At 41.5% G+C, this 122,161-nt stretch overlaps 2 protein-coding genes and 1 long non-coding RNA gene across 7 annotated transcripts; 2 read left to right on the forward strand and 1 right to left on the reverse strand.

The window, feature by feature from the left end:
- Positions 1–2,172: 2,172 nt before the first annotated feature.
- LOC116780199 (E3 ubiquitin-protein ligase Topors-like) lies at positions 2,173–5,371 on the forward strand. 5 transcript variants are annotated; one of them, XM_032674800.1, is made up of 3 exons: positions 2,183–2,481; positions 2,709–2,998; positions 4,687–5,371. In XM_032674800.1, exons 2-3 carry the CDS (start codon positions 2,715–2,717, stop codon positions 5,105–5,107), a joined length of 705 nt encoding a protein of 234 aa, XP_032530691.1. In that variant the 5' UTR covers positions 2,183–2,481; positions 2,709–2,714; the 3' UTR covers positions 5,108–5,371. The 5 variants fall into 5 exon arrangements, with proteins under 5 accessions (XP_032530693.1, XP_032530690.1, XP_032530691.1 ...); XM_032674802.1 differs by lacking the exon at positions 4,687–5,371 and having other exon boundaries at positions 2,173–2,301; positions 2,709–3,539; XM_032674799.1 differs by lacking the exon at positions 4,687–5,371 and having other exon boundaries at positions 2,182–2,481; positions 2,709–3,539.
- An 11,134-nt stretch (positions 5,372–16,505) lies between these two features.
- Positions 16,506–20,222, reverse strand: LOC116780761. The gene is made up of 3 exons (XR_004354614.1): positions 20,104–20,222; positions 18,461–18,546; positions 16,506–16,902 (listed from the first exon to the last, which is right to left on the reverse strand). It is a non-coding gene; the product is annotated as an uncharacterized LOC116780761 (long non-coding RNA).
- PLCXD3 (phosphatidylinositol specific phospholipase C X domain containing 3) lies at positions 19,554–94,417 on the forward strand. Its single transcript, XM_032676070.1, has 3 exons — positions 19,554–19,725; positions 68,621–69,329; positions 93,152–94,417. Exons 1-3 carry the CDS (start codon positions 19,623–19,625, stop codon positions 93,306–93,308), a joined length of 969 nt encoding a protein of 322 aa, XP_032531961.1. The 5' UTR covers positions 19,554–19,622; the 3' UTR covers positions 93,309–94,417.
- Positions 94,418–122,161: the final 27,744 nt, after the last annotated feature.

The raw sequence follows: 122,161 nt of genomic DNA on the forward strand, positions 1-122,161 counted from the left end.
CTATTTGTTCCCATTTTGTTGGACCCATAATTTTGTGTTATATAGGATAGAGTATAATTCTATGGTGATTTAACCCCAGTGCAATGATGGGCTATGTGATATAGACTGAAGCATTGCATATTGTTAAAACAAAAGTTTTACTTGTTGGTAGGGTCGTAAGTGAAGATGCCACCAAGATTGCAATTTTCTTTCAGATTTATTTGCATTATTCCAGATTACTTTATGAATTTCAGTGGGCAAGATACCCCCATTGTCTTCCCTTACAATTGCTGCTGCAGCAAGTTGTATCCTCAATTGAGCTTGAATACAACTAAGAGGTATTTGTATGGGCTGCACCTAGAGTTCTCACTATTAATTGATGATCCTTTTCATCAATCCTTTCCCATTGAGGTAATATATCTGATGAGAGCAACTGGTTAGTTCCTGCGATCCAATTGGTATAAATCACTTGGCACTGATTTTATTTTGTTTCCTAGGACTTCAGCATTCATGCTCTTCAGTGCTCCTAATGCTGTCCCCAGGATACCAGTCTCATCTCTCCTTAATTGTTTGGGAGAGGTGAGGGTCACTGCATGCAACCATGATAACCATCCTATGTAAAATGTACTTAAGAATGGTGAATAAGCAGGTTTAATCGCAGAGATATTAATCTGCATTGATAGTTCCACTTATTTGAGGGACCGTGAAGGATTAAATAGCACTTTTTCCTGGCCTTTATATTTGATGGCACGGGGTCTAATTTTGAAATGTGTGGAAATAGGGTTTCAACAGTCTTAATGGGAATCTTGCAGATTGTTACTTTCAAGTAAGACTGGTATGAAGAGGAGTTTTGTCAAAAGATAGAGTGATCAAAAAAATTAATTACTGTACCAAGATAAACTGTGTTCAATTTTTGTACTGAACTACAGTCATCCTCTACTCTGTACACTCCTTTCGTCACTCCATGACTAGGACTACCACAGAGCAGAATATTAGGATGCTGCAGCAAGGAATTCAGATCAGGATCAAGCTTGCTTACTTGCTCACTCACAGCACTGACATGCAGCAAGTTGCATTAGTTGTAAATTGTGACCTGATGGGTCACGTGCAACACATGGTATGAAAACAGAACCAATACCTTTAGGGAGATGTTTAACTCTATACTGTCCTCATGCTTTTGTTTTGCTTGTTGGTTTTCCGTGCAATAACTGATAAAGCTCCTGAAGTAAAAAAAAAGATGTGTCAACTTCATGGATGATCAACTTTCACGAGGCAAACCTGACTCTTCATGAACCTATAGAAACATTCAAATCTTCCCACATCAGGCAACCTAGACACGCTTCCTTAGCTGCAGAAGTGTGCTTTGAGTCACAAAATCATAGAATGCCTGAATGTGTAAAAGGACCTCCAGAGGTCATCAGGTCCAACCTCCCCTGCTCAAGCAGAGATGGTGCCCAAGGACCACAGTCACACCGCTTTTGAGTATCTCCAAGGAGAGAGATTCCATGAGCACCCTGGGCAACCTCTGCCAGTGCTCAGTCACCCTCACAGCAAAAAAAGATTTCTGATGTTCAGAGGGAAGCTTTTAGCTTTGTTGTGTTTTGCTTTGCGCCTGTTGTCACTGAGCATGCCTGACAAGAGCCTGGCTCAGTCTTTGCTCCATCCTCCCTTCAGGTATTCATATACCCTGAAAAGTGATCCCCTCTGGAGTCTTCTCCAGGTTGAACAGCCTGGAGACAGCACTTTCCGCACCTCCTAATAGGAGAGATGCTGTAGTCCCTTCATCATCCTTGTGGACCTTTGCTGGATGCTCTCCAGTATGTCCACCTCTCTTGTGCTGGGGAACCCAAGACTGGACAGAGTACTCCTGGTACAGCCTCCCCAGTGCTGAATGGTGGGGCTTGGATCAGATCTGGAAAGTTGGTAGAGTAAGAAATGCCTTGAGATGACTTATTTGGAACAAAACAGTTCTGGACATGAAGGGTGAGGCCTGTGACTTTGTAAAAAAAATACAGCAAGAGAATTCTGCTTGACAGCAAGGCAGTCTAGTGAGATGAGCTATCTGAGCAGCTTTTGTTCCCTGAGGCCAGGGCTTCTCTGTTCTATCGGTAATCCCTGAAAGCCCTGTGGTGTCACCAGAAAATCACTATGACATGTGTGACATCAATCATTGTGCCTTCGGGGTATGATTCCTGAAAGCTCTCTGATGTCGCCACAGGGTCATTGTGACACATGTGACATCAATCCTTGGTGTGGGGCAGCCCTGAAGGCCCAGAGTGCCTGCCCTCCTCCCATGGGAACAGACATCTGCAGTTGATCAGAGTATGGACTTCCATCCTGTTGGCTGCCTTCTAAGGGATAAAAAGATTTGCCGAGGGGCAATAGTGGCAGAGTCTGGGGAGCTGGTCCCAACTCCTGCACACACAGGCTCTGACTGCTGTTGTTGAGGGGCCAGGAACTGCTTTCCCACCTTCCCAATTCCTTCTTGCACATGTCAGAGAGGTCAGTCACCACCCTGCCCCAAGAGCTGTCACATGCAAAGACACCTCTGGTGTCACTCATCTGCCTCAGGATAGTCTTTGGTACTTGTGGCACCCCAAGCACAGCCCCGAGGCCAAGCGGGAGCTGTTTAGCGCTCGACTGGGGCAGCCTGGCTGCTTTCTGCAGACTGCATCTCTGGATTGTGTTTCCAGGGCAGGTCAGGAGCTTTGTGTCTCTTTGGTTTGCAGAGCCAGATGGCAGAGGAGGTCTCACCAGAAGGCGGCACCTCTTCCCCTGCTGCCAGCACCAACCAGGTGCCCCAGGCTGTGCCTCCACGTGGTTCCGAGTGCCCAATCTGCCTGGACATTATTAAGGACCAAGTCTCTGTGAGCTGGTGCAGACATACTTTCTGCTTTTCTTGCATACTAGAATGGTCTTGCATCAGACCTGTTTGCCCAAATTGCCAGGAGCCTTTTCAGTACCTCTTCCGCAAGGTGGGAGACAACAATTACGAGGTGTACTACATTAGGTTTGACAGGCCTAATCGAGCACAGAGAGCTCATCGCCGCTCTGCAGGAAGGAGGCAGAATCGCTCCACAGGCCGCCAGCAGCGCAGCTCTTCCAGCAGGGAGCGTGGCACTGGCCGTGCCAGGACCCGAGAGAGGGAACGAAGCAGGTCCTCAAGGCGGCACCACAGGAGCCACAGCAGGGGTCAGCACGCCCAGGACTACGACTCCTCGAGCAGCAGGAGCCGGCAGCAGAGTTGGGCTGAAGACACATCTACTGACACCTCTAGTGATGAGGACCACGCTGAAAGGCCTGAACAGGATGCCCCAGTCCGCTCAGGGAGGAGTGAGCACCGCCAACGAGAACAAGGGGGTTCCTCCCGGGAATCACGGGTGGCAAGGAGCCGATCCCAGAGGAGGTCCCGCAGTCCTGACAGGCGCAGGAACAGGTAGCACACCCTAACCAAGAAGGGTAATGCTGTATATCCTGCTACTAGTGCCATGAATTAGAAAGCTTCACACCAAAACTGCTCCTACTTCCAACTCAAAAATAAAATCAAATACAACTGTCAAGCTTGAGGCGTAGGATCTATTCTCCTTTTAAAAATGCATCCAAAAATCCAGAGACCTATGCAAGGCTGCCCAAGGTTGTGAGGCTAACAAGCTAGAAGCTATAAGCTAGAAGAAATGCCTTGAGATGGTTTATTTCTAAAACAGAACATAGAGCTGGGCGTAAACAGCGAGGCCTGTGACTTTATATGAAAAATACAGCAAAGGAATTCTGTTTGACAGGGAGTCAGTCTAGTGAAATGAGCTACCTGGGAAGCTTTTGTTCCCTGAGGCCAGGGCTTCTGTGTTCTACGGGTATTCCCTGAAAGCACTGTGATGTCACCACAGTCATTGTGACATGTGTGACAATCTGTTTTGTGGCATGGGGAAGCCCTGAAGGATCAGAGTGCCCACCCTCCTCCCATGGGAACAGACATCTGCAGTTGAGGAGAGCATGGAACCCCATCCCGTTGGCTGCTTCTGAGAGCATAGAGAGGATTTGCAGGGTGGTGACAGTGGCAGGGCCTGGGTACTGGTATGGACCTGCCGCGTGCCCAGGCTCCAGATGCTGTTGCTGAGAGGCCAGGAACCTCATCCCCGCCTTCCCAATTCCTGCTTGCACATGTCAGAGAGGTCAGTCACCACCCTGCCCCAAGAGCTGTCACATGCAAAGACACCTCTGGTGTCACTCATCTGCCTCAGGATAGTCCTTGGTAGTTGTAGCACCCCAAGCACAGCCCCGAGGCCAAGCGGGAGCTGTTTAGCGCTCGACTGGGGCAGCCTGGCTGCTTTCTGCAGACTGTATCTCTGGATTGTGTCTCCAGGGCAGGTCAGGAGCTTTGTGTCTCTTTGGTTTGCAGAGCCAGATGGCAGAGGAGGTCTCACCAGGAGATGGCACCTCTTCCCCCACTGCCAGCACCAACCAGGTGCCCCAGGCTGTGCCTCCATGTGACACAGAGAACCTAATGTGCCCTATCTGCATGGACACCATTAAGGACCAAGTCTCTGTGAGCTGGTGCAGCCACTCTTTTTGCTTTCCTTGCATACTGCAATGGTCCCGCAACACAGCTGTGTGCCCGATCTGCAGGGAGCCTTTCCAATACCTCCTCCGCAAGGTGGGAGACAATAATTATGAGGTGTACTCCATAGGGTACTACATCAGCTTTGTCAGGCCTAATCGAGCACAGAGAGCTCGTCGCCGCTCTGCAGGAAGGAGGCGGAATCGCTTCACAGGCCGCCAGCAGCGCAGCTCTTCCAGCAGGGAGCGTGGCACTGGCCGTGCCAGGACCCGAGAGAGGGAACGAAGCAGGTCCTCAAGGCGGCACCACAGGAGCCACAGCAGGGGTCAGCACGCCCAGGACTACGACTCCTCGAGCAGCAGGAGCCGGCAGCAGAGTTGGGCTGAAGACACGTCTACTGACACCTCTAGTGATGAGGACCACGCTGAAAGGCCTGAACAGGATGCCCCAGCCCGCTTGAGGAGGAGCGACCGGCATCAACAGGGACACCAGGTTTCCTCCCGGGAGCCCCAGGCAACAAGGAGCCGATCCCGGCGGACATCCCACAGTCCTGATGGTCACAGGGGCAGGTAGAACACCCTACCAAGAACGGTACCACTGTTTGCCCCGCTACTAGTGCCATGAATTAGAACGCTTCACACCAAAACTTCTACTAGTAATTTCAAAAATAAATTCAAATCCAACCAAGCTTGGGGCCAAGCATCTGAAAATGCACCTGAAAATCTAAAAAGACCCTTCAAGGCTGCTGAAGGTCATGAGTGTAACAGGCTAGAAGCTTTACTGTTGCCTTTCTCATCCTGATCTATGTTACACTCATCTATAAAAGCTTGTACTTAACATTTTGTACAGATGTGCCTTTTCTCCCTATATTGCATTTCCACACTATGATAACTGAAGATGAAAGGAGAAAAATCCTTTCTGCCCTGGTACCAACAACACAAGTGGGTTATTATATTAGATAACATCTTGTCCCTCCACATCATCCATTTTTTCACACTTTACTCCAAATATCCCCTAGAATAACTTCTCATCTTACCACTCTTCTCACAAGGTGGCCGTGATAACTGAAGATGGTTTACAATCACTCTGCTGAATCACAGAGACTGCCTATGATGCCAATCCAAAACTAACACTGGTAGCAAGCCTCTGAGAAGCCTATTTTCCTCTTCTTTCTCCTTACAGACTTTAAAAACAGTCCCCCGAAGCCTTCATAGAGAAATTTGTTCCCATTGTATGCTCTGTAAACAGCCTCAGCTTTAAATGCCCGCAATGGGAGTACATGCTTCAGACTCTTCAGAACTCATCCAAAGACTACCAAAGACATTTAAAAACAATGGTGGACCAAGAACACTATTACTTTCAAGTAAGACTGGTGCAAAGAGGAGCTTTCTCAAATGACAAATTAATTTGAAAAATTAATTACTGGACCAAGACAAACTACTCAATTTTTGTATTGAACTACAGTCATCCTCTACCTGTACAATACTTGTGTCAGTCCGTGACTAGGACTGCCACAGAGCATTAAGGATTAGGAATTCTGATCAGGACCAAGCTGCTCAATTGCTCACTCAGAGCACTGAAACGCATCAAATTGCATTGGTTGTGAATTATTGACTGCTGTAGTCACTCCATCATCCAGACTGATCTGCCTTTGTAAAGCCATGCTGTCTATCTTGGATCACCTCCTTGTCTTGTATGTGATTTAGCATTGCTTGCATGAGGATCTGCAACATTATCTACCCAGGTACAGAGGTCAGGCTAACTAGTCTGTAATTCCCCAAGTCTTCCCTGCTTCCCTTTTTAAAAATAGAAGTGATGTTTCCCTTTTTCTAATCACCAAGGATGTGGCCGCACTGCCATGACTTTTGACATATGATGGACAACAGCTTGGCAACGACAGAGCTCAGTTGCCTCAGGACCCTGGAATGCATGTTGTCAGGCCCCATAGACTTGCGGTTGTTCGGGTCCAGAACCTGCCCTTTCTTTAGAGTGGGAGGGACTTCACTCCTCTGACTCTCACCTAAAGGTTTCAGGAACTTGAGAGATGTGGGAAGCCTGACTCCCAGCCAGTGACAACTGAGGTGAAGAACTCATTGAGTACTTCAGCCTTCTCCATATCTGTTGTTAACAGTTTTCCTTTCTCATTTATATGGGTCCTTTATCTTCTTGGCCTTTCTCTTCTGATCTATGTCCTTACAGAATCTCTTCTTGTTATTCTTTGCATCGCTTGCCACATCTAGTTCCACCTGTGCCTTGGCTTCCTTTACCCTGTCCCTGTATGCCTGAACTGTATCCCAGCACACTCCCCAGGTCACCTGTCCCTGCTTCCACCAGCTGTGCATTTCCTTCTTTCTTCTCAGTTTGAGGAGCAGACCTTTGCTCAGCCATGCTCACTTCTGGCCTGCCTTGTGTATGTCCTACACATTGTGAGGGAAAGTTCTTGTGCTCTAATAAAAGTGGCCTTTAAGATTTGCCAGATTTGGTCAGCCCCTCTGTCCTTAAGGACAGTTTCCCAAGGGATCTAATTCACCCAGTCCTTAAACATATTTAAATTTGCTCTTTCAACCTTCACGATTCTGATTTTTTTCCTTGCTAGGCCTACGCTCCTGGAGATTACAAACTTCACCAAGGCATGGTCATTACAGCCTGGGCTGCCTCCAGACTTAACTCCTCTGATGAGCTCATCTACATCAATGAGCACCAAGCCCCAGGCCCAGTAATGCTTCTCCTCAGTTGGTCTGCCCTACATCCAGACCAGGAAGCTATCCTATACACACTCCAGGAGTGTCCTGGATTGCTTATAACCAGCTGCATTGCTTTCCCAGTAGATGCCCAGGTGGTTGAAATCCCTCATCAGGATGGGAGCTTGTGAGCAAGCTGTGTCCTGTAGCCGAACCAAGGTGGCCTCGTCAACAGGCTCCCCGATCAGGAGCCTATAGTTACTTCCACCTCCAGGTGTCCTTTGTTCATCCTGTCCTTGATTTTCACCCCAGGCCCTCAACCTGTCTGTGACTGTTTCTCAAACACAGCTCTTCAAATCTAACCCTTTCCTTAACACAGAGTGCAACACTCAGCTGCAGTGTTCCAGTTGTCCCACCATGCTTCCATGATAGCAATTAGGTCATAGTTTTCTAACTGCATCATGGTTTTCAACTAATTGCTTGTTACCCATGCTGCATGCATTCATGTAGAGGCACTTCAGCTGGGCTGTCAACTTCTTCACCTTATGGTAGAAGGCCTCTCTGATTCCTTTGGGATGACTTACGGTGCTTCCTAAGGTGTTGGTTCCTGTTTCCTCTGACGTTCAGAACATCCCTTTCCCCTGTCAAATCCAGCTAATAAGTTCTGTCGGTCCCAGAAAACTCTTAACCCACTTGGTCAGGTGCACCCCACTTGGTGTCAACATGCCCAGGCTCTTGAAGGTGCATCCCACATCACAGAACCCAAAACCCTGAGCACAGCAGCAGCCATGCAGGCAGCCATTCATCTTATCCATTTTCTCCTTCGTGCTGGGTCCCAGTCTCCAGCTGGAAGGGCAGAGGAGAATATTACTTGTGTTCCTGACCCTTTCAACTTCTTTCCAAGAGACATAAAGTCCCCTTTGATATTTCTCAACCTCCTTGTTGTAGCCTAATTTGACCTTACACAAAATAGTAGTGGATGTTAGTCTTCTGTTTTTACAAGGCTTGGTAGCCTCTTTGTGATATCACGGATGTGGGCCCCTGGTAGGCAGCAAATGTCTCTAAAGAGGTTATCCAGATGGCAAATAGCTGGTTCTGTGCCCCTCAGGGAGAAGTCTTCAATAACTAACACCCTTTGTGCTTTTTTTGGTGGCACTTGTTCTAATATGGGTGGCTGATTGTTCCTACTTTGTAGCACTGTCCTTTTCTTGGTCTTGACTATTTGTTGCAGAGTCCTCTCCTTCCAGTCCCAGAGCATCATATCTGTTATGTAGGGGCACATGGGTAGCAAGAGGGTCACTTGTCCTTCTACTCCAAGCAGAGGCGAGAGTCCAATCTCACCTGCCTTGTGAGTCAGTCAGGCCTGCCAGCTCAGGCTTGAACAGTAACTTACTTTCCACTTCCAAGGACTTAAGGCAGGCCTGTCGCTCTGCCTGTGAGTACACAAAACAATGAATCTCCCACTCAGATTCCCACATAGAACTTTTCTTGGTTAGCTCCTAATACAACACAGTAACCTGCTCCAAACGCTTATCCGTCTGGACACACCTGTACGCGTGACACCCACATCTGCCTTCAGGGGGCTTCCAGATTCTGGGGCTCCCTGCAGGCGGGGGTCTCTGCCATTTTTGTTACACCATTTTTGTTACAGAAGGATGCCTCTCCTGGTTCCTCCCCAGTGAGGATTCAGTGTCCCTCCCTGCCGCCCCGCATCCTGGTTATATCCTGATTACACGCCCGCGTGCTCCTGGAGCCACTTAGCACTTCCCGCGCTTCCCCCTGGGATCGCACTCGCCCCGACAGCGCGTGTTCCTGGCGAGTTTCTCAGCTCCCGCCCGGGTGTCTCCGACCCGGGCAACCCCCAGCTCGTTCTACGATTCAGCCCCCAGACCTGACCGTACCGCCATCGCTGTCGCCACTGTCGCCGCTCGCCTCGCCGACGGAAGATTCCGGCGTCACCGGAATCTGCCGGGGTTGCCCCTGGCAACGCCCCGGGCACATCAGTCCCGCCTGCCAGAGCTGCCGGTACCTGCGGGACACTCAGCTCTTCACTGAATCACAGACTCACAGACTCTCCTGAGCTGGAAGGGACCCACAAAGACCATTAAGTCCGTCTCCTGGCCCTGCGCAGGACACCCCAAGAGTCACACCATGTGCCTGAGAGCATTGTCCAAACGCTTCTTGAACTCTCTCAGGCTTGGTGCTGTGGCCACTTACCTGGGGAGCCTGTTCCAGTGCCCAACCACCCTCTGGGTTTCCTACTATCCGACAGAGTCCCATCACTGGTCACCGGAGACAAGAGATCAGTGCCTGCCCCTCCACTGACCCTCACCAGGAAACTGCAGACAGCTGTGAGGGCTTCTCCAGGCTGAACAAGTGACCTCAGCTGTTCCTAGTATGACTTCTCCTCTAGACCCTTGCTTGGTTGTCTTTGAGTCCAGGAACCCCCTGCCCAGTTTGGTCTCATACTCAGCCCCCAGAACGTACTGTAGCCACCTCTGCTGTCCGCACTGTTGCTGTGAGCCTCACTGACTGTCCCTAAGTCTTCCTCTTAACTTTTGAGATGCATCTTACACTTCTCAAGCTTTATGAGACATAACACAAGCCACATTTATTCCCTTTTAAGACTCTAGCTTAAATGCCCATTGTTTATCCTCCTGAGAAGTTTTGCTTTCAAAATTCAGGAAACAAAGCTGAGCCTCATAGACTTGACCAGAATATCTTTCTTTAGGCAGAACAAAAATGTAAAAAATACAAATCTTTCCCAATAATTCCTCTCCTCTGATGTAGGACAAGGCTGGTGGCATGGAATGGCTGGTCCTGGTGATGGCCAGTGGAAGTGGTGGGTCCTGCAGCTTTTTCTACCACAAGGGACTTTGTGACTCTGGGAACACTGTGATGAGCTGTAGAAATTCCAAAGCAAAAGCCCACCAAGGATTTCACGTGCATGTTTAACCATATGAATACTACTATGCTAATAATTCCTTAATGTTATTAATTTCTATTGCATTGATGAGTAGAGGTCCTTATTAGCATGGCACTGTGAACAACACCTGAGCAGAAGAATTCACTACTTTAGTAAAGAAAGTATATTGCAAGAAAATGAAAAAGTGAGGAAACAGTGAGGGTATGTCATTCTGCCAGAGCATCTGCCCAGCCGTTGCAAGGTGTTTTGTAGGTGCTGTGCTGTAAGTAAATGGATTACAAGACTAATTTAAAAGAAATTACTGTTCTTTCTCCTTCCTGCTGACCTCTTATCTCTCACAGACACAGACAGCTTTAGCAAAGAGATTCATTGCCTTTTCATGCTAATGTTTTCAAATATTTTTTAATGTATGTACATGAGATGCCAGAAATTCTTTCTGTATCTAGCAATACTTCCTTTTCTCAAGTACTGGGTGCACAGTAAAAGGACATTCAGATTATACCAATATACTTTTGTGTGGATTTTTTTTATTATACCTCAATCAGCAAACCATTTATCCACTGCTGGCACACACACAACTTCTGAAATCCTTTGCTCTCATATTTTTCTTAATTATCCTTCTTCATTGTCCTAGGGCTTCTCTTTGTGCAGCAAAAAGAAGGTGGCACTTCAAACCAATTTCAGCTGAACTTCTCTAATTTACTAGAAGTTGCTCAAACAGCTGCTCCCAATAAGGAGAAATTCTAGAATATCTTCCAGTAAGAAGTGTTGGAAAAGAGAGTTGTGGTGGTGACTAGTAGGTATTATTCTCTCAGTGTTGAAATCCCTCTAGCATGAGTGGTGAACCATGTCCCAACCTGACTTCTGACTGCAAGTGTGGGTGCATGAACCATATTTCTCAAAGCTCTTCTTGGCTCTACTCTTCCTGGAGGCACTTTGGTTTCAAAGTTTGCCTTTAGTTTCATGGATTAAATATATCTGTCTCCACACGTCAAGAAAATTTTCCACCTAAGATCCAAAGTTTGGTTCTAGGGAACAATAATGATGCAGGAGACCAGTAAGCATTTCTGACTGTCATTTGCAATGGAACAAATAGCTCCTGTTTTTCCTTCTCCTTCCGCAACACTCACTTTGTTTTGCCAACAGAACGATTTGCAAAGCTCTTGTAACGTTGTGGGGAAGGCCAAACCAGCGCTTGTGGAGGCTGGCGCTCTTGCGTTTGGCTGCCGAATCTCCTGTCAGCTTCAAAGGGGTGAGGATTTTAACCACTGTGACTCCTCAGCCTGTGTGTGATTCAAGTTGTTTATCATCTAGACCATTCACAAACCTCCCACTGCCACTTCCCTTTCAGCAGTGGAAAATTCTTCCAAAAACTGAATTCTGAAAGTGGGACAGAGTTGTGCTGTCTCTTTCACTTCATATGGCTTGTGGAATAGCACATCAGTGCTCCTATTTCTCAGATGGCATAAGCTTAACATAACAGCGAGGAGACTTTAGCATTCTACCTTTACAATTTAGCTGCTGCTGAATCATTTCCACACAGAGATTTCAAACAAAATACTTATGCCTAGAATCCATGTACATTTTCTTCTATTCATAAATATGAATTGTATGATTTTGACATTCTTACATATGTATGCTTGTAAAAATCTGCTGATTTACACAGAACTGTACCACACTTCAACTCATGAAGAATCCTGTCTTCAAATTGAACCCAGCACTTAAAATTACATTAATTAAGTGTAATAATGAATACTTTGTTATGTTCTGCCACTGTGCTCTGCTCAGAAAGGTCATTTCATTTGTCCAGAGAGAGATGAAACTGAACATAGGGCTTTCCTCTCCATGTTATTCCTCTTCTCCAAGTCTCCCTGAGCTGCCTTTGTTTCACAGTGCCTTTGCAGGCACTGTGGGGTTGAAAAGCTGTTAATTACCACAAGGAAAAGACCTTGGAACTCCCCCTAGGTGAAAGAAAACAGCATGCACGATGGCTGAATTAAGTTTCTGTTTTTCACAACAGTAAAAAATGGACATCTGTTGCTTCACCCCCATGAGAAAGAATATATCACTGAAGTCTGTATGTCTGTGTGCAGATTCCTGCAGAATTCTTTCACTTTTCATTGTCTTGTCTGGTTGAGCCCCCACTGACTTCACAGGGCCTGGAGCCAACATGAAGAAGAGCAGACACTGCACATTATAGCACAGTCATGCTCTGACCCGTCCAGCCCTTGCAACAACACACACTGGTTTGTGGAAAGGAGAGAAAACATTTATTTCTTTAACAGATTGCTTATTGCCCAAAAAGAATTGTAGAAAAAAACTGAGTATCTGAAAAAATTTAGAAAAAACCTGAGTATCTCAAAAAACCCCAGAACAACTAAAAGATCAGACATGTTTAAGGCAAAGTGATGGTATGCTGAGTTCAGTTGATGGGTAAAGAAAAGGAGCTGCCCAGCACCGTTGTGGGATTCACTGGGGCTTTGTTGTACTCATACTCTGGATTTGCAAGTGAGACTTGGAATTTAGACTCCACTTTTGGTAAGAAACCCTTCTGCCCTTAAAAATTACAACAGATGACCTCTAGTGCATAATTTAATTTGGTGAAGGCCAAGGGTGAGGAAGCAATTCAAAGCACAGAGACATGGAGATGAGTCCAGAGGAACCAGAGTTAAATGGGATTGGAACAGACGCTTTCTGAAGGAAAAACAAGACCATCTCCTTCACCTCATTGCCCCAGAGGATGGACATCCAGGGGCAGAGATAAACCCCTGAACTTGGTCTCTAAACTCTTGGTGATATCCCCACCTTTGGATATCAAATTTCTTCATCCTTTGGGGGATTCTTTTCCTTTCTTTGTTACTGCTCACTTTTTCCCTTCTCTTGTTACGTGATTTGTTCTCTCTTACCTTATTTTCTTCAGCTAGAAGAATAAAAATCCCCAGTTCCAAGTAAGAAGTTTTATGTTTTTGCACAGGATGTTACCTTTGAGTAATGACCACGTAGCATTCCTTCACATCACAAAGTGGAGTGGGACAATGCTGCCACTGACTTCTCATACATACTTGTAATTTCTTTCTTTAGTGTCCCTACCGCCCTCTTCCTACCTCTTCCCCTACAGAAGCCAGATGTACCACATTTTTCTTTGGGGTCAAGACATCCCTGCACCTGTACTATCCGACCTGCAAATGCCAAACTGGAAACACTGCACTGCTCACACCTATCATGAAGGGGGTGTAATTGAAAAGGAACATGACCTCTCATCCCTGCAGCTGGCACTGACTGCAGCCTGTGAAATGTGGCTGGCATACTGATTTGAGCCTTATGCTAAAATCTCATTAGTCCTGCTGACTATTTTCAACACCTTTTGGGAATGCTTCATTACCATGCAAACAGCAAGAGCTTGTTTGGAAAGCCTCATCCAGGATGCAGACATGCATCTTTCATGAAACATGACTCCAGTTGCCAAGAGTAGAACTGACCACTGTTAACACTCTGCAGCTCCTGTTGGAAAGTCTCTGTGTCATCCACCATCTTTTCTATTTAAAAATAAAAAAGACTTTTCATCTCCAGTGACTTAGGATATATAGCATGGTAGATGCATTAGCTATTAACCAACTGATACTATTTTTTTCATTATTTTCACTGATTTTGAACTATTCTCCAACAGGCACAGAAATAAAAATACTTAATTACTGCCTAATATTCATTGCTTACACAGTCATTATACATTCATTTGCTTTCACTATTTTCTCATTTAATGCAGTTCCCATTTCTTTTAGCCTCTTTTAAATAACAGGACATGAATAGTTTGACTGATGTTTGATCATACAGCAAAGAAATGGAAACTACATAGTGCGTATGTGCTGCTCAGTCGCAGCCAAGATCAATTACAAAGTGTTATTCTAAATATCTTGATGGTAAAGAAACAGTAAAATCAGGTAAAATCTGAGAGTTTCTTTTTTATAGCAATTAATTTCCATATTGTGACAAATTAAAAAGTACTTTAATATTATTTTCCTTTTCTCCCTCAGTTTCTAAATACAGTGCATGGCAGGTCTGAACTGCATCCTAAATGGCTTACACATACATTTCTAGTGGTCTCCTGTAAAATCCTGCAAGCACTGTCCACTTCTGATTCTCTCATCCATTTCATTCCTGCTCCTTTCACTGTTTTTTTTGTGTATGACCTTGTCTTTTCTTGCAAAAATGTGATAACATAATGTATAGTCTATGAAAATAGCTTTTTTATTTTGCTTGGTTCTCTCTTGCATTTTTAACACTTCTTTTAAACAGCTTTTTTAACAGTTTTTACCCTGCCTTGAACATTCCTAATTTGTCTGTGCTAGTTACAACCCCAAAGGTTGTAACTCAGCACCCATACAACCTTCTGAAATGTGTTATCTGCTATTACTTTTTAAAGAAGATTTTAGTTAGACTGGTCAAAATTTTCTATTCAGACAAAGGGCTGTGTTTTCTGCCAAAACTAGAGTCATGGGATTATCTGACTGCCTAGAAAACTTCTCATTTTTTTTTGATACTGCTGGGAAAAGGTTGGTTTGAGGCTTTCAAGTCTTTTTTTTTTTTTTAACAAAGGTAGATACTTTCATATTGATAAAGTCTTTTGTGACCGTGTCAACAATACATTGGGAGACTACAAGGATTATGATCAGCACTTCATAATCCTTGTAGAGCTTCCTTCTGCATTGCCTGGGCTAACTCCACCACTAAACTCATTTAGCTCTTTTTTATTTTTTAAAAACAATGGTTTTCTACCTTGAGAATGAGGTCAAATTCAAATGCTTGAATCAAGCTTTCTCTGCAAGTTCTTAACCAAGCTGAACGTGGGTCCTTCAAGTTACAGAGAAACTTGTTAATGACAAAATGTTCATGAGCTTCTATAGAAAACTTTTAAACATTGTCAGGTTGGTTTAGAAATAAAAGCCAATCTCTCTCTCCCTGTACCAAATTTGCATACTTTGCTGTGATCTTACAGCACTGGCTATAAGAAAATAGGATTTTTCATGTTCTGCCGTCGCTGCTCTCAGTGAGCCTTTGCAGTAATGCCAACGTAATCAAACTTGTTTCGTTTCAGCCAGGTAAAAAAGTAGCCACTGACATGCCTTTACGCAAACATATTAGGTGAGACACAGTAGGACTCTGCATGACAAAGTTAGAATAGAAAAAGACAAAACCTTTTTCCAGAAACCTGAAAAGTACTCTTTAGAAAGGAGTAGCTAGGGTGAAATTGATTTCCACCTGAGGACTGGATACAAATACTATGATTTCTCTTTTATCCTCTTTATTTCAAGTTTCCAGAATTTGGTTAACTATAACAAACTGTCTTGTCATATACTCTAATTATTTTATTCTTTGTATATTTTTGTAATGTGTGTGCTTTCTTTATAAAGTATGCAAGTAAAAACATGCCTTGGATCTTTATATTAACCCATCATGTTCACAGCCTCTGCAATTCACCTCAAGAGAGTGGAGATAACACTAACATCATCCTTACATTTGTCAGCTGCTCAGAACAAATATTGTTTCTTCTCAGATTCATTATCGGCACCAGCAAGGATGCTTAGATTTTCTTAGTAGAGAATAACAAATCAGAGTACAGAATAAACTACATTTTCTTTCGCTTGAAAAACTGAAACAGACTTATTCTTTCCCATAAAACAAGAAAATACTATTTCCGTGTTTCTACAAGGCTTTTTTTCTCACTACTGAGAAGTTTTGTAAGCTGTTTTGACAGGACAAATACTGCTAAACAGAAATTGCTTAATGAATGCAAAGTGAGCTTGTCAAAGTAGCCAGATGAGGTATGAAATGACAACGAAATACTTGTCACCGCTTCTATTCACCCACATGGTCATTTAAAAAATTATCTCATTCAATCAGTCTACTTACTTTGAGTCTTTGAGGTTTTATGTGCTTGTCATATAAATAAAAATTACTTTTCATAACTGTTAGCCATGAAAAGTAACAAAATTGAGAATACCATGGATCCACTGCATTCTCAAGTAACAAGAATATAATTGGGAACTCAGCTGCAAACAACTGGAATGGCTTTAGACCCCCAGCGTTACTGATGGAGTCATTTAAAGCCATGGGAGCTGCAAACACGGGATGGGAGCCAGGATTTGTTCTGAAAAACTTCTATTAATAGAAATGGGCTGTAAGAAGGAGGAAGAAACCAAACCTCAGGAACAGAATCCACTGTAAAAGCTAAAATATTTAAATAACAGTAATTCTTCTGTTCAAAACCTCATTTTGAATTCAGTAACAATAGATTTAGACTAAATAAATCAGATATAGAAGGAAAATTACAGAAAGTAATTAAGTCTGTAAATGACATTAAGTCATTTTTTCTTTTACCTTTTTCTGTAATTCACAGAAAAAGATCCTGTTACTCCTTTGTTATTCACATGATTAAAATAGATGCCAAGGACTTACGGAAAGGCAAAGTATCTGACTGTTAAAATGAGAAAGTGTAACAGTGAGTGTTTACCATTAAAATGCTGGGGTTTTTAGGGAAATAAAAACAATGGAAAGTCTTTTTTAACAGTGTAATTAATTTTGAGTGCTGAAGTGACATTCCTACTGGCTAAATTACTCTGTTTTGCTGTTCCATGGAAGCAGAGGTGCCTCTATTCATTCATACTGTTATAGCTGCAGACTGGAGAGAACACAATACATGATAAACAGGCAGCACGATTTCAATTTTCCTTCACTTCATGGCATCTTCAGTGAGCTCAGTGTAGCTGTGAATAAAAGAGCAAAGATGGTATTTTTCTGTACCTTGGCACTGCCTTTCGTTTTCATTGTACCTGGTACCTCCTAAGCTTTTAAAATATTTGATTCCTGGGATCTACTTTCTTTCACAGTTCAGACCTGTTATGTGTAAGGATTTCAGTAATTTGACCAAAAATATGGGTTTTAATTTTTTTAAATAAGAACAAAAGTTTGTATGGATACTCTGATTTTGATTTACAGGCTACCATTTTTTATAAATCAGTTAAAATTAGTAAAATGACAGGTTCAAGCTAAACTGCAACATGCAGCCCTTCAATCATGATAAAAGAATATTTTAGGTTTTTTTTAATTAAACTCTTCCCAAGCAGATACACAGAGAAATTCTGAAGTCTCAAACCACTGAAAGGCTCCAAAAACTACCTTTTACTTTAAAGTCAAAGCTTCCAAGTCAATGTTTCTTAGGTTGCTTTATAAATGTTTCTGATTTCCTGGGCCATAAAAGCTTCCTTTCCTATCCCGTTTCTCTCCAAACTATTCAAGCCTGTGTTTCCCCAAGTTCATAGAGACTCAATGACAGATTTTAAGCCTGCTATCTTAGCAGTTACATTGCATTAGAAACAGAAGCAAACCTTTTCAAACACAATTTGTGTGAGACATGTTAGAATGGACTGGTTTTCACAAAGCAAAGGATCCATGATTTGAAAATCCAGACTATGAAGAATCTTACTTTGGGCATCAAAAAAAAAAAAAAAAGGATACAAAAGCTCTAATTACTTGCAGAGGTAAATGCCAACAAGTTTCTACTCAGCACAGAGGGATATAAACAGTTCTCCAGTAGAGTAGAAAGCATTACTGAGAGGTAGTTTTAGGCATTATTATACATATTAATACCTTTTAAAATTACATGGGTTTGCAGGTATTTGTTTTATGTTGCTCTGAGCTACACTCAAAGCTTCAGAGACCAGAAGAGACCAACAACAGTAATAACAACATGTTTAACCTTTCAAAAAGATGTATACTTCAGTTTTTTCTCAGAAATAGTAGAACACGTAGTGGATAGGATAAAAATTCAGCAGCAGTTTTCCAGGTAACCAGTGCAATTCATGCATAACCTTGCCCCTTAAACCAATTTGATTCAATCATGTTGATAAAAACATTCATCGCTCCTTACTGGAATGCTCCTTACAAATCTTAATTTTTTTAACTATAATTTCTTCCTGTTCTTCGAAGATGATGTAAAGTAATATCTTCCACCTTTAAGTCATTAGTGGGATTTATGCCCTCTGTCGAAAGTGTGGCTTTGTCTTTTTTTTATCATGCTTGCTAATACCAGTGATTTTGGAAGGAGCAGATTAGCATCTTAATAGGCAGGATGCAATACTCCAAAAACTTTAATGGCCTTGGTGGTTGTTTGTTTTCTCCTTCTCGTTTTTCATGTATTGTTAAAATCAGATTCAGCATCTCCCCCAAGGTCAACCGTCTGATCACATTTCCCAAGCAAAACCCACCTTAAGAGCTATTTCTGTTGCAAAAAGTGAGTCAGCAAAATTTCCTTTATTTAAATACCTCATAAGTAGTCACTCGCTTTCCAAGAAATTGTTCCTTTATTTTGTGGTTGAAGGAAGAGCTTCTCATTATACTTGCTCTGGAAACTTAGACAGAAAGAGAAAGGTGAATTATTATTAGTTGTTCCCTGAAATTTTATTTCCAAAGCCAGTTGTTATAGAAGCCATTAAATGAGAACACAAGGACCAGAGGATGCAGGACCAGAGCTGACCCTTCTAGGAATTGCTCACGTCAGGTGAACTGATAAACTGAACCTGTCACAGTCATGGTTCTGTCCAGGTACTGTTTTTGACAGATCTGCTGCTGACACTTACAGCCTGAACACCTGTTTGGTTTCCCACAGTCTACCATATGAACTTCTACACGCGTGTCAACACCTCTGATGAAAAACGGAAGTTTTCAGACACACAGAAGTCAAAAAGACCAGGCTTGTTGTAACAGTTCAAAATGGCTCACAGAGCTTTGCCAGGTTCATTCATTCATGGATCTGGAGGCAGCCAGATCTGCTTTGTTATGCCAACATTAAAACGCTTCTCCAAAGACAGGTTAGAAATGAGAATAGAAGATAGTACTTTGGATCATCCTCAAAAAGAAAATAAAAAATTATTGCCAAAAAAATTAGATCTCCCGGGAGTGTTCAACTAAGGTGTACTGTTTTTTTTTTTTTTTTATGTGAGTAATCTGCTGCAAAAGCAGACGTTCGCAGCACAGGCAGCCGAGGCTGTGCAGCGTGCCGGGTCCCCCCACGGGGCACTCAGCGGACCCACGGCCGAGGTCAGGGATATGCCGCAGAGTTCCAGGGCCACGCAGGGCGGCACCGCCGGGGCCCCGAACGCCATCCCGGGCACCGACGCCCGGTCGGGCTCTGCTGCCGCCGCCCGGCCCGGGGCGGACGCGATGGGGCGGGAGCGCTGCGGGCCGGCGGGTGCCCGGTGCGGACCCGCCGGGGCTGGGCCGTGACACCGCTCCCTCCTTGGTACCGGGGGCGAGTTCGCCCGCAGGACGCTGCGGCCGCGCCGCGGGGAGGCGGCGGGGGCTCGGCGGGGCGGGGGGAGGCGGTGCCGGGCGGGCGGGGCCCGGGCTCGGCGGGGCTGGGGCCAGGACCGGAGCCGCGCGAGTTGGAACGAGCGGCGGCGGCAGCAGCGGCAGCAGCGGCAGCAGCATGGCTTCATCGCAAGGGAAGAACGAGCTGCTCTTCGCGGACTGGATGGCAGCGCTGCCCGGCAGCCTCCACAGCACCCCGCTCACCAACCTGGCCATTCCCGGTAGGTGCTCCCGGCTGCCCTTCCCACGGCCGGGAGAGCGAAGCTCTCGGCGCGGTTCAGTGCTCCGCGCACACCGCTGGGCAGGCGGCGCGCCCCTGCCATGCTGCCGTGGGGCTCCGTGGCTGTCCCTTACCGCGGTGCTCCGTGGCTGTCCCTTACCGCGGTGCTCCATGGCTGTCCCTTGCTGCGCTGCCGTGCGGGGCAGGTGCAGGGAGAGGCTCCCGCGGGACGCAGCTCCGGCGGCGCCGCGCTGTGCCCGACTGGGAGGCGGCGGGAGCTGTACCTGGAGCCAGGGTGGAAGGGAGCCTGTTCCTGCACCACCAGACCGGCGTAACAGCCCGATTAGCAGACCTCGCGTAGCTCCGAAATGCCACATACCTCCCGTTTCCTCGTAAACTTATGCGTCTCGGTGGGTCAGAGCGCGGCCGGGCGCAGGGCTGCGGCTGCCGGGAGGGGAGGCAGGGCTGCGGCACTGCGCGGCTTCGTGCCTTGTCGCCGTCAGGAAACGTTCGATCTCAACACAAATTCAAATAAGATGAGAAATGGCAGGTGGTGGTGCTCAGGCTATGAACTCTTTCTTTCCTGCTCTGTCAGCTTTTTTTTTTTTTTTTTTTTTTTTTTGTAAGGTATTAACTAAAGCTGTAGACTTAGGCAAAATGCATCTCAGAATGCAAGCCAGTAATTGATTCAAATGGTCTCTGGTTTGAGGGAGCACCTCGTTTTGTAAGACCTCTTTACCAGCAGCTCGTCCTCTCTGAGGTGTCTAACGGGAATGACGTTAGAGAGATGCAGAAGCTTTAATACCTTTTAAGCTTCTCATGAGAAATGTTCACTTCTTGCAAGTTTTTGTGTATTAGCCGCTCATGTTACAGGAATTTTTATGATATTAAAGACATTAAGACAATGTACTTGCAGCTGCTATTTGCTAGAAGATGTTTTCTGTAGTTTCATTTAAACACAGGTGTGCCCTTCTAAAAGTATATGTCGTAGTTTCTTATAGTTTAGACAAGCTGTATCTAGCACTTTACTTGCTACATTGTTTTTTTGCTGTTGACCGAATATATCCTGTATAAAATTATGTCCCTCTTAGGCATGATGTATCCTCAACTGATACATCAACCTATGTTGGAGCTGTAAAAATCTTTTGGTTAATAACTTTTCATTAACCCACAAACTGCAGAATGCTCGTACTGAATACTGGCTATGATAAGAAATGAGTCTGTTTCTGATTCATGGTGGCTTCTCAGGTTAAATGTTTTGGAGACATTTTCCTGGTTTGAGGGCATCGTGATCAAACTTCCTTGCTTCTAGATACAAAAAATTGCCTTTGATATGCGTCACCATTAAGTGGCTTCCTTGACCAAAGGAAGCATTATGGGGCATGGTTATTGGTGCATCTGTCTCACCAAGATCTCTCTGTTACATTCTCACAGCCTCATTGTGAAAAGTGTCCGCAGTTTTTGAGAGTGGACGTTTCTCAGAGCTTTGGCAATAATAATAATACAAGCTTTCACACCTTGTTAACATGTTTAAATTGAAACAAACAAACAAAACAAAACAAACCTCCAGTGGCCAGTTAATCCCAATACAGCACTAAGCAGTGGGCAAGTTCTGTAGGCTGTTAAGTGCAGAGACTGATCCCTTACATTGGGAGAAGGATTTTGTTCACTAACAGCCATGAATACAGGGTTGCTTTTTGTGAAATTAGCAGCAAAACTTATATGACTTGAGTGGCATAGTGTTAAGACCTTTGAAATTTGTCCTTCTGTTAGTGTAAATTGACACAAACCTCTTATATGCCTGTCTCCATTTTTAAATGCCAGCTTTGGCAAATAGAGTCGTATGGGGAGGGTGGCAATATGTTTCTTATGAATTTGTAAACTGGGGGCCTGGCACACAGACTATAGGTATCAATGCAGTTTAAATATTATCTTCTAACATTTAGATTTATTATTATATTTAATATACAGTGTGGAAATGTACAATATTAAGTACAAAGGCTAACATGGGATTGATTTCATCCTTTAAGAAGAAATAACCTTTCAGACATTCCTAATATTTGAAAGTTTTCTCCCACATGTCCACAGCTGAACATTAATGATATGAGTGCATAATAATTATTAACATATAACTAGTGTCCAAGTAGTTAATGCAAGGAATGTGTAAAATGCAAACCCTCATATGTCAAATTGTCATAGTTTTAACTCATGAATTTTTAACTGTTTTGGAAAATAATGTGTAAGTACTAAGGTATTCATACAAGTACTGCCATATCATGTGAATAGCATTTTATTTACATTGCCTTTTTTTTTTTCCCCAGCAGGATTTAAACTTCCCTTGCACAATATGAATACTGTTCTTGACCTTAATTCAGCTGGAGGAAATTCAGTTATGGAGGCAGAGTCCAAAAGTCAGTCCAGTGCAAATGTGGAAGAAAACAATTAGCTTGAAAATGTTAGAATGAATTTTCCAGTACAGAGGGTGTTCCACTGTATCAAGGGAGAAACGTTGTTTTATTAGAAATCGCCACTACGTTTTTCATTGTTTAGTAGGAGTCCTTGGAACTGAGATGATATACTGTGTTGTCTTTACACAGACATGCTTGTATTATTTTAACTGTTGTAAAGAGAGGCACAAAACCCACAGTATTCTGTCATAACTGTATGTAAACAATATTTTGAAGGAGTGTTCTGTTCATAGTATATTTAAAAACATTGATCACAGTTTTTTATTGGTCAGTTGTCAGGCTTATGCAGGCACAAATTTGTATTATTTAGCACCAATTATGCTTTCATAGTCAGTGCTGGATTTTGGTATTATTTCAGTAAGTTCTTTTACTAATTTCTTTCTCCAGAGTTCAAGCCAGGTACTTTTGTTTTCCTAACTCCTAAAACCCTGTAGATGAGGCCGAGGTCTCTAATATAATGTGTTCCAGCCTTGTCCATCAGAAACTTTTCTGTTTGAGTTTCTTCCAAGTATGAGGATGCTGCATTATAGCATGAGGTTTTCTGCTTTCATTGTGCTGCCTATGTCTGTGTTCTCCTACACTGCAAGTGGCAGATTTTCCTCAAGTGATACTACTAGTAGGAAATAATAGTATACATTATTTGGAAATAAAATAGTCCCTTAGTTTCCAGAAAATGCCACACATGCTTAATCTTCTATTGCTATGACAATTAGAATATTGAAAGGGTATATTCCTGGGACTTTAGGCCAAGGGGTATGTCTTCTAGTGTTTGTAAACTGCCTCTTGTGGTAAAGAATCTACCTGGATAAACTTGCAACACTTTGGCTAAGAAAAAGATGGAGGATTTTGGTGTTTGGGGAGAGGATGTCTTTCAGTAGTTGGCAGAATGTTGGCACAGCTTTTTCAGTGCCTGTGCCTCTTTGATCAGGATAAGAAACAGGTATTTGTACGTAAGGCACGCTTATAGAATTTAAATCTTTGTGCCCCCAGATTGAGGCTGAAAGGTGAGGTATGGAGAGACTTTTTGCTCTACTTTGTCAATGTGCTCTTATCTGGATTGAGCATATGAGTTATGTGCAGTGCAGTAAATAGACGTGAGTAGGCAGCATTTCCTCATGAACTGATCCACTTACTGATCAATAAACTTTCTTATTGACAGTCTGTAAATATGTATCTAATTTTATATCAGTCTGAGGTTTTGTACAAACAATCTGTGTGATATATGTTGCCTTTTCCACTGGTGCTAATATTCCAAGCCTCTGAGAAGTCCATAATGATAATTTGTCATGGAAAAGAGTATTTACCTCCTCAGGTAACTAGTCCCTCCACCAAAATTGGTGCTAGCCTAAGATGTGTCGCATGAGCAGTCTGTGCTAGAGACATGTCTGTCCTTCATATAGTGTAGGTAAAGTCTTCTGAATTAATTTAACACCCAGAATATCCCTTGAGTGCATAACTTCGACAGTTGTTCTTCAGGCTTTTGTTTCCTAGGAGAGGTCTCTGCTTTCTTTGAGCAGATGAAACTTCTGACCTCAGCATGTTCTCTTATTGCTCAAGGGTGCACTATAAGCAACACAATTCTCAGTGCCATTTATTTTCACAGTGACACCAGCTTGGCTGCTATATGTGCCAATGTGCTAATGTAGTTCCTTAAAAGGAATGCACAGGATCTGATTGGCATCTCTTGTTTTCAGATTAAATTTTTGTTTGTTTGTTTGTATTTTGACGTATAAAGTTCTCTGCCCATCAGCTGGAAAGCGACTGCTAGACACAGCAGAGCTAACTTGGCTCCTCTTAAATAAAAATCTGTTACCCAGTGGAATTTTTTACCATTAGCCATCTTTAGAAGGAAGCTCTGTGACTTGAATTTTGTATTTTCCACTGTCATGCTTTGAAAAGAAAACAAGACCTCATAGGGAGTTATTTTACGAAAAGAAAGCATGTATGCCAGTGTCAAAGATGTATTAGAAGATGGAAGATGGTATGGGGAGGCTTGGGAAAAGCTTATGTGTTAGTGTAGCTGGAATATTTTAGCCATTTTTGTGAGTAACAGCACTGCCGAGTTAATGTAACAGCTCTGTTTTGAATACTTGTAATAGCTTGCAAATTTTCAAGTGATTACTTTGGTTCTTGGACAGACACTTCTCAGCCCCGTGGGGAAGTTCTTTCATCTTAAAAAAGGCTAGAAGTTCTTCTTTGTTGGTTACGTAGGCACACAACATTTTCACTGTTTAAATGTTATTAGGAAGCTATTTAATTTTGAGCTTGAACATCTGATGATTTGGATTTGGATTAAAAGTGAAGAATGATTGTCTTCGAGAAGCACTTGGGACCTGTTTCACCCTTGTGTGTCCACTGTGATCAACAGAGTACCTCTGCTTTGTGTACCAGGGTCTGATTCTGTACAAAATGAGCTCTGTCTAGAACTGTGGACTGATGATGCAGGTAAATTTATAAAAAAGCCCATCATGCAAGTCACCCCTAAGCTTTTGACATGCATATAAGTATCTGGAAGAGCTGTTTCTTTTTCCAGTGCGCGCTGCACTAGTTTTTCGGTGTTCTTCTATCAGAAATAAATACTTTATGCTTTATTTTCTGATCAGAAAATGAGCAAAAATCCTTATATCTGACCTTCGTAACTTCCTTTAGGATCTCTCTTTTCCTCCTTGTTCATGTTCTTCTCTTTACATCAATTATTTTTCTCCCAAAATGGCCTCTCACTGGCCCTGCACACACCAGTGTGTCATTTCCAACCCTTTCAGAAATATTTCTGTGTGATACAGTTTCCTGCAGCATTCGCTGTTAATTTCTCCTGCTGCGACATGTTTCTAGCACACACAAAATGAAGCTCTTTGGTTCCTCATACTGCCACAAAATCAAACAGTTCAAGCCCTTTGCTTACTTGCCCATCTACGACCAGAGGTAATTCGAAGCTGCCTTTGCTTGGTTTCCCCACAGGGGCTGTTTATTAATCCAGCAGTCCCTGTCCACTCTGTCTCCTGCGGCTCAGTTCCAGCAGAATGGCCTTCTCTGACCTGCCTCACATCCTGCTACCATGGCAGGTGCAACAGAGGGAAGAGCTTTGTTGCCATCTGGAATTATTTCGGTCTTTTCAACTCAATGAACTGCTGTTTTATGTCTTGTCTGAAAATTTCTTAGCTGTTCTGTAAATCCAGACTGCCCTTACCTTCTGACAGTTTTTAACTTCGTGTTTGGTGGTATGTGTTTTATGTTTGGTAACTTTCTGCAGTTCTTACTGTAGTGCAACTTGAACTGTGTCTTTCATACAAAATATACTTGGATTTTAAGATCCTCAGACACACTCAACAGTGCAAGTAGTTAAAAATGCAGGTACAAAGTAGACAAAGTTATGAAGATTGTAACTTTAAGACCCCTAGGAGGGCTATGCAATCTCTTCTATTGCTCTGCATAGAGATAATAATTAAAATTTTAGCAATTTATTTAGAAATTAATTATGTGTAGCTTACAAATAGTATTCAAATATAGTAGACAGATAGGTGTTTAACAGTTCTGCTCTTCAAAGAGCAGCCAGTTCCAGGGGGAATAACTTTCATGCTCATCTTGTCTTTTCTTCAAAGTAGGTACAAATTATGGGTGCTTTTGTGAACAGATATCCTTGTGCAATCCCTACAGTATAGCCTATAGGACACTGCAAACTATATAATTTGAAAGAAAAGTGGTTCAAAATCTGGTGGTTTGGGTTTTAATCTAAACTTTTACAAAGCTGAATGTTTTATTTGACCTACTGTAGCAAACCTTGGTTTGATCTTCTCCATTGTTTTGAACAGCTGTATAGTATCAGTCAGTAACTGTACAGAAAGGCTAAAATATGTTATTTCTTGTTAGAAAGTACAGATTTCTATTTTAAAACCATCTAACGGTTTTCACCGTGGTCTAATTTTTAAACAAATTGCTAAAGCTGCTTTCAGATGCTTTTTTTAACCAGCTTTTAAACCATCTCTCTTCACATTAAATAAAGTTAATCTTTACTTCATTTAATCTCTTTAATCTGGTTAGCTCACACATCTCATGCTTAAATACTTAGTGTTTCAACTGCGAAATAAACTATTGCAGAATAGCTAGAAAAAGAGAAAGGATGGGAAGAAAAAATGGATTTGCTTTGTTGTGGTTGCAGGATTTGCTCCCCTCTGTACATGTCACTTCGGATGTTTCAGATGATTGGAGATATATGACATGTGCTGCTGCTATGGAGGGGAAAACCTATCCATGAAGTTTACTGGATTATAATTTTTGCTTGTAATTTAAAAAAGCCAGGATAAAGGGCACTGAACTAATGTAGGCTTTAAGTAAATTCTGTAGCCTTTTTTTTTATAACAAAACAAAACCCAGTGAGTTGAAGATTATACTTTATGCTTTACCTTCTTGTCATGCTGTCATCCACAACCTATTTATATTTTAATAGAAGGCTTTTTTTTTAAACCTGTAAAACCTTTGGCATGTGTTTATACTTTGACAGCCATGCAACTTTGTTTTATAATTACAAAAGGTTGATTAACTAAGAGTAGAAAAAGGTAGAATAGATGAGTTATGCAATCAAACTGATGTCTTAGAGCCTCAAAGTTTATTAGCTTGATGGTTTTCCTAGATCCTGTTATTAGAACTTTAACCATCAAAATACATGCTTCAAAAATACATGCTTCAAACTAGTCTGGGTGTTCACACCAAAACCAAATGGTGTGTTTGTACATCTTCTGAACCAGCGTGTGACTGAAATTGTCTTCCGGTGTTTCATTCAGATGCCTGCCATTGAAAGGTAGAAGAGAAATGGAAAAGTTTGATGCATTTTCATTAACAGACACTGCTGAATGGTCTTATGAAGGCTGTTAGAAGTCTCTGCCATGTTTTCTTCTTTGTAGACTGGGCTGGGTAATCTCAAAGCCGCTGATGTGAGGCTAGCCTTTCTCTCAGGAGGGGAGCTGGATTAGGAAATCTGCTCCATGGATTGTGGAACATTTCAGTGATCCCTAGGCTGTGCTTTGGGAGAAAGAGCATTTGTTTTACACTGCAAAGCTCACAACAACTTTTGGTGGAGTGCTACTTTCCAGCCGTGTGAATGCTACCCAAAAGTTGGTTTTTCAGCAGAGAAGTTTGAGCATGTACTGATTCTAGTCGCTACTACAGGAATCTCAACACATTTTCTGTTTTGGTATTAGTCTTTCTTTCTGGTGAAGCTGTCAAATTTTACAAGACTGTTCTAATTGTATAGATCATGTTCACACATACTACCTCATAAGTCATGCAAGCTGGGTAGGTAGTATCCCTTGTATCTCATGTGTGAAAATGCATGTTCCTATCATGTGATCCAAAAATGTGAGAATTTTGGATTGATTCCCTCAGACTTGAAGTGTCTGCACCTCAGAAGTGGCTCATATGTCTATGATGGGCAGATCAGGAGGTCACTTTGAAGCTACTGCAGAAGACACCTGGCAGTTGCTTTTTCCATTGCTGGGAAGCAGTGAGGACTGCATTGGCATTCTGCATGACACCGCAGTAGAAGTGGATAATTAGTTAGTACACTGAGGTTAGCAGAGGTTGGATGAAGTTGGTTTTGAACAGAAATTCCCCAGTTACCCTCTGCCACAAAAAGTGGGAGGAGGGTGTTCATTGGAAGTCTCTAGAGACAAATATCTAACTTGGACATTGAATAGCAGGTGCTATGTTTATCTGCATTCTTCTGCATCCTCATTGCACTAAAAAAGCACTTTAGGGTGTTGCTTCACTGGATCCCCAGAACCTCTTCTCAGCAAGTGCAGCTGGAATTAACTGTGCTTACTGCATGTGAGAATACACCAGAGGTCAGTGGCATATTTTTTTGGTCAACAAACTGCACGTTTGAATTCAGGACTACTTAGGCCATCTAAGTATGTGAACCCAAGCCTGGAATTGTTTGTTCTGGGCCATGTTTGTGTGTTGGTTTGTTGTTTGAGGTTCTTTTTTTTTTTTAGTGCTTCAACTTCTCCCCTGGGTAGTATAGTTGTCTCACCATTTCCAGGATTGAAATGCAGCTTCTCCAGTGGCTCAGAAGTACCTCAGTTTTGATGAAATGTAATTTGCAAAGCATTGCTTAGTTGGAGTTCTGGCTTACTCTGCTTCTGGTGTGAAGTTAACAGCTGTTATGCTTTCAAGTAGGAGAGAGAGCCTCAAAAAACTGCTGTCCAGCATGGGAATGGGGAGTACATGTCTGGACATGCTTCAAGGCTTATCTGGTAGCACAGGCTCTTCCTATGAGAGGGAGCTGGACTTGTGCCGTTAGACAAGTGTTATTTAGTGCAGGCCCCTACTGAGTGTTTTGGGGAACATTTTATAAGTTGACAATACATAAGGAGAAAACAAGCCAGCTTCAGTAATTTTTGGATGTAGCTGTATTATAGGGGAAACAAGCCAAAGGATACTGTGAAGGACAAGAACGGCATATGTACAAATGAATGCTGTTGCTTTTAGTGTGCAAGAGGCGGGAATCCCATTAGAAATCACAGTGTGGAGTATGGAGAAAAGCGGGATTTCTAAGATCAGTTTTAATGCACTGGCTGAAAACGCTTCATACTCTTCTGACTGGAAACAGTATGAGTGTGAACCAGTAAAACCAGCATTGACTTCCTTTAAAGCTTGGGATGATGCAGAGGTGGTACTGCAGAGAAATGATTGGCTTTTGGGCCATTATGTAGTTGGCCCTGTCATATCCTCCTGCTCTACAGGGCTCAGAATAAGTCACTGGAAGGTGTAGTTGGTCTGCTCCATTTCAGGATTTCAGTTCCTAGCTCCATGTTAATGTACTCTGTCCACCACAGAATTCTTACAGTTTTCCGTGTGGCTGCATCCTTTACAAAACCAACCTCTGCTGCTGGAAAGTGCCTTCAGTTTTGCAGGAGAGCCCTATTCGTGTTTGGACAAGTAAACACAGGGAGGATTAAACCGAGCCAGGCTTACACTGTTTGGTTGTTGCATAAGTGGAAATCTATGGCCAGAGTGAGAAGTGCTGGGCTGAAGGAGATCAAAGGTGCAGTTAGTTCAGTGCCCTGGCTCTGGTTCATCTCTGGTTTGTGTACAGAAAAGGCTTAAGGACAAGGTGAGAATAAAGGGATACTTCCCCTACACATATCCCTTTACTCTTCTGCCCTGTGGACTTTCTGACACCATCCAAGTTATGTTGTATAACCTGATGGCCTGTTTTGCCAGCAGGCTTCAAGGGAGAGCTTTTAAGATCTTACAGACTATACCCCTTAGTGTGTAAAGGAGGCTGGAGTAGGGACTTCACCAGTTCCCTATGGCTGCTGGAGAATACAGAGCTTGTACTGCTGAGGGGAGAGGGCACAAGAGGGGTTGTGACATAGACATGATGGGAGAACATGACTGGAACAAGAGGGACATGACTGGGACAAATTTGTGTCCCTGCTTCTGGAGCTGCTTGGGGGTTTGACACTGACTAGATATTGGTTAGAGCAACAGAACCTACACTGGGGGCAGCAGATGCAACCTGAACACCACCACTGCAGAGGTGTAGGGGTATATCTGGACATCCTCTTCGTTCTCCCAATGCTCAGTAAATTCTAGCTATTTACAATCCATATGTATCTACATTTGTCTGCACTGGAGGAAACATATCTTTGTGAATCACATGCATTGTGCTCCCTACCCTAGGGGGACTAACAGTTGTGGTGGCTTCTTTAAGCTCAGCCTGTTTCTCAAGTAAGTCACTAAGCCACCGGTGTAATTTTCAGAACTGGATTTTATCTTTGGCATTGCTTTCCCACGTCCTAAGAGAGATAAGATTTCTTAATCTTTAAACCACCTATCCTAGGCTGTGAATTAGCTTGAATTTTATCAGGGAGAAGGAAGATGATGATGTTGTCATTTTAAGGTTTTAATAATTAAGTGTTTTCATATTTCAAGAGGTATTCATAAGCGCTGATAAACAAACTTAATTCCTTGAAAGCAGCTTCTCCAACTCAAGTGGGAGATAATGCCTTTTCATTTCGAAATTGCCATTGTCTAAGAGCATGCTGTTCCTGGACCACAGAATCCAAAAAGCAAAACGCAATCCCTTTTCACATCACAATTCCCATCAGGGGTTACTTGAACTGTGTCTTAAGTGTGGGATACAGGCCAGAAATACTTATAGAATATGTAAAGCCAGTACCGATATGGAGGAGTAGTATTCTATGTGGAAATCACATTTGAAAGTAGGTGAGAATAGGCTAACAGTCCTGCTTCTCTCCCTACTAGATTAAAACAGTGCTTACAAGTTATTATGTAAGACAAAGTAATGTGCTCTAAAAATTTGCACCAGCTTACAGGCAAACCAGGAAAGGTTCAGGAGGAAAGAAGGGAAATATTATATTTGAAGTGAACTTTTTGTGTAAGTTCAATGCAGTTCATGGCTTGGGTGGGTTCTTTCTTTTGTTTGGTTTTCAGGAGTTTATTGGATAACAGGATTCACTCACTGACAGGAGAAATTTTGACATTAGTCTGACTGGCTCTAGTTTTCTACTGCCTTACACTATGTGTAAATGCAATCTGCATTTACACATAATGCACTAAATCCGAGCAGTTACACTAATTTTTTTTTACTTTGTGCACTATGCAGACTGTAACTAAGTCTACCTCAGTTAGCACTTGATGAATAAATTGCTCTGTGCAGCTGAAGAAAGCAATGCTGATTAGATGATGAGCTTAAATATGACCCTCTAAAATACAGAATGCATTTGTCAGAAAGAAGAGTACCAGCTTATGTTGCTTGAAATCTTTGTGAACCATTGTTACATAGCTACATGAAAGAAAAAATAACCTATCTTCAAAGTGAAAAAATCACAAGCTTTACAATTCCATTCTATCAAAAAGTTCTATTGTCTTTCCTTATGACCTAAATATAAATTGTAGAACAGAAAGTGAAAATCAGATTTTGGGATTTTACCTATGGCATTTCACAGTCAACTGACAGATGATGTCTGTTGACATCATCAACACTGTGATGACTAATAGTGCTAGATCAGGGCCTTAAGTAGAGAAGAGGAGGAAATAGCATATAGTCTAATTGAATATTTTGAGACAGTGCCCTACTGAAATACCACTAGGTAATATTTTGGGTTTGATCTATATTATAATGATATTTGAGCTAGTGGGCCTTTCATAGACTTGCTCCTTTTTACTGTGGAAAATATGACGAATTAACATTTATTTATAATATATGTTATAATATAATTATAATTTATTTATTTATAATAATATCTTTTAATGTTTAGACCTATATATTTCAAAAACAAGCTGGCTTATTTTCAAATTCTTATTAAACTATCTTTTAAGATATTAATATAATTGAAGTCTGGAGAACTCTTGGGACAAGTAAAGGTTGAAATTTCTGGGGTTTGTCTCCCAGGTCAGATGTAATGATCTTTTTCTGGAATTACTATGGAATTGAGACAGACATTGAAACAGAAGATACTCTTCAAGAAAAGGCTTTAAAATGTTCATGGTGTATTTGACGCTGCATATGGTTGTACCATAAGAGCAGTATTGCTCAGTTTTTTGAAACCCTGGAACACCTAGGCTCATCATATCTCTTGTGAACAGCTTCTTACAATAAGACCAATCCTCTTACTTTAGTCTCTGATCTTGGATGGATTTTCTTATCCTATTGCTAAATGTGTGATAGTTGGAAAACAGGTAGTTTAAACAATGCTGGGGAGAATGGAAGAGAAACACTGTATGGATTTCTGTATTGAATGGAAGATAAGGATGTATGGAGTTTTTGATGCCTGGACTGGACACGGAGAAGAATAGCAGAGCTTGAGATCCTTGAGACATCACAGTGCAACTGACCAGACTGGGTGACTTTTACATTAGGCCATCCAAAGTGTGCAGCAGACACAGCTCTCACAGTGTCATCATGTGAAGATAATAACAATTGGTGATGTGGCTGGTCTAGTACAGGGCTTCTGACTTCTGGCTTTTCCTGATGTTTCCAGAGGGAGATGTTAGGTTCTGTGAAGTGGATGTAGAGCCAAAGATGTATACGTAAAGCTGTGTCCTGTGCCCGTGCAAAGAACCAGAATGTGAGATTGTTTCTTGATGTGAAGATTATTGAGCAAGTTGTGTATTTCTGTAGTATTTAATGTCTTCTAGTGGGGAGAGATCTGAGGTGTGAGCACTTGGAAGCCTCCTAAGCATTGCCTGAAAGTATGGAGGCATCAGCATTTTCATCCATGCACCCAAAATCCTGCGAGAGATAATAATGTTGAAAGGGGAATAAATACACTGAAGGCTGGAGGGATGTGAACAAGCCATTTAGGTTACCACCCAAAATCCCTGTCTGGACATTAGGGGCTGAGCACTGCTAGATTTAGTTCCATCTCTTTGCAAACTGTTGCTTCAGAAAGCATCTAGAGCATAGCCCAGGTGTCTTTTGCTGGCTGATTTTGCTTCCAGAACTTCATCAAAAGTGAAGGAAAATGTGTACTCAGAAAGAGGGGGCACAGGGGACACATTAATTATGTTGCTGTTGGGGAAAATAACTGAAGTTTACAGTAACAAACCCCACATTTTACTGCTAAATAACGGGATATACCCAGGCATTTCACCAGCTGCTAAGTCTATTTGTGGGCTCTGAAAAGACTGCTTTGCTTCTGCTGTTCTCACGTATGTTCCAAAGATATGTATGGCGGCGATACTCCTGTCTAGTAAATTTTGTTCTCAGAACCGCTGTTAGGAGAGAACTGTCTGTATACCATTGCAGCCCAGACCTTCCTTTAAAAAATGTTGTAGTGACAGAATTTGCTGTGAAGTTTAAGTAAAGGGAGTGATAAACCATACAGGAAAAAGGTTTCTGCAAGCTCACAGTCGAGTGGGGCTGTATTCTGACAATTTGGTGCTGAGGTCAAGCAATTTTGCAGTATTGAAATACTTCCTGAGTGCCAAGCTAGGATATTTAAAGTGAAAACTGTTGACAGAATTTTTTTTTATAGCTGCCAAATTTAAATCAGGATATGGCATTGCTGAAGCCCTAAAATCATGTTTGCCAGTACACCTGTGCCTGCTGTTACACCCTTCTTGCTGCTCTTGACAGTGAATTCATGATGACTGTAGAAAAATAAGCTTCAAGGAATTTCTTTGGCGGTGGAGGATGGGGCTGATTAATGACTTTGGCAAAACAACAGATTAAAATTTCTTTACTGTTATTCCCATTGTGTATGATACTTGTTAAAAGGCTACAATGAATCTTGGTAGCAGTGTTTACATCCAATCAATCTGAACTTGCAGGTGAAGGCAGCACTGAACAGGTAAAACTGGGTTGTGGACAGGGTGCTTTTCATTACTGTAGTGCTTGGATCCTGTTTCTTTAAATGTTTTTTCATTAATAACCTAGATGAGAACAAGCTCATTAGTGCAATATGTGAGTAATAGCAATTGAAAGAAGCACATGAGAAGAACAGTAAGCCTGTATTGCATCACAGAGAAATAAACTGAAAGGCAATTATTTTTCCAGAGGGTGATTTAAAACATGTTAAGTTCAGGAAGAGACTTGGAGGGTGGCAGTGGCTGGAATTTTCACAGGTGAGGGAGGTGGGAGGAAATCACCACTGCATGGGTTAGCCACATACTCAGAAACATCATGTTTAACATAGAGATGGCAGTCTGGTGTGGCTGTAAATGAGATGTGATATTCATGGTTATTGGAAATACAGATGAAAATGAAAGCTGGAAATCATAGAATCATAGGATCAGCTGGGTTGGAAGGGACCTTCGAGATCATCAAGTCCAACCCTTGATCCAACAGCGCTGTAGTTACTAGACCATGGCACTAAGTGCCACATCCAGTCTCATCTTAAAATTCTCCAGGGACGGTGAATCCACTACTTCCCTGGGCAGCCCATTCCAGTGTCCGATCACCCTCTCTGTAAAGAAATTCTTTCTAATATCTAACCTAAACCTCCCCTGGCACAACTTGAGACCATGCCCTCTTGTCTTGCTGATAGTTGCCTGGGAAAAGAGACCAACCCCCACCTGGCTACAACCTCCTTTCAGGGAGTTGTAGAGAATGATGAGGTCTCCCCTGAGCCTCCTCTTCTCCAGGCTGAACAGCCACCCCTCAGCCTCTCCTCGTAGGACTTGTGCTTGAGTCTCTTCACCAGCCTTGTTGCTCTTCTCTGGACCTGCTCCAGCACCTCAATATCCTTCCTGAACTGAGGGGCCCAGAACTGGACAGAGCACTCGAGGTGTGGCCTCACCAATGCTGAGTACAGGGCAAGAATCACTTCCCTGGACCTGTTGACCACACTGGTCCTGATCCAGGCCAGGATGCCATTGGCCTTCTTGGCCACCTGGGCACACTGCTGGCTCATGTTCAGCTTCCTGTCAATCCAAACTCCCAGGTCCCTTTCTGCCTGGCTGCTCTCCAGCCGCTCTGTGCCCAACCTGTAGTGCTGCATGGGGTTGTTGTGGCCAAAGTGCAGGACCCGGCGCTTGGCCTTGTTGAACCTCATCCCGTTGGAATCAGCCCAACTCTCCAGCCTGTCCAGGTCCCTCTGCAGAGCCCTCCTGCCTTCCAGCAGATCAACACTCCCCCCAGCTTGGTGTCATCTGCAAATTTGCTGATGATGGACTCAATCCCCTCATCTAAATCATCAATAAAGATATTAAACAGAACTGGGCCCAACACTGATCCCTGGGGGATCAGTGATAAAGGCCCTTGAGGTAGTGTGTCAGTGTGAGAATTATGGAGCACATGGAAAATGAGCTGAGCTCAGCAAGAGGGGACATGAGGAAGATGTATGAATGATGGACAAACTTTTAATGTGATTTAAAGAAAAGTGAGCCTTTGAGCTCCTTTAAACATGATTGGAAAGAGTGCTGTATTGGGTCTGGCTGAGCTGGAGTTTATTTCCTCATGGTAGCCCTCACAGTGCTGTGCTTTGCATTGGTAGCTAGAAGGGTTATCATGATACCCAGTGGCTGTCCTGTTCAACCTAAGCATCCCTCTCTTCCCATCCTTTACTCTTCTTCAGGAAATCTAAACTGAAATGTGATCTTTTTCAACCAGCCTCATTGTCAGTAATGAGCTATAAATCACAATAGTTCATGTGCAAAAAACTTGGGGGCTGCTGGGGGATAAGGCTGTTGAGGTCTTGAAGTTATGGCTTGACACATCTTCACCATCACCTGTAGCTGTCTTCAAATCTCCCTTCTTTTCCAGCATTGAGCCTCTTGGGGAGGTTATGCTGTGTGTGAATAAAGTCAGATGGATTCCAGGAGCCCTGGTCATCATCTGCACAGGTTGCAGCTGCTGCACCTGCCTGCTGCAGGTTGGCAGCATGTCTGTGATGGTTTACTCATGAGGGAACTCTCCACAAAACACTTCCAGAAACTTCTTAAGAAATGAAAAATGCTCATCCATGCCTCATTGATTTCTCTTTAATTGAGATTACGTTCTGGAAGAAAGTATTTAGAAGAAGTAGTTCAGAGAGTAGCAATTAAGATGTGTTTATATTTCTTCATCAGGGACAAATTTGGAGAGGTAGTGGAAATGGGTTTGCTGCTAATTAAAACTGTGGCTGAGTTACTAAAACTGTTGCTCTATGAGTATTCATGATGCTAGTGCCTTGATAAGGTTAGTTTTCCAATGCCACTTGAAAAGCCTGGGCAAGCGCTGAAAGAGTGAATATTTTTTACATGGCTTGACTTGCTCCATGAGCTCTTCTCTGCAGGGGGCATCTTAAACTGCCAAAATGCAGTGCTCCTTTTCGGTGAAGTTTTGTAGTGAGTAGCTCTGTCTAGTAAAGAGCCAAGATGTGTGACCTGTGGCCTGCATCTAGGTGTGTGTTTGGCAAAGCCTTAGCCAATTGAATTACAACCTGATAATTATGCAGAAATCCTTACTTATCAAGGAGCAAATTTTGGATCTTATTTCTCTTATTAGTGAGGTTTTTTTATATGAATAAACCCACTGGTAGGACTGTTTACACCTTAGGAAACCTTCTAAACTGGAGGATGAAAACAACATTGAACCTTAATTAGTCATTTGTGTAACTCAGGTGAGAAGTAAATTCATGCTTTAATTATTTGCTGGAATCAAAGCATGTTCTATCCTAGAAAAAAACATAAAGCAGGGAAGATGTGAGGAAATATATTAACAATTAAATGCAATATTACTTTTCAAGATACAGTGATGCTTTGAGGTTGGCTGTCTCTGGGCTGTTGGAGACACCTGACCAGATACTTTACAGGGCAGTTTCCTAACAGCTGCGCTGCCTTGCAGCTCACTTCCCCTCAGACTTGAGCTAGGCAGACTGAACCATTATTTTTGGCTACTGCCTAAATGTCCTTGCTTCTCTGGCAGCATTTCATCCTTAACCTCTTCAAAATCCAGACAGAAAATTTGTCTTCTATATATGTGGTTCTGGGGTGCTAGTCATGTCTTGTGTTGCAGAAATATTTCTGTAAGATGAAGACAAACAAAAGGTTTGGTTCTGTGGAAAAAAAGACTAGTGTCTCCCTCTCTAAAACATATTTAGTAAAAATACATACTTAAAAAGAATTTCTGTTACTTCCAATTTGCACAGTTTCTGAATGTGTGTGTTAAAATGCTGTGCCTGTCAGGGAGCCCACATGATACCAAATAATGAGCTTCTCCTTTAGAAAGTGATGATGACTTTCTGAGCTGTCCCTGTATCTGCAAAGGAAAGAAAGAACCAAGCCAAAACTCCACAGTCACCACAGTATTTGTTACTCTGTTCATTCTACTTGAACAGCTCTTCCATCCCTAATACAATCCTCTTTTTTACCCTCTTAAAGGCATTATGCCTTTCAAAGACTGTTCGAGGTTCAGGTATGTGGCTGTATTATTCTTACAAAAATGTGTTTTGACTGTGCTGTGCTCCATAATCGCAGCTCTCTGGTTGCCTAGGAAGAGGGTATTGCCGTTTAGTATGTCAAAGTAGGATTTCAAGGCACCAAGAGCAAATGATGAGCAATTGCTTACCCCAGCAAAAGTGAGGAAGAGGAAGCTGGCGATGGCTGGAGAAGCAGCTGAAATCTTTACTCTGCCTGTTAATTTCAGTCTCAGTATCCTTGAGTGTCAATTGAAGATGATGTCTCATAAGTTGTTCCATGAGCTGTCCTTTTAAAGCTTTTAATGACACACTTTATTCTGATACTAGAAATTATGAAATCCTGAGGAGACCATTTGCTACATCAAGACCGTGAAGAAGGTTAGTGTTAGAGACCCTGTGAGAGTCATATTTTTGATGGAACTGTCTCTTCCTACAGGGTATGAAAATGTTTCTGAGTCTGATTAAAGAATATGAGCAGGGATTTTTCAGAATGGCTCTCTGGTAAGAACATAACTATCACAGCATACTCTGGAGATAGTCAAGAAGTGAAATATAAATGTCATTTTTACTCCATATATATTCAGCCTGAAATTAAACTGCATGTTTTTACCAATGAGACTGCTAGAACAACTGATAGATTGAGAAGTGAAATCTGTTAAAAGTGAGAGTTCTTTCCAGAAAAAACACTCCATCTTAGTACAAGGTTTCAGAGTTGCTGCAGAGTCTATTAAATGGAATTATTACATGGCCTAAACCGATTTCTTCCATGCTATACAACAGTCCACCATCAATAACCATTACCTATTGTGGCCTTAGAGGTCTGTAAAGAAACCTTGGTCTGAAATTCCCTTACTCTTGTTCTCTATTTTCCAGCAAATGCCTTATTATGAGGAAAAGAACTTGGAAAGTAACATGCTCTTCTTCAGTAGAAGTTGATGAAAGACAACGAAAAAGGAATACCCCTTTGGGATGGAAAAGTAGGCATTTCCTGACTCAAAAATAAAAAATTTTACTTCAGTCATGAGCCAATTTAAATGTATTATTTCAGTAATGGCAAAATATGTTTCAAGCATTTATTTCAAACTAACATGTTATGTTTAAAGTGATGTATAAGCAGCAGTACTGCCATCTCCCCATAATCCTGTTCTCCAGAAATGACCATATACAGAGTCATAGGGAAGAGCAAGAACAAGGGCAAGCAGATCTGCTAGTTGTTTTATATACTCTTGCAGTTTCCAGCTGCTAACTTTGCTTTTGTTTCACTGAAATACTTCTTCTAAGTCTTTTGGTGATGCTGGATGGAGAGATGTGTGCTCTTTCAGGACCTTGAAAAATGTCCATCTAGTTCTGTTCAGAAAGCATCTAAAAGTGTAAAAGTTGGTTTTTATTTTGTGAGTTTTTCCAGATCTTGAGAGTCTTCTGACTTTTGTCTGGGTCATTTTATCAACAGGACATTTCTTGTAAAGGATTTGTTTGCAGGAAGCTGAATGCCTCTGTACAGAATACTGTGCTTCTCTGAAACAACGCATAGCAAGCTTCTATTTTAAAACTATTGTAAAAAAATAATGGATTTCTTTTTGAAAGCTTATCTCTCTTTCTGTGACATATGGAATATAGATTTTTATTATTATTTTAAAAAATTTTTTTAGACTCCTTATGTTACATATTTCAGGTTTTGCTGAGTGTGGACTTAGATCAGAAATAGGACTTGTGGGATGGAAACTCTTGGAAAAGAGCCAAGATAAGCTGGACATACTCGAGAACTAAGTACCCTTCTGCTTCCAGTGTTTTAAATCCACTTCTCTTGTGGAGCTGGCTGTTTAAGGCTGAGTTTGTTGAACAGCCTATATAGAGTTCTAGTATCATTTTAGTGTGAATCTGTAGCTATTGTCTGTTAATTCCCTTGTTTTTTTCTGTTCTGTAAACCAACCATATAAAATTACTTTCCTCTAAGATGCTACCTTTCAGACATTCTTGAACAATAGAATGTGTAAGCATGAATTGATAGGTGAACACACATAAAAAATAATCTTCTCTCTTGCTGACTTAAGTAATAGGAAATATTTTATGAAATGGACATGTCTTTATGAAACAGACATGTCTTTTAACAAAAATAAGCCTTTTTATATTACCTGCATGACCTGGAAAGTATGGTAGTATCACCACTTTGCAGAGGCTTCTGAAATCTCTGTCAGAAACCAAACCATTATCACTTCTTTTTATTTAATAAATAAAATTTTAAGAAATTTTTCAAGAGGCAGAGGCTACTCCTGACAAGGTTATGAAAGTATATTTCACTGCAATGCCGATTTTACTGTCTACTTCAGGAAGAATTTCACCTGTATGACTAAATTACTGCTTTACCTTTACGTGCCCTGAAACACTGACTCGTTTTTTGGCTTTTAGGAGCAGAAGTTTTAGGTTTTAGGAGCCAAAAGCAGGCAGTGATATCTGAAAATACTTACTTAGACATTATACAGCTAATATGTGGGCTGGCACAACATTGCTCTCCAGACTGAACAAGGAGCGATAGTTGTGGCACAGTTAATCAGGGGCATTTAATCATGGCTTCAACAATTTCTTAGAACTAGATTTTTTCCCTCAATTTATTTCTTCCTTCATAGTCATTGGACTTACTTATCTGATGTGCACAACAGATAGTGCAATCCCATTGACTTGTAGAATTTTTCCTTTCTATACTCTTTCTTTTGACATTAGTTGTGAAATTTTTCATCTTTAATCTTTTAAAAATCAAACTTTATTTTGTAGCATTGGAATTAGGTAATTTCTTTTCATCCTTTTTCAGAAGAAAAAGCAATGTTTGGTAAGGGTTTTTCTTTGGCTCTTTATTTTCGCTATGGCAGAATAAGGTCTCAAGTATGGACAGTTTAGAATGAACGTATGAACATAGACTGTAGTGGAGTAGTTGGATTAGACAGAACAGGGCGTAGCAATGAAAACCACATTGTTTTCAGCAGTAACTTTTATTCAGTCTTTCTGTCTAAAATATAATCCTTCCAGCATCAGAGGTGCTTAGGTAGAACTTTGTTCATAGGATGTTTTATAGAAGCTCAAATTGTAAAAGCTTACTCATATGGTCAGAACAGGAGAAGTCAGACTGTAAATAGGGTGCAATGTGGCTGTCATTCTGGTTCAGTAGCTTAAAAACATTTGGGGTATAGTAAATTAAAATTTCAAAAGGTTCTTCTTGAATGCAATGACCCAGTGAACTTCCCCAAACACTTGCATAAACTTTCTTACAAGAAGCAGTTATGTATGGGAAAACAATTTGAGGGAGTTTACTCACCGCTACTCACAGCGGAGTAAATAGTCTGACTGATAAATAGGCTGCAACATTCAGACAGTACTATTAGTCCCAGCCCAATTCACTGTTTCAAAGCAAACTGTGGACCAAGTTACATAATATGAAAAGTGAAAATCTATGCTTGGAATGCGTGTAAGGACTGTGAACAGCTGAGCTATAACATAATGGATGAAAACTTATAAACCACTTAAAGACAGTGAACTGTTTTAGTAAGTGATCAGCAAAAGAGTAAAGGTAATGAAGACGTTTTTACTTCCTTGTTTATAACACTGGCACTGGACTCAGAAGAAATGAATATCTGTATTTTTCATGCTTCCAGGTGCTTAATGTTGGGTGGAGATGAACAGAACGCAAATATTTTTCTGTGGTATTTAACATATTTAACAAGTGCTTACCTGACAGTCTGAGATTTTATTTTTTTACTCAGGTAACATGCATACATGATTTTACTTTCATGAGAACTAGTAAAAGTTTAAATGTGGATTTTCAAATGTGCTTGGAATTCATGAAAGCACGTTCTTGAGAAGTCAGAATTAGGTCAGTGATGAGGTCCATATACATGTTGCCCCCAGGTGGCCCATATGAACTTTAAGTAAATGTATGTGGAGGCCCCTGAGGACAAGAAGTTTTTTGTTTTCCAGGCATTTCGAAGGTGACCATGTATGGGATGTTTCCCCTTTCCCTAACACAGGGCAGACTACTGTCTGTCTTCTGGGTGTCCTGCTGATTTCACCACATGTTCTTGAATTCCTGGAAAGGACAGTGAGTGGGATTAGGATGTAAAAAATTATTGCAAGGATCCATCCCAACCTTTTAATGGTGTCTGTACATGTTGCAGAGTAACTCTTTAGGCTCACATTCAAAGAAGTCCAGCACACTTTTTAATAATATATATAAATATTTATATATGTATGAAGAATTGTTTTAATTTTGTATATATATATATTTATATATATATATATGTGTGTGTGTAAATACAATTCATTAATTCCTATTTTTTCCAGCTGTTGAGCTAGGCTTTCATCTATAGTGATCTCCTAAAACCAGTTATCCTATGTACAGGTCTTCAGGGTAAAGAAGTTAAAATGCAGTATGACTTTTCTGCTCAGAGTTCATCACTACCTAATTGGTATATTGAAGCTGGCAATATTCAGTGTCCTTAGTCCTGTGTTGGACACCAGCTGTGCCACTGATTTGAGAGATGGTTATTAAAAGTACCTGAAAGATTAACCTTCTCTTCATCAAATACCGTAACCAGCTGAACACTGAGGTTTGTAGCTACTGATCTCCTTGAGTCTGAGTGAAAGTAGTATCACTCATATGTGGTCTTCAAGACTCTCATTCACTTTTACTACAGAGAGATGCTTTAGTCACTGGGGTTTCTTTCTTGAGTTAGGGATGTTAGCTCTTTGAAACACATTGTTAAAAATGGACTGATAGAGACAGGTTGGTCCAACCTGACCGTCTCCTCTCTGTGCATACTCAAAGGGCTTGAAGATCACAGAGCCTGAGCTTGCTCTACGCTGCACATGGGCACTGGGCTCGTGTGCTAGAAAGGATAGTTATGAGATGTGTTATTTTAAATCTTTGTTGAATTTGTACAGTTATGTGGAATTGTTGAGTCACGGAAGAGTTTGATTTGGAAGGGACCTTGAAAGGTGGTCTCATCCAAACCTCCTGCAATAAGGAGGGACATCTTCATGAGCAAACACTTGCCAGAGATGAGCATGGTCTTACTTCGAGTCAGGTCCTTGTTAGACCATCCTTCCAGTAGGAAAGCTGAGGGTTACTCTTCCTGTACTGGGAGCAGATGTGCAAAACCAGCATTAACATGAACAGGGATTTAAAAAATGTAATTTCTCTCCAGTCGTGGCTACTACGAGTAGTTTTCTTTCTCTTCCTTTGCACTCTTTTTTCTGTCCATCTCTTGTGCTTGTAGACTGTAAGATGTCCAGGGAAGACGCTGCCCATGGCTTAGCACACTTAAGTTCTGTGCAGGGGTACTGTTAGTAAAATACCTAATTCTAAAGAGAAACCCCACCAATAAACAACAAAACAAGAAACAAAACCCCAAAAAAGCTGACAAAACAAACAAACAGCAAAAGAAAAACAACCCCAAACCAAAAAGGGTAATGAATCGCACTTGCATTGGACTGGCTGCTGGGCTTTTTTTGATGATGGAGTGAGAGCAAAGATCTCAAGAACTGAAAAACTATCCTGGGATGAATCCTGTCTTTTTGAAGACAAGACAAAACCTTTCCTCTGCAGGAAAGCAGATTTCCCCTTCAAATTACAAAGGTTTCACATGATGAGAAATTAATCACTTGGTTAGTAGATACAATAATTTGGACATGTGTTAATCATTGCATTGGCTCTTAATGTGTATGTGCATGTGTGTGTTTACATATGTATACATTAATTTTTCTATGTTTTTTGCTTCAGGTGATGATTCCCTGTTGAAAGTTCTGAAGGGATGAAATTAAACTTCATTTTGCAAACTGCACAAAGTATATGGGGCAAATCAAGGGACAAATAAAGAATCTAAAAAAGGAAAACTTGTTAAGAAAGGTTTTATATCTTTGTAGGAAACTCTGAAAAGCTCAACAGTCTTTTTCAGAGTAAACATTTCCACTGTGTTCTCCAATTCTCTATTCCTCTGTTCTCTGTGTGGCAGTGTTGAACACATGGGCACCCTATACTAGGTAGAGCAGAAGCAGCTGAGCAGCGATACCTGTCTTGCTCTCATAAGAACCCATATGGGAACTCTCAGAGAACATATGTAAGTTGTGTCTTAGTAGTGATTTCTGTTCTGTTTGGCAAAGAAAAAGAGTGTAATTGTCAAGGCAAATTATTTACTAGATAGTTCATATCATTACCTCTTTACCACTTGTAAATGAAAGTACCCCAGAGAAGTTAATTGAAATTACCAGATCCTGTAGCGACTGGACAACTCCCATTTAAAAGATAAATTACAGTTCTTTCTTTCCTTTCTTCCCCTCCCAGCACTTGTGCATGATCTGTCTGATTTGGCTGGAAAAATTTGCTGGGGGGAAGAAAACTTGATATGGGGGTTGTGTTCTGCTGTGGGGCGGCAGTTCTGTGTGTGAAAGCTGCAACCCATCTTCCTGTTGCAAGTGGGTACCAGGCACTTGTAGCGGCCCCATGATTTGAACTTGCATGTGTGCAAGAGTACGCTTAAGCTCAGTAACTCTGTGTCAGAGACGTGTCCCCTGTGAATAACTTGGTGTTGATACTTTATCTTAGGTGATGAAAATCTAGAATTTAGGTCGACAGGTCAAGTGCTGTCTCTGTGCCTCCAAGCCTTCTTAGTAGCTAAAGCGTGGCTTTGGCAAAGTGCTATCTGTGTGTGGTCAGCAGTGTAGGGTGAGCTCCTCCAGGACTTCTGACCAGCTTCAGAGACAACCTTCTCTGCAATGCATGAATCTTATGTGTAGACTGAATAGTGTCATCTGAAGCAAAATAGCTTTTAGCAGTGGAACAGCCCCTGGTTTTGGAGGCTTTAGACAAATTCTGTGCCCTTCTCATTTCTTCAGTTAAATGCGTGTCATCCTCCCAAGCTTTGCTGTGATTGGGCATGTGCTAAGGACGTTCTCTACCAAATGGAACCTAATAGGGCATTGAAATATTGATGAATAAAACATTAATTTTTAATTCTCCATCAGTCTTTACTAATGGGAATCCAATGTGCTTCTGTCCAGAGACTTTATGACATTATGTGGTTTAATGTGTCTGCACATTAAATAAAGCATGGAGCTACAGGGTTTTACTTTGCAGGTACTTTGTTTAATAGAACAAAACAATGGAATCGTTTAAGTTGGAAAAGACCTCTGTGATCGTCAAGTCCAGCCACTGACCTAACTAGCAGGTCCACCACTAAGCAATGTCCCTAAACACCACATCTACACGTCTTTAAATACCTCCAGGGGTGGTGACTCCACTTCTTCTCTGGGCAGCCTGTTCCAAACTTTTCAGTGAAGAAATTTTTCTTAGTACCCAATCTCAACTTCTCCTGGCACAACTTGAGGCCATTTCCTCTTATCCTGTCATTTGTTACTTGGAGGAAGAGACCAACCCCCATCTGGCTGCAACTCCTTTCAGGATAAAGTCTCCCCTGAGCCTCCTCTTCTCTGGGCTACAACACCCCACTAACTCAACCACTTCTCATGAGACTTATGCTCCAGACTCTTTGCCAGATTTGTTGCCCTTCTCTGGATGTGGTCCAGCACCTCAAAGTCTTTCTTACCATGTGCTACTATTTGTAGTTATGCCAATGTCCCAAATTCTGCTCTGTGGTGGTCACCACATAATGCTTCATCCACTGAGTTATTGAGCAGATCTGGACAATGATATTATGTAAAAGCAGATACAAAACTCATGAGTATGTAGTTACACATTCCTTCTTTGTGCTGGATCACTGGCCTGCCATCCTGAATACTTGCATGTGTGTTTATGACTTGGGAGACCTGAGTCAGGTAGTGTGATGATTGTCTCCCTTCTGTCCTCATTTGTGTTTCATTTTCTGATGGTTTTGCCTGATTAAAATGCATAGATTTCTATTATGTCTGTATTTTGAAATATATGATGATGGTCAAAAATCCTGATTTTTATTAATGAGATAGAACTTAACAAAAAACAATGGAAATGTTATTCCCTGCTTTTCATAGTCAAGCATTGTTTCACCGAAATGGATGAAATACAACTAACATATCGGAGCCTCTTCATGCTCCAGGATAAAGGAGCTTAGTAACACTATAAAAAATAGGGGCAAAGAACTTCAGAAGATAGGGAAATGTTTCCTTTTGCCTCAGGAAAAATATATTATTCAGTGACCTCCACTGTGCCTGACTGAGCCAAAACCCATCAGAGCCGTGCTCAGGTTGCATTTCTGTTGAAGTGAGCACAGGCTGCATTTGCATAAGCAATAGACACTCAGTAGGTATGGCCATGAGGAGAAGCTGGGTAGGTCACCAAAATACCTACTTCACTGGTGATTGTCCAGAATATCAGTTCCAATTGTGTGTTTGCCACTGAAGCATTTATGTCAGGCCCTCTTTGGCATTAGAAGTTTGGCCACTCCACTGCCGGAAAAGATAAACTTGGATTCTTTTGCTCTTGCCTCCTTGATGTGTTTTTTTTTTCCCTGCAAAACTGGGGAGATGATTGCTGGTATATGCATAGTAATAAAGCTTGTCAGACACAGACAGTCAGAATTCTTCTGAATTCACATTTAATTTATTCACGGCACAGCATGCAGCAAAGCTGATGGCAAGTAAATGTGCTGCACTTTAATGAGATATCTGTTTGCCTCCCAGGTTTTGAGGTTTTTGCTAGTTTTATTTATCAACCTGGCCAAAGCCAAAGCCATAAGGCATTACAGATCTACACTAAAATATTTTATTTACTTAGCTGATTCTTTTGCCAGAGGAGAAATTGGTGAAGTAATTAAATAGTGCTGCTTTTATTTTAGAACAGACATGAGGTCTTTTTGAGTATACAATATGTCCTTCTCAGTGTTGTGGCTCACAAATAGATCAAAATATTCTATTCACAATTTCCCAGTTTTGATGTAATTAAATTTCCACCTGTCTTTGAAAATTGACCCCCTCATTCTCTTTAGAGGTGTATATTTCAGGGGAGGAGGGACGGAGGGAAAAGTGTAGCAACTCTGTAGTATGAAATGCAAATGCAGAAATTTCAGTGTGACAAAGCTGCAAAGTCTCCCATTAAACAACAGATGATATGGCTGCACTCAGGTTTTGAAATCTAGTTCATGCCAATTGAGTTCTTGTGTTACAACTTAGTCTTTTAGCAATTGCAGTTCCTCCTCATTAGCTAATTACTGCATCAATAATGAAAAGAAGATGAACCTTAGTCAAGAAAATGATGTTGTGATGTATCACTAATGAAACCATTTCTGTCACACAGTGGGAGCATGCCAGGATCGGGAGGCACCTGGGAGCATCACGCTGTGGATGGCTGTGAAATGCCAGCCCTCACGGGTCTGCCAGCCCCTCCCAGGGTGGGTGGAGAGGAGCACAGTGCATGGACACCGTGTCATACAGCAGTCTTGCAGTTTGAACTGCGCGTATCAGTGTAGGTGTCCTCTGAGAGGCTTGCATTAATTTATCTAAAGCCAGTTAAAATGTCATTTAAAGTCTAGCTAGTACTCATGCCACTCTTCGTTGGACTCAGAGTCCAGCAGTGTTGGTTGTTGGACTTGATGATCTTAAAGGTCTTTTCCAACCTAAATGATTCTGTGATTCTATACAGTAACACTGTTTCCATACACAAAAGAGTGCTTGGAAAAGGGTCTTTGAGACGGAGCTAACATCTTTTGTGTGTGTTAACCTTTAATGTCTAAAACCTGTCAAAGTGAAGGTCAGATTGACCTTTCAATTCACTGTTGCACCTTTGCATTATGTTTTCTGCAAAGCTAAAACCACATTTTGCAGTAGGAATACAGTCAGGTTACAAAACTGTGTAGTTATCTTTCAGTTTTGTGCACCCTTTGTGATATAAGCTATTGTCTGTTTGGCTACAAATGCATAAATAAATAATTATTAGGAAATAACTGATAGATTTATGGGGAAATGCAATTACAGGCTTTAGTTGAAATGTGCCTGTTGTTAGGTACAATGTCCTCCTGTTTCTTTGCTGCTAACAGAAGGCTGAGAGAGTGGAGAGGAATGGGGAGGGAGTATTTAGGAGGGGATATGCCACTGAGCATAATCAGTTTTGGGAACAAGGACAATCAAATTTTGTCCAGCCCTTTGCTGAGAGACTTCAGGAAAATACATGCAAGGTTTATATTTGGAAATATCAAACTGTGTTTGGCATTCAAGTCAGGTAATGTAACCCATAGAAATCACAACATTGAGCCAACCTTCTGTGCGTTTCTTCAAGCAAATTAAGAAAATGTTAATTTCGGATGCTATGCAGGTGGAAAGATGCACATAGACAAAATATCAGCACATTTGCCTATCTGTAATGCTTTTTATTTATAAATGTCTTTCTTTTCTGTTGGACCATGAGCTGCCTGTTAAGCTGTGTGTCTCCCTTCAGATGCCAATAGCATGTCAAAAGGAAAAGTTGTGCATGTGAGCAGGGATGGCTGGTGGAGGTCGCTGGGGGAGAGGGGCTCTGCCTTCCAGCAAGTGCCACCTCTGTACTAAGACAGTTTACACATTCTCTGGGGTTTCTTTCCCATCTGAACAATAGAGCCTGTGATATCAGAGCAGTCTGGAGTTTAGTAGTTATTTACTTGGCAGAGAAAAAGGCAAACTACTGCTACAGACTGCCAAGTGGTGTTACCTGTATTGTTAAGGGCTGGCATTGAATCTGTTGATCAAGCCTTAATGGGATTAGCTTAATGACGAAACTTATGATTCACAAAAAAATATTAAAAGTTTAAGAGGTTTGGGTTTTTATTAGCATCCTTCCTTTCAAGAAATCTTTTTAATGACTTAACTCCAAATTTGTGTCCAAAGGTGTTCAATCTAACATTATTATTTTTCTCAATGCATTTATAGGGTTCCAGGATTACTTTGTTGCTGACAGTGGGTGTTTTCATCATATTAATAAGATTTTTTTTTCTTCTTTTGTCTATTACCAAATTATTTTGCCAGCATTTTAGGGTTTGCTGTTGGTTCTGTTGCATTAATGTTTTTTTAAGTGTTTTGAAACACTTTTCTTGTTTCAGTTATTTCCTGTGGAGTTGAGTCAGCTGAGTGAAACAGATGACTTCTCAGTGTTTTAAATTCTCTACCTAGTTGTATATAGTAGTTAAAAATGAATAATATTTAGAGGTTGAGGGTATAGGTCTTCTGGGTATGATGTGTAAATTTGAGAACTAAATGGTAATGTGGCTTCATTTTTCTTCATTTTGGGCAATCTCCATTCAGACACCAAATTCAGTATTGCAGCAGTTTCCTTATGACTGTGATAGTCCCAGGCACATAGAAAAGGTAATAATTTTTGATGACCAGTGGCTATAATTGGAAAAAATTGGATAAACTTTTAGATATAGAAAACCTTTTTCCAGGCCTGAAATGGAAGCAGCAGACTTCAAGCTAAGTACAAAAATACAACCTGACACTAATACTAGTGCCATCTAGGAATATATGCACTCTGAGTAGCTCAGTCTGTGAACCTTGAAAGTGTAACTGTCTGGATATCAAGTGGATTCCAACCTGGATTGTGCTAAGCATGTTCCAAAAACTGCTTTCCCTCAGCACATCAAAATCTGGGCACTGTTCTCATGTCGTGGTGGGAGAAATACCAAGACTGCTTGTGTAATTTTAGTTTGTCTGACAGAAAGTGTTACGCCGTTTCTCCCCAAGGATGTAACTTACAGAGAGCACTCAGATGGAGTTTGTGGTGGTTCTCTCTGGGCTGTGTAAGGCCACATATGTTCCTCCCTACACACTCACACACAGCAAACGTGCAGAGGAAGGGTGCATTTCCCGCGGGTGTTTTTGCAGGACCCGTACCAGCAACTCTGGTGTTGTAGGCTCTCCCTCATTTTGTCCTTGTCCACACCTCCCTGCCCACAACGTCAAACACAGGGTGGTCAGACCTGATTTTAGAGCCCAGCTTGCCTCAACCCAACAGGTTAGTCCTGGTAGCTGTGCAGGGCTGGTTTTTGCTGCATCCTTGTATTAATGACCCCTACTCTTGAACCTGAGTCAGTACTTCCCACAAAGGACCATCACCTTTTCTCCTGTGCTTTTCTCCTGTGTTACTGTGGGGGAGAACACTGAGAATGAGAGTCTTTTTCCAATCAGGCAGCCACTAAGCTCCATGCCGCTGCTCACTCACTCCCTTGCCAGTGGGGTTGTGGAGAGAATCAGAAGAGTAAAAGCTGGAAAACTCATTGGATGAGGTGAAACCAGATTAATAGGGAAGGAAAAAGCCACACACACAAACAAAATGACACAAGGAATTCATTCGCCACTTTCCATGGGGACGCAGGTGTTCAGCCAACTCCAGGAAAGCAGCTCTCCATCACACATAATGGTTATTTGGGAAGACAAACGCCATCAGTCCAAACATCCCCCCCCTTTCTTCTTCTTCGCCCTTACCTTATATATTGATTATGATCTCATGTAGTATGGAATGTCTCTTTGGTCATTTGGGGTCATCTGTCCTAACTGTGTCTCCTCCCAGTTTCTCATGCACCCCCACTCTCCTCACCAGCATGTAAGCACTGCTCAGCAATAACAAAAACATCCCTGTGTTATGTCTCTGTAGAAGTTTCTCTGATTCCTATCTTGAGCAAGGCAGATGTGTTCCTTGTTGAGGGCTTCTTCAAGCTATCCCATACAAATGTAGCTACTATAATTGTACCTCAGTGAGACAGAAAAGAAGTAAGACTCTTTGTTCCTTACCTATCTTCCACAGAGGGGTTTTCAAGGTCACAGTTTTAGACTTTAAACTTCTGAATTAAGTGTAGGTGGACTCTAAATTCTTTCAAAGTACAAATTCCAGACTCTTGAGACCCAAAGTTGCCCATTAATATCACAGAGATAACATTTCCCTTCCTTTAAAGATGCATTCATTAATAGTAGAGATATATATGCTGGGATTCATCTCACCTAATTTTATCTGACTGAGCTGTTTTTTGTCATTTAAAGAGTGGAGAAAAAGAATCACCTTCACTAATGAAGCATCCTAACTTATAATAGTCACATATATGTGAACAGAATAAATACACTCCAGAGGCTCCTCTTTGTCATCTCAGAAGGAATTTAGATGACCAGTGCTAGTTTAGATGAGGCTTAATTTTAAGTGGTTTCAACTGGGTGAAGTAGATGGTGTGTTAAACGTGGACAAGCTAAGTGAATGTTCTTCTGTGTGATAAAATTAAATACCCAATGAATTGCTGCTCCTGCAAACAGAACCTGTTCAGATGGAGGCAGTTTTTAGTGCTAGAATTTTGTCATGATTTCCCAGTTTCTGATTTTTAATGGTGAGGATTCAAATCCATCCTGAAAATCTGTAGGTCTAAATATCACCATAGGGTTGCAGGGGCAAAATCATGAAAGCATATCTTTCCTTTGGCTTGGTTTCAAACAGGGTGACATCATTTTTATCAAACTGCCTCCATTAGTTCTTTAATTCAGCAAACAGAGATTGCTAAGTAAGGTTCCTTTTCCAGCCAAAACGTCAATCAGAACTGTAAGCTCTGCAGAGTACTGTACAAATTAACATTTAAACATCGCTATTGTAGTAATTATTTTGAGCATCTTTTTTTTTATGACACTCAGAAGAAAAGGGATGACTTGTCGTTGAGTTTCCAGACTCTAATTTTCTCCCTATATAAGTGTGCTCTGCCGAGATTTCTTTCCCCTCTGGCTGTGCAGTGTTTCTCTGCTGCTCACACCCAGCTGGGAGCTCCCTGTCTTAGTTATTGAACTGCCACAATAGAGGCAGGAAGAATCCAAACAGCCTTTGTATATGTGGTTTGAATGTTCAGGGGATCTGATGAATAGACAAACATATGATTTGACTGCTAGGGAGATGATTTGATGGCAAACAAAAGGTCACATACCAGCAAAACTGTTAAATGGTGGCATGAGGGTGGGACTGCTGTTCTGCTCCCTATTCAATTTCCTCCCACACTGGGGGCCAGATTCTGCCTCCACCGCAGCTGCTCTTGCTGCATAGGATTAGGGAGTTTTTTGGGTGATGCGCTTGTGTGAAGGCACTAATGGAGTACACAGCAGACAAGAGTGGAATTCAGCATGGATCGTAATCCTCCTTATGGGCTGTTGATGTGTGGCATCATATGCAAACCCATGCCTGGCACCTGCATTCACACTTGCCTCATCATCCTTGAATGTATCATTGACTGTCCAGAGTGTAGTGCCCTTTTGTGCCTCTGCTCTTGCTTCGCTGGTGAAAACCAATCAGTGCCATGAAATCTGGCTCTTTGTGTGCAAATAATTGGACCATCCTTTTTCTGGAGTTCTTCAAAGGATGCTGACTTGTGAAAGAGGGAAACAGTTAGTGTTTCATGTGGATTTGTACCTTTTCACAGATGGGTATGCAAGCAAAATGAGGCAAAAGGTGGAACATATCTTCTGCTTTTTTGGATAGCTAAGTACCTGGAGTGAGAAATTCCTGTGCTTCAAGTGCACTTCAGCAAATAAAGAAGGCATTGTACTGCCAGTCTCTTCTCAGGCAAAGTAACTTGCAGTTCAGAAGCTTTTCTTCTCAAGGTTTTGTGATGATTATTCCTTTGGCTTTCACTTACCTGCACAAAGTTTGGGTTTTGTTATTACTACTTAGGGAAGATTACAGTTCACCTAGAAGATTCAGCAAATTCATAAACTCTGCACTTGATAACAGAGCTCCAATAAGCCTTCCAGGAACAATGCTCGTAAGTCAACTGTGGATGTTGAAGAACTATATAATAATGAGATCTGAACTTCAGTAACACCAACAGCTATGTCACTATTATAAAGGGTAGAAATCTTTAATTTCAGTTTTAAAATCGTGTTTCTTCAATAGCAGTAGTACTGCATGTTGTAGTTAAGCACCACCAGTCTTAAAACTGTCTGTCTCACTTGGAAGATTCTAGCTGTCATTGACTCACAATAATAGACAGACTCCCACAAGTCAAGGTTTGAAAGGTCTTCGGAAACAGAAAGATAGAAGGATACATTCAAAGGGTTTTTCAAAAGAACTGAAGGTTAGTTTCTATGTCCTGTTGAAATGTATTTGAAAAAAAATACTAGTCTCTATAGCAAAGCAATGATTTTTTTTTTCTTTTTTCTTCATTGTAATCAATGAACAGATATTTTAATACTTTTACCTAGTAGTTTGCAAGTGACTTTCAGGAAACCAGAGTGCTTGAAGTGGAAAACAGGTATGTCGTAATTCATGATAGGAAAAAGTATCTTTCCTTTTGCATTAATGAATTCTGTAAGATTAAAGTGACTGTATGTTCATAAAGATGCACAACTGCTTCAGAACAAATGCATCACAATTTTTCTAGACAGTGATTATAATTTGTGAATTAGAGCTAATTAAGGTATGTCAGTAACATAATGTAAAAAATGGCTGATTACCGGTTGCAGGAAAGATTTTGGAGCTTACTGCGAAGTTTAATTTTGGTGAGTATATTTAGATTTAAAAACATGCCCTCTGATAAGAGGTATTTTATTCTTTGTTTATAGGTCAGTAATGTTGTTAAGAACAGAAGATTACAGCCTAGGTGTTTTTCATAGGTGAGGAATAATTTTCCATGCAATTACTTTGATACTTTCTTTTTAAAATATTTAACGTTTTAACTGTGTGCAAGGGTGAGTGGTTTACAGTCATGAGCACAGCACAAAGCTGAACTTCTGCAGAAAGCCCTCCTCTGTTGTGTGTGGGATCTGTGTGATTGCTGACGACGCTACCAGGGCGGAAGGGGAGGGCAGTGTCCTCACAACACCATCTGGAGCACCGTGTGCCTCTGAGCTCCGAGGGTGGAGTACAGGCTCTGCAGGTGCTGTCATGGCTGTTTCTAGCTGGATGAACCGGCAGCAGTGCTGAGGGGTGCCTGGCTGCCCATGGTGTGCAGGTTTGCGGGGTGAGGGGCAGCAGTGCAGCAAGGTGACTGTTGTGGGCAAGAGGGACATTCCTGTGGTCCATGATAAGCATTAGCAAGAACATGATTAAGTCTTTGACTGAGTGTGTGTTTGCACCAAGCAGTGCCCCAGCTAAAAATCCAGCAATACCTAGTTCCTATGTGGCACTTCTTAGTAGGAGAATTTTAATGGGAGAGGGTGTATTAATACCTCAGCATTGCAGAAATGGCTGTTGAGCTATGAGGAGATCTCCACCAAAGCTATGTGCTGAATTTGTCTTCCCCACTGCACTCTGGATCACAGCTGTGTGTTGGAGGGATGGAGAGTCCTGGGAACTTTGTCTTCACATGCTCCAAAGCGTTAGTGATGTCCCAGCAGTAGGGCAGTTCTGTATCCAACAGAGAATTTAAAGTTGTGGATAAGCTTTTTAAACAAAGTTAAATGTGAAGATCTTGGTCTCTTGCCAACTCGGTCCTCTTTTATGTAACTGAAAGGGGCTTTTTCCCAGTACAGCTGCTCCTAAAGATAGTAAGCAGGATTTTATTTTTCAAAATACCTCAGTTATTCAAAATTTGTCAAATTACTGAAATTATATATATGTCTATAACTGGAGGAAAGGCAAAGAGGAAAAAAAGTAAAACCAATTAAAAAAAAATGGTGCAGCTTTGACAATCTCCTTGAAAACCAGCAGTAGCAGCAGTGTTGAACAGCTGCCATTGTGTTTGGCAATGCAGTGGGTCTGTTGAACAGAGATGCTGTCTGCTAGTGCCATTTTATTAAAGAATTACTTAATAATTTAAAACAAAGGATCTCCTTCACACAAGCCATTCACAGCCTCTCACATCTGGGTTGGAAATGGACCCTCTTGAGCAAGTTCTTGCAAGTGTCTTGAAAATATTCAGTGTGGCATAGACCTAGAGAGTGGAGAGGAAGGGGGTATTAAGTCAGTTTGATCTGTGGTATTTCTGACTGAATAATAAGGGTAGTTTCAATCCAGAAGAAAAGGGTGACACGTAAATTTTTTAGAGCATTCAATGGAAACACAGAAGAATCTGTGCTGGCATCATCATGGCACTGGAAATGTCAGCTATACTATTATCACCAGCTATGGAATTACTGCAGATAACAGTATTTTGACTTCTAAGCTGTGGAAGTGTCACACTGAAGCCAAAACACTGTCAGTCTAGGTGGACTGCAGTCATTGCCATGATGTTAAAGAGAAAACATGGCTTTTTGGGGGACACATTCAAGACTGAAAACATTCCATATTTGGGTGATTTGAAAGGTCCTTAAAACACATTTACTAATTTGTAAGTTTTGCATTGAATCACAGAATCATAGAATCAGCCGGGTTGGTAAAGACCTTTGAGATCATCAAGTCCAACCCTTGATCCAACACCACTGTGGTTACTAGACCATGGCACCAAGTGCCACATTCAGTCTCATCTTAAAAACCTCTGGGGACGGTGAATCCACCGCTTCCCTGGGCAGCCCATTCCAATGTCTGATTACTCTCTCTGTAAAAGATTTCTTCCTAATATCCAACCTAAACCTTCCCTGACAGAGCTTAAGACCATGCCCTCTTGTCTTACTGATAGCTGCCTGGGAGAAGAGACCAACCCCCACCTGGCTACAACCTCCTTTCAGGGAGTTGTAGAGAGTGATGAGGTCTCCCCTGAGCCTCCTCTTCTCCAGGCTACACAACCCCAGCTCCCTCAGCCTCTCCTCATAGGACTTGTGCTCGTGCTTAACTTGAAGTTAACTTTTGAATAGGGAGGATGAAAACAGTTGAAATCAGAGGATGATGACAGTATCCAATTACATGTTAGGAAAATACCATGAAATGTTATATTTATATAGCGTTAGTACAAAACAGCTAAACTAATAATTGCTTTTAAAGACATAAGCATATCCAGTGTAAATTAGATGTATCCTGAGTCTGGGCAAAGGACAGATCATCTGTCTGTTCTTTCAGTTAATCAATAGTACCACCTGTGCTTTTTCATTGACTTCTTAATGCTAAATGGTAAACACTAACAGCCAGATCTGCAGTAGTCTAAATTGGCCTAATGGATCATTAGAGCTGTACTGATAAATGCCAACTGGGAATCTGGTGTGGACTGTAGGCTGAAAACTTAGGAAATGGAATAGCATAAACACTACTTTATAACAGCTTTAATTAATTTCTTGTAGTCCTCTGTATTGTCTAGTGGCTTATTTGACTTCTGTGTTGAATCAAGCAAGGATAGTGTTAGTAGCAAAGAATGCAAGAAGAACTGGATTGAAATCAGATTAGTAGGTGTTACAAGGTGTTTGATGGAACTGTAGGTTGATTGATCATGTGAGCCTTTAAATTACCTTTTCAGTGAGGGTAGAAGAGATGTGTAGAAGACAGGTGTTGAGAGTTTGAGTTCTCTCTGTTCTGTCTCTCTTTACTTGACTTCATTCTTTTTGCAAAATGAAATTAATAGTGTCTTTATGTTCCTGGGCCAGAGAGGATGTGCACCAGGTGATGCGGAAGATACATACATTTTGCAATCCTACCTAGGACTCTTTCAACAGTGGCACTTGTAATGCTTACCTATATTACAGTGTGGTGGTTTGTTTTGTTTGTTTTTATTTGATCTACAAGCTAAAATAGCATCCAGGTGTGTCCCATTTCCTGCTTGTTGATTGAGATTGATACCTCTGCTGTTTTGCAGTGTTTTATTTTCTGTTCTTTTGTGATATATCTTGGGGTTTATGCCAAAAATGAAGATAGATATATTTGTAGCTAGGAAGATTATTCAGAGTTACAATTAAAAGTGTGAAACTTTGGAAGTGGTATTATTAAACCTCATATTTAGGCCTTATTCAGAAGTCACATTGTGAACCTGAGAGACAGAGGGGGTAGCAGATTATTACCTCTGTCTGGAGGGCTCTTAAAACTCTACTGAGTGTAGCCTCTTGCAGAAGGGGGACACTGTCTCATTGCAGTGTAGCTGGTCTGACAGTGCTTATCTGAACCACGCTGAGCTTGGATAGGATTTATTTTTAAATCTCCTGTTTGGTTGCAGGGAGATGATCTGCCTATCCACACCTCACAGTCAAGCAGTAAAAACACAGCTCACTTTTGTGTATATTTCCATTTAGCGGTGACCAAATAAATAATTTTATTTAAATATGTTCTCCGGGTTCTCCTTTTCCAACAGGGTGCATTTCTCCACTGTTTGCACCTATAAAGCCTCTTGGCTCATTGTCTTCCAGTCCTGGTACCACCTTACAGCAATAGGTTATTTTTCTGGCATTGATCCAGGGTTTTATAGGTGTTGTAGTCACTTTTCTTCATTCAGTGTGCAGCAAGTCACATTTTTATCTTCTGTATATGCTCCTAGAAAGGATAGTTCACAGTGGCTATATGTGACTGGAGATCTTCCATGAGAACCTGACTAGCAAAGCATGGTACAAGAAGGGGCTGAAATACATGCATAGTTGGTGAATTCCTCAAGTTCAGGCTTCAACTGCTTAGACATGTTTTTCTGGACTTTGGCAGAAAAAAAATGCTTTGGTGACAGTGTTTTCGATTTGCATGTCAGGGTCTGGGGGAATTTGCTTCACTATTTTCCTCTAGTACACATGAAGTCAGACTTTACAATGTCTTTGCTTATAGTGGAGGAGACTTTCCTTGCATGAGAGAGACTGCTTTTAGAGCACCTGGTCTCAGGAGACATGTCTTGCATTCAGCAGAGTGGCTAAGGGAGTTACTCTGTTTAAAGTTCTTTGTCAAATCTGCCAGGCAATTCACAGAAGTAGAACGTCTAATGTGAAGGTTTGAGGCAACGAACAGATAAGAAAAGATGCATAGCAAAGGGAATGGTCAAAATATAGAACACCTGAAATGCTTCCCTCTTTCTCCCCTTCCTTTGCGGTATTTTACATCCTTTTGTTACCTCTCAGGCTTGGTGTGGTCAGTCAGCTAAGTCTATATGGACAGCTTAATAACAGTTGTATTTTAAGAGAGTTTCTATGTGAAAGCCTTTGCAAACTGACTCGTAAAAGGGTGTAATATTTCTCCCATCTGCTCTTCCAGCTTTTTACCCCAAGAATCAGGTAAACTGCTCAGATTTGCCTCAGCTTTTCAAACTCAGAAAATGTAAAGGAAGCTAGCCTGGATTTCTTGTATGGTAATAGAAAACTCTATCAGTATTATCCCTGGGACATCCCATTCTAACGTGCTGGTAACCTGACTGCCAGTGCATTCATTACAGTACAGGGAGAGTCCTTATTCTCTGCATTGCAGATGTTCTTGTAGTGGAGTTTGGTACTTGAACAATTGAAAAATCTTGCCTTTTAAATTTCTTGTGGTGATCCATCTCAAATGGCAGTGGCTTTCTTGTAGAGGTCTTAAAAGTAATAAGAAGCCTAATTTAAGGGATCATTCTTCCACTGACTTTGCAATGCAGTTTCATTTTATCCAGATAGACCTCTTGGTTTTCCTTTTATTGGACTTTAAATTATATGTAAAAATGCAGAAACTACATATGCTGTGCAAGTAATTTCTGTCAACTAAAAGATTACTGGAACCACTCAGTAGTGATGCTCAGATTTAGTAGAAAATATTGTGCTGTTTTTTGGGTTGAGGGTTGGGTTTCTGTTTGGTTGGTTTTTTTAATTATTACTGTTTTTTAAATAGAAGGGAGAGCACAATGAAATAAGAATTATACTGAGGCTAATAGACATGTCAATGCAGTCATGAGTTAGGAAAAGGATATACTGTGTATACCAGAGAATAAAAGTGTAGATCAAAGAAGAAGGGATAGGCAAGACATGAGGGAAAGGCAAAATCAGATTTCAAAAAATTTCTGTGTTTCCAAAAAGATACAATAAGTGGCAAGAGAGATATCAGTGTAATCAGAAGCAATTATTTTAGGGGAAAGTTCTCTAGTTACCATTAAAGGATGTTTTCCATGACAATAAATAAAGTAAAAGCTGAAGAAGCATAGGTTTTCTGATTTGATGCTATTTTAGAGTGTGAACATTGAATTACTTGTGCTCTATGCGTACATGGAGAGGAAGAGATATGAACGCTCTCTTTTTTAGAAGCCTTCTCAGGTGCTGTCCTGTCAATGGGTCCTGTCACCAGGGTTATGAATTATGGTCAGAAGGTGCTCACTGTGGGGAGATGCCATTTCTTGTGCTCAGCAGAGCTGCCTGGGATCATCACAGCCTCTCAGTAGTCCCAAAGCTGTTGGCGCACAATTCTAGTGCTACTGATTGCCCCGGGAGATATGACTTGGATGCTGATGACATACTCAGCCAGACTGAGCTGATGCTGGAACAAAATATGCCCTAAACTATTCCTGGCACATTAATTTTATGCTTAGATTCAGATATACCTCTTGCTATTTTTTTCTCGCTCTTTCCTTGCTTCACATTCTTGTCTGCTAGTCCCTAAATTAAGAAGAAAAGTAGCTATTATGGTACTTCTGAGACTAGTATTTAACTAAAATGTGAGATCTGATAGAGAGCTCTCGTGCATCTGAACATGCAGCAATGAGCTTGCAGAGCAAAAATAAAAGATAGAATAGTACTTTTTTTTTCAGTGTTCACAAAAAAGCAGAAACTTGAAAGAATTGTCATTTGTGGAGTTTGGGTAATTGACCATAGCTACAGCTCTGCCCCCATGAATTTTCCAAGTGATTAACTTTGGCTTCAAATTATAGTTGTCCATTCAAAACAAGGCTTTATGTGATATGGAATATTCTGTTCAATCCTCAAAAATGCAGCCAAATGTATAAACAAGAAGGCCATGGTAGTCTGTGTGCTACAACATTTGATCTGAGTCATACAGGCTGTAGTGATGTGTCCATTCTGCTGTTGAAATTATAAATTCTGATGATCTTAAACGGTATGTTTTAGGTGCTTGGTCGATCCTGATGTAAAGATTTTGTTTTAAATTGGTAGTTACTCTTGCTGTGTTAAAAGTTAAGAGATGATTTACTAAGTTTTGTAAGTTTGAGTTGAAGTCCTTCCATGAATTCTGTTGAGTTTTAGTCTGACAGGTGAAGGGAACCTTCTTCTCTTATAGAACTGCTATGTGTTTGCTTGCAAACCATTGTGAAATCATGTTTAGAGTTTCACTTGACTGTACAAATAAAAATAACTGTTCTAGTGGCTTACTGTGGCCAGGTTTTAAAAATTTTAAGGCTTTTTCACCTTTTAAAATTTCCAGTGCAGTGCACAAATGTTCAACAGAAGGTTTTTTGCATGTGGTATATGCACAAGCAGTATTGCTGCCTTCCTCCTTCAACTTTTCTTCTGTGTGCAGATGAGAGGTTTAGATCACATTTGGAAAAAAAATAGTGGAGAAGGCACTCCAACTGATTCAGTCCTCAGCATGATCATTTCGACTTTTACATCTATAATGCAGAAATGTTCCCCGTGCTGTTTGGCTTTGCATGTCCGCAGGAGTTCTGATGTCCTGTCTTGGGCTTGGTGAGCAGCAGGATGTGGCTCTGGGGCTGGTGGGGATGGGATGAGGTGGTGAGCAGTGCTGCTACCCTGAGCCTGCCCCACTGCAGTGTTGGGCAAGTACTCTGATGAGCTGAGCAATCATGAGAATGAACCTGCTCTGCCCTGCGCTGTGTCCTCACCTTGCCACACTTTTCCAGCGGTGTCAGTCTTACATTTATCTGTGTAAATTCTGTCTTCTTTAGAACCTACATTTGGTTAACTAGTAATTCACTTAATGGTGAACTTTTAGAATACAGTAATCTGTGGCTCTTGGAAGGCCCCTGCCATCCACATGCTGCTGCACCATGCTGCCTTCTGAGTGCTGCCTGCGTGAAGTCTGCAAGGAAATCTGTCTGGAGGTGGTTTAACTGGGAAGAGGTGGGAGGCTATCTACACTTAGCAGCCTCTCAAAAAAAATTACTTCACCTCATGCTACACAAACGGGACAGTAAGGAAGTTATCAAGTAAGAAGGGAAACATGCTCTCAGGATGGCAGCATGTGCTAAACTTCTGTTTCTTTAGAAAAATTGACTTTGTGATGGCCATAGTTGGGAATGTGCTTGCACTGTTTGGAGAGCTAGAAATATAATTATAGCTTGGTTTTTCTTATTTCTTTACTTTTCAACAGAAGTATTGAGAATTTGAAATGTGGAATTAACTGTGTAATATCTTTTGAAAGGAACAGGAGCTGGTCTTTGTGTTTGCAGGAGGGAACTGTAAGAGGCTGCATGTGGGTACTTTTCTATACAACAAACGTATTAGTAGGAATTGAATAATGAGTAACCTGATCAGATTTATAGCCAAGCTTGCCTGTCATACTGTGATAATTAACAGCTACTTTGGGCCTTAATACCAAGTAGATGCTTCCCCACCTTCCAAGCCATTTGATTTTTTAGAAGTGAGTTCTTTATGGAAAAGAAGCAGTGCTTAGGGGAGGCACTGGTCTTGGCTCAATACAGTGATCGGAAACACTTCCCGGTGCAAGCACTGCCATATTCCACAAGCTGGTTTTTTGAAGAGCAACTTAAATGGTAACAGCTTTGGCCTGAGTCAAGAGCGGTTTGTCATGGTCATGGAAATTACTGGCAACGTCAATGGTTGTGGGCTCCTCTTGGAGGCAATTACAGCCATGTTCAAAAGTACAAAACAAAATGGTGATAAGGAGATGTAAGAAGAGCAAGAGTAAGTAATTGCTTAAAATCCTTTCTTGTTGCATGAAAATTTTATGTGTTTATAGGGAGGACAAAAACATGGAGTCATTCCAGTCTGAAAGTTGGTCACTAGATATGGAATGCCATCTCCAGTCTGATGAACTACCAGTTCTTCTTTCCTCCTAACTAAGAAGCTGATTCAGGGAGGTGCTTTTGATTAGTCTTCAATGGTTTGTTATAATCTGTGCATACATTTTTTTTCTTTCACTCAGAAGGAGGGAGGGTTGGACTGGATGATCTCGAGGTCTCTTCTAAACTCAGCTATTCTGTGAATATCTGAAGGATAAAGTCTTTGTTCTGTATTACATTAGTCAAAGAACAGTTGCTTTGTGTTGGGTTTTGAGTGTTTTGTACTTTGCCATGCACAGCTCTAGGCTGTGTCCATCGATCCAGTAACTGGTAAGTCTGTTGTAGTTGTGTTGAGAAATTTGTCGTGGATTAAGGGGCTTCAGCTGAGATGTTTTGCTGGGTAAATGCAGAGTTCCATCCATGGCAGAAGTAGCATTAGAAACCCTGGCAGAGGTTGACAAGATGTAACTTTCAAATGGTTGTTGATACAAGGAGTTCTGTTTGCCCTTGCAAGCAAACCATGTTAGAATATTTGCATGGTAGTTACTGTACACTTGTCTGGTTTCTGAGATTGTACCTTTGACATGCAACTTTACCTGCAATAACAGTCCCAACAAGGCAGCACAGGGCAGACTCCTGGTGCTGTGCTCCCAGGCACAGGACCAAGGTCTGAGTTACAGTTGTGTGCAGTTGGGATGACTAGTCTAGAACTCACCTGGTGGTGGAGAGAAAATGCAACTCTATCTCCTGCAGGAGGAGGGTGGGGATGGAAGCGGAGGCTGTCAGTTCTGGGAAGTAATGGTACAGACAGGAAGCAGACGTTTCCTTCCCTTTTCTTTTCCTACATTGTAACCAAGGTCTTCAAGGCAGAATGAGGTACAAGTAGAAGAAGAGTAGAATTTTTGGTTTTTTGAGTGTATCAATAGGTATATAATGTAAACATGTATATATATGTTGGTTTTGTAAGGTCATGCAAGTATTCCTGTTCTCAGGACTTGTTCATTATCTGGACTTTTGCATTACCTGAGGTAATGTCTACCTCTCTTCCCATGCCTTTAGACCGCAGACTGCTGAGTGTGTATAGGTGGCTAAGCCCTGTGACCTTCACTTGGGCTTAGGGGCTCACAACCAGCCATGAATACTTTAAGAGCAACTGGAAAGTGAGGCAGTTTCCTGTGGTGACGCTGGGCAATTTAAAATCTCTTTTTTTTTCTTTTTTTCCTAGTTGTTTTGGCTTTACTCTCCTGGATAATGTTTTTATCAAACAAAGCTTGTATCACCCAAGCAGTTTGCGTGCTAGAGGGAACTGGATTGTGAAGTCTGAATTACATTGCTCTTGGCAGCATCCCTTGACTTCTCAAGATTTTCTGTTGCTTCGATGAAGGGAACAATGCTCAACCATCTTAAAAAGAAGGTTAAATGTAATATTGAGGTGCACTGATTCTATTGTTCATGAGTAGGTTTTGCTATTCCTTGAAATGGCAGTATGACTAGCTGAAGATTCACAGGGCTTTTACCTTGCTTGGTTGATTTTAAGGCCAAAAAAGACAGTGAGAACAAACCAAATGAGATTGCAAGAACATCTGCATTGTTCTCCTGTGTATGGGAGGTCATGGACTTTGTCCTGGCTATCCAAGACACATGTGATCTGCTATCAGTCACTATAGAGCCTTCAGTGATAAGGATGAGAAGTTTGGTGGCATTACATGTGACATTTCAGCAATAGTCACCAAGGGATGACATCTCCTAAATACAGAATGACAACAGCAGGTAAAGCTTTTAGTTACATCCAAAGCAGCAGTAAAAGACTCCACTTCCAACAGCTGTTGGATAACTCCCAGCACAGAGACAAGAGGAGCTTGAGATCTGTGGGAAAAGGGCAAGAGAGTAAAACAGGCTAAAAACTGTGAAACTTTGCTTCTGTCTCTTGTGGTTTCTCTGATACTTGTGGATCTTCAGGGTGTGATTGCTGCTCTTGGGAGCATATTGGTCAGTGCCATTCAATTTTAGGTGCTATTTACCAGGCTGTTTTTACAAGGGATGTACAGGGAAGCAAGGGCAGGCCACAGCAAAGTTCAGCTACACTTGCTGGCTTTGTGAATGATGTATTTAAGCTTAGCCACCAAAAATAATAGTTTTGCCATGCCTCTGTGTAAACCTCCAAGAGACTGAAGAAATGATTCTGAACTACAATGCATTCTCCCTAAGGGACTTCTTGCAGCACTGAGTCCAATTATTTTTTAAATATGGGGTTTAGCCCTCCAGGGAAGCCGTAAATGTGTCCATAACTGAGCTGTAATGGGTTAAATATTCCCGATTGTCCTATTACAGGAATTCAGCAAAGAAAATAGGAGACAGTTCTCCCTCATAGAAGTACTAGCAGCTATTTTCTAGCAATGTAAGTGATACTGCTTCATTTACTCTTGAATATCTAAATAGTGTTTGGCCACATCTAAGTTTATTTAAATTTAATGTCTCAGTGGTTGAAACTGACCACTTCTGTTTTTTGAATCACTGCTGGTGTGGACTTTGTGTCTCTTGATGATTACTTATAGAATAATAGAATGGTTTGGATTGGAAGGGATCTTGAAGATCGTCTAGTTCCAACCCCCCTACCATAGGCAGGGACACCTTCAACTAGATCAGGTTACAAAGCCACATCCAACCTTTCCTTGAACACTTGAGGGATGGAGCATCCACAACTTCCTTAAGCAACCTGTTCCAGTGCCTCACCACCCTTATAGTAAATAATTTCTTCCTGACATCTAATCTAAACTCTTTGAGTTTAAAACTGTTCTTCCTTGTCCTGTGACTGTCCATGTGAGAAGTTGCTCTCCCTCTTATTTATGTGTCCCCTTTAGGTACTGTCATGTCATGTCATGTCATGGCCAGTCTTCATGAACGAAGATTTGGGAAAGGTCATTACCCTTTGAACCTACACAGTGGATTTTTTAGGTGAGACACAGTGTGCGCTGAGCTGAGCCCACCCTTTAATCCTGAGGTTCATCTGCCAGGGCCGAGCAAGCTTGGACAGTGGCAGTGAGGTCCTCAGGACGTAGGTTTGTTTAGAGTGACCTTCTCTTAGATGGATGGCCTTACGGGGCTGACCAGCTCCATCTGCCTGGAGGAGTTCCCTGACCGGGAATCGAATCTGGGCCGCGGCAGTGAGAGCACCGCATCCTAACCGGTAGACCACCAGGGGTCCTCACCTTTAGGTACTAGAAGGCTGGTATTGACCAGCCTTCCTTTCTCAAAGCTTAGCAACCCCAGCTTTCTCAACCTGTCCTCAGAGGAAAGGTTCTTGAACCCTCTGATCATCTTTGTGGCCCTCCTTTGCACTGGCTCCAACAAGTTGACTTCCCTTCTATGCTGGGGACACCAGAGCTGGATGCAGAGCTCCAGATGGGGTCTTAGCAGAGCAGAGGGGCAGAATCACCTTCCTCAGCTTGCTGGCCATGCTGCATTGGATACATCCCAGGACATACTTGACTTTCTGGGCTATGAATGCACATTGCCTGTTTGTGTCCAGCCTCTCATCCACCAGCATCCCCAAGTCCTTTTCTCCACGACTGCTCTTGATCTGCTCATCCCCCAGCTTGTGTTGATACCAGGTGTTGCCCTGACCCAGGTGCAGCACCTTGCACTTGACCTTGTTAAACCTCATGAGGTTCCCATGGGCCCAGTCCTCAAGCTTCTCCAGGTCCCTCTGAATGGCATCCCACCTTTCAGGAGGTCTCTTGCCCTTTTTTGTACCGGAACAGCATTCTCCTTGCTTCCTTTTGCTGCTTATGGATCTGCAGGAGCAATCTCTTGCCTTTCCCATCCCTTGCAGGTTTCCCTTACGAACTGTACCCTTTGTAACTCCCTCCCTGCCATCCTCCTCTGTTTCTCCCAGGCAGCCTGTCCCTGCTTACACTTTCTGCAATGGCTTTCCAAGGTTTGAGGTCACTCCAGAGTTACCCATTCAGCCAAACTTGCCTCCTGCGTTACCTCCCTGTTTCCTCACGCTCTGTGCATATGCTTTAGAGAGGTTGCCTTTCAAGTTCAGCCCTTTCTCCTGAGTCTCTTGCCATTTAAGGTAATTTAGCTTTTACAGGCTACCACTTACCAGTTTCCTGAACAAGCCAAGACTGCTGCTCTGAAATGCAGGATCTTTATTCCACTTTTTGCCTTCATTGCTTTCCTGAGTATTTTAAAGTCTTACTACACCTCACAGTCACTCAATCTAAGGCTGTCATCAGCCTTATGTCCTTAGCCATTCCTTCCTTAATTGATACAAGATTGAGCAGTGCGCCTTTGCTAGTTAAAGGAGTACCTGCAATAAAAAAGTCTTTGATGCTCTCCAGATTGCCTGTGCTCTGCTGTTCTGATCTTCCAGCAGATGCCTCAAAGTTTCTGCATGAAGACATCTAATACTGAAGCTTCTTTCAATAGTTTAAAGGCTTTGTCAGCTTTTTCTTCTTGGCTGGGCACTCTGTAGCATGTGCACACACACATATGCAAACCCTTGCAAGCCTCCAGCCTTGGCTTCCTGGGTCAGTGATATGTTGGGCTGTTGAAACAGTGGGAAAACAGTGTGCAATATTTTAAGAAAGTACTAGACACTAAGTAAACTGGTGAGAAAATATGTTTGCACAAAAGAGGAATATTACCTTTTACTCCCTGCATGACTTGGGATGAGTAATTTCCCCTCTTTTCCTCCAGGTCTCAATCTGTGAAGTCTCTATGGTAGTAGACTGACCATAATGAAGATAGGTGATGTGCAAGCACTGCTACCTTCCAGAGATTGCAGGCATCACTGCATTAATATTCCTAAATGTAGTTTGCATCCTCTCTTCATGGAAGCTGAGATTTGGTGATAGAGAGAACATTCAAGATGACTGCCCAGTGAAAAAGTAGGATGGGAATGTCCCCATGCACAAAAGCAAGGTTTGCAAGGAAGCATGGTTGCTAAAAACAATGTGTATGTCTGTACAGCATTCTCTCATTACTAGGAACAAAATGATTTTGGGCATGTGGAAAAGATCATACTCTAATTTGCTCTGTGTAAGGATTTTGTATTTCTGTGAACTACATGAGTAAGCTGTCTAGTGCTGCAGAGTAGGATTAAGGCAAAAAGTGAGTGCATGGTAGAAATAAATATTTAAATGACCTGTTCAAATTACTCATACATGTAGAAAGACAAAACATTTGTATTTTTCAGTCAAGAGGAATCTTTACATACTCCTGAACAGCTGACATTTGCTTCATTCAGTGTCAACCAAGTTAAGTCAAGCCTTGTTTCCTTTTTGTATTATGCTGTGGGGCCTCCTTGTTTGAGTTATGAAACATGGAGATTCTCAGTGCACTTTTCTCTATACCTTCCACACAGAAATACCTATTTTTAGGCTCAAGTGTGTGCACGAAGACCTTAATTAAGAAAATATATTTTTCTGAACTACCCTGCTTGTAATGTCCATGTTTCTAACTGTGGTGTTTCCCCAAGCCCACTTTCTTCTCAGTGTCTTGCATTAGCAGTAGCTACCTGCTGACAAGTTGTTCATCTTAGTTTTCTACTGTAATAATTGCACTGCCTCTCTTGACTTAAGTAGTTTTAAGTAGTAGTTTAAGCCAATATGTGTATATCGGCAGTGCTGGTCAAGTTTATCTACTCCTTCTTCTGCAACTTCAGGTTGCTAGTGTCTGTACATCAGAAAATAAAGTACGAGTGATTCAATTAATCTTAATACCATTTTGAGCCTGCTGCTCTAATCAGTTGATCATGTTTACACATGTACTTATTCTGACATAAACCCCTACAAAAATAAAAGGGACTTGAATGGACAAAGTGAGGGTTTGCCAAATCCATCCCTTGCTAATATCAGTAGCTATGCCTTGTTTTAAACAAGACTGGATTTACTTTGATTTCTGCATTAGTGCAGATTACATTGAGCAGAACATTTAATGTATCTCATTGATTTTGCCTGTAATACTGTTGATACACAAGTCACTGCTCTAATCATTTGTTTTACCATTAGAATTCTGTATGCAGATCTAGTCCCTGAGGATATCAGTGTGTAACCAGATACTGCATGATCTAATCAGGTTCTGCAAGAAATATGTTATCACTTCAACACTTAGCAGCAGAAAGCTTCATCAAAACGGAAAATGTATCTAATATTTAAAGGAAAATGCAGTTCAAAGAGACAACCATGAAAAGCAGAGGTATACAAAATTTAAAGACATTTCTCAGATTAAACAAAGCCAAATCCAAGCCAGAGTCTTAGGTGATTTGTTGTGACTCCATTTATTGCTAAAGGAGAAAATGTTATAGCTGTTGCCTCAGTTTATAGGATTTATTCCAGTTCAGGTGAAATAGCATCGCTCTCAGAAATGACTGACTGGCAGGATTTCATTAATGTGATACTTACTTGCTACAGCATGCAAAGTAATTTTGAAAAGCACCTACAAAAGCATTGGTGACAGGCAAGACTAGTGCTCTGAACTCATTTTGATGTAGGATTTGGATGTCTGAGGGCCTAGTGCTGCAGTCCATTTCAGGAGTGCAAGTCCTGCTGACCTTGAAGGAGGTTTGCAAGCAGTGTGTCTGAGGCAGAGGAGCAGATCTGCTTGCTGCCATGAATCTGACCAGAAGCATCTTCTTTGGCTGGAATAGTGAGAGTGTGGCTGTGCCAGCAGATGGACAGTGTTTTTGTAGAAACTGCCAGGTCTTACCACCAGGTATTCAGCAGGCTGAGGGTAGACAAAGGTGATAAACATCTCCTCTGGTCAGCTTATCTCTCCATAAAGCAAGATGAAGCCCCTTGCAGGAGAATGATCATGCACATCATTCACAGATGTCCTGAGATTTATCACCTGCTTTCATGGGGATGTCTAAATGCTGAGCAAAATTAACTACTGCCTTTTTTTTTTTGATTGGTTGGTTGGGGGTTTTTTGTTTGTTTTTGTTGGGGTTTTTTTTGGTTGGTTGGTTTTTTGTTTTGTTTTGGGGGTTTTTGTTTGTTTGTTTTTGGGGCTTTTGGGTTTTTGTTTGTTTAGTTGGTTTTTTTTGGTTGGTTTGGGTTTTGGTGTGGGTTTTTTTTTTAAATGGACATACCTTAAGACAGAGAATTTTGCATAGCAAAGTGCCATACATATTTGTATTCAACTATATTGTAGAAAATAATAACTCCTGTACATAGACATGTTAAGAAGTATACCCCATTCTTGTCAAGAGCACACAGTGGAGTTTCTGAATTTTATCAGTGGAATGCAGTGCTATCCTTGTTTCTATCTATTGCACTTATTTAGCAAAGTAAAGGAAAGAATTTTAGAGGTAAATTTAAGAAGGAAAACAGGATTCAGTAACCTTGTGGATGAGCAGACGAGACTTGAAATAAAGGTCAGAAAGATTATGTGTCCTTGGCATTTTTTCAACTCCTATTTTAGCTGGCTATAAAGGTGTGTGTGGAATGATATTGGTTTGTTTTGTTTCCTTTGATTCTGCAAATTAGACAGTGCATGATTCAGTGTGCAGGGCCAGATTCTCCCTGTTGGCTCGAGGGATTTATTATATGACTATCTTTGCTACCAGAACTGCTTCAATGTTGAGAACCTACTGGCTTCATTGTGCTTAAAGGTATAAGTAAGAGCTGGAAGAGAGTGACCAAGCATCAGACAAGCAGTGAAACAGGCATTACCTTTCTTTCAAGTTCCTACAAAGTGCTGGTGGGGAAATGCTGCCAAATGTACTGTTATTGAGGGAAAGGGTGGGAGAGGTGGTTGGTGAGTGCGGTACAGGTCAGAAAATTATGTTTATTAAGGAAAAAAATCACTAATTACTTTTAATCTACAAATACAATGCTGATACTTTTCCTCTGTTGTGTTTTTAGGGTCTCATGACTCTTTTAGCTTCTACATCGATGAAGCCTCTCCAGTTGGGCCTGAACAGCCGGAAACAGTCCAGAATTTTGTGTCAGTTTTTGGGACTGTGGCTAAGAAGCTGATGAGGAAGTGGTTGGCTACACAGACCATGAACTTCACCAGCCAGTTGGGGGCAGGTATACGGTATTTTGATCTTAGAATTTCCACCAAGCCCAGAGACCCAGACAATGAGCTCTACTTTGCTCATGGTTTATTCAGTGCCAAAGTCAAGGAGGGTCTGGAGGAGATCAATGCATTTCTCACTGAGCACCCAAAAGAAGTGGTCTTCTTGGACTTCAATCACTTCTATGGGATGCAGAAGTACCATCATGAAAAGCTTGTCCAGATGCTCAAAGATACGTATGGAAACAAAATGTGCCCTGCTATATTTGCCCATGAAGTCACCCTCCAGTACCTGTGGGAGAAGGAACACCAAGTGCTGGTGTTCTACCACAGTCCAGTGGCTGTTGAGGTAGCATTTCTTTGGCCAGGCCAGATGATGCCAGCTCCTTGGGCAAACACAACGGATCCGGAAAAACTGATTCAGTTCCTCCAGGCATCAATCACTGAAAGAAGAAAGAAGGGCTCCTTTTTTATATCTCAAATAGTGCTGACACCAAAGGCTAGTACAGTGGTGAAAGGGGTTGCTAGTGGTCTCAGAGAAACAATCACAGAAAGGTAAGTTTATGGCTGGTAAGGTGTGCTGACTGTGCCAAGTGTGTGTGTTGGTAGTGCTGTTTTTCTAATTCCATTTAAAGAAACCCCAGTAGAAGCATTTCTCCCATGCTACTGTGGGCTAATCAGAACTTGGGCACAATTCTAAAATCTTAAAGAGAAACACATTCAAGGACAAGCTTTTATGTCCTGAAAGAAAATCTGCCGCTTAAAACCTAGTGAGATATTATGGGATTGGCTTAATTTTTACTTTCTATTTTTTATTTTTGTGAACACAGGTTTTGCTAATTTGTTCTGGTTTTCAAATTTGATTTCTCACCATGACTATCTTACCTGGGATTTCCCTACTGAATGTGGACAAATCTATCTACATGATCTAGATAATTTAAGGTTTTATTTATGCATCAGTTATTGGATAAATAATTTGTTCATCCTGGCTCATCAGCAAAGCCTGATGCTGCAGACTTAGCATCCTTAACTACATTTGCACACCTTAAAGCTGCGTAGTTTCTCTGTCTCCGTACAATCACACATCATATTGAAGCTAGCAGGACAACATTAGAGTGAATTCGACTCCTAACAGTCTCTCACTTATCATACAGGAGACTACATAGGTTCTGTACATGGAATACTTTTTTGAAAGGCTATTAGTTGTTAAATTACAAAAAAAGCTGCCTGTGAAAGACATGCATTATTTATACCTTTCTGACTTCATTAAATCATGGCCAATTTTCAGCTTAAAGGTATATGTGCACTATGTTCTTGAGAACTTGGTAGGAAACCTGTAATTTAATGCCAACATGCAAAAGCTGTTGTTTTTGGGGTTTTTTCTCCTTAAAAATAAAGAGCTGCAGAGTGTAAAAAAAAATTTACAGTGGGTGTCACTGGCCTGTTAGTATTCCGCTCTCTGCATGAATGTGCTTGCGCCAGGAAGGTCTGTTGCAAATACTATCCCATTCTACGAGATGAATGACGCAGCGCCTGCAAAGAAAACATGCCTTATCTTTGAGAAATGTTGAGCCATTTTTATGGCAGCTTTCCAAGCAACTGTTAACTTTAAAAATTAGGTGAAAACTTCACGTGAAATGGTAAAACATTGACATAGAAGGTTTTATGAGCAGTGGAATGTATTTCAGAAGTTCTTGTGTGACTGCACTTGCAGCTGTTGGTATATCCTTCATCTATGTTTTATAGGCTCCATTGGACTGGAGAATCTCCCTTTCTTCTGAGTCTGAAGAGCACTTCTCTATGCTGAAATACTACTTTGTTGATGGGTTTTACCGATAAACACCTTATTGTTCAGGGATTTGTTTTCTCTGCTAAACATCTTTCTGAATGTCCTTTAGAACATGAAGTAGCACAATCGGGAAACTAACAGGTTGTTCTTAAAGCTTGCTGCATCAATAAAATAGCCATTAAAATCCATTTTCTTCTTCTCTAGCTCATAATGTACTTTCTTGAAGCTGCTTGGAAAAACAAAGGCTTCAAAAAGATGCTGAATATGACTTACCTGTGAATGTCCTGAGCCTTTGAACTCATAGTATGTCTTTCTCCACAGCAAATTTTGAGATTGTGACTAACCTGAATGTCAGTAAATAATTGGACTGAAAAACCTGGAAATATTGTTTTTCCAAATTTCAACTAAGATTTTTCACATGAGCCTCAAACGTGTAATCACATCTGCTGCATGGGTACTTGCTTCTTTCTTTGCATAACTCTTATAGCCACTATGAAAAAAAATGGACCTTTAAAATTATCTCCAGGCTTGAAATGTGTGATAATGTACAGAAAAAACTGAGCTTGTATGTTGAGTTAACTGCTCTAAAAGTAAACATCAAGTATATTCAGAACTGCTCCTCATTTTATGATGATCCTGTTAAATAGGCGAGCAATTAGAAGATGAAATGTAATTAGTAGAACTTGCACAGTCCTCTTCAACCTCACTGCCTTAAAGTTTTGGTAACTTAAAAGTATGTAATCCGTATGAAAGGAGCCAAGATATATGTTCCAGCTGTGCTGTGTTTGCTACCTTGAACCATCTCTTAATTAGTTTTAAAAAGATTATTCTGTCCTTTTCAGAATAAATATACAGGTCAAATCTCATCACCGTGTCCAGGCAGATAACATATGGACTTTTTTTACCAGTTACTAAATAGATATACATATTATACTGTTTTCTCCTTATTAAGAAATGCTGGTGAAGAGCTTTACGTTAAGATTGCTTTTGGAGCACTTTTGTGACCGTACTTCGATGGGGTTTTTCCCACACATTAAATTTTAAAAGATCTGAATGCAAATGTGGAAAAAGGTTGAATTTTTCAAACAATCCTGGTGTGGGGTTTCGTTTGGGTTTTTTTCCTAAACTAGGCATTACATTTGAGAAATATTTCTTTGGCATTTTCGAATAAAACCTGTAGTAATTTCTTTTGTTTTTTTCTTCCATCTGTACAGAAGCCTTTTACATATGGATAATAGAGCAAAATTCAGATCCTTTCAAATTCAGTAAAACGTACCAGGTTTTGATTTCTGCAGTTGTTTATTAGTCCTGAGATTATTTATGATTTGAAGAGCAATGGCTATCTTAGAGGGAGAACCTGGTTTTCCTCAGTCACAGCATCTGTCGGACTAGAAAAACTGTGAGCAGACACCGTGCAGCAATCCATGCTCCTTTCTGCTGTTTTTTAGCTTATGTTGTGAAAGAGCACAGTGAAATATTCCTCTGTAACCAAGATGGTTGGTTTAATGGCTTTTCATCATGACTGCCTGTGGTGGTGGACGTCCACACATTCACACTGCAGTAGAGCAGTCTCCCAAGGCAATACATTTCAGAAGAAAAAGAGAAGTTATTCCTTAACCTGTTCCCCGCACCATAGATATGCAAGATGGGAGGCCCACAGTAACCTTGATTAAAAAAAAAAAATTATCAACAAAGAAACCAATTTCGTGCTCCTAAGTCTGAATTGAGTGAAGATATACCAGGACTGTTTTCTACTGATAAGGTTTGCTCACAGGCTTTGTCGTCATCATAGGTAGTGTTCTGTGGTACAGTAATTAGAAAGAAGGAGAAATTATAAAGTCATGAAGCCTTCTGTCCTGCACAAACATGAGAGGGAAAAGCCATTTCTTGTAAGGTCTCCCTAGGACCACAGTTCAGTGTAACAAAACTTGATAACACAGATTTCATCTTCATTACTTGAATGAGAAGAATTGCTTGCATGTGTGCACATTATGTTTCTTGGATTTGATGAAAAACTTTGAGGACTATGAGTATGTTTTCAGGCTTAACATTCTGTCATTCACACAGTTTAGATGCCAAGAAATACTCTTTGATTAGCAAACAGTATGTGCCAAATAAATTACATTCCATGTGTTCATTGAATTAAACTCACAGTGAGACAGCTGCCTTTAGTACATCTAAAAGGTGGTTGTGAGACACCCTTTTGATTAGTGTAGAGCTGTTCTTCCTAATAATCTAGTTTGTTTTCTGATTTGCAGTGAAATTACTAATTTTATCTCTGACACTTGAGACAAGCATGATATTCTCTTTGTTGTCTCTGAGGTTTAGTAATATAGAAGAAGACTAGATCTCCTTCAGATGATGCAAAAAAACTGTGATACTTTTAAAGCTTTCAAAAAATAGAAAATAAACACATCCCCTGCCAATTGTCACTTGATTTCCAAATTAATCTCTAAGGATAATGTTCCCTGTGGCTCCTCCTTATCAACCAAACCAAATTAAAAAAAACCCAAATCCTGCACCTAAGAATGAACCTTTGGAAGTGGAGGCAAAGCATCCAATCCACACTATTAACAGCAGGGGTGGTAAGTAGGCCACAGAAGCTGTCAGGAGAAAAGGCATCTCTTGGTACAGTCATGAACTAAGCAGAGTCAGATTTAGCTAGAAATAGGTGGATATTGCATGAAAAATGATCCCTGAAGTTGCAAGAAGTGGGATTTTTTTGAGTCAGTTACTGATGGTGCATATCTCGGTCAGCTGAATTTTGAGTTTCTGCATGGCAGGAAGAGTGGGAATTGATCATACTTTGATCCTTGGTGCTGATTGATGCCATACTCAAACTATTTTATGTGAAAAAGCAAAACAACAGATATGGTGATTGTGACAGCCATATTTTCCTAATTGTCTGTGCATCCTTCCTGATTGTAACCTTGATATCTGTCTCTGTGATGGACTGCAGGAGAGCAGCAGGCTCCAGTGAGCTGGTTTGGATTTCAGGACTCGACAAGCTGGTGTGTCAGCTCTTTAACTGCCGACAGGCAATCAGGGGCTCTGTCCCTCACTAATGTGTGTGGTATAACATACTTGCTTGACTGGACCATGCTTGCCTTTGGAGGTGGTTGTCTTTTTTTGTCTCTTCCCTCCCCCTCCCCGACCCTAGAAGGCACAAAATGGCATTCTGGTATGTTGGTAGGGAATTCAAAAGTACCCTGGCCAATCCAGATAAATCCTTAGTATTTCTATTCTTCCTCAAACTATCCTTAATTACTTTTCCAGTCTTTCCACACAAGAAGCAGTCTCTGTGTTTGCACACAGAACAGCACAGGGAGACCTTGGTTTCATTTGAAGAATCTATCTACCATGTCAACAGGCCTGCACAGTAAAATCCCAAGTCGACTGTGTATGTGTAGTGACATTTCATCATTGGAGCATCTGTCTGCATGAGAATTTTAATACAGTATTCCCTGGGTGGTTGTGTCTGAAGGCTTTGGTCATGAACCTGGAATAGTATTAAATTGCCACAAAATACAGGAGCAGAGGATTTTTAATAACTTCATTGAAGCATTTATCTACATACCTACTAGTATCCTGTGGGTTTTTGTCCAGAAAGGAGACTGTCATGGTGATCACCAGCTCTGTAACCACCACCATTATCAGTGTCTTGTTTTTTGGGTGTTTGTTTGGGATAGTTGTCTTGGTGTTTTCTTGTGGTGTGTGGGGTTGTCTCACAGTCTTTCCTTCTATTTTGTCTGCTTGTGAGCTTTATCATGTTAGGCACCGAAACACCTGCTTACTATGTGAGTTATATATACTGCGTTACAGTATATGCTGTGTGACTACTTGTAAATATATTTTATGTGATCCCGTCACCACACACTGAGCACAGTGTGACCCCTCATGTACAGAAAGCAGCAAGTGTTTTCCATCACAAACAGGAAATGCTCATTCACTCACTCAGCCCCACTGCTGTAAGCTGTCACTAACATCTACTTGTCTCAAAGATTTCATGCTTCAGTCTCTATGGCTGCTGTAGTGAAATTGCAAATGTCTCACTAAGTCAGTTGGGTTTTCTTTGATCTTTCTGCATTACTCAGATCACTGAGGAAACTCAACAGCTAATAGATGCTAACAATTTCTGACCCCAGGAAAAATGCATTTACTGATGTTGGGCCTGGGTCTATGCACCTGCTTTTACCTCGTTGTGAAGGGAATGATTCCTTGATGGATTGATCCTTCCACTCTTCACTTATAAGGTACAAAATGAACACAGATTTACACAAACAAGCTCTTCCAGATGTATTCACAAGGTGATTTTCAAGCTGGTAATAATTTTCTGTAATGCAATGATATGTAATGCAAACTCAAACAAATACAAATTCAGTAGGTATTGGGACATCCATGTCTCTCTGTTATGTTAGCACCTGCAAGCTGCAAACCATTGCCTTCAGGACTATATGAATAAGTAGATCTGTAGACACATCCTTGTCAAATTTGAAGCAGAGAACTGGACAGTTCTGGACTAACTCACATGTTTGCTATATGTTTGAACATGCTGTATCATTCCTGACAGACTTGAGCAATTCTCAGCATCCTCTAAAGCCTTAGAGCTTTCAAATGCAATCTAGGGAGAATGCATCTGCACTGTCGCATGAGAAGTCAGCTGTCTATCCCTGACTTCTGCAGTATCTACCTCCATTTGGATGGTAGGAAAGGTGTAAGATAGGAAAGGGTGTTAAGGAAACCTTAGCTACAGAACCCCCTTAGATCCATCGTCAGAAGGTACACCAAGCGTGCAGTTAATTTCATTAAATGCTTCCCCAGTAGCCTCTGTGGACTGAATGAGCAGTTGGGCATGCAGGCTACAGCTAGAGTTGTGTTGGGGTAAAGCGTGCAGAAGAAGCAGGAATTCTGACACCCTGGTGCCACATTGGTGAAAAAGAGATACTGGAAGAGGGGGATGGAAAAGGATTTGAAAATAGGGAAAGCAGTCAGGCTGAATATCTTGAGAATGTACCACCTTCTATATGATGCAGAACTTGCATAAGCTGTAAAAATGCCCATGCTTTTCTTCTGTTAAAACAGTAATGTCTGTGGGAAACAATGCAATTCTTTCTTAAAGAGCCACTGCCGTTGTAAAAGATGCAGGTTTCATGCAATATAAAGCCTGGAAATATTTAACCTTCTTTTACTGATCTTTTCTTTACAATTTTACTTCTAGCCAAATGTTTCATAATTCTAATTTCCTCCAGAATTGATTTTTTTTTTTTGGGGGGGGGGGGTAGGGGAAGGGCTAAGATATAAAATTGATGTAGTCAAAGATAATAATAATAGTTTGTCTATAATTATAATGATATAATTGCATGTATTGACCCTGGCTGTACAGTTGCTTCAACAGAGCACAGCTTGTTATATTAAAATGTTTTTTAGTATTTATTTCAGACACTAAGAAAAATAATAAAAGACATGTCTTTAAGATGTTGAATATCATACAGTGGGATTTGACCTTTGGCAATATTTTAATACTGTAGCTGTTGATCTGAGGGTTTTTGTAACTAAGCAACTGTCATCCAGAATGTATTATATCATAAAAGAGTATTAAGATATGAAGGACACTAAGTGGTTAGAGAGGAAAAGGAGCTGTGGTGAGATATAGGCACTTTCCCATTGAACATTTTTGTTTTCTGAGCTATAGCAAAAAAAAAATGAACCTTGCCATCATTTGTTTCATGGTGGGGTATTGAAACCTGCCTAATTTTATCTTTCAAGCAGCATTCTGGAACTCTCAGTTCTTCCAGCATGCACTGTTGTGCAGTAAATCAAGTATGATATCAGATCTTGGGTAATGGACACCTTAATTTTGCTGCTGGACAGCAAAGAGGGACAGCCATGGATCTTTATTCCCTTCCTACTTGGATTTAGAATAAAAAAAATCACTAATGTTGGAAGAGATCTTCAAGATCCTTGAGTCCAACCTTTGACTGAACACTGTCATGCCAACTAAACTGTAGCACTAAGTGTCACATCCAGTAGTTTCTTGAACATTTCCAGGGATGGTGTTTCCACCTCCTCCATGGGCAGCTTGTTCCAATGCCTAACCACATTTTCAGTGAAGAAATTCTTCCTGATCTCCAATCCAAACTTCCCTTGGTGCAGCTTGATGCCATTTCCTCATGTCCTGGGAGAGAAGGTCAACCTTCACCTTGTTAAAACCTGTACAACGTTGTAGAGGGCAATGAGGTCGCCCCTGAACCTCTTTTTCTGGAGGTGAAACAACCCCAGCTCCTTCAGCTGCTTCTTATATGACTTAATCTGTAGACCCTTCCCCAGCTCTATTGCCCTTCTCTGGGCTCATTCCAGCATCTCAATGTCTTTCCCATACTGTGGGGCTGTCTCAAGTGAGCTGTCAGCTGTGTGGGGGTCATGCCACCCTCCCTGCATCAAGAAGAGGATCTGCCTCTGTGCAAGGACCACTGTTGTCACATCCTTTCCTTAGCCACCTTTCTCCATCTCGCTCCTCCCACACATGCTCTTTTTACTTTGTTTTGCTTGCTTCTCTAAGCTACTGCAATCAGTCAGCCCAGCAAGTTTCGTTTCCACTTCAGCTGCATGTGAGGTGATGGTAAGAGTTTGGGCAGTTAAGGTGAAAATATAAATCTGAAACTAGAGTGTTACTATCAGCCTTTAAAAATGGTAAAGATTTAGGAAAAAATGTTCCATACCAGGGACCCTGTTTCAGGCTGTTGTCAGGTGCTAGGCGAGTGGTCCTAAAGCTCATTGCTGGAATGTCATCAAGGTATTTGTGTGTTGTCAAAGGTACTGGCACTGTTTCTGAGAAAAGTAGGAGCTCGTGGCATGACGAGTGCCCAGTCTGATCCATCTGTTAAGCATCCTTCTGCCAAAGGTAAAGGACAGGGCTCAGCTGAGAGGGGTAAGGTCATCACTGTGGCACTGGAAATGGGAGTGTGCTCTTGCCCTATTTTCACACTAGGCACAGTGAGTTCTTCTGAGCCTTTTGTGAATCTCAGCACAGAACATTTGGCTGATAATGATATGCCTAGTGGTGTTTGCTGCTGGCTCCCTCTCTCGGTTGGATAGTATTTCACTGCTGTTACTGTCTGGCTATGCTAGAACAGGAGAGACATAAATCTAGTTGAATGGTTTTGTCTTGATGGAAACCTCTCTCCTCTGAGCTCTCCAATCTGAGGGACGTTTGTGGAGGCATTAATCCTCCATGATAAACATCTGGAATTTTTTTTTCTTCTGAGCTATTTCTTGTAAGACAGATAGGGGGGCTGTTGCTTGAAAAATACTTTTCAGCTCAGGAAGGACGTTGCTTTGTTCTCTAGTAACTGAAACATAAGCATCCAAAGGAGAGCTACAAAGATGCTGAAGGATCTAGAGGAGATACCATATGGAGAGTGTCTGAGGTCACTTGGCTTGTCCAGCCTGGAGAAGAGGAAGCTGAGGGAAGACCTGATAAACTGTCTGCAGCTTCCTCACGAGGAGAAGAGGAGAGGAAGGTGCTGATCTCTTCTTTCTAGTGACAGGTCTTGAGAGAATGGCATGAAGCTGTGTCAGGGGAGGTTTAGATTGGATATTAGGAGAAGATTCTTCACCCAGAGGGTGTTTGGGTGCTGGAACAGGCTCCCCAGGGAAGTGGTCACAGCACCAACCCTGCCAGACTTTGAGAAACATTTGGACAATGCTCTCAGGCACTTGGTGTGATTCTTGGGGTTGTCCTGTGCAGGGCCAGGCGTTAGACTTCAGACATTTTATGGGTCCCTTCCAAATCAGAATGTTCTGTGATTCTATGAAATAATGCACTGGATGGACTGACAACAATGGTCGGTTTCTGTAATTCCCTCTCAGTAACCTTCCTATTCTGCTAACAGCCAGCATTCACTGTACCAGCTCTTCTCAGGGTACATTTCTTCTGAAATACAGACTCACATCTGCTTGTTGTGATTTTTGTAAGTGGTTTGTATTTTCTCCAGGTTTGTGTTTGTAAATCCATCTCTTAAATAACATCTCTGTCGATGCACAATATACCAGTGCATTGGGTCACACTGACAGTATATAAGTCCATAGGATTTGATGAGATGCATCCTGAAGTCCTGAGGGAATTGGCTGATGGAGTTGCCAGGCTGGTCTCCATCATATTTGAAAAGTCATGGAAATCAGGTGAAGTCACAGGTGCCTGTAAAAAGAGAAACATTGTACCCTTTTTTAAGAAGGGTAGAAAAGAAGACCCTGGTAGCTACTGACCTGTCAGCCTTACCTCTGTGCCTGGGAAGATAATGAAACAGACCCTCATAGAAGTTATGCTCAGGTACATGGAGAACAGGGAGGTGATTTGGGACAGTTAGCACGGCTTCAACAAGGGCAAGTCCTGCCTGACCAAACCAGTGGCCTTCTGTGATGCATCAGTGGACAGGGGATGTCATCTGTGTGGACTATAAAGCCTTTGACATGGTCCCCCACAGCATCCTTCTCTCTAAATTGGAGATATGACCTTGATGATGAAAGACTGTTTGGTTAATAAGGAATTGCCTGGATAGTCACATCCAGAGGGTAGTGGTCAACAGCTCAGAGTCCTGATGGACATCAGTGACAAATGGTATCCCTCGGATAACCTTTAAAGGTCTATTTCAACCCAAACTAATCAGTTATTCCATGACCTCTTTATTACAGTGTTTCTCAACGAAGTGTCTATCCTGGCTTTTCTCCAGGGGAATTTTAGTGTGTTGTTGATGCATCCTCTGCAGTCCCCTAGTAAATTTTTACAAGCTATATAGTGTGTTTTTTAGTCTACCTTTTCCCTGATTGTTAGCAGCCATGGTTCATTGATGTGGAGTTCTCATTAAATAAAATATGAGATCAATCCAGAATTTACCAGTATTACTGGAAACATGAGACTTCTCAAAATATGTGCTTATATTTAGCGCTAATCAGAATCAGTAAGAGTGCTACAACATTTTTGTTTTTAAAGCTAATTTGAGCTCACATCAGTGGTATATTGGTTAATACTTTATTTCCTTTGTTAAGAGTTTGGTCTACAGTTATTGGTTTTGTTAGATGTGGCATCAAGTGGATGTTTATGTAAATTGTTTCAATCCATTTGTTCTTTTTCCCATCAATGCAGCTTTTTATTGAAACCTGCAGGTGTCTTAAAGTCTACTCTTTTTCCAGGAATGCTGCTTTTGGAGTTTTTCCCCAGGGAGAAGTCTATTTTAACAAGATATTTTATGTCAAAACATTTCCATTTTCACTTCTATTAATTCTGTTTTGTCATTAGATTTATGTTACAGTGTTAATTGCAATATTTAGTGCTGTTTCTATATTCACAGCTTTTCATTTTTGTAGTCAGAAATAGGTCTTGAACTTTTTTTGATGGGAGAGGCCAACATTTTGATTTTGCGTTCTAATTTGAAACAAAATCACATTTTTAAATGCTAGAGTTTTAACAGCAGTTGTTGGTTTTGATATGTTGGTTTCAGATCTATTTAGTACCACAACAGATATCTAGCATTGAAGTATCCAACTTTTGCCTGCCCCTTGATATTGATCAAGTGACAGTCTCCAGATGGTATATTTTTTGTCTCATTCCTAATGTCTATTTTAATTTTGCTTATGGCTATTAGAACCTACAGTTTTATCTACTGTCTATAGGGTGAATACCACCAGCCAAGCAAAGTAGAATTATTATTAACAGTATTAATTAACCTGGAGTGCGTGGTAATAAGCACTGTAGAAGGGCAGAGTTCTTCAGGGAGACACTGTTGTCCAAGTAATACTGTGGCATATTTCAGGGTCTTCTACTTTTTTTTTACAGGAGAAATAAGTCAGAATCTGTTCTTAATTTTTCCCTGAGAAAGTTCAACCTCATTGTTTTGTGTAGAAGTTAAATGGCCCAACTGCCCTTTCTAAAATTTAAAATTATTTGAAGTCAAAACAGACAGCATGTTGGCAACTGTAGTCTAGAGGTAGTGATTTGTGACTATGCAATGTGGAAGAGTCTGACTCAGCTTTTTAACTGATCTGAACTTCACTGTCAGTCGTGTTATGCTGCCATTGTAGTATCATCTAGACTTCTCAAGACTGTTGGCAATAAGGTTGAATTAAAAGTAAAGATGACTATTTGTATTTGATTTGAGAATCTACCAGTAATGAATGTTAAAAAGGATGTCTTAGAAGTCACCAGAACTATCTACCAGAGTGAAAGAAGCAGATTATATTTCCTCCAGTGGATTCCTTTGTACAGTGAACTGTACCATTACTACCTTAGTGATAGGCCCTTGTGAGTTGGTTAAAATAACTGTTATTAATCCCACATATCTTCATATCCAGTTTGGAGAGTTTGGAAGTTAGTTTACCAAGCAGTGTTTGAATTGTCACTCTCAGTATCATTGGGGAAGATATTTCATAATAGCTGTAAAAAGTGAATATGTTCAAGCAGAGAGCAAAGTGATCTGTCTAATCTCCATAGCAGAAAAGCTAGAAGACTAGCATGAGCATTGCACATGTTAAAGCAGACCTCTGAAAACAGTGGTTTAGAGTGGAAAGCAGCAAAAATTAATGACCTAATCTAAAAATGGCAGGGGAATGGTCTGAGCTGCCTCCGGTGTTCACAAGAGTGAAGAGCTTAGACAGAAAAAAGCGATAATTGAAGATACAGAGGTTAATGGAAAGCAGGATAAGTGTTGATGAGGTTTTGCCAAAGGTAGATAGTGTCATTATACATTTGGTTTTGTAATCTGTTTATGGCAATTTCACAGGAAAATTTTGGGATATCAGCAATCAAAAAATCATAGAATGGCTTGGTTTGGAAAGGACCTTTTAAATCATCTAGTTGCAACCCTCCCACCATGGCCAGGGATACCTTCTGCTAGACCAGGTTGCTCAAAGCCCCATCCAACCTGGCCTTCAACACTTCCAGGGATGGGGCATTCACACCTTCTCTGAGCAACCTTTTCCAGTGCATCACTACCCTCACAGTGAAAATTTTTTTCCTAAATCTAATCTAAATCTCTCCTTGTTTAGTTTAAAACTGTTCCTCCTTGTCCTATCACTATCTGACCATGTAAAAAGTTACCCTCCCTCTTTTTTATAAAACCCTTTAAGTACTAGAAGGCTGCTATAAGGTCTCCCTGAAGCCTTCTCTTCTCCAGGCTGAACAACCCCAGCTCTCTCATCCTGTATTTGTAGAAGAGGTGCATCACCTCTCTGATCATCTTTGTATCCTGCTCTGGACCCACTCCAGCAGGTCCATGTCTTTCCTGTGCTGAGGACCCCAGAGCTGAATGCAGGTCTACAGGTGGGGTCTCACGAGGGCAGAGGGGCAGAATCACCAGGTGCAGCTGGTGAATAATGTATAATGCAGCTGATAAAGTATTAAGTAGGATGTTATCAACTGAAATGGAATTTGGAAACCCAAAACTAAGTTGGACTTGCTGAAGAGTCCTCAAAGAGCCCGGTCATGTCTAGTTTTTCCATGAAGGAACTTGAAGTGGGCTGTAGGGAACTGCTAGTGGAGTTTGCTAGTAACATGAAGAGGCTACATTGTAACAAAGGAAAGCTGAGGGGAAACATACAGCAAGACCTGGATACCTCAGTACTTAGAGATAAGATGACATTCAGTGGTGTGAAGTGCAAGGTCATAGTGATGGGAGCACGCTCTGGTAAGGTGAGGTCTCATCAGCTGGGAATACCAGGCAAGGCAGATGCTGGAGTGTCACCCATGGCTGGCTAAAGCTGAGCCCTCAATGGGAAAAATCTGGAATAAAGGGTGGTATCCTCTTGATACACACCTAGACATTTCCAGCATGTGCAGAAAGGTGATGATACTACTATCTGAGGTGTGGGTAGGATATCTTTTTTGGATGTTCAGTGCAGTTCTGATCATCCATGTTCTGGGGAGTAGATAAAATCGGCACAGATGCAGAGAGGGACTACTAACTAGGATAAACAAGATGTGAATTGCTGAAGATATTGAGAGAACTTGTTAATCCTAGCACAGTGAAGCCTGAGATGCTGTGTGATTGCCTACTGTCTGTAAATATCACAGGGGAATAAATACCAGGGAGGGAGAAGAACAGCTTAGGCTAAAGGCTGGTGTTCTCAACAAGAGCAACATGTATACACTGAATAAATAAATTTAAGCTGGAAGTGAGAGGAGGGCTCCCTGCAGTGAAGTTTTCCAGCAGTCTTACAGCTGGAAAAGTGGAAGTGAGAAAGCTGACTGCTTTTAAGATGAGCTCTGCCAGCTTTTGAAAGAGGAACAGAGATCATTAGTTAGCAGATTCCTCCCAGGCCCTCTTCTACAGGAGAACATCATGGCTGCTAACCTGGCTTTCCAAAGGCAGCTATGCTCAGTTTTGTCCGTGGCACTTGCCTTATGACCGGAGATGGGAAGACAGGATCTCACGGTGTTCTGTTCCCTGCTAGTCTGCTTGCAGGAGCCCCAGGAGTGCTCTGGTCTTGAGACACATGGGATGGGGACCTCCACCTGGGGATGGGGAAACAGGTGCTTCTGCAGTATTCATTCATGGTTATTGAGGAGTCAGAGAAGTCTGTCTTAGAGGGACAGTTTCTCCTGACCTGGGACGAGCTTGGCAGGAAGAAAACCCAGTGAGCCTCTCGACCCCAGCTGTATCCGGAACAAACATTTCTCACTGTAAAAGAGCAGTGACTATTTTGTAATATCTCTTGAGTACTGTATTTGGGGTAATTATCATTGGCATAGTAAAGGGTTTATCATATGAATGCTCTGGGCTTTGTGAGGAAAGTAAGTAGAAGGAAAGAGGAATAGCTCAGGGAAGGCTGCTCCTGGTAAATGATTCACAGCAGTGCCCAGGATGCTATTTAGAAGGATAGTGCCTCTGGGATCCAGCTGATTAACAAAGCTGATTTAGCTGTGGGAGGCCAGAGCTAGAAGCCAGAAAATGTATAAATTATAATAAGCAGCCTAGTCCTCCTCTGTGGTGAGAGGAAGCCATTTTTGTGGAGAAGCTAGCAGGTGTGTGACATCCCTAGACCCCTTTAGCCTATGGTCTAGGCACCAGCCTGGGGTACTGGGTGCCAAAATCCTGGGTGGCCATGACAGTGGTGCAATAACGACCCTTGACCCTGTGTATCCCTTTGGTACACACCTTACCAGGGAAATTGTAAAACCAGCTATGCAGAAGAAGGCTTGCTGAAGAAAAGAATAGACAGCAGGAAGCAGAAGAAGTGGTGCCTCAGATGGAGAGAGGTACAGCAGGGAGGAATTTTGATGCTAAACAGAAATGTGCTGGGAAAACAGAATTGTGAACACTGTTGATTCAATTTGTGAAATGGGGTCAAACTTGAAGACTAGTTATGTTTGAGGAAAATACGTAAGACAACGGTTAAGCTTGATATTTTCTACCTTCATGTTTTAGAAATATTGAAGTGTTTTGACAATTTCAAAATAGCTTTTTTTTAAAAAATACATCTAATTTACAATTTTAAACTTTAAGACACCAAAGAGTGAGAAAAGAATGTTTAATTGACTACATTGAAGATCATCTAGACATTTAATATTTTTTTAATTAACTGAAAAACTGTATGTTCCTATATAATTTTGTCTCAACCATCTAATTTTCTGACTTGTTTTAATCACAACATCATTCATCATCTGTAATTATGGCCAATTTCTGTTATTTGGATGTGTTGTCTGAAGCCCTTACTATATCCTTTGCTTCTTGCTGTATAGATAGCAGCAAGAATGAAAAACTGCTATTTTCCTGTAGCTTTTTTTTCCACAGGTAATTATTTCTGTCATAATTTACCATTTGAATTTTGTTAGGTTGATTGCTTCATTGTAAACCTTTAAACAATAAGAAAGTATAAAACTCCTGCAAGATACATCTTTTTACTCCAACTTTCTCTTATTTGAATATGGTTATTTTCCTTGCATTTTTCAACATTGCCTTCCGTATGAATTATTCTGTATATGTCTGTCTGAATAATGTATTTTGGAATATACTGAACAAGGTACTATGGCAAACAGCTGCCTGCAGTTTCATACCTTTTAGTTGTCTCTGTATTCAATAGCAAAGAATTCCAATATTGGTGAGATTCAGTTTCATTTCAAGGTAGGAAGAAAACAGTTTTGCAAGCTACACTATTAATCTGAAAAAAATCCACTCTGGTCTCCCTGATCACCACTGTGTGATCTCCAAAGACATAACCACCAATTAACATGGAATCATAGAATGGTTTGGGTTGTAAGCAACCTTTTAAAGGTCATCTCATTCCAGCCCCCCTGCCATGGGCAGGGACACTTTCCAGTAGAGCAAGTTACTCAAAGCTCCATCCAACCTGGCCTTGGACACTTCCAGAGATGGGGCATCGACAATTTCTCTGGGCAACCTGTTCCAGTGTCTCACCACCCTCACGGTAAAGAATTTCTTCCTAATAAAACCTGCCTCTTTCAGTTTAAAGCCATTCTTCCATATCCTATCACTACATGCTTTTGTAAAAAGTCCCTCCCCAGCTTTCCTATAGGCCCCTTTTAGGTACTGGAAGGTGCAATATGGTCTCCCCAAAGCCTTTTCTTCTTCATGCTGAACAATCCCAAGTCCCTCAGCCTGTCTTCATAGGAGAGGTATTACAGCCTTCTGCTTCAGATATCATCTTCATGGATTCCTCTGGACTCATTCCAACAGGTCCATATCCTTTCTCTGCTGGAACCCCCAAACCTGGGTGCAGAGCTCCAGGTGAGTAGAGGGGCAGAATCCCCTCCCTCGACCCGCTGCCCACACTGCTTTGGATGCAGCCCAGGACACATTTGGCTGTGAGTGGGCTGTGAGCGCACATTGACAGTTCGTGTCCAGCCTCTCATCCGTCAGCATCCCCATGTCCTTCTCCTCTGGGCTTCTTTCAATCCCATCAGCCCCCAGCATATGTTGATACGGGATATTCCCCTGACCCATTGCAGGACCTTGCATTTGGCCTTGTTGAACCTCATGAGGTTCACACAGGCTCATCTCTCAAGTCTGTCCAAGTCCCTCTGGATGTCATCCCTTCCCTCCAGCATGTCCACTGCACCACACAGCTTGGTGTCATCCGCAAACTTGCTTAGGGGTTGATTCCACTGTCCATGCCACCAACAAAGATGTTAAAAAGTGCCAGTCCCAATACCAACCCTTGAGGAATGCCACTTGTCACAGCTTTCCACCTGGACATTGAGCCATTGACCCCAGCTCTCAGAGTGTGACCATTCAGCCAATTCCTTATCCACTGAGTGGTCCATCCACCAATTTAATGTTGCCTCAGTTTAGAGACAAGGATGTCATGACTGTGTCAAAGACTTTGCACAACTCCAGATCAGAGGAGCAGTTGATGAGCTTGTCTAACTTGGTCTGTTGGATTACTGAATAAAAACAGCCTTTGAACAGAGGCATCCTCACAGTAGGTAGTATTTTTCCTGTTAATCCATGGACTATTATGCATTTTCCATACTAGCATAAGTCTTGTTTTACAAGGCCTTTTTCAGTCTTGATGTAAAGCTAAATGCCACACTTACGTGTGGTAGCAGCTCAAGCTTTTAGCTCTAGCATTGCCAATGTAGTTCCCTACTACATTAACCAAAATAACCAAAATACTACAGTTGTCTCCCTAGTGAGATCTTTTGTACTACAGCATCCACTGAATCCTTTTCCTGCTGTCTGCATTCCTAATGCTGTTAGTTAATGCTCTAGGTGAAACAGTTTAAAACATAGAATCAGGGAAAAATAGGATATTGAACATTAATCACCTCCAGAAACCACCATTTGCTGCTACTAAATATCCCATTTCATTTTTGTACAAGGATAGACATGTAGGTTCAATACATTTAGCTGAAATGTTCTTTGAAGGGAGGGTAGTACTAAGCATTTTGAGCTCATTTCTGCCTCTCTTTAAAAATGAAACCCAGAAAGTCAACAATAGCTCAATCAGGGAGAGAAGACATCTGGCTCGTGGTGACTCTGAAGAGTATGCTGCTAAGATCAGTTACATTAAAAGATTCGTCTGACCCCAGCACAGTTGTTTGTGTCATCTGATTAGATGTGTTTCCAAACTGTATACAGCAATTGGAGATGACTGAATTACAGACAAATTTTTCAGAAGAATAAATTCAGTGTTGCTGGAGGTTAATGTAGGTAGTTCTTGTAACATGTCAGCTGAACGTTCATTCAGGATCTAGGGAAAGAAATTCCTACACAGTGTTGTCCAAATTTTCTGGTTCTATTCATCCTGACCTTGGTAGTGCCAAATTCATGACAATGCTACTGCTGCCTAGAGAGGATCTGAGGGGTATGGAAGTGCATCTGTGGAATTCCTTCCCAGCCTGTTTGTGTGGAGCTCATGTAAATCTCTGTGCTTCAGTTTGTTTGTTCCTTGTTTGTCTCAATTCAGCAGTTTGGGAGGACCTGACCTGTTATAAATCAAATCTTGCCAGTGAATTAGGGACAGAGAGGGAGCATTTCCATGTGCTGTTTTGATTTTTCCTCTACGGATCTATTAGCACAACTGAGAGAATTGTAAATTTTGATCAGAGAGCAGAAATAAACAACTGACACATAAAAGAGGACCTTTTAAACTAGTTTTACCATAGATAAAATTATGGTAGAATTATATAGTGTGGAATGGTACCTAAGGTTCATCCTCTGCAGGGAAGCTTATTTACTGATGAAGAGTAAATCTTTAGCAGGAGCAGAGTGAACACTCTTGAGCAGCATGCCTTAGTGCCATCATTTTGGTGGCATCCAGTTGTGGTTAGTCCAGTTGGAGGCAATGAGGATGTATAAGGTTTTTTATATAGGGATGTTTTGAATACAGAGAAAGTTTGTAAGTACTGATTAAACTGAAGATTTTCCAGGAGCGGTTTGTATCACTCATCTTCATGTAGCTGATCCTGCTCAAAGTGGGCTGGATGAACTTGAATGACTTTTCAAAGTTCTTTCCAGTCGTGATTTTTATGATTCAGTGACACACAAGACATTCACTGCTTCCACTGGAGTGATGAATCTCAGCATCCTTGAAAAACCAAAGTCAGCATGCGCTGAGTTACAGCTCCAGAATTCAGGGTTCTTGCAAAGGTTGGTAAAATTGGATGGAGCAGGGGAAAGTTAAGGACTATAGGGATTACTACTCAGGCTCATGTGAGTACGTCCTCATGCAGAGGGATTCTGTTTTTTGTTGAACAGTAGCACCAACTTGCTAGAAAGGCTACAGGGAGGGAGGGTGTGTGCTTCGCTGAAGGGGGAAGAAATGCCACATGTCACTTTGCCCTGAGCAAAGGGACCTGCTGCAGTTCTCACTGGTGTTATTGGTAATGGGGACTTAATGCTAGCCAGCATCACACCCTGTGAATGAGACTAATTTCTCTTAGTGACTCCTTGCACTCCCAAAGAAAACCTGTTCTCTGCCTTTAGTGATCAACCTCTAAACAGCAAACAGCTCTTTTGTTTTGTGTTTGCAAAGTTGCTTTTTCTCCTCCTTTTCCCTGAAAGCTCTGCAGAGAGGAATGGGTATTTCACCACGGGAGGTCCTGTCTTAGAGTGCTGCTGTCATTAGTCTTCTGTCACATTGTCAGCCTTTGATGACTCAGACATAAAAAAACCCAAATGATCAACCCTCTTTCTGAACTAAAATACTTATGAACAGCTTTTTTAAAGCAGATTTTAATACAAGTAATTAGGTAATTTTTTTTTCTGAAAGCTTTTAATGGGGCTTACAGTTTTGCTGCTTGAAGTTACTTGAATGTTTAATTACTATTTTTTAAACAAAATTCAATGTCATTGAAGTCCACTTGAGAGCTTTGGTAGATTTAAAGAAAAGAGAGGCCTTGAATATTCAGTAGTTTTGAAAGGTCTATGCCTATTTTGTTTAGATTTAGGTCAGCATTTCTCAACTGAGTTCCTTTAATGCATCAGAAAATTGTTGCTGAAAGAAGAGAAAAACTTAAAAATAAACCTGTGCATATTTCTGCTTATGCGAGCAAGCAGGCAGAATGGAGAAAATAGAGGTAATAAAATAAGTGTCAAAGCTGAGCCTAGATTTTACCGGACTGTAAATGAAAATTGCTATAGCAGTGCTATATGGGAAAGTATATGGCTCCTTAAAAAAAAGGCTGAAAACGATGTAAGGTATGTTTGCAGTCATGATGTAAGCCATCATGATACCCAGGTCATGTCCAAATTATGAGTACCTCTGACTGACCTATTGCGGTGCCACCTAGAGATAAATGCTTAGGTCTCAGAAGGAATACAGCTACGTTAAGTATCTTTGCATGACATTGCATTGTTCAGCATCAGTAGGTCCCTACTATGCAGATCTCCTCCACTCTTTCCCTTCTCATGCAGTCTTTTTGGCAGGTGCAAAGGTTGCTCCAGAAATCTGCTGGGCAGCGTGGGTGGTGGGATGGATCTGACTGCTGATGCCGAGGTGCAGTGGTGGTGGCTGAGGCTGGACCAGACCCTTTCTATGAGGTGCTTCCACATCAGATCAGTCACATCACTTTCCTCCCATCACCCTGGGAGGGAGGGAGGGGCAGCAGTCTGGTACCTCCTGGTTTCCAGTCAGTGCAAGAAAATGAGGTAGTCTACATATTCCTTCAGGACAGAAAACTTATCACCAAGATTCCTGATCTCAGTCTATTGCCAAACCCAGGTAACATGCCATTCTCATCCTCCCCTGCCACAGCTAAAGCCCACCAGTATCTTTCTCCTTCCTGCACTACTAGTGCCACTAGCTCCTCCACTTCTGCCAGGGATGTGGAAAAGGGAGTTGATTTCACATGCTGGTTTGTGGGGCAGTGCTGCACTACCTGGCAGGGTCAGATCTGGCCAACTCAAACCCAGGACAGTGGAGCTGCAGCAGGATGAAAACAGTGCCCCAGGTAGTAGGGTGAGAGGAAAAGACTCCTCTATTTCTCCTGGCACAGGTTTTGCTAAGGAGCACCCCTACTACCTCCACCCTGGCTCTAGGCTAAGACAAGCAGCACTCTTCTGTGCATGTGCCTCAGGGTTACACATGGCTTTGGAACCCTTAGGATTTAGAAATTATTCCTTTTGAGAACTGGGATTGTGGGCATAAGGGCTGGACTGGACCAGCTGTGGAAGGCAGCAGACTCAGTAAGTTTAAAAGGCTGCAGGTATTCTGCATCTGTCAGTTTTTCCTGCTGCCTGGCTCTTAGTTTGTAGCATGTTAAGGTAAGACTTTTCATCTTCTGTGGCCTTCAGAGTATTTACTCAAGACGCTGACATCCCACAACAGAACTCCTGATCAACTCATCCAGCTTCCTCTGTATAATTTACAGCAGAGGCAGCTGAGTCATTGGAGGACTGAAAGGCTTGAGGTTGTCCTCAGGGGAGCCAGAGCCTGTCCTGCATGCAACTTCAATGGTGTCATTACAAGCATGACACTGTTTTTTTAGGAAAAATCATTACACTAGCACAATGGACTTTGAATGTATGACTACGCCTCTGTAGTTATTGGGGTAACAGCAGAGATTACAAACCTTGAGCATCTAAAAGTGTAGTCTGTGCTCAAATGGCTGGGCTCTCCTCAGTCCTTGCAAGCTTGGATCTGAACCCAGACTGGTGCCACATTGTTGCCAGAACTGCAGTGAGATCCTAAAGCATGGACATCCTCTGCAGGAGAGCTGGGATCTGCCTAACAGAGAGGCAGTGTTGCTGTCAGGGCTGGCAGACTGAGGGGCTTGGGCATATATGCTCATGTGTAAAATAATTTCTTATCAACATTGCAAGATGGATTGGGTTTGCATGGCAAGGTTTTGGTAGCGGGAGGTGCTGCAGAGAAGTTTCTAGAAGCTTCCCCTGTGTCTGACAGAGCGCAGCACAAGAACATCTATGAAGACCATGGCACATGCTGGGTTTCTATGAGCACAGTCATATAGGTGGTTTGTTCACCTGACTAAAACCCTCGGTGAGAGCAATCACTAGTTTGAGGCACAATTTGGAAATGAAAAGTAAGGGGTGAAGAAGGTTTTTACTGCTACCACCCTGAGGAATGTTAAGTCAGGCTTATTCTAATAATTATTGTGAGCATGTGAGATATTTGTACTCAACTGAACAACAAACTGAACAACATGTGGTTTCTTACAGTGATTGGTGTAATCCACTTTCAAGATGACACTATAGGAGAAAGATGACCTGTATGGGTTTTTGTATTAATTTCTATCATAAACAGAGTCACATAGCCTAGATCAAATCTTTCAGATCAGTGAAAACAAGGGCAAAAGTTGTCTTTTTGTACAAGATTGTGTTATTTGGCTTTGCTGTGCAAATAAGCTTTTTGTTTGATAATGTGATTCATTTCTGACTTATCTTTAAATGCTCTCTAGTCTCACGAACAAAAGATTTCCATTACTTTATCTAACAATATGCATATGAGCAAGGGGTCATGCAACTGTGTCCTGTGTGAAATATCAATAAAAGAGAAATAACCCATTCAACTGTCAAGCCTAACTGCAGATGAAATGTCAGGGTAGACTGAGTATAAGATAAGGCACTAATCAAAAGGAGGCATGAATTTGTTGAAGGCTGGCTTAATAAGAATACATTAGGAAAAGGAAACGGTATTTTAATCAGTATGGGTAAGTGTATGGACAGCAAACTCTATGGTCTGAAGGCAGAATTACATCAGAAATAGCTCCAGAACAAATGAAAGACACCAAAAGAAGTTAACTATGCCTCAAGGGGGTGTAAAATATCAAGGTCATCAACTTATACAGAGGGAAGGAAGAAAAATCTGTGCCTGCCTACAATCAATCAGTTCACTTTTAAACCCCAAACTCTTTGGGCTTAAATAGGATGGTATTAGATACAAAGGCAATATACTGCCATATTTTAAGTTGAACCTTGTGTCTTTGTCCAGAGTTCAGCAGTACATTTCACATGTGAAGATGGAGTTTACAGATGCTCTGAGCCACCTTTTATCGCCTTGGTGGTCTATGCTTTTCTGCTGAGATCTGTCCTGGTTCTTGTTGCTTGCAGATCTTTTCAAGCAGCCCAGCATTGCTGGGTATTTAACACCTAACCTGTGCCTGTTACAGTTCCACAGAGTGCAGCTCCCCAGGATTACATAGACTTAAATCTAAAGGTGCTGGCTGGGTTCATAAACAGCAGAATGCTTCAGTTCAGTTTTATGAGGTGGTGTGCATTCAGTCATACTGAATCAATGACTGAAATAAAATATTTTGCTGGCCTTAGATGTGAATCTTAGGGTGGATTCAAGCACATCTTGATGAAGCAAAATGTTAGTGTTGTGCTTTCTCCTGTAAAATCAGAGGCGTATAATTATAACTGCTTGGGGTTTTTTTTTGTTTCAAAAACTAACTGATTCTAGTAGCCACTGACAAGTACAATCTGTGTCTCCCAATAGTTCTCTTTTCTTTAGATCTAAAGCTTTTGAAAGCAGATTTAGGTTCAGCATGTTCGGCTTGATTTAAATTATTGTCAGGTCAAAATTTTACATGTACCTTGCCCCTGTGAAAAAGGCTGCACAACATGCTGACTGAGGGGCAATCACATATTTATAGACCTTAGAGCAAAGGGAGAACACAATGTTCATCTAAACGGACTGCAGCCCTGCCCAGACCTTAGGTTCTTTTATTTAACTCAGCAGCTTGAGGTTGACAAAGAGTATAATTTTGGAACAATATCGAGGCTTGATTTAAGGACTTAAAGTGCTGCAGAGTTTGTCACAGTCATTGGAATTTTGCTTCAGTGGTCAATTACCCTTTCTCTGAAAAATGCCCTTTCTCTGAAAAATCTGTACCTTGGTTTTTTTTGAATTCTCTTAACTTCTTTCTTATGAAAAGTGGATTTTGCTGTTTGACTTCCTCAGCAGGCCTAAGGAGCCTTTTATTTGCCCATAGATATTTTTTTGATTGTTATTTTGTATTTTCACAGATCAGAAAAATTTCTGTACATTCATAAACCCAGTTAGGCAGGCATCTTTTGCGCCCCAGTATTCCTGTGCTAAGGATCTGACATAATAAAAATATGACATCTTAGAAAAGAGTTGGTAGGATTAAATATAATTCATGGCTGAGATATCAATACTGTGGAAGAAAAGGTATTGTGGTATATGCTGTACTTACACTGTAGAAGTCATGGTTGCTCCAGTGTCTCTCAAAATATTATTTTCACCATTTCCTTCAATGTGTCAAACATGCTTTAAATGGCTTGAGTGCTCTGTTATTTCTTTCACCGTAACTAATTCTTATGGAGTCATGTGGCCAGATGATAACAAAAAGGTATCTGGTCCATTCCTTTGTCCCTGGGCAAAATCAGTAATTACTCTGAGCCCATATGATCTTCCTTCCATTCTTTTCTACTGAGAAGTTGAAATAAGATCAACATATTATTTCCACAGAGAATGAAAATTACAAAAAAAAAAAAAAAGAGTTTTCAAAAAGCCTGAGTCCTTTCTCACATGGTAGCAGAGAAAACTTAGAAACCAAGTAAGATCAGTGGGAGTCACTGTTGGTAAATCCTGCCTCAATGCATTTGTCTTGTTGATTTATGACTAATTATCGTTCCTCTTTTGTCCTTAGGGCACTTCCTGCGATGATGGAGTGGGTCCGAACTCAGAAGGCAGGAGAAAGTGGTGTGAATATTATCACTGCAGATTTTGTAGAACTTGGTGACTTTATCAGCACAGTCATAAAGCTCAACTACGCCCTGGGTGAAGGTGAAGATGACACTACTTGATAGTACTGTGATATATGTGTTGTTGCATTATTTAGCATTAAAAAAAAAAAAGATTGTATTCTAAAAGACTTATATTGTAAAACACTCATCTTCTTGTAACACACTGAGGTGTTTAGGGCTTTAGTGGGTGGGCATAAGGAAAATGTTTTCATCATTTATGATCATTTATCACATTTGTGTTTCATGTGAAGAGCAAAACTAAACATGTTTACAGTGTTTGATGAAAGAAGGCCATTTACAGGTTCTCCATGAGGTACCAAATGTGATTCATGTGTCTTCTATGGTTATGAACAGTGCCAAGAAACTTGTTGCAAGGGGATGTATATTGTCCTCTTCCTGCTCACAGCGGGATTCCCAATGGTGTGAGCGTTACACTGGGAGACTGAGGGCAGTATATCTGGCACGAAAATTTTAAGCTGCTACATTTCATCTCTTAGGTGGTTTAACCGATCGTATTTATCAATGAGCTACAGGTTTAAATGCCTTTGTGATGTGAATCCAAGGTCATGCTTTAACACACACATAATCAGTGGACAGTAAACATGATGTGTTACATACCATAATCAGTGGACAGTAAACACTGTGTTATGTACCATAATAAGTGGACAGTAAACATGATGTACTGTGTAGCTTGCACAGAGCACAGACTAAATCCTGCTTGCTTTTCATTCTTAAAATAGGGTTTTCCAATGTCTCTGCCTCAGGTCAAGCCAGCAGATAATGTGATACTGGCCTAACTCTGTAATCACAGAATCATAGAATGGCCTGAGTTGGAATGGACCTTAAAGATCATCTAGTTCCAACACCCCTGCCATGGGCAGGACAATTTTCACTAGACCAGGGCTCAGAGCACCCTCCAACATGGCTTTAAACACTTCAGAAATGGGGCATCCAGAGCTTCTCTCAGCATGTTCCCGTGCCTCATCACCCTCACAGTAAAGAATTTTTTCCTAATATCTAATCTAAACCTGCTGTCAGTTTGAAACCCCCTTATCCTGTCCCTACATGCTTTTGTAAAAAGTCCCTCTCCATCTTCCTTGTAGGCTCCCTTCAGGTACTGGAAGGCCGCCATTAGGTCACGCTTAATCCTTCTCTTCTCCAGGCTAAACAAACCCAGCTCTCTCAGCCTTTCCTTATAGGAGAGATTCTCCATCCCTCTGATCAGCTTGGTGGCCTCTTCTGGACTTGCTCCAACAGGTCGATGTTCCTCCTGTGCTGGGGACCCCAGAGCTGGATGCAGTGCTCCAGGTGGGGTCTCAGCAGAGCAGAATAGAGGGGTAAAATCACTTCTCTCAACCTGCTGCCCACACTGCTTTGGATGCAGCCCAGGACACATTTGGCTTTCTGGGCTGTGAGTGCACATGGCCAGTTCATATCCAGCCTCTCATCCATCAGCATCCCCAAGTCCTTCTCAGCAGGACTGCTCTCAATCTGCTCATGCCCCAGCCTGTGTTGATACCGGGTGTTGCCCCAACCCAGGTACAGCACTTTGCACTTGGTCTTGTTGAACCTCATGAGGTTCCCATAGGCCCCCTTCTCGAGCTTGTCCAGGTCACTCTGAATGACGTCCTGTCCTTTAGGTGTGTCAACAACACCACTCATCTTGGTGTCATCTGCAGACTTGCTGAGGGTGCACTCAATCCCTTCATCTATGTCATTAATGAAGATACTAAATAACACTAGTCATAATATGGACCCCAGAGGGAAACCTCATTTCTGCAGGACTGAAACTGCACTTAAAAAAAGATAGGTACAGTCTAAGCCTCTCTTTAAGGCAGCTATGAACAGAACACTTCACTGATTACAAAAATCAGTGCCAGTTTCATCAGTGAGAAACTTCTGCAGTAAAGAATGTAGTAGTTCAATTCTAGCAAATAGCAGTACTTTATAGTCTTTAAATTGTCGGATATAATACTGCATAACGCAAGATTGAAAGGCTACTGAATGGCACTGTTCTAGCAACGGAATCACTGATCATCCTACTTTTAATGAAACACATATAAAAAATATATTAAAAACTTAGTGATTTATAAACTGAGAGCATTGCAACTGTATGACACCTAACTGGATAAAACGCAATCAGTCATATCTCCTGCACACATCAATACATCGGTACACAACTTTGGAAAGCAAAACATTTCATTTGTGCAAAACAACAGATGCTATTACATCTTAAGAGGAATACACTTTTTGAGATATTGCAGGGATTTATGGGATAGAACTAGGGTCAAGTTTACGTTGATATTACTAGAACTTTCGGTTGAGTGAGGAGAATGGCATCATACAATCCTTTGCTATTTTCTGTCAGATGATAATGGCTACCATCTCCCATCAGAGTTTAGAAAATCCAAAATGGTTTTATTGAACAGTTGGGCTACAGGGGTATTATAGACTTTTTGTTGGGTTTAGTTTAGGAAGTGGAATAAAAAGGACACTTGCTGATATTTTATGCGGAGAGGATGCCTTGGAAAAATGTGTGTGCACGTATGTGTGTACTGTAAAGAAAAATGTTAAGTGTGTAGTATAATGACACTTTAAATGTATGTATGTGACACAAAGACATCCGTGCACACTTGCATAATGATATTAGTGGTTCCGGACAGGAATATTATAAATTTGTTTGAAAAAAACCATATAGCTGTTATAAAGTCATGATGCCTCCTTCAGTAGCCTTTTCTTCTGCGTATGTTAGGACTGTAAGAGTCATCCTCAGTGAAATCTGTGATCTAAGCCAGTTAGGTTTTTTACAGCATTTAAACTTTATCCAGACTGCCCCAAAAATTTACCTAAGAGTCCCAGTTTATCTTTTCATTGGAACAAGGGATAGGACTTGAATGCTTTCACGCATAACTAAGCAAGATGTGGAGTGGTTGATACACTTTGTTTGGGGTTTCCACAAGCTCTCCTAGTAAAATTTATGTAACAGACGCATAAAATGAAACATGAAAATATTTTTGAACCCACACCTGTGTGGGTGTCCTATACAGAAATGTGAAAATCTTTGCTTATTTATTGGCAGTGTGGTGTGAAATGCTTTTTTCAATTTTCCGTTTAGCTGGAATTAGTTGCTTCCACACTCTTCCTGTGATCCTTCAGCTGCTTAAATATAGTCAAAAGAGTTAATCTATCCTTCTAACATAGTAAAGTGATCTGAATCTTTGGGTGGAGTAAAAATTATGTTTCTTTTTTTGGATTCTGGTTGAAATTCTGTTGCATCTGAGAGCATCAACACCAGGTTCCTGCTGGTACCCCCTGCTCAAATCAGGGCATCACACACCAGCTACACTAGGCTTTTCGCTTACGCAGAGGTGTACTCAAGGCAAATGCTCTGCTGTATTTTAATAAAGTGTGTATGTGTGTGTGCCTGTATATATGAATAAGTATAGAGCTATCTAGAGTTTGTTAGCATTGTTATGAAATATTTGCTTAGTGTCAGTTTTATTCTAATTGTCATTTGGAAATAAATGAAAAAGAAAAAGCAAAGCAAAAAAAATCCTCTGACAAGAAACAATAATAGACAAATCATATAGTTTTTCCATTAATGGGGAAAAATACTAGCAAAATGTTAAATTCTGGTCAGAAAAGTATGTTTTTGTTTAGGTGTCGATCTTTCTATTGGAGAAGCACAGCACTTTATGGTAGGAACAGGTAAACAATCTTGCCTTAATTACTAAAAGAAAAAAGTGCATTTGGGGATATGCTATCCATGCTCTTCTGAAGATTTCATCTGTGAGGGCCCAAAACTCTTAAGTCCTGATAGAGATGCACTCCCTGTTGATATTGTTTGGGGATCTTGCCAAAAAAGAACAAGCTAGAAAGTACTATGCAGCACAACTGGACCATTCGAGAGCCCAGTTTTGCCACCCATATGCAGCTAAAGCTCTCTTTGATTTCAACCAGAAACGTGCTTGCTGGGCTGGGTCAGATGTGTTATTCTGACCTTATTAATGTGGAAGGTTTCTTCATATGTATTATGAGGAATCTTGCATGGGCAATGAGATGACTGTAATCAGCCCATCAAGGAGAAAGACCTGTCTATACTATTCATCTGCATAAGCATCTATTTACTCAAACTGTCACGTCGTTGACTGCCAGAACATTTTTTTACTTCCTATGCTCATTTTCCCCCCTGCTATGTTCATGATATATACATCAAGTACTGTTGTTTTCTGACATTTTTGTGTGATTACTTGATCCTTTCTTTTCAACCACACATGAAAAATAGCGACTGTGCTACACACACAGAGTGTCTCAGCTGGTGTAGACCCCCCTGGCTCCATTTTTCAGTTTACATATGCTGAGACATCTTTGTTCAGTACTGATCTAACCTGCAGCAATCTGGACCAAACAGGAGGTGATTCCTGGAGTCTAGTTCCTGCCTGGTTTGGTGAGGGGTAAATCAGAATGAGACCACAGGAGCCTGGTTTTAAAATTAGTGGGTTATTTGCATTTTTTTTGGCTGTTGGATACTTTACTGGTTTTGTAGGTTTCAAATCTACAAACCATTCTTTTAAACGTACACATGTATGTATATATAAATGTATATGCATACATGCGTGAGAGGGAACGTATGATCCTGTATGCTAGGCTAAGTCATTACTGATACAAATCTAGACCATTTCTGCTAACTTCAAAGTAGCTATTAAGCCTTTACCCTGAGATGAGAGGGAGCAGATAGTCAGTGTGTAGTAAGTATATGCTGTGTTGCAAAGGAAATTTAAAATTGTGGAGGTTCATTCCACAAAATAAAAAAGGCAGAGTGCCCTGAAAACACAGTTCCAGTGCTGTCTATCCTGAATTTAATATATGAAGCACTACTTATTAGCAACTGATTAGGCTATTTGGTGATTTCAAGAGGTCAGGTAACACCATTTTAAAGTTCTAAACTTTTTTTCAGTGAAGTAAAAGCTAATAGTGTATAATGTATTGCCATATCTCAGTGGTAGCTTCTGTGTTACATACAGTCAATGTTGTTCTGAATTGTATATGTTTACCCAATGATGAGGTTTAAAATATGCTGTATAGTATGTGCAATGTGTTGATTACAAGTATGTTGGAGTTCAGTGGTCTATTTAGTTTTTACTGTGCTGCTGTTTCGTAGGTATATGTGTGTATGGAATTATGAATTGTCTACAGTGTACAAGGAAATAATAATTAATCCTAAAGGAAAAGGGCAGTTATGTAACCTGCCTTAATGCATTAGTATAATATTGTTAAATCTCATAATTATCAGTTCTGTTTCAGATGTTACCAAGGGTTGTCCATAGAGCTGACTCCCTCACTTTTTGGCACTAAGGAGTTAAACTTGAAGTAACTTGGAGCTCACTTACATATTTGTACATTAAGAATAGGATGTTTGCCTGATCAACTACCTTGATTGTACAAGGTGGCAAAGACATGGTTTCCAGTGTGTTACAGATTAAATCACTTCTGCGCACACACAACTCCTGCTGAAGTCAGTGGGAATTGTAATCATGTAATTGAGTGGCCTAAAATTCATCTTCTGGAATACAGTCATGATAGGAGGATGGGGATATCCTGGCTTTAAGGAAGTGCCTGGATGCTATGCAATACTGCTCATGTCCTGTGTTGGAACATAGCTTTAAATTTGCAGGAAGAGCTTTGAACACTGCTCCAGTGTAGGTTGGACTGTAAAAATCCTTATGTGAAAATTATAAGTGTGATAGCCTGATCAGCCTGGCCTGCCCATGTACAGCATTCAGCTTTCAGGAGTCATGGCAGCTTTAAAAAAAACCAAGCTATAATAATTTCCCTGTGGCTGGCAGAACTTACTTAGGAATCTCTACATTGCCTACAGGTATGACTCCTCTACCATTCCCACAACCAGGTCTAGCTGTCGCTTCATGATTTCTTTCTAAGATGCCTCTGCATGAAGACAAGGGTAATTATGAAAGATGTACTAACTAAACACACAGAGGGTCCATCTTGTGCCTGGCTGGTCGGAGTAGACAAAGGGTGCTTGCCCTACAGCAGCACATTTGGTGTGCAATCAGCTTCAGTCAGAACCATGTGAACAGTTACTGAGGGAAAGCAGAAGTCTAATTTTAGACCCTCTTCTGTTATCTTTGTCTAGTTAAAATGCAGCATCTTTCCACTTCTCTCCTTTGCCTCTTCTCAGTGCTCCTTATCTGAACTTCCCTCTACCTGCCAGCTGTGAATATTAGAAATTCGTCAACCTTAGTACCCTGTAGCAGTCCACATGCTCTTATAAGATGCTAAGTGTGGGGCTAAAAGATGGCAGTGGACCTCATCTGATGTCCCAGGATAATTTATCTCCACACTATAAGTTGGGCACGTGCATCCTCTTAGATGGGCCTCAGCTTGGCCAAAGCATATCTCCTAAGATGGAGGTACACTTACGGGGTTTTTTTCTGCAGTGAGATGGCAAGTACTAGCTTCTTCCTTCAGTCCTGGGTCCTAAAAATGTCAGTTTGACTGGGAGAGATTCCTTGAGTAGCTGCAATTAGTTTTGCTGTGAAGCTGAGAACCTTAAAGCAGAATCCTAAGGTTATGTGTAACAACTATTACTGAAAATAAAAATCTATGGTTAAACCCACAGTTTTAAAAAGAAAAAGAAAAATTATCTGGGTTTGCCAGGACAGTTGTTAAGTTTTTGACTGCCTCAGTCAGCAGTAGCTTTAGGATCATCTGGGTGACGATTATTAGGATGTTATTGCCACACTGCCTCCTGACACTGTTCAGGGTCTCTGTACAGAAGCCTTATTATTCCCAATGAGCATTAATGCATTTGAATGACTTTTCTCCATTTTGGTGGGAAAGATGATTGAGTAACACTGAGGACATGGAGCTCCCTGTGTGTTGTGCCCACAAAGGTTCACAGAGCTGCACCTTCTCGTTTTAGGATCTGTTCAATGGTACTTTAATAAATGTTGTGTAAAAAATGCCTACAGTTCTCTATAGCAAATGTGAATTTTTATGACAAGAATGTGTATTTAGAGTTAAAAAAAAGTAATATAAAATCCAGTTTCTTTGTACACAGTAAAACATCTAATAAAGCTCTGGTACCTGTATTTGTGGTTTATGGCTTCATTGCTTCATTTAAGACTTTATAAGCAGGAGGCTTTTTAAGCACAATTTTCGGTTATGGGGTGGAGTTGTATGTTAGACTCAGGCTGTGCTCTTATGTTAGGGGCGTGCATGGACTGCCCCATGAGGGCATTGCCGTGAAAGTGTCGTTTCTCCTTGGTTTCTGTGGGACCCTTCCATACCACAAGATTGTAATGTGCTGTTCACACTGCCCAGGACACAGCAGGCTCTTGGCTACCTCTTTCCCCAGTGGGGTTCTCTAGCTTCAATTTGCCTCAAGCACCAAGGGACCCAGCTGTGTAGCCTGCTCGAACCCAGGCTGCTGACTCCTGCCATTGCTGGTATCTTGTGAGAAGGAAGGAGACAGAACACAGGGATTGCACCTCGAAGTGCCAGTCCGTGCTGTTGTTCCCCTGGGCCTTCCCAGCACTGCCGCCTCCAGCCAGTGTAGGCACAGTGAGCACTGACCACCACTGAAGCAAAACAAAACCTGCTTTCCTGCAGGTGCAGGTGGAGGCTGCCTGCTGCCCCAAGTCTGGCTCCAGGACATGCCAGCAAGTGAGGCCCTCCCATCATCTCCCTGGTGTCTCTTGCGGGTTCAGGGACTTCCCTCAGAAGGCGACACAGGCAACTACCCTCCAAGAGTGCTCTGCACCCAGGAGCATGGCCAGCAAGGCGTGGCTTTGCAGTGTCCTGCAAGAGTGAACTGTGGTATGTTACAAACTAAAAGCCTTTCTGAATGGCAACAACTCAAAGTTTAAGGTTTGTATTGCTTTATCTTCCTAGTGAGGCTGTAAATGTTGTTTTCCAGAACAGATCTCTTTTGCTCACCTCTCCTACTGCATCATGACAAACCTGGCCCAAGTGCACTGCCTTCCTACACTCTGTGGCCTCTCACTTGGCCCAGGTGAAGCCAAGGAGCCAGGCACAGGCTGCCAGGGTTGTAGAAGAAGATGACACGAAAGATGAGCAAGAGTCTCAATGACTCCCTGCAGAAACCCATGAATTAAATTTGCCATCTCTTGAAATCCCTCCCCACTTCTTCCTACCCCACAGGTACTTACCAACGGGAGCGTGTGACCTGCTCTGTACACAGCATGAATTTACATCGTTGCTAAGTGGTTACTGAGCAGTAAACGTAATCTTTAGTTTGGATCAGTATCAATCAACAAAGCTTCCATCTCTCCTTTAAAATGTTGGAAGTCATACCAAATTGTCATGTAGTCAGTAAGTCTGCCCTCCCAGAAAGGAGGGCAGCTGGAATAAAATCTGCAGCTCTTGGGAGAGGGGGAGAATTTAACTCTAGTGCTGGTGGAATGGAGCATGTCGGGGGTGGCATGAATTGCAGCAGGAGCTGATCAGCTGCAAGGTACCCAAACACGGAGCTGAATTTAACAGGATGGCTCTTAGTGCTTTTACTCATGCATCCAAAACTGAGTGTTCAGGCTGGAAGGGGCAGGAAGGGGTAGGGGGAGGTCAGCAGGAAGATATGCACACATAAGCTTCCTGCAATCTTGGAAGACCCAGTTGTTCAGTCTCCATCAGCATTTCATAGCCTTTTACAGGCCAATGTGCACCAATGTCAATGCAAACAACTTCCCCATCTCTGGAATAAATTAACTGTGCAATCATCCAGTCAGTTCCTCCTGCAATAACCCCCTGGTGTTTCTATCTTAGACAAAACACATTGAACATGAGAGATATTGGGAAGGGAGAGAGAGTATGTTAGGGGAGGGGAGGATACACTTGAAGATATGACAATCTTTCGCCTCTACTGCAGTCACACAGATTCAGGCCAGCCTGAAAGTATGGTCTCAAAGACATACTTGAGCACCTGTACCTCCAAATAAGAATATCTGAACCAGCTGAAGCCACAGATATAGAAAAACTTGAAGACTAGAAAACAATGATCTGCAGGCAGGTAGGAGTTTTCAGGGCTTCTGGAGAGCCATTGCTCCCTCACAGTGTTCTGACTAAAAGGAAGAGAGATTTAAAAGACTCCTGCTTGATTTACATGATGCACACTGTCCTCATTAAGCCTTTCCATCTATGCAGACACCTTCTCTTTCTGATTCCTCTGTAGTTTGCATGGGTGAGGAAGCATCATCCTCATTAGCAAAATCACTGAGCAAACCACTTCCATTCCCTGGGTAGCCATCACATTTCTGAAAGCTGTATAGTTTTCAAGGAAGAATTGGAGGGCATGAGCTAGGATGTAGGTTAGATGTGTCAGGTACCACATGGATGAAACAGCCAGAATAGATTTTACCTTGGAGTACAAAAGCCCATTATTAGTTAATGATCTAAGTCTTCTGGCTTTGCTTTTCTAGTAACTCAGGAACACGGAAACCATCTGTCAGCTTGCATTCCAATCCAGGAGTAATACCTGAGTGAGTTGCTTATTTCTGAGCATCCAAGCCCTGCCTGCCTGATGCAGATCTGACCTGCTGCAGCCAAGAGCACAGACACCAGTCAGGGCTTAGCGCTTTCATCTTGCTATACTCATGACCCTGGCAGTCTTCTGACCAGAGACATCGAAGATCTTGCAGAAGGTTTTAGAGGGTTGGTTTCTTGATAACAAATCAGCGCATTGTTTCCTTGCAGTAATGGCGAGATTTGCCCGTGTTCATTAAACACTTGGCCCAAAATCTGAGCAAACTCTTTTTTCACTGTGTCATGTACCTGCAACCCCATAAAATTTACCTCTTCTTTTCCTCCAATTACAGCATTGAAAAATAGAAAGCGTGAAAAGTTTTCATAAATAAGACATACTGAGTGTACTTTTACATGCATTAAGCCTTGTAGCTGATATAGACTTGCTGGAAGCTCCCAAAGTGGCCAATACATTTTAATAATCCCATTGGGATTGCTTCAAGAATAAGTGTCTGGTTTTATATTTTAACTGAAATTAAATATGCAATTAACAGAGAACACAGACAGTGAATGTCTGTAGTCTGTTTTCCAGGTATTGAGAAATGTGTATTTGTCATTTGTCTACCTTTTGAATTTCTATTGACTGTTACCGTCAGCACTGAAACAAATTGTAAATAGTGGAGCAATAAAATTCATTTGTTTTGGTGGTGAAAAACGGATCATGAGGAAAGACATGGGAACAAACCAGAGCACATCATTATGAGTTAATTTGGGCAGCATCCTCATTTCAATACTGAATGCAGTTTGGTTAGGCAGTATTAGGGAACATGTGGCAGACGTGAAAAAGACTCAGTAAGGTCAACAAGGATGAACAAAGCTGTGGCAAACTTTGACCTCGGTAAAGACAAGGCCAAGACTCTTTGGACTGGATAAGAGGCTGATATGAGGAGGTGTGATAGATGGCTATGAAAACATGAGTATCATGGCTACAAGTGGTGGTCCACAAGCAGTGGAAGGAGGCATCAGCTGAATCTTTGCAGAGGCATGTTCAGAGCAAACATAAGGAGGGGATTTCACCTGCTGTGTAGTTACAACACTCCTTGCCCTGGGGTGCTGGGGTGGGCGTTGAATGGTTCCATCAGCCTAGAGGAAGATTAGGCAAGTTCATGAAAACTAAATTTATTAAAGGTTGCTAGCTACACAGACAGTGTACTCATCTCAGGGAATTACTAAACTGTGAATAGTTTGGTGCTGGGAGAGTGCTTAGAAGCAGTTGTTTCATAACAGAAAGAAAAAATTATTACTGTTGATGGTAAATAAAGGATAATCTTTCACACAAATCAAAATCTGATAGCAATTGTCTAGTGATGCGTAAGAAAAAAGCTAGTTCAAGTTATATGGATGTGCAGGTAAACTCTGCTTGGATACCTTCCCCTTGAGCACTCTGCTAATTTGTTATCATAGGGTCACAGAATAATTCAGGTTCATTTATTTCCATATTTAATCCTTCTCAATACCCTTGGCTAGACAGGACTATTAGGTACTGAAAATATTTTCTTGGAGAAGATCTTGCTGTGTCTTCATTCATCTATTTGATGTACTGATTTTCATAAGACCGTCTGGAGATTCACGTACTCCACATTCGTGTAACAGTAGTTTTGTGGTTTAAAGATCTCAGCATGTCATTTAGGGCAGAGTGGAGAGCCACAAGCACTTTATTAGCTGTAGTCACAGCTTGCCACAGGGCCTGGTATCAAACTGACCTGCATGCCTTTTCTCCACAGTCCAATCTGAGAAACTATTTTTGTGTCTTCATTCTCCATGTTCAATGAAATAAGGAACACAATAGTCTTTTCCAGATGAAAAGCAAGCTTCCACATTGAATGCTTTGGGATGATTAACTACAGAGTTATATAAACAGGTAATCATACTCACGATTCATAGACTTGCACAAAATAGCAGCGCTGCAATTAATGAAACCTTTCAGAGATGAGTTTGTCGTCTACTTGAATTACTGCGTTGCTAAAGCTCTAATATGGTCAGATCAGGAGCTTTTTTGTAATATGAGGATTATTACTCTGTACATCTGTTTGTGCAGACAACATAGTCTGCAAGAAAATCAGGTAATCTGTATTCTCCTTACTACAACAGTTAAATGTGCAAGCTAAACTTGGCTGAACCTTTTTGTACATCTGCGTAATTAGTCTGTGTGTAGCTGGGAAGCAATGAGGAAGCTTTCGAAAAGCTTCTTGCAAAATCTGACAGCACCACTGTAAGAAACTGACCACATAATCTGAACATTGAGATTTTAGCTTGCAAACTCAAACTTGAAAGGGAGATAAGGGGTAGGGCCATTAGCTGTCCCCTCTTTGAAAAGCATCAAGGCCAAGCTTGTGTATGTCAAGGCTAGTAAAAATTAATGGGGGCTATTATACCACATGTTACCAGTAAGTACTGAAGTACACTTGCTGTTTCAGCAAGGACTAAGGCTTATTGCGTTTATTGCAGAAGAGAAGCATGAACCACCCAGCCAGCCATTACAGAGTACTTAAGACAAAAGAAATTTAGGCTTTTGGGTCTTATTGGTAATAATTAATTAAGAGCTGATGCCCTTAATTCCTACTCTGTCCAGAGGAAAGTACATCAAGCAGGATCTCACATTTCTTATGGTTCAACTAAACGGTTCTGTTTTTATGAAATTTGGCTGCAGTTTAGCCTGATTAGGACAAATTGGTGATTTAAAACCAGAAATAGGAGCAGTTGAAAGCAAATGCAACCCCACCCTTCCTGGGCTGTTTGCTGGTGAAGGGAATAAACACGGCTGCTGCTGCTGCTGTCGTCAAATATCTGTCATTTTCCTTCTGCTTTTTTTTTTTTTTTTTAATTAGGCCTTAGTTCTAAATTAGGGTTTGATAAGAGGACTTGACAAAAAGAAATGTAAATCAACAATTTATGATGAAGCTGCTTTTCAGCTTTCAGGGCTGTTCTTTCTGTACATTGAAAACTTCAGTTGTGCAAAGGCTGCAGTTAACAAATATGTGTAAAGTGTGTTAATTTGTCTGTAATCATAAAGTTTGACACAGTAGAGCTCTGAGGAGCTTTTCCTCTGAAGTTCTCTTTCTGCAATCAAGATTTCATTTTATTATTTGATTAAATAAATGCAACTTTTAAAGTAAAAAAGAAGCCTAATTGAAAAGATCAAGTTATTGATACTGAGAACTTGTATATACATTACAAAATTATTCAGTGAACCTACTGCTATTTTTTTTTAATTGGCCCCTTTTTCCAGACATTCGGAAAAAAATCTCTTGACCTTTGAGTAGAATTAAATAAATAGCTTAGAGAATTATGCTTAGACAATTTTTGTGATAGCTTTTAGTCCCATAGCATTGAGTACAATAATAGAGGATTGGACTGGAATGTCTCACTTTTCATATCAAAACAAGTGCTTGAGCTGCTACTGCTATAAGGTGCTTTTTTTCTGTTTCTTGGGCATGATGGACAAAACAGGACAAAACCCTTATGCTGTTAGCAAGTGGTGTTTAATGGCAATGTCCAGCAGCTCCTGTTACAGCCTTTGAGCATCAGTTAGATAAGGTGAGTGAAAGGAAGTTGTTCAGTGGAATTTCATGGTGGTAAAATATCAGTGGTAACTTTAGTACTCCTGTGTCTTGTGGGACCCAGTGCATGCTCATAAATAGTTTGTTAATAAATACAAACAGCATTTATTTACAGATTTGCACAAGGTCTCTCTTTCTTAAAGGCAAGTGGTAAATACTGTAACTTTGATGATCTGAGTGCTATTTTGATGCATTGAGAATTTATCATACTGAGTTGCAAGAACTTTGTCAATTTTTTAGAATAACCATGTAAAGGAGCTGAACCAAACTATATTTACAATGATCTGTCATACATCTATGTATTTTTATTTTTTATGTATTTTTATTTTTTATGTATTTTTATTTTCTAAGAAAAAAAAACCCAGTGATTCTGCCCTATAAACGTAGTGCATTCATAAGTGTGAGCACTTTCATGTGAGTATACACTTAAAAGAGAGAGATGACCTCTCCAAAGAGCATCTGTCCTGTGTTGTTATAATGTACAAGTTATTTGGGATTGGGCTTTTTTCCTTTTTGAAGTTTGTTTTCAGAAACAAGTTTTTTCAACACGAAGTTGCTGTTCTCTGTCATCTTAGACCAATATTTTTGTGGTGCAAGATGACTAGACTTCAGCGCCAGGCAGTTCCCCAGGAACAGCTGTATGTGTCAACTGGTCTGAAGCTCTTCCATTCTATCCTCATGTCACTCCTTAATGCTGCATAGAATGCTTAAATACCAGTAGATGTGGAAAATAAAGTATCTTGATTCAAGTCCATACTCCCCTAATAACTGGATAAGATGGAAGAGAACAAAATGGTTTGGGAACCTTTCTCTTTGCTATTTTTGTGATTATGAAGGGAACAGGTAGCTTCAGAAGAGTAAAGGAGAGGACAAAACATGTTTGTCTCCTGTTTTTTCTCATGCATCTTTTCTTTAGTTGCCATACAAAATCTGTGTGGCAGGTGGTTCAGAGCACATTGACATTCCAAACAGAAAACCCTCTTTCTGAGTAAAAGATGTAGATTCTGCCTGTGTTATGTGTAGCTGCATATGTGGAGCCATTTGGGGGTCAGGTGCCATCTTTTAACATGTAATTGTCTTGTGCTTGCCTCTTACAGTATTTCTGGTGTAGGAATATGCCCTGGTTTTGTTCTCTTTTGTCTTTTTCTCACTGTATTTGTTCCTCTACCTTGGAGCGTGCCCGACATTTATATTTCATGGATAGGTAAGGTGGGTGCTCTAATTTGCAAGTATTTACATGGCAGAAGTGTAAAGCCTTGGGAATGGGAGCTTCTCTGTAGATCTTGCAGGCAGCTAAGGACAGCAGTGGTGGAGGCTTGGAGTCTGGCATGTGCCCAGCTGCCCAAGGGAGAACAGGAACAGCCTTTCCATGTGCTGGGGAAGGCAACATCTGCTACATTATGTTGCAAAGGATATTCCATTTTAAAGTACAATATGACTGCCAGTTTCTATACCTTCAAGCTGTTCTGAAAAACTAGCATTTTCTTTGCCTGACTTGTATCTAAGCTGTGTTATTTGAGATCCTATTAACTACACTTTTATGCTAGATGGAGATGGCTCTTTAATTTCTTCACTGTATCTCAAAGTTTGTGTTCAAAGGTGCAGCTGGCTTTCCTGTCTGGCTAACACCTTCCTGATAGTTCCCTGGCACGTCAGGATATGAGCATGGCTCCATAGTAAGTCCAGGTACCTTTGTGTTGCAGCTGTGTGTCCAGATGGCAGATACAATACTTTCTTTAAAACACTGTCTCCAAGCTACACTAATCCTGTTGCTTTGAAGGTGATGAACGGCGCAATTCCAAGCATATTTTTGTGTTGCTGAAAGAAAGAAGAATTTTCAGGAAATTCAGGAGAGACATCTGACTCCAAAATGAGCTCGTTCTCCAGACCAGACCTGGGGCTTGGGTTAGTCTCAGCCTTTAAGGACCCAGTTCTTGGTTATTATAAATCCATGTGGTTCTGTTGCAGTTCCTAAAGCAGAATATGTACTAGCTTATTGCCTGGGTCTCATCTGTGCTTATGTCTCGCTTATGTTTATTCACACTGAATCCATCCTCCTAGGCATCATCAATGGTTCAAAATACTTCCAGGCAAACTGACCTGCAAATCCCAGGGAAAGACTGTTGCACCGGTATAGAGAGTTTTACGGGAATTTTGCAGTGGCTAATTGTGAACTAAGAACCTACTGGTTCTTCTCTTTTCAACTGAAAGCCTAGCATGGACTTTTTTTTAGTAAGGGGAAGGAAAAGGAAACATCTACTTTCAGGACAGTGTCCTCTCCTTCCCCATCCCCTCCCTTCCAGAAAATGTGTTTGTAAAACCTAAATACACTGAATTTTTATAGGATTTAAAGGATCTGGATTACATCAATCTGTGATAATTCCTTTCACAGTGTTGCTCAAGGATCAAATCAGGTGAAAAAGGGCTTTTGAAAAACAAAGAATGTACAATGTGGGCAGCTGTTAGGCTATGGGCATAATTTACCTTAGTGCCACCAGCCAAACATTGAAAACGTGTTTGTGTGGTACTTTGAACAAATCAAGACTTAAATCAAGATAAGTTGCTGCTTTACAGCAGTGTAGCAACCTATAAAATCCTACATTAAGGAGCCAAACACAAGACATGCTTGCTTTGTCCTGAAGTCCTTACGTGTTGCCCTGCAAATACTCACTGTATTATTTCCAGTGACAACCACTGTTAAGGATGGCATGACTTGTCTTGTAAGTCTCTGCTGCTTGATTTAGCAGTGTTGTGACCTAAGAGTTATATTGCCATGATGTACAAAACACAGTAGTTCTTACACTAATCCATACATTCCAATTGTATGTTAGTTCTGGACTTAGCACTGAATAGTAAAGCACTAAATAGTGGTGTTTCTTCCGCTCAAAAGAAGTGATGTTGAGGCTGCAAATCACACTCCTAAATACAGATAACAAGGTTCTGGTGTGACATTACAGACCTGACTTTCATGGTTATCCCTGAGGACTTGAAAAAGATCAGTTATTGCTCATATTTGTAAATTCTCACATGAATAGTGCTGTGAGACTTCAAGTGATATTTAAAAAATTAATTCACTATTATAGTAGCGCCTCTTCAGCATTCTTGTCTTGTGTTAGGCAGAAAACAGTAAGCCTGGCTATAATAAACAGGGGTGCCTGCTCAAGGCAATATTTGTATTAAGTAAGTTGTGATTTCTTTTGGGAGAACATTCAGCACAAGCTCCCTCTTGTACAGTGTTGTGCTGAACAGGTTCTACAAATCCACTACACATAGCTTTGCTACTATTATGCTTTATTTAATTTACTAGTCCTAAAACTGCTTCTGGGTTACACCATCTTTCGTTTTAGGCAGATTGTGAGGATTCTAGAAATGGGCAGTCTGCTGTGAGATATTGGCTGGTTCATGTTTAATTAGATAGTGCACACTCTGAGTAATTAATTTATTTTTCTTGAGACAATGGATCCTTCCTTTCCTCAATGGTTCTAATTCTCCTACTAGGCTTTTATAATCATATTCCTGTCAGTAAAGCTGAATATCACCTTGTTCATTCATAAGAAAAATGGAACTGAGGTAATGTGATGATACAAACCCCCTTTATTTAGGGATTTTGTTCAAAAACTATTAGAATGCCTTGGTCATACAGAACATGATCCTCTTTGTTATCATGCCCTTCTCCAAACTTCCAGTTCTACTTGCTCTACTAATCCCTCCTCTGCATACTCACCTTCTGTTACACTCCTTGAATCTGACAGAGAAGCTTCTCACCTGATTTGTTTTTAATTTTTTTAATAATTTAAAAAAAATCCAGTCACGACCACAAAATATCTCAATCATTTCAAAATGAAGAGTCCTTTATGTTCTTCCCAGGGTTTTTTTATGACCTCACTTGTATGTATGACCTTCTCTAATCTTTATCTGAAGGAATAGTCTGTTTATACCTAAAGATGGAGCTAACCATGGCTATAGCATTGCAATTCACTGTTTCTATGCAAAATTCAGATCACTGGCCATTTTCTTACCTCTGCAGAGCAAGTTTAACACTGCAGAGTCAGTTAGACATTATTGACTTAAATTGCTTTTAATGAAATTAAAGGTATTTTGCATGACCTTCTTGCTCAGGGTGAATAGCAGAAAAAAGAAGGCAAATGTGTGATATACGTTGACTCATTTTTTTCTACAGGTTCCCTTAGGCTAAATTATTCCAGTGATGCAATAAGCTTTCTTCATCATAGTTAGGAGTGCTGCAAAACCTCTCATTATGGCTATCTTTACGGGGCAAAGGTGGTACTTAGCAAGTGTTAATGTAATATACCTGGCACCTGGCAATTGCAATATGCTGATGCTGCAGTAAGTGTTCAGCTCATTCTATGTTCTTTCATGAAGACTGGCTTCAAACATTGAAATGGGAATCTGTATAACCAAAACTGTGATCTTGGAAGATCCCTTTCATAGTCACCACAAGGCTTACTTGCAGCTTGTGGTGGCCCAGTGGAAAGGGATATGATGGCAGTCTGGAGCAGTCTGTGGAGGAGAAACCTTAACCAGGGCACTCTAGAGTGCTGCCAAACTTCTGTGCAAACAGGATGGGTGAGTGGATATGGGCATGGATGGATGGATGAATGGATGGATGGTTGGATGGATGGATGGATGGATGGATGGATGGATGGATGGATGGATGGATGGATGGAGAGAAGGAGACCCATGAAGGACAGTGGCAACCAGTCATTGCAGCATTATAAATTGACAAGGAAAGATGAGTGTCACAGCTGTGGTGGTTATGTACCAGGAATGTATACAGCAGCTGGGAGCAGGGCTGTCCATGCCCAAGAACTGGGAATACGTGGATTTTGTGGAGGAACTGTGGGTGGAAAAGCAAGCCTCAAAGTGCCTGCAGTTAGCAATGTTGATGCACTAGGGGTCCGAGTGTGCTGCTAGTCATGAGACCTCCTTCCTGTGCAGTTAAATCCTGGAGTGTGCTGTGGACTGGCACCCTCACCAGCTGCCTTCATCAGCAGCCTCCTCTCATTCTGCATCTCTGCAGCTCACAAGCACAGAATGAAACCCCTCCTGGTATATTCCCTGCTTCTGCACAGCTCTGAATTCTCTCTCTCCAGTGCGAGTTTGTACAGCTGCAGGGAGCAAAGAGGGGAGTCCAGGCTGTTCGGCAATGTATGATGAGAAGCAGACCTGGCTGTCAGTGATATCTTTATCCAGGAAAATTAATAACTTGAAGATTGTGTAGGGGGATATAGAGATGAACAATAGGGGATATAGAAGTGAATAGATCTTTTTTTAAGTGGATGAAAAAAGTCCCTGAGTCTAAAAATAGCTGAGGAAATGAGCAAGAAAAGTGAGTGACTTGGCACAATCCATAGAAAAGGAGCTATGAGACTGGGTGTTGTAATGTTGAGTTCCTAACCTTGTGTTTGGTTGTCTGGACAACGCTTTCCTCTGTGTCCTATCTTGAATTTCATTAATTTAATTACTTCAATGGGACTAGGAGCATTAAAGAAAATTAAAAATAAATTTAAAACTAAGAATTGTGAGACAGGTAGATTTACAACAAAATCACAGTAGGACCTACTGGATCCACTTCTTCAACACCTCAAAATGTGTTAATACAATAAGGCTGAAGATCATAAACTCAAAAATTACTCACTGAGGACCTTGAGCAGAGGAAAGGATAGCCTGTGACTGCATGGATGTAGAAATGGGCTCAAGTAAGGAGTTGATTTACCTTCTTTATCACTCTAACTGTGTGGGTTTCCACCCATCATCTGTTACAGAGGAATTAATGTGAGTAGATCATGCATGGATAACATAGATCCCCCTTTATTCTCCTGGGTATGCAATGATTTATTGTGCAGCTCAGAGATTAAGCCTGCCAGATGTAGTCAAGCTGGGAGTTGGGTGAGCCTGAGGGTCTCATCACACACCTGAAGAAACTCAATGGGAAGAGTGAGAAAGAGAGTGTCAGGCAGAATGGCTGCCTGAGCCACACATCATAGCATGTAATTTCTCTCCCATCTTCATACATTTGTTCAAGGGGCCATGCATGCAGTTATCCTTGGATGCCGAGGTATTCACATTACATTTACATTACACAGCAGCTGCACTGTGCATGTAGGTGTAGTGGTTTGGACTTTGTTTTCCCCAGAGGATAAGAAAAGTGGTAGACCCCAAGGGGTGGAAACCCCTGGAAGTTTTGAAATTCTGTCCAATGAGCGCTCCTGCAAAAATGTAAACATACCACAACCAAACGGAAGAGAAGAGTTGTAGTTTTAGGTTAGAAGAGGTAGCCATGTTGTGAAAGCCACAAGGAGAGGGCAGGAGCCCTCTGGGGGGGCTATGTGTCTGTAGCTGTGAGCTGGAGGATGTTTTCCATCGTGAGTGAGCAGAGACAGAGCAGAAGCAGCGGCAGCGTCCAGAGGTTATGGCTAAAAGCCAACTGATAAGACCTGAACCAGAGGAGCAGCAGAAACAGCATGCAGCCAAGGAAGACTCAGAGTTGCTCAAGCCGAGGTAGAGAACCGGCAGCAGAGAACAGAACTAAGTTCTACAGAGAGAAAGCTTAGGGGTAAGAACTGTAAAACTCCCCTAAACCTCATTGGAGATCCCTCCAAAAATGGAGGGTGGTGGACTCTTAGTGATTAGAAGTCCTAGATGGAGTAAAGGAGCTGAGAAGCTCGGTCATCCTGAGAGCTCAGCCAGGACGGAGTGTGGGAGGTTGGCCTTGAGGGGGGCCTCCCTTGCTGCAAGCTACAAAGAAGCTCACAGCCTGAGACAGGGCACAGAGGCCCTGCAAGGAGCTTGAATCTCCTGAAGATACCAGACCGTCACGAAGACCCCCTGTGCTTCGTGATATGACGTGGTGAAACGACCTTGTCTGGGGTGAACGCAGCCCATGGAAGACCCCTTTGCCTGTGTCAAGGGGCTGAGAAGAGCTTGGAGGCCTCCCTTGTGAGTGCTGGCAGAGATCCAGCCATCAGCTGCTGCATGAGAAAAGGACAGATGACTGCTGCTCTGAAGAAGCTGCTGCCCTGAGAGACTGGAAGGGATCTGTCCTTCTTTCCCTCCTGGACTTTTATTTAGAGGGGAGAAGAGATCTGATCCATTGTAAATACTTATGTCATAGTAGAGATAGCTAAGGTTGTATATAATATATTGTAGTATTTATTTGTATAGTCATTGTAATATATTCCTTTTCCCCATTCTGAGTCTGGTGTGTTTTGTCTGGAAAAACCCATCTCACATTAGGTTGAGATGTGGGAGGGGGAATGGAGGTAGAGAATTGGATTTTGGGCTATCTCAAACCATGACAGCAGGTCACATGCAGATAAATGCAGCAAATTCAGAATGCAACTCTCCCTCAAACACGCAATGTCAGTGTAAAGCATGAGAATTAGAGAGCCACAGCTGAAACCCTAGCCATTAGCATGCAAAGGAGTTCCAGTATCATCAGAGTTCCCTGTGCTTTGTCTTACCATAAATGGATCATGAATAAGACATTCTGAGTCATGGAGGAGAGTGCAGCTCCTGTAGTTGCAGGTGAGTGATGTAAAGATGGCATGGCAACACCACCAGCTCCATCCCAAGGACACAGGCAGTGACAGAGAAACAGTCATGTTGGTTCCATCAGCAGAGCTATCTCAGCAGCCTGTCTGCCTGCACTGAGGCACATGTGCACCTGCAACTATCCTGGCTCTGCTGGGGTGTTGGACTGGGAGTTTAGATCCATCCCAAGGCTTGAGTGGAGAGCTGAGAAAATGCCTTTCTAATGCAACAAACTCCTCCACCGACTTTTGGATTTCATCAGGAAATTCCATCCAGTATTGAACAGAATTGCTTCACCACAAAAATGCATACATGTAAACATTTATTCATGTTTTCAGAACTGCAACTAAAAAGGGGACAGAGCTGATTTTGAGAAAAAATTCCTTTCAGGATTTGCGGAAAGCTGTGGTAACTTAAAATTCACATGATGTCAGTGGCAAAGATGTTGCTGTCCAGCAGGAACTGTGGTGAAACCTACCATGTCTAAAGGTTTTCTATAAGTGTTGGGACACTGATGGCAGAAGAAAAAGGTCATGTTTAGTCTCAGGAAAAGCAAAGCAAAGTGTAATTTCCAAATTTGGCCTTTGTATAGGGTTCACTCTAAGAAGAAACATCTGCTGCTTTCTTCTCTACTTCTGTTGTGGATGACCTGTAAAACAAGCACACAAATAGGCATGCACACGTCTGTCGTTCCAGCTGCAGTTCTGATTAGAAAGATCTAACCCCATACTTGTTCAAGTTACTTTCTAAACCCCTCGTGACTGATATTGTGTGACGTTTCTTGGAAGCAGCCTGCTTCATGTCGCAGAGTGTAATTAAAGGCAATTAATGCAATTACTCACAACTGTGCTACTGATAATGCTCCAGATGCCATTACAACACTGTGCCTCCTGCTGCTGGTCCTCACAGCCTGGCCTTTATGTTCTCCTGGTGTTGTCATTGTGGTTAAACCAGGGGGCTGAAAATGGGAGTACAATTTATTGCTCGTAACTCCCCTCTCTCTGAAAATTTCAAGTGTGCCAGGCAGACCATAAACCCATTTGTTTACTCACTGACTGAGGAAGGATAAGAGAGAAGGGTGGAGATTGCCACAGAAACTGGTCACACTTGAAAGGGTATTAAAAAAAATATAAAAATGTGTTTTACAGTAGTCTGTTTTACAATTAAACATATACTAAATCTGTTTATTTCTACTAATGCATTTTACAATTATGGAGTAGCTTTTCAAAGGGACTATAAGTTTAGGCAGTAAAATCTGAAAGACTTGAATTAGCTGTGAACTTCAAACTTTTCATTTGCAATTCATGCCTTCATTTCCCTTTTGTTTCAGCCACTGCCAAGTAATTTACAGTTCAAGAAAGGCTAATGGAGCTATAAACAGAGCACAGATGCCTCTCACATTTACTTTATTGGGCTGGGGTATGAAAATAGCCACTGCTTCCCTAGAATGGCACGCACATAATTACAGAAGTACTTCAAGTATCCTGCTTATCTGCAGGTAAACTGTACCTCATCTTTCATCTTCAGTGGGGTTCACTTAAGTGGCTGAAACCTACCTGAATTCACTCCCTGCCCTCTGAGTTTATTTTTGTAAAGTGAGTGTTGGTCTACTGGGATGATCATTAAACTCATTAAGTCTCTAAAGAAGGATTGACTACTCTAAGCTCAGTTTTAAAAGCTGTCTCAGATAGATAGTGGGATATCTTTGGATCCCCTTGTGAGACTGTCAATCACTGCAAACACATTAAAGTTCAACATTTCCCACTTGCAGCAGCATGAAGCAAAAATATCTCAGCTGAGCTGAATGGTTTTGAAACAGTTTTATAGCAATGCAGTTGTGACGGAGTTCATTAGCACCAGCTCAGGGCTGCCTCTTGTTCTCCTGGGCCTTTCCCAAAATGCAGGCTCAGCAGTGCTGGCGCCTGGGTAAACAGCCCTATCCTGTTGCAGCTGGTGTCTTCAAGTACAGCCTCCCTCCAGGGCCAGCTCCCGCTCCTGCTGCTGTTGGGACAGGGACATGGGGTGGTCCAGGCAAGCCAAAAGCTTTGGCAGGGAGGGCTTAGCCCATCTTATTCCTTTCCATGAGTGTGGTTGCAGTAAAGGGGAGTCTGTGTCCTTGGAGAAACACAGTTGGATCCATACAATGTTTCCTTCAGAGAAGGCTGACTGTGAGCAGGTGCTGGTAGCTGATGGTCTGAATCACTGCCAGCAGATGTGTTAGTGCACACTTGGGTATTTCAGGACACAAGTGCAAATAAGCAGAGGTCAGCTGGCCTGGACGTGCACCTTGCAGTTCATTCCCCTGTTTGCTGAAGCTGTGTTTGCTGGATCTGAGCCCTTGAAGGGCAGGCAGTCCTATCAGACACAACTGGGCTCTCTGCAAAGCTGAGGCTGATCTTCAGCTGCAATGAACAGGCAAAGAAACTATGTCATGTATGTACCAGTCAGAGATAAAGCTTTCCAGACTGACAGTGTTCATGAGCCCTAACGTTAAGCATTTGCATCTCAGCTGAAAAGAGCCATGGTTTGATTTTTAGTTCTGCTCAGAAATACCACTGGTAAAGGATGGTAGAGTTGCAGCAGAGACTTTGGGACCCCTCACAGCTTGGGACCCCTTTCATGCACTCCTGCCTGACACCAAACTTTGCTTGTTCCGCTGTGTGTGGTTCACAAGCACTTTGGAGAGCAGACATTTAGATGGGTGATCTGGCTATAAAGGGAGGTCAAGACCCAGGTCTTTAATGTAGAATTTAGTATTTCTAATACTAAAACTACTGCTACCAACATAGGGCATTGTTCCATTGCTACATTGTGCAGTCATATAATACCCAACAACTCCCAAGACTTTTACCCTCTATATGGTTTCTCTTATCCATCTTGGCAGAGTGTATCAAGCATAAACCAGGTATGTACCTACTACTCTCAGCTCCATTTCATTTCAACTGCTTCACTTCAGCTCACATTCCCACTGCCCTCAAACACACAGTGCCCAGGTGGACTAAGGAGTACCTGGCTGGGCATTGGAATCCCTGGCCAGCCCAGGAGCACCACAGTGCAGAAGCCATCCCTCTAAGTGTGGTCAGGAATGTCACCTTAAGTGTCATTGCAATGTACAAGTGAGCAGGAGTTTTCCTACTGAATTCAACTACACCTTCTTTTGAAATTTAGAGCATGCTCACTACAGTGAAGTGACTACTGGAAGGAACAAGGTAAGAAATAACATGCCATTGGTGAAGGAGAGAGCTTAATCCAACTGGAAATGGGCTACCATGGCAGGATAGATGAATGCAGTTTAGTTTCCATACAATAACCAAAACGGCTTTAAGAAGAGTGCTCAGTGTGCAATCATTCGGTGCATCAGGTCTGTAGAGCTTCACATAGTGCATCTTTTGACAGTTATGGCACAAATATGTTTGGAGAACATCCTTGCAGTCATTCCTCAAATATGGAGGAAACCCCCCTTGAACAGTGGCTATAGACTAACCTCCATTTGAACCACCTCTGTTTTGTGGGAATTGGTGTGAGATATGCTAGGGCTGCTTCCCAAGTGGAGGGCACTGTCACGAGTGCACATCCTGGTTGTTGGGGACAATGAAGACCAGGAAGATCTACAACTTGAGTGGTTCCTGAGCCACTGAACAATCAAGTTCACTGAACAATCCCATCTTCTAGTGTTAGAAACAGAAGATAGGACGTGAAATATTATGTTAATCACCAGTTTATTGGAGTCAAGGTTCTATTGACTTCAGCCTTGCTTTTGTTTCATTGTTGTGAGGCTCCTGAACACCCCAGTGGGACCTGACCGATGGAGTGTACAGCTAAAACCAGAATAGCCAGAGCACAGTCTGACACCGTGCTTAATGTCACCCCACCCTGCACAGATGTTCACAGCAATGCTGACGTTTTGTGTCAAACTGAGAGAGAAAGGGAAGATAAGGAGGACTTATAATTGTGATTCCAGCAAGAAGAAGAACTGAAGTTGTACAGGGTGAGCTGTTAGCAATCATCTCTGGTCAGTCAGTTCTGCTGTGCAGACTGGGATTTGAGATACAGCTTTGAATTTTCTTTGTCTGCCTCTGAGTCATTGCCAAACACTGACAAGACCCCCTGATCTTGATTTGGCACATTAAAAAACAAGCTGTTTGTTCTCTTGGCTCTGTAATGTACTTTGGGTTTGACCTAGAAAGTTCATATCTGGTGGAGAAAGAATGCTTCATTGCCTGGCATTTTTATTTTTTGTCGTGATAAAGTTACCAATCATACAGAAACTTGGGAAAAAATGAGTTGCAGAGATGAATCAGCAGAGCTCGATTGATATCAATTTACAGGCCTTGACTAGTGATCAAATAAATTAAATTCACTTGCCCCATTACTTCTGATTCATCTAGTTTCTCGGTGGGTAGTTATAAAAAATCGCAATTCAAAATATTTATTGTGTCAGTGTTAAATGCATTCTGTATTTTATGTTTGGAGTTTGATTTCAACAGAGAAGCTCTAAAAAAACTTTTGTCTGTTGGTGCTCCCTAGTGGTGAAATTTGCCTTCAGTGAAGCTGCAGGAATTTTGCTAGTGACTGTCCAGTTTGGTATCTTAATTGCTCTACGTCACTCAGAAAGCCTTTTTGGGGGTATAAAGTCATTCACACGTTGCAGGCTTTCAGGATTGTGCTTTTGTGTAGCACAGGGCCTTTATGATGTGAAAAATGGACACTGAAGCAAAGAAAATCCTTTTTCCTTCCCAAGCTTTTCTCAGTACTGTCCTTTGCATTAATGCGCAACATTAACTGTCCTAAATAGGGTGAGATATGCCATTCTTGTTCTTTTTCTCATTCTGTGTCTGACAGAAAGCTAGGCTAAATGCAGTGTGTTTGGCTCCATGGCTCCCTCCCCATAAATGTGCCAGGCTGGGGACAAAGCATTTGTGGAAAGGACTTTGATAAATGCCTAACTGACCTCACTTGTGGGCTGAACTTTATGAACTTGAGAAACATCTGAGAGTGGAGGAAATCCCACAGCACAGGTCAATCCCTGCCTGCAAAACAGCTGCCACATGCCACAGCTCCCTGCTCCAGGGAAACTACCACTAATCCTGGTCCAGGACAAGGCTGACTGTTTAGATTCTGCAGAGAAAGAAAAATTGTCCAAGGACTTTGAAAGGCCCTGGAGAAAGCAGTGGAGCCAGAGCATCACTGCTTTTTGCCCAGAGGAAGTGAGCCTGGGCAGGGAATGGGTGCACAGAAGCAGTGGTTAGGAATACACCCAGTTCCCTTCACCTTTTACGGGTGGGGTGGCTTTCAGATGCTGTTTTAATCAAATAAGGTCACTTACCAGATGCTTTGATAGATGATTATCAAACTTGTTTGATAGTAGTTCACATTGTTTATCAGGGATCCTTTTTGCTTCATACTGTTTCTTTTGAAGCTTTATCCTTTTTTTTTTCCTGCCAGACAGGATATTATCTTCCTACCTTCAATGTTTCCAGCACCACGCTACCTCTTTCAGGAAGGTGAGATCTACCAGTAAACTGGCTGGAAGCAAATTGAAATAAATCTGTGGAACCTATAAAGGAAAATTTCACCTTCTAGTAGTTGCCTTATGTACATACATTACTAGACCTTCCCTCCCCATGCAAGAAAGCCCGGTACAGCAGATGGTTCTTGCAGTTGCCAAGTGTACTTCCAGTGGCCTGGAGCAGAGCCTTCTCCCCACATACTTTCCATAATTTGGGGCAGCTTCTGAGAGGTGTTCCCCAGGCAGCATCCACAGCCTGCAGGCAGGTGATACACATCCTGGCTGCCTCATTGCAGACAGGGAGTAGTTGCTGGTAATAGTGGGGAAGTCAGCTGTGACACAAGATGCTGTCTCCTGGACTGTAGGTGTGCTCACAGGTACTCATGATGCCACCATCTGAATCGAGCAGTGATACAGCTGCAGAGTTAGTTGTTGCATGAAAATACAGGTATTTTCTTCTCTCTTTTATTTAAAATACCTGCTCAGCTATGGGGCACAAGTGCCTCACAGCTCTGTTGTCCCTTCTGTTTTTGCACTCCAGAAGTACCATTTCACAGCTTCCATCATGGCTGCTGGGTGAAGTCTTAGGGATTCCTGATCTTGAGTCCTATTCACTGTCTCAGACCTCAGCAACCATCTCTCGCTCCAGTGCTCCAGTGCCTATGAGTACCAAAAGAAAGCGAATTTGTTTAATGACTTGTGCAATCACTGCCATATGACAGACAATGGTGTAGGATGAAGTGATGGGTCCAGCTTATGTGCATTGATGCTCATGGTCCAGGATGAACCATGGGCCAGGTTGATGAAGCAGAACAAGAGCATGTACCAAAAAACCTGCCATCCCTCTGCTGCATTCACTCCTCTGTGGCTGGGGACTCTTGTGTTAATCTGGGTGGTCCTTAAAAGCCTTGATGGAACAAAAAACATTCATTTTTGTGAAGATGGAAGTCACGTATCTTGTTTGGATTGCACAAGAGAAACTTGCCCTTTATAGCTCCTCCATGCTGAATCAGGGCACACAGTTGTAATTTTTGCTATGTCCTGACACATGATCCCCTCTTTGAGTTTTCCTCCACAGAGGAATCCACCATGGTTAAGTTGTGTGTTTACAGAATTCAGAAATCATACAAAATATTTATTCTATATTATACCTGTAATATAATTTAATATAATTACAAATTAAATTATAAATTTTATGAATTACAGATTGGTCTAGACAGCCTATGCAGGAGTGATGCAAAGAGACTGCCCCAAGATGCTGCCTGTGTCTGTGGGCCCAAGCTATGGGCTGCCTGCTCTGCACATAAAATGGGAATACCAGGAATGGAAAATGCTGGTTTCTCCATGGACAGGCCTCAGGGTATGTGTATAGGTTTCTGACTGCAGGAGGGGAAAGCAGCATTGGAGACTGCCTGGCCCAGTAGCAGGGAGCGCCAACTATTACAACTATTACAACCAGTATGAAGAAGGGGCATGTTTCTGACATTGGGAGAGGCTAATGGTTTTCAATTCTGGCAGTTTCAACTGATTTCCAACGCCTTCAAGTCAAGAAGAGACCTTTCCTGGTACATCTTTTAGGAGATTTTTTTTTTCTCAACCTTATTGCAGGTTTGTTCTGTCTTACCTTATTTGGATACATGAAAAACTCAATGATAACTGTGTTGAGGAAATTTTGCTCTGATTTGTTCCTGTCAAACTTAATCACCTTAATTTGAGTACTCATAGGGTTGTAGGAAGGCAACTCTGTACATATGTGATTCAGGTTTTCCTGAGTACAGCACAGATTAGATCTATTTAGCAGAGAAAACTTGGTGGGAGGGGGATGCAAGGCAAAGAAAAAACATCCATATTTTTGAAATTAATATAAAGCATTTTTCAAATGAAAATTTCTAGTTTTTCTTGAGAAGGAAAAAAAAAGTCAGGAAAAACCCTTCCTCATTTAAAAATATCAGTCATCATAAATGCAACTTTTCACATTAAAAAAAACAGGGGGAAGTAGGTATTTTCTATAAAATGTTAAAAAGGCAATTTTCACTACAGCTTTGACATAGATTTAAATTGATCTCTCATAAATATAATGATCAGAACGTGTTTTACTGGTCATTAATGATGTCATTCATTAGTACTTGTGACCTGTTAATCAAGAAACAAAACAGTTAAGTGAATCACTTGTTCCGCATAGTAGGCATGCTTTAGATGCAAATTCCTCAACCCACAAGCAGTTTGAATAGTAGCTACTTAATGATAGCTTTTATTCATTCTGAAAGTGCAGTAAAGTAAGATGATGTTCGCCTGGGCTAATACAAGATGTGGGTCAAACAGCCCAACTCATGCATCCTCCTTCCAGCTGTGCACTCAAATCCCTATCTAAAGCTGGGTGCTTCTGACCTCCTTCATTCCTTCCTTTCCTTCCTTTCCTTCCTTCCTTTCCTCCTTTCCTCTTTCCGTCTTCTCTTCCTTCCTTCATTTCCTTCCTTTCTTTCCTTTCTTCCTTTCCTTCCTTTCTTCCTTTCCTTCCTCCCATGCTTTCCTTCCTCCCTTCCTTCCTTCTTTGCTTCCTTCCTTCCTTCCTTCTGATTCTGCTTTCCTCCTCCCTTGGTGGCTCTTTTGAAAAGCAGGGTGCTGTGCAAAGGGTGGCTGACTTTCCACCCACCCTCCATGAGGGTGGCTGAGGACTGAGTGAAGAATGCCTGTTATGCAGTGTTGGTTCCCTGTCCTCTCCTGTGCCG

The sequence above is a fragment of the Chiroxiphia lanceolata genome, chromosome Z (assembly GCF_009829145.1).
Source record: "Chiroxiphia lanceolata isolate bChiLan1 chromosome Z, bChiLan1.pri, whole genome shotgun sequence".
In the NCBI taxonomy this organism is placed as follows: Eukaryota; Metazoa; Chordata; class Aves; order Passeriformes; family Pipridae; genus Chiroxiphia; species Chiroxiphia lanceolata.

Coding starts and splice junctions, on each gene's coding strand:
- LOC116780199 (XM_032674797.1), top strand. CDS start 4,053: ATGGACCTGCCGCGTGCCCAGGCTCCAGATGCTGTTGCTGAGAGGCCA. Junction 4,149..4,375: donor TGCTTGCACATGTCAGAGAG/GTCAGTCACCAC, acceptor TTTGGTTTGCAG/AGCCAGATGGCAGAGGAGGT.
- PLCXD3 (XM_032676070.1), top strand. CDS start 19,623: ATGGCTTCATCGCAAGGGAAGAACGAGCTGCTCTTCGCGGACTGGATG. Junction 19,726..68,620: donor CACCAACCTGGCCATTCCCG/GTAGGTGCTCCC, acceptor TTGTGTTTTTAG/GGTCTCATGACTCTTTTAGC. Junction 69,330..93,151: donor AGAGAAACAATCACAGAAAG/GTAAGTTTATGG, acceptor TTTTGTCCTTAG/GGCACTTCCTGCGATGATGG.